The 144,179-nt window shown below is 33.0% G+C and overlaps 11 protein-coding genes and 2 long non-coding RNA genes across 23 annotated transcripts in view; 8 read left to right on the top strand and 5 right to left on the bottom strand.

Annotated features, from left to right (window-relative positions):
• Positions 1–31,929: 31,929 nt before the first annotated feature.
• LOC121214498 (uncharacterized) lies at positions 31,930–34,051 on the bottom strand. The gene is made up of 2 exons (XR_005910113.1): positions 33,957–34,051; positions 31,930–32,109 (listed from the first exon to the last, which is right to left on the bottom strand). It is a non-coding gene; the product is annotated as an uncharacterized lncRNA (long non-coding RNA).
• Positions 34,052–37,325: 3,274 nt separating this feature from the next.
• On the top strand, positions 37,326–40,022 carry LOC107910525 (rRNA-processing protein fcf2). Its single transcript, XM_016838378.2, has 6 exons — positions 37,326–37,506; positions 37,844–38,098; positions 38,177–38,237; positions 39,021–39,095; positions 39,233–39,348; positions 39,729–40,022. The coding sequence occupies exons 2-6, from the start codon at positions 37,851–37,853 to the stop codon at positions 39,835–39,837; spliced, it is 609 nt and encodes a 202-aa protein (XP_016693867.1). The 5' UTR covers positions 37,326–37,506; positions 37,844–37,850; the 3' UTR covers positions 39,838–40,022.
• Positions 40,023–57,771: 17,749 nt separating this feature from the next.
• On the top strand, positions 57,772–61,154 carry LOC107910526 (novel plant SNARE 13). Its single transcript, XM_016838379.2, has 10 exons — positions 57,772–58,221; positions 58,465–58,557; positions 58,641–58,734; positions 58,991–59,028; positions 59,267–59,364; positions 59,812–59,891; positions 59,978–60,034; positions 60,117–60,209; positions 60,296–60,370; positions 60,748–61,154. The coding sequence occupies exons 1-10, from the start codon at positions 58,142–58,144 to the stop codon at positions 60,841–60,843; spliced, it is 804 nt and encodes a 267-aa protein (XP_016693868.2). The 5' UTR covers positions 57,772–58,141; the 3' UTR covers positions 60,844–61,154.
• A 1,894-nt stretch (positions 61,155–63,048) lies between these two features.
• LOC107910529 (DNA-directed RNA polymerase III subunit RPC6) lies at positions 63,049–65,467 on the top strand. Its single transcript, XM_016838384.2, has 2 exons — positions 63,049–63,221; positions 64,535–65,467. Exon 2 carries the CDS (start codon positions 64,536–64,538, stop codon positions 65,226–65,228), a length of 693 nt encoding a protein of 230 aa, XP_016693873.2. The 5' UTR covers positions 63,049–63,221; position 64,535; the 3' UTR covers positions 65,229–65,467.
• Positions 65,468–68,937: 3,470 nt separating this feature from the next.
• On the top strand, positions 68,938–72,745 carry LOC107910527 (probable receptor-like protein kinase At5g18500). 6 transcript variants are annotated; one of them, XM_016838382.2, is made up of 8 exons: positions 68,938–69,591; positions 70,160–70,799; positions 70,893–70,997; positions 71,142–71,264; positions 71,349–71,519; positions 71,682–71,811; positions 71,902–72,114; positions 72,317–72,745. In XM_016838382.2, the coding sequence occupies exons 2-8, from the start codon at positions 70,180–70,182 to the stop codon at positions 72,440–72,442; spliced, it is 1,488 nt and encodes a 495-aa protein (XP_016693871.1). In that variant the 5' UTR covers positions 68,938–69,591; positions 70,160–70,179; the 3' UTR covers positions 72,443–72,745. The 6 variants fall into 6 exon arrangements, with proteins under 6 accessions (XP_016693871.1, XP_040944180.1, XP_040944177.1 ...); XM_041088246.1 differs by having other exon boundaries at positions 69,048–69,112; XM_041088243.1 differs by having other exon boundaries at positions 69,065–69,315.
• A 550-nt stretch (positions 72,746–73,295) lies between these two features.
• On the bottom strand, positions 73,296–76,536 carry LOC107910528 (pto-interacting protein 1). Its single transcript, XM_016838383.2, has 8 exons — positions 76,311–76,536; positions 75,398–75,490; positions 74,933–75,189; positions 74,725–74,851; positions 74,298–74,571; positions 73,880–74,008; positions 73,757–73,844; positions 73,296–73,653 (listed from the first exon to the last, which is right to left on the bottom strand). Exons 1-8 carry the CDS (start codon positions 76,420–76,422, stop codon positions 73,516–73,518), a joined length of 1,218 nt encoding a protein of 405 aa, XP_016693872.1. The 5' UTR covers positions 76,423–76,536; the 3' UTR covers positions 73,296–73,515.
• A 10,288-nt stretch (positions 76,537–86,824) lies between these two features.
• LOC107910530 (squamosa promoter-binding-like protein 1) lies at positions 86,825–97,909 on the top strand. The gene is made up of 10 exons (XM_016838385.2): positions 86,825–88,220; positions 88,514–88,695; positions 89,862–90,502; positions 90,991–91,065; positions 91,154–91,261; positions 91,352–91,469; positions 95,400–95,541; positions 95,703–95,853; positions 96,337–96,975; positions 97,264–97,909. Exons 1-10 carry the CDS (start codon positions 87,610–87,612, stop codon positions 97,717–97,719), a joined length of 3,123 nt encoding a protein of 1,040 aa, XP_016693874.1. The 5' UTR covers positions 86,825–87,609; the 3' UTR covers positions 97,720–97,909.
• Positions 97,910–103,193: 5,284 nt separating this feature from the next.
• LOC121214497 (uncharacterized) lies at positions 103,194–105,356 on the bottom strand. The gene is made up of 3 exons (XR_005910112.1): positions 104,331–105,356; positions 104,173–104,253; positions 103,194–104,089 (listed from the first exon to the last, which is right to left on the bottom strand). It is a non-coding gene; the product is annotated as an uncharacterized lncRNA (long non-coding RNA).
• Positions 105,357–107,070: 1,714 nt separating this feature from the next.
• Positions 107,071–108,799, bottom strand: LOC107910531 (S-adenosylmethionine synthase). Its single transcript, NM_001327039.2, has 2 exons — positions 108,725–108,799; positions 107,071–108,519 (listed from the first exon to the last, which is right to left on the bottom strand). Exon 2 carries the CDS (start codon positions 108,507–108,509, stop codon positions 107,328–107,330), a length of 1,182 nt encoding a protein of 393 aa, NP_001313968.2. The 5' UTR covers positions 108,510–108,519; positions 108,725–108,799; the 3' UTR covers positions 107,071–107,327.
• A 7,213-nt stretch (positions 108,800–116,012) lies between these two features.
• On the top strand, positions 116,013–119,898 carry LOC107910535 (autophagy-related protein 8i). 6 transcript variants are annotated; one of them, XR_005910110.1, is made up of 9 exons: positions 116,013–116,641; positions 116,737–116,792; positions 117,324–117,376; positions 117,494–117,612; positions 117,715–117,831; positions 118,388–118,558; positions 119,021–119,168; positions 119,319–119,399; positions 119,627–119,898. XR_005910110.1 is itself a non-coding variant. In XM_041088242.1 (6 exons), exons 2-6 carry the CDS (start codon positions 116,602–116,604, stop codon positions 117,801–117,803), a joined length of 357 nt encoding a protein of 118 aa, XP_040944176.1. In that variant the 5' UTR covers positions 116,069–116,348; positions 116,467–116,601; the 3' UTR covers positions 117,804–117,967. The 6 variants fall into 6 exon arrangements, 2 of the variants coding, with proteins under 2 accessions (XP_040944176.1, XP_040944175.1); XR_001687665.2 differs by having other exon boundaries at positions 119,319–119,898; XR_005910109.1 differs by having other exon boundaries at positions 118,388–119,168; positions 119,319–119,898.
• On the bottom strand, positions 118,091–119,796 carry LOC107910532 (BTB/POZ and MATH domain-containing protein 6). The gene is made up of 6 exons (XM_016838387.2): positions 119,727–119,796; positions 119,527–119,656; positions 119,279–119,451; positions 118,858–119,149; positions 118,379–118,545; positions 118,091–118,274 (listed from the first exon to the last, which is right to left on the bottom strand). The coding sequence occupies exons 1-6, from the start codon at positions 119,755–119,757 to the stop codon at positions 118,120–118,122; spliced, it is 948 nt and encodes a 315-aa protein (XP_016693876.2). The 5' UTR covers positions 119,758–119,796; the 3' UTR covers positions 118,091–118,119.
• A 1,152-nt stretch (positions 119,899–121,050) lies between the features above and the next one.
• Positions 121,051–123,858, top strand: LOC107910534 (EEF1A lysine methyltransferase 4). Its single transcript, XM_016838388.2, has 9 exons — positions 121,051–121,481; positions 121,574–121,687; positions 121,786–121,854; positions 121,946–121,965; positions 122,054–122,106; positions 122,339–122,369; positions 122,525–122,603; positions 123,347–123,486; positions 123,644–123,858. The coding sequence occupies exons 1-9, from the start codon at positions 121,301–121,303 to the stop codon at positions 123,662–123,664; spliced, it is 708 nt and encodes a 235-aa protein (XP_016693877.1). The 5' UTR covers positions 121,051–121,300; the 3' UTR covers positions 123,665–123,858.
• A 17,231-nt stretch (positions 123,859–141,089) lies between these two features.
• LOC107910536 (importin beta-like SAD2 homolog) overlaps positions 141,090–144,179 on the top strand; it is a 7,617-nt gene continuing 4,527 nt past the window's right edge. The window contains exons 1-11 of the mRNA XM_016838391.2: positions 141,090–141,440; positions 141,581–141,756; positions 141,851–142,021; positions 142,205–142,315; positions 142,425–142,502; positions 142,817–143,013; positions 143,097–143,157; positions 143,379–143,453; positions 143,656–143,733; positions 143,848–143,910; positions 144,028–144,111. Of these exons, the coding sequence (XP_016693880.2) occupies positions 141,302–141,440; positions 141,581–141,756; positions 141,851–142,021; positions 142,205–142,315; positions 142,425–142,502; positions 142,817–143,013; positions 143,097–143,157; positions 143,379–143,453; positions 143,656–143,733; positions 143,848–143,910; positions 144,028–144,111 (1,233 nt within the window). The 5' untranslated portion in view covers positions 141,090–141,301. The remainder of the gene's footprint in view (positions 141,441–141,580; positions 141,757–141,850; positions 142,022–142,204; positions 142,316–142,424; positions 142,503–142,816; positions 143,014–143,096; positions 143,158–143,378; positions 143,454–143,655; positions 143,734–143,847; positions 143,911–144,027; positions 144,112–144,179) is intronic.

Raw genomic sequence — 144,179 nt, 5'->3', positions numbered from 1 at the left:
TATAAGGATTGCTTGTTATTGTTATGGTTGGGTTCATGAACATGATGATGGATTGATGTTACTTGCTCGAACACAATTTTGCAATATTGAACTACTAACTAAGCCGTTGAATGGTTATTTGTCGAAGTAATTGATGTATGATGTTTAGGAACTAAATTGGAATGGATTAATCGCTTATGTATGTTGCATTTTTTATAACCTGGAGCAGAGGTATCTATATTAGGGCTTTAAAAATGATACCTCTGTATTGTTCGAAAGTGCAGGGAGACAGGATAGAGAATTGGTATCGATACCTCGACCTGAGTATCAATACTCGAGGTAAGTTTATTGATACCTTGCGAAAGGTACCGATAGATTTTGACACTTTGAAATTTGGTGAGAAACGGAACGTTAGTTTGGTATCGATTTTCCTGGTGGTATCGATATCACTTAAGGAAAACATCAATACCATAGAGGTGGTATCAAGACCTACGTAACATTTTTGGGAAAATTTGCTAAGTGATCCCAATGCTCAAGTTATGTACATTTTATGTTTGTTGTCGTATGTTAGTATGATTAAACACTAAAGCTAAGTTTGCATGACTTGATATTCTCATAAATGTTAGAGTAATTAAAGTAAAACAAAACTGCATGTATTTCAATTCTAATAATTATGATGAAACCTGTGTAAGACGGTGATGTAGTATCCTAGTATTCGGGCTTTGCAACTAGACTGAGATAAGGTGTTACAGTATCAGTAAAATTACCCCCGAGTATCGATACTCATGATAGGGTATCGATACCAAATTACTATTATGACTTCCTGCACATTTTAAAATCACAGATGTATCATTTTTTTCAACACGAATATGGATACCCCTGCTTTAGACTAGAAAAATACAACATACATAAGCATAAAGATCACTCTAAATTGTACCAATTCATCATGCTACTATCACATTATCAAATAAACGTCAAAATGACCATAATAATAGTTTCAACATTGAAAATCAATCCGAGTAGTAATCAACATAACACGATTGAAATCTCAAAATCCTAAGAGGAATTAAGCTATGGAACGTCCAAAACATCATGGCAAAAACTAGCACAAATTCTACCACATTTCCTTATTCCCAAAACATAACTGAATAAACAATAAACACCTATGAAAAGTGAAATGGACTCACTTGGGTCACCCCTCGAAACCACACCGCTTAATAAGCTACTCTGCAAGTGTTTAAAAAGAGTGGGTGAGCTCAATAAGCTCAGTGAATGCCTAGAACAACTACAGTGCATACATGTCAGCAAGCATTAGTAGAACACACACATGGCATAATTAGAATAATCGCAACTTTATCGACATATTCCACCTACACATACATATTTAACAATTTATTTACTAAGTTATTACATACACTTTCATATATACATCACAACACATACAAACATAGTTATAGACAATTTCCACAATAGTCACATATCATATAAACACACATCACAACACACATATTCATTATTTATGATAGTTTGAGATAATTTGGCACTTGAGCTATGAAACATAAAAGTATTCATTATCACCACTCATCGGATACATGGATCTCTAACACACCACATAGACTCATAAAGTCAAACATGTCCCGTAAGTGAAGCATAAAGCTGACACTCTCCAACACACCAAACATGTCCCAATAAATGGAGCTTAGCTCATATTCCCTTATCTCTTCAAACATGTCCCAAGGCATCAACGCCCAAATCACATATACATATGGGTGAGTACTCATAGTTCTATGGCATGCCAACTATATCCAATGGTCTCAAGTATCATAAGGCCAAAATATTCATATTTAAACACACATATTACTTATCGATTTCCATTTACTATCACAGCACATTTGCACCATTTGCTCAATAATATCACTGTCACTTAGCATGAATAACACGCTTACATTACTCTTCCATAATAGTAATCATGTACATAAAACATATATATGACATCTCATTTCAGTTCACATCTTCATAATAGCACAAGCACATATTCCATAAGATAAATATGAGCACAAGGAAGCTTACACACGGAATTTAGATTAGGGGTGTAAGCTACAACTAAATTCCCAAATAACGAATTAAATTGTGTCCACAAGCAACTAATCTAAACACTAACCAATTACGCTTTCGTCGAAAGCTGAAAGCTCAAACTAGCTTTCCCTTACCTTTATCTATACTCATAGAAGGTCCTATTGGTTCCAACGCTTCAACAAACTAAATCACACAACAACACAATCAACATTAAGCCAAAGACTCACATCAAACAATCCAAAAACATAAGCCTAAGCTAGGTTCTTTTTTTATTGAAACCTTTGACATAGAAAACTTAAAATTCAAATATCTTCATCTTTTTTACTAAAAAACTTACATTCATCTAATTATTTACCTACGACTGATTCTCAACCTTTAAACTTTACAAAACTACTCAATTCATAGTATCGAAATTTTTCGACATAAAATAGGCAATTTTCATGAAAACTCATTAAATACTTAAAAATCATTAACGAAACTTTAAATTAAGTTCATAAACCTTCTAATCATGTTAAAACAAGTTGAAAAACACTTTCAAATGTTTTTACCCAAAATACACCATAAACAACCCAATTTTCATCTTTTATTTAAAACATGCGATTTAATGGCTAAAAATTTCGTTTAAAAGACCAAATACCATTTAAAAATAATTAGGAATTGAATCATTACCTTAGTTGATAAAAAACTAAGCATTCGATCAAAAACTCGAAAAACACACAAGCTTGACAATAGAGGAATCTATTATGTTTTTGGGTGTTTTTCTTGGATTTTATGCAGGTTTAATAATTTAGAAAGTGATAGGAATCAAAGGAATTTAGGTTTGGCAAAGAAAATTGAATGGAAGAGTTAGGAGAACAAAAGGACAGGAAAAACAAGTTATGGAGAAGTACTAACGTGAAAATAAAACTATAAATAGGGTTTTTTAGGTTGAATTTTAAAATCTAGTCTAATTGCCTCTTAAAAACTCTAACTTTTAACTCTTTTACAAATCAGTCCTATTTTCAAAATTAAAGGTATTTAAATCTCATTTTTAGAAATTGATTTAATTTTCTAAAAGCCACAGACAAAAACATTTTCGGTTACCATGCTTACAAAATTTCAAGCACATAAGAGCTAAAACTTCCAAAATACCCTCAAAACTTCTAGGCCTAATTTTGAGGTGTTACAAAATGAGTTTTGTGGGTTGAAGGAATATAATGGATAATGTGTTTATTGCTCAAGAAGTAATCCAATCAATGCGTATTAAAAAATGGGGAATTTGTTGGATGGTGATTAAAATAGATATGGAGAAGGCATACAATCGACTTCGATGGGATTTTGTTCTAGATTTGCTTGAGGACGCTAGTTTACCTGGGAACTTGATAGTATTATTATGCACTGTGTCAAAACTTCTTCAATGCAAATTTTGTGGAATGAAAGCTACACAAATATTTTTTCTCCTAGAGGAATACGGCAATGAGATCCATTATCACCGTATTTATTTGTCATAGCTATGGAAGGACTTTGTCATTCGATTGCTAAGGAAGTTGATAGACAAAGGTGGAAACCTACACGCCTAGGGAGAGGTGGTCCCCCTTTATCTCTTCTTTTCTTTGCAGATGATTTAATTCTCTTTGGTAAAGCGAGTAAGAAGTGTGCTGTGGCTATTAAGAGGACTTTGGATCAATTATGTTTGTTTTCTAGACATAAAATAGATGCTGCTAAGTCTCAAATTTTCTTATCTGTTAACATGGAAGATTCGATTAAGACTATGATCAATTATGAGTTAGGGTTTAGAGAGGTGGCAGATTTGGACATATATTTGGGTGTTCCATTGTTGCATAGTAGAGTAATAAAAGGTACCTTCCAGTTTCTTATTAATAATATACAAAAGAAGCTGAGTGGATTTGATGCTAAATTATTGTCACTGGTTGGGAGAGTAAAGTTGGCAAAGTTTGTTTTATTGACTATTCCTGGGTATTTTATGCAATCAACCTTGATACCAGTTGGGGTGTGTGAGACTATTAAGAAAATGGTGGGAAATTTTGTTTGGGGATCTTCTAATAGAGATAGGAAACTGGCTTTAGTTAAATAGGAATCTTGTTGTCAGCCTATTAAGTTTGGTGGCCTTGTATTGAGAAAATTGATTCCATAAAATTATTCTTTCTTGATGAAGTTAGCATTCCATTTCATTACGAAAACTAAGGAATTGTGGGTTAACGTCCTAAGGGCTAAATACAATGTTAGTACGATATGTTCTCTTTCTATTAGCAGAGCTAATTGTTCCCATACTTGGAAGTCTCTTATCAAAGTTTGGAATTAATTTACGGATAACATATGTTGGAGTATTGGAGATGGGCGAACTGTTAATTTTCATACTGATAATTGGATTCCATGTCTGGGGCCATTGTGTAAATATGTAAAAAATTTCTCGGTTGATTTTATGGAGCTTAAAGTTGTAGATTTAGTGGACTCAGATGATTGTTGGAATTGGAGTTCATTGAAAAAGTATTTTGATAAGGAGATCCTGAAGTATATAGTAGCATATTCGCCACCGAAGGATGAACTTGGAAAAGATAGGTGTATTTGGAAGAATAGTACACCTGGTAGATTTTCTATTTGAGATGTGTAACACCTCAAACCTGACCTAGACATTATGGTCAAATTTGAAGGGTTACAATAATACGTTGAAATCTTTACTTTCCAAACGTGGCTCTATACAAAACTGAAAATCAAAGTTTTATAAAAACTCGCCACAAATCTTTGATAGAAAAACTTGTCACTCTTAAAACACTTATGTCGCTTGCTTTATAAAACTCATAATTCTAAATAAAACTTAGCAGCAAAAATTTTAGAGTTGATAATTTGGAAACCATAATCTCGATAACTGAAAACGTACAGTTCACTAGTTGGGCATATTCTGAAACATTTGTCATAAATTTTTCATAAAACCCATTTCAAATTTGCAACGTAAAATCCTTAGCTTATTTTAGTTTTGAAAACTGAAATCCATTTTTGTTAACTCGTATGATTTTTCAGTTCTACATTTGAAAACATTAAATACTAACAAATAACACAAAAACCAAAACCAAAACAAAACCAAAACCAAAACCGAAAACTGAGTCCAAAAATAAAAAGCTCGAGAAAAAAACTTAATTAAATAAAAATAATCAAACCAACTTAAGTGTCAAACCAATCTAAGCTCCTGCACGCCGTCCGATCCTAAGTCAGAAGTCAACCTAAAATGAATTAAACAAACGAATGAGCTAGAAGCCCAATGTGTGACTCGACCTACAAACAGAATTTTATTAAAAAAGCACATATGTAAATGTCATCACAAAATTTGTGGTATAAACTTATCCCTCGAGTTACATATCTCAGTTTTGTGGGATGAATCTATGGATTGGATGATTGTTAATAAGGAAAATAATGTTGGTTTACATGTTGGTATTATAGAGTGGGGAATATACCTTGTTGTTTTATGCTGGTTCTTATGGAAAAATAGGAACAGAACTATATTTCAACATGACAGTGTCCATCCAAAAGAGATTCTTAGAAGGACTGAGAGTCTTGCTACCAATATTTGCAGTATGATGAGAACCGATAGCCTAAAGTCACCCAATCGAAGTATTTATGTAAAGTGGAATCCTCCAAAGAAGGGTTGGGTCAAAGTTAATACTGAAGGAGCGTCAATTGTTAATGGAAACTACTCTACCACAGGTGGTGTCTTACGTGATTTTCATGGTAATTGGATAGCAGGATTATATCAATCTATTGCAAGATGTCCAATTCTCATTGTTAAAATTATGGGCAATATATCATGGTCTACAAGTAGCTCGACATAGAGGTTATCCTTAGGTTATTCTGGTGAGTGATAGCAAAGTAAAGGTTGATATGCTAAACGTGAATGCAAAGGATGTTATGATGGCTTCCCTCATCTAGGGTATTAAAGTAGAAAGCAGGTAGTTCTCGATGGTCAGAATTCAATATGTATTTATAAAAGCTAATATGGTAGCTGATTGTATAGCAAAAATGTGCCCTGAGAATGCTTTAGAGTTAATCATTTTTTACTTACCTTTGATTAATGTTAGGAATATGTTATTAGATGATAAAGTTGGGAATTCTTATGTAACGACTAATAGGTCCTAAGGCCACTGATGGTCCTTTTCTATCAAAAAAAATTTTGGTTTTTTGTCCAATTATTTTCATTTCATTTATGCTTAAATTAATTATGTTTATGTTTTGAATTGTTAAATATTTTTACTAATTAATTAATTTTTTTGGTTACTTTTGACCAACTAAATTGTAATTATTTACTTACCAAAAATAATAGTTATTACTTATGCAAAAAGTATTCATAATTCTGTTTAAACAATTAAACCTATAATCTATCTCGATTCAACCAATTGTTTATTTATTTGGAATTATGTTATGATTTTATCATCACTGAGGTTAAAAAATTAAATGCATTCAAAACTTTGTCCATTCAACTTCAAACAGAGAAAAAATAGTCCATGCAATTCTATCAACAAATATAATTTGTTTAATAACATCAGTAAATTTAGATTGCATGTACTTTCTCAATCCTAAAGCAAAATGGTTAACAGAGATTCTAACATGAAGTTTCATCCCTTATTGATATCTTGTATTTTTACAGGAGTTATTAAATTTATTAATACGTTCATTTTTATAATTAGACAAAATAAAATATATTTTCAATATCATTAAGTACATTTTTTAGATTATTATAAAGTACACTTGTTTTTCTTTAAATTTTCTGTTATACTTGACAAAATCTTAAATGGTGAATTAATTGTCTTACATTAACTTCCATTTTAGATCTCAACTTGACCTATTTATACATTGTTATTGGGCATGGGTTTTTTACCCTAACAATGGCTATCCTTAAGCTTCTCTTCTCATTTCTAATGTTGATGATTTACTTGACTTTAGTGAGGGCCGATACGCAAATACACAATGATAGTCCAATCATTGATCGAAATTCACCATTCTACGATGATATCAATGGTGCAGGACCTATGTGTAAGTTTATATATATATTTTTGCATATACCTTCAACACATATTACAATTTTTTTTCTCCACATGCATTAGTAATTCGGGTCTTGGATAGACTAAATTAATACTTCTAAATTTATTTCAAATTGTGTGCTTTTGATCTATGATTCATCTTAGATAATGTATTTAAAATGCGGTGATATTAATAAATAATACTATATAGGTCAAAATTGATAGATCTTTGGTTTTCAATTGAATGGTCCATTCAAATGAGATCTTAAATATTTAAAGAATTATTTAAATGTTAAATTAATATTAGGTTTAGTAAATAATCTATAATACTATGTATATAACTTAATATATTATCTAAATATGTATATAACATGTAATCAGATTAACTTTAGATTGGGACTTTGCTATTTTAACGAAATATAATTAAAAATGAAGATTGATTTCGGAATAATAACTAATGTGTTTGTTTAAATTTTAATATCTAAAGATGCAGAAGGAGGCGAGCCGGTGGCTAAATCAGATGCAAAGTCAAAATGTTGCAATAACCATCCTGAACTTGGGAAATGTATTCCTGGGGAAGATGATAACCCTGACAAAGATGGAAAATGTTGGAATTACTGCATTATTGATTGTGAGAGAGGAGGTGTTTGTAAACTAATGTCGGATGGTCACCATGAATGTCACTGTGCTTGTTAATTTCCAATTTTCATCCAAACAAACTAATAAATCATATGTCGATGTAGTTATGAGATAATTGATGCTTATCTTTTGTAGAATATGTAATAAGCCATATGTTATTTTGCTAAGATTATGATAAAAACAAGTTTTTTTATCATTTCAAATTTGGGAGGGGATAGGCAATGTTGAAGATAAAAATGTTTTGAAATCTTGCACCACAAGTGACACAAACTCAAACAGTTTGTGTTTGCTAATAAACAACGACTTTATCACTTCAACTATGACTTCAATGGTATATTTTGAATTTTTCTTCCTACGTGAGAAAAATGATTAATTAAATAGATTATTACATTTTTATACATTCATATAATAAATATGCTTTTGACAAAAAAGAATATTGTAATACTCCATCATTTAAAATTAAAGTTTGAATAAGTCCTTCTATAACACCCCTCACTCGGTCCGGTCGCCAGACCTGAGTTACAGGATGCTACATCAACCAACGGAACTAAATCACATGCATATACAATTTGGAATATGAGCAACGACTACTAAAATTAACATTTAAAGAATAGTTCGTGACTAACTTAAACATTTAAATGACAATAGGAATAAATTTATCCATAATTAAAGTTCATTCGTTAACATTCCTAACGTAGGTATCGATATTTTTGTGAGCTAAGTATCGATATAGGTAAGAAAATCTATACCAAACCAGCATTCTGCCAAATTTTGTTAAAAAACCATTTTTATTGATACATTGGCAAAGATATCGGTATTTTTAACCCCGAGTATCGACACTCTTGAATGGGTATCAATACTCAATCGAGCTATTGACTTCTAACAATAACGATTCACCGCCGAGGTATCGATTCTTATGCCCCAAATATCGATACCTTTGCTCAGACTTGCAAAAACATAGTAAAACAAAGAAGTATTCATGCTCAAACAAATTATTTTCCTCACATGCATTCTAAGCACAAGCTCATGCATTCAAATATCCATAAACAAGTCCAAAACCAATCATTAACTCATTCATAAGTATAATTCCAAGTAATACCAAAACTCCAAAATCCAAAATCATAACATCAAATAAATAATAATAATGATAACCAAACGAAATTCTAACTCACATTGCCTTTATTCAAAGTGTCCAAAAATAATTATAAAACCACCTACTCAAAAGTTTATTCCCTTATTAGGATCACTTCCTTGGTCGTACCGCTCACACCAGTAATGCTAACTATCTGAGAGGATTTAGTAAGGAGTGTGTGAGCTTAAACAAGTTCAGTGAATGATCAGAATTACCACTAGTATTCACATCATCATATGTTAAAAAAAAGCAACTAAAGTACAATAAAAAACATAATTAATTACAATGTCAATCTATCATATTCATGCTTCACTTATCTCAGATGTCTCATTTATGTACTCATATTCATATATACACAACATATTTCATATACAATTAATTAAATGATAATTTGGCAACTTGGGATTATGAAACGTAAAAGTAGGCTCTATCACCACACATTGATACACGGATCTCCATCACACTAATGACTCAAAAAGGCTAACATATATCATAAGTGTAGCATAAAGCTAAACACTCTTCAACACACCAACATATCCCAGTGAATGGAGCTTAGCTCGACATTTTCTTATCTCTCCAAAACTGTCCCAGGGTCTCAACGCACATATCACAAAACATAAAGGTGAGTACTCACATTCCTATGGCATGTCAACTATATCCAACGGTTTCAAGAAATCATAAGCCAAAATATCCACTATTACACATAGCTGATTACTGTTTTAATGTACATAATCTCTATTCGCAATACATGCTTATCGAATTCACATTTATTTGCACTTTAAGTACCATAAAAATGCTCCTTGAGCGATCACATATCATACCATATTCGTGTGTACTAAAATCAGTTTATCACATCCAAATATTCACACACATTACCTGTCATAAGAACATCACATTCCTCAACTCGACATACATTAAGCAAAGGCTTACACTCGAAACTTAGGATAGGGTTTTAGGCATTTCCTAAGCTCCTGATTAACACTACGAATTCTGCATACCAACAGCAACTCCGGACACTCACCAATCACACTTCAGCATACAAGTCGAAAGCTCAAACAAGCTTTTCCTTGCCTTTAGACTTGCTCATAGAGGCTCTCAATTGATTTGGCACTTTACACACATAACAAAAAAATTTCAAACTCATCACAAACAACCTTGAACACAACCAAACAACAAGGAAAACACAATTCAAGCCTCTCTTTTATCACTACCGAACACTAGCTAATTTTGTCGAAATTGAAGTTTCAAAATCTTAATCTCGTTTCTAATCCTCCATTTTGAGTTCAAACATCCTAAATAACATTTAATATCATAAATAAACCATTAATTTCTCCTAAATCCATGGTCCTAAATTTTTTTGAAAAATTAAAGATTTCAAGAACACGAAAAAAGGGAAAACGTTTGATTCTTAAAAATTCGGTTATGAACAATCAAATTGAAATGAAATACCTTCTAATTAGGTTAAAATGAATCAAAAACAACTTTGAAAACACAAGTTTACTCAATATTTTGAGACCTACCATATTTCAATCTAAACATACTTTAAAAATGTCAAATCTAAATATACTTGTTTAAAACTCGATTTGAATTAACAACGCTCTTTATTTAACCATAGAAAGTAAGAATATTACCTTGATTTGATGAAAACAATGATCTACAACTCTAATTCAGGATTTCAACTCAAGAAGAACAATGGTAGATTTGGGGAAAAAAACATTTTTCGTTTGAAATTGAGGGTTGTTTTGATGTTTGGAAGGTTAATAAATCCAAAAGAATACACCTGGTTCCGCTTCTTTACAAAAGTGCTCACGAGCAGTCCAATACCTAGCAATTGAACAAGAAACATAAATTAATTACTTATATAATAATCGAGTCAAACGAACCCTATTCAAGATACTTATCTAATTTTTCGATAAATCTACCTTTGTTCGAACAACTAAAGCCCAACACTTAAGCCGTTGAGAAACGATCACCGGCCCCTCAATTAGTACCTGCAAACCAGTCGAAAACCCCTCTTTAACAAATATTCATAAGAACAGTCTAAACCAAATGATTACTTAAACTTATCGAATGTACGGAAACAAGGAATGGGATGGGACTATTGGAACAACAACAGAAAGAACCCAAAAGAAACGAAATTCTACAGAGTGCACTACTCAATAGGATGGTAGCAAAGAGAAAAGAAAAAGACGGCACAGTAAGGGAAGAAGAAGAAAAATTCAGCAAGAAAAGAGGCAACTCTTGGCAACCGAAACCAGAAAGGGAATAAACCAATGGCCAAAAATCAGCAAGAATGGAAAATAAAAAGAAAATTTCGGCAGAGGTTTGGCAAAGCTGGGGAAGAAGAACGGCAGAAGAAAAGAGAACTTTGGGAATTTAAAAGAAAAAAGAAAATAAAAACAAACCAAAACAACTCCCATCCAAATCCCTTAATCTCTCCACACTCCCCACTATACCTCTACCACTTTGGTATTTCAGTTCAGCTTAAACACTACACGGTACCACTAGCAAAAATAATACTCAAGCACCGCTTGAACCCAAGACCTCCAGCATTTTAACACACCACCTATCCACCAAACCAGCAAGCCCATTTTAACATGCTTTTACAAATTTTTAACTATAAGCCTACTTAAAAAAAGCAAGGCTTTATTCAATTAAAATAAAAAAAATTTACCCAAGTCAAGGCTTGAACTTAAGACCTCCCAAACACTCCCAGAACACATAACCACTAAAGCAAACAAAAATTTGTGTCATAAATACATAGAAACAAAAGTACAAATTTAGGGGCGCGAAAAGAGTTCGTCAAGGTCTCGGCAGAGTTTAGTATGTGGGGTTTGTGGGCATCTTTATGAAGTTTTGTTGTATGCTATTATGGACAATAATGCGGCGTGAAACATTTGGAATCTTTTAATCTCCACTAATCAACATGACAGATTTTATTCTAACAATCTACAGGAATGGCTCACCTTAAACTTACAAACCGTCATAATTTTTTCTTTGGTAAGGTTGATTGGAAATGTTTTTTTGGGATTACTATTTGGCGTATTTGGAAGAACTGTAATCTCTTTATATTTTAGGATGTTTCTTTGAGTAGTAATGATTCTATTAAGGTTTCATATAGCTGGGCCAAGCATTTTGCTTCATCTAGTATGGCCCTAATATGTTCAACTCAGATTTCGTCTCCTTGCACACATTTGTTGCAGAATTGGGCCTATTTGAACACTGATGGCTCTATAAGGTATGGGAATGATTCTACTACTGCATGGGGAATTGTGAAAAACTAAAATGGGGAGTGGATTTTTTATTTTAATAGATTATTGGGGAGTTGCTCAGTGTTTGAGGTTGAACATTAGGGCATTCTGTATGGTTTAGTCATTTTAATTTATCAAGGCTATGATCACATGTTAATTTAGACCGATAGCCTTGAAGTGGCTAAGGCTATTTAGAAGACACCTATGGAAGGATCTAATTCGGCCTCGATCAGGAGGTTTCTTCATTTGCTATCATAGTTTGATCATTGGAGCATTTTTCATATTTCTAAAGGGGACAATCAGGAGAATGATAGTTTGGTCAAGCTAGTGCATAAGGGAAGCCATGGATTCTAAATATTTTAAATGTCTGCGTTTAGGGGAGCGGGCTAGTTTATGTAATTTGTGTTTATTTTATTTTCTTCACTGTCACCAAAAAAAAATTGTAATTATTTACTTACCAAAAATAATAGTGATTACTTATGCAAAAAGTATTCACCTATTTTTTTAAACAATTAAACCTATAATCTATCTCAATTCGATCAATTTTTTTTATTTATTTGGAATTATGTTATGATTTTATCACCATTGAATTTAATTTTTTTTTTAACATGCATTCAAAATTTTGTCCATGCAACTTCAAACAGAGAAAAAAATTGTCCATGCAATTCTATCAAAAAATATATATAATTCATTTAATAACATCAATAAATTTAAATTGCATGTATTTTCTCAATCCCGATGCAAAATGGTCTACAGAGATTCTACCATGATGTTATTGGGCATGGGATTTTTTATCTTTTATTTTACGAAAATCTTAATTTAACATTTCAGTTTACCCTAACAATGGGTATCCTTATGCTTTTCTTCTCATTTCTAATGTTGATGATTTACTTGACTTCAGTGATGGTCGATACGCAAATACACATTGATAGTCCAATCATTGATCGAAATTCACCATTCTACAATGATATCAATGGTGCAAGACCCATGTTTAAGCTTTTTCTCTTTTGCATATACCTTCAATACATATTACAAAAGATTTTTTTTTCTCCACATGCATTAATAATTCGGGTCTTGGATAGACTAAATTAATACTTCTAAATTTATTTCAAATTGTGTGCTTTTAGTCTATGATTCATCTTAAATAATGTATTTAAAATGTAGAGATGTTAATAAATAATACTATATATGACAAAATTGTTAGATCTTTGGTTTTCAATTGATTGGTTCATTCAAACGAGATCTTAAATATTTAAAGAATTATTTAAATGTTAAATCAACGAATGAATGAGATCTTAAATATTTAAAGAATTATTTAAATGTTAAATCAACATTACGTTTAGTAAATAGTCTATAATACTATGTATATATCCTAATATATTATCTTGATATGTATATAAGATGTAATCAAATTAACTTTAGATTGGGACTTTGCTATTTTAACGAAAGTTAATTAAAAATGGAGATTGATTTCCAATTAAAAACTAATGTGGTTGTTTAAATTTTAAGATCTATAGATGTAGAAGGAGGTGAGGCGGTGGCTAAATCAGATGAAAAATCAAAATTTTTCAATAACCATCTTGAACTTGGAAAATGTATTCTTGAGGAAGATGATAACCCTAACAAAGATGGAAAATGTTGGAATTATTGCATTGTTGATCGTGAAAGAAGAGGTGTTTGTAAACTAATGTCGGGCGATCACCATGAATGTCATTGTGCTTGTTAATTTCCAATTTTCATCTAAATAAACTACTAAATCATATGTTGATGTAATTATGAGATAATTGATGCTTATCTTTTGTAGAATATGTAATAAGTCATATGTTATTTTGTCGAGATTATGATAAAAATAAGATTTATTTTATCATTGCTAATTTGGGAGGCGATAGGCGATGTTGCAGATAAAAATGTTTCGAAATCCACCCCTACAAGTGTCACAAACTCAAACAGTTTGTGTTTGCTAACAAACAATAACTTTGTCACTTTAACTAGAACTTCAATGGTATATTTGACCTAATAATTCCAATGATGATATAAAAATAATTGAAATTCAATATCATGAACATGGAACGAACTCTTAGATTTCATATTCAATAATGATAATTTCCACGCATTAATATCAATTGATGCATAAATTTTATTTAAATGAATGGTAAATTTTGAATTTTCTTCCTACGTGAAAAAAAATTATTAATTAAATAGATGATTAATTTTGTATACATTCATATAAAATAATAAATGTGCTTTTGAAAAAAAAAGAACATTTTAATAATCAATTATTTAAATTTAAATTTTGAATAAGTCCTTCTCAATTTTAAAATAAAGAAGAAGAAGAAAAAAAGCTCACTCATATACATGGTAGTATATATGTATGGTAATTTACACCATAGAAAAACTAAGGAATGAAAATAAGAGGGAGAGGAGATTTGGGAAAATAAATTAAAAGAGAGAGAAATAAACTACTGTAAAATGGGAGTAAATGAAATCAAAATGATGCTTGTAGTGATAAATTTTTGAGAGTTTTAACCCAACAAATATTAAATGCTAACCCTAATCTTGCAAACCCTAAATATCATAGGGTAGGCCAATTTCATGCTAACCCTAATCCTAACCTACCCACCGACCATTTTCTAAAAAAAATTGACTCGAACTCAATTTTTTTGAAAAAATAACCCTTCCCTGTTGGATCGAATCGGCTCGGAACCTATCAGTTTTGGGTTTTTTTCCATCCCTATTTAAACTCCTCTATATATGTTTGTAAAATTTTTATCACAACTAGTAACAAATTCATCTTCCTGCTAAAAAATGAAGAGGAAATCACATATGAGAGAGGGATTAAAGTCAAAATACTCTCCTCTCACATAGACCTTTATATAATTCTTGGACTCTTTATCAGCAATGTTCTTCTACAAGTGAGCATAGAACTCTAGGACAGCTGTCACGCCCTCAAAGTCAGGACTAGAAGTTAGAAGAGAAAAATAAAAGAAGAAAAAAAAACTATGCAATTAAGTGGAAGAAGAGAAAATATGAGTTTAGAAAATTTGGGAAAGTGAAATTCAGGTTAGAGAGTAATAATTAGAATTTTGGATGAGTTAAGGTGAACAGATGACTGCCAACTAAAATACGTTGGATGAACCACTAGTCGAGCAGATAAACTACTGACTACTTCCTCCGTTTAAATTGTCCCACCCCATGCAATGTAACATGACATGCTATAACATGCTTATAAAAAATACGGCAGCAATAACAGGCTTATAAAAAATATATACCATAGCAATTATCATGCTTATAACAAATCAGGACAGTAGCAATAAACATGCTTAACAAGTATTTGGTTTAACGATAGAAGTAGGCATGTATGTTTGTAATTAGTAATTCAGTGGTATGGAAAACATTGTTAGATCATCAGAATCACAGTGACAGTAAACATGTAATATTTTCATATCATTTATATACAGTAATAATTTAGTTAATCAAATTAAGGGTTCCAAAATATTTGTATTATCAAGGATTTAATTGAGTAAAATAAAACTCTAAAAACAATTTGAGGACTAAACTGAATAATTCACAAAATTATGGGTAAAACTATAAAGCATGGGACACACAACCGTGTGGCCAGGCCGTGTAACAGATTGTTGATCGCCTTTGGACATACTATAAGTCTTGCAACCAAATATAATCATTAGGTAGTTTTCACAACTATACAGGTCAGGTTGTAATATAGATTTATACAACGAAGTATTAGAGTACCCCGAGGATCGTACCTAAGGGAGGAGAAACTCAACTAATTCTAACTTCTACGTTAACAAATCTACTTAGTATTAAATTCAACTATATCACGATAAATCCTAATATGATGAAAAATCATATTTTATACAATAAAAAATACATAAAAATAAAGACGGGACAATAATTTGTAAACTTTATCAATTCTAAGGATGAAAGACTAACTTGCTTTGGTGATCATAACTAACTCTTATTTCGGGTTCTATTCAATCAACTAGTCATTAACCTAACAGGATCTCTCGATCTTCCATTAAATTTATGAGTCAACAAGAACTACTAATCTCTCAACCTCACAGTCCAAACCAGATTGGGGTAAGTGTTCACGAATAGGCAATATCAATTTTGGGTTCATTCTCACCTAGATGACTTCCTAGGGTTGTCAAGCCAAGTGGTTTTAAGTTCTTCCTATCCCAACCAGTTGATCCACTAAAAAACCCTACATAGAAGTTAATTACTCTCACGTCCACTCGCTAATCTCCTATAAAAGGATTAGTTCCTCATGGATCTAATAAACATTATAAACTTGATTGAACAGACAAGCATAATTAATAGAACAAGAATAAAGTTTAAGAAGGATCCTGATATGTATTGATAATTGCGAGAACAAATATCCACAAAGAATTGATTAATCCACAAATCGAGTCCCACAACAAATGAAAATAAAAGCTAGAATAAAATTACAAATGAAAATAACCTAAGTACAAAATAAACTAGAAAGAAACTTGAAATAGAGTTGTCTATTTATAGGCTTAGGGTTGGTCATCATCCATTAACCTAATTTAGCTAACATTTTGCATTAAAGTTTGTTGTGCGGATCAAAACACCATTGGGTTATTAATTCTTCTCATCAAGGTGGTGTCGCAACACCCTCTGGCCTATGTCGCGAAACTGATGGTAGTTTACAAGCTGAGGCTTGATTACAATGTTGTGTCCTGAGACTAAAGGTATTTTTCTCCTTTTGAGTACTTTTCTCACTATATTGCGACATCGACACTCCATGTTGCAACATTGCGACCAGTCTCAAGTTTCTCTACCACCAAATGATGTCCTGCACACTCGTTGAATACGTTAGCCTTCTTCTAAGCCTACAAGGGGCACACGGTCGTGTGGCAAGCCGTGTGGAAAATGCAAAAATTAATCTAGAGGGGGGACACAGTTGCGTGGCAGGCCGTGTGGTTCACGAACTAGCCTAGGGTTTCCAGGGTACATGGTCGTCTGATGGGTCGTGTGGTCTACATTTGTGGGAGACCGTGTGGTCCTATTCGTAAACACAGTTTCTCCTAATTCACTTGTAAAAGAACATAAACCTTTCACCAAGATTCCAATTGACATTTCTTATGCTTGGTTTTGGTCCAATTCACCTAAATCGGGTCTTTAAAATGACATTTATACACGAGTTAACAATTAATGTCACGATTCATCAAAATTAACAATAGATTCTGCAAGAACTGTAAAAGATTAATTAATCGAATATAAGATTAGCATTAGATTATCTCACAAAAATTCAAGATCTAAACATTGGAAACAAGATGTACTTACCGACTCTTGGCAAGAATAGGGATTCTATTGACGAAAACTGTAACAGCCCAGTTTTAGCTAAATCAAAATAGTGGTTTCAAAACCATAAATCCGAGGTCATAAAATTTATTTTATTATTATTTTAATATTTACAGCATGATATTAGAGTTGTGTGAAATTTTTGTAAAGAAATTTTATCGTTTAAGTGTTTAATTCGATAAAAAGGACTAAATCGCGTAAAGTGTAAAAGTTGTATTCTATAAGCTAAACATGTCTAATAGCTATAGAACATTAAAGTAAAGTTCCTTAGGTGGTAAATAGGCCATTTTTGAGTTAGTGGATGATAGTGTAGTGGCATTTCGTGTAATTACTAATTTTTTTAATGGTAAAATAGTAAATAAGTAAATTAATGATAAATTAAGTAAAACAAAGCCATTTTTTTCCTTCATTCATCTTGTTGCCAAAAATTTAAGAATAAAAAGCCATTAAAGAAGCTTTAACATTCAAACAACCTTCCAAAGCTTGCATGGTACGATTTTTTGTCCTGTTTTTAATGATTTTTACGTTTTTGAGATCGTTGCTTCGAGTTCTAGCTAGCTCATGCCCTAATTTTTGAATTAGTTGATGAATCTGTGAGTTCCCATTGATCACAACTTGATTTTTTTTAATGTTGATGATGGAAAATGAATAATTGTTGATAGATTAATATGTTTTGTAAGGTGATTTTTAACAAAAATGTCAAATAGAGATTAAATTATGAAATATACAAATTGAGTGGTTGAAATGTGAAATAAATGAAATTTGGGCTGCTAGGGGTACTATGGTAATTCGGCCAAGCATGGGTCTTGTTGAATTTTATGAATTTTATGTATTTGTGAAGTAGGGACTAAATTGTAAGAAATGTGAAAGTTAAGGGCCAAAGTGTAAATTGGCTTAAATATGTGTTTTTGGACTGAATTAAATGATTATATTATTAATTGAGTTAATTTTGAATACATATAGATCAAGAAAAGAGGAATCGGGAATTAGATCGGGGGGAAAGGCAAAATTATTGAGTAATCGATCCAATCTGTTCATTTCCGTACGAGGTAAGTTCATAAGTAAATAAATGTTTTTGAATTCAAATGTATATGTTTTATACATTGCTGAATTGATTCGTATATGGATATACATTGCCGAATTGATTTGTATTTGGTTATACATTGCCGAATTTATTCAATTACGAAGTCGAAAGCTCTGAATGAACCTTAGGAAATGTAATGGATATTGATATCATGATGTTAGAACTTCCGAGGTGTGATTCTGTGTAAGACTATGTCTGGGACATTGGCATCGAAGTGAGAAAACGTGTAGGATCATGTCTGGGACAATGGCATCGTATATGATTCGTATGAGACCCTATCTGGGATAGTGGCATCGATATGTGTTAACATGTAAGACCATATCCGGGATATGGCATTGTACTAGCTTTATATGATTTTTGTGTATCCTTAAAAATTCCGAATGATTCATCGGGCATTGACAAAAGGAGACCAAAGATGAAATTGAGCTAAATGGTTTAGGTATGTGAAAAGTTTATATATTCATGAAAGATTAAGGTAAGTGTAATATTTAATGTGGTAATATGTAATTATATAAGTAAGATGATTTTATATGTGTATGAGATTGATTAAATTTGGCCTATTTGAATTGAACTATTAATGTTCTTGTGATGATTTAATTGCTTATGACTTACTAAGCTTTTAAAGCTTACTTTGTGTGTCTTTTCATTGTTTTATAGATTTTGAAAGCTAGTTTCAAGCTCGGGGATCGTCAAGGATCATCGTCACACTATCGATTGCTATTTCGGTACTTTAAGAGTTTCTACTTTTGACGTATGGCATGTATAGGCTAGTTTCGATATGGCTCATTTTGATTTGTATATATGTGACCATGCGAAAATGACTTGATAATGATGCTAATGTTTATGTATACTCGGTCATGGTATAAGCTCATTTTGGGAAGTATGTTTCATGGTATATATGTATGATGTATTGGTTATATGTTTTGGTTGAGTAACGATTTAGTTGATGGATGTGTTGTTACTATAATGCATATGTTCCCATAAGCTAAGTTATGTATAAGTGATTTCTTGCATATTGGTTGTTTAGGTACGGTTTGTGATGGCAAAATACGAATATGTTTTATAATTTATTGGATGGTTATCTAGGTATGGACATAAATGGTAAATTACGCATGAATTAGTAAAGTATAAGATCATATTTAATCGTTTGGTAATGTTTGATAATGTCTCATGTATGGATGATATTTAAGCTGTATGATGTGTCTTGTTTTGACTTAATAATAAGTCGAATGTGCATAGGTATGTAAAATGTACGTTTGACAGTTTGCTAATGAAATAGATTTATAAAATTGAATATCATAATCTATGTGGTAGGTACCACATATGAAATGATACATGCTTGGTTTTAATTTAGGTAGTCGAATACCATGAATGTGATGTTCATATGGTTCGAATATTATATTTATAAAGCACGTGTTGTATGACTTTGATGCATGTTAGTTGGTTCGAAAATTTGATTGAATGGAGGACATTGATATGATTGAATTTGAAGCACGGTTCATATTTGTAATATGATTAATAATGCATGTTTGAATTAATTGGTTATGTGTTATATATATATGAATTTGACTTATATGAATGAGTAAATGATTGCTATTTGAATTTGATAACTATTGTAAAGAAGTCAATATAATTTTGTGCATGAATTGTAATAAATGATCGTGATGAACTATGTTTTGTTCGGTAATGCCTCGTAACCCTAATTTGGCGACGGATATGGGTTAGGGGTGTTACAAAAACTACCAAAACTGGTAGAAAGAACGATCGTGTAAAGGATGATTTGATTTGGGAAAGCAAAATAATTATTAACAATTAAGATGAAAATATGGTGTAAAGAAATGGGAAAGTAAATAAATAGAGAATAAATGGAAAGATAGAGAGCAAATTCTATAAAGATTTGAAAAGGGGCATTATGAAAATCTAATTTGAAAAATAAGAGAAAAATATATGAATTCTATTAAAATTTTGAGGAAGGCCAAGATATGAATTCTAATTATGAAAGAATTGGGTCAATTCCTGTGGTTTGTAACCCTAGGGGAATCACTTGCAATTTCCCCAAAGCTGGTTGAATTTCAAAAGAAAATGAAACGGAAAGGCGTGATTAAACCTAAGAACACAAGGAATGAAAGCTAGCTCTTAACCATTGGGCTATTGCCCATTTTTTATTTAGTTTTTATTCCCAACAGTATATATTTTGTGTTTGTCGAAATCTTAAAATTAAAAAGGAAAGGAGAATACTCGAACTTAGGTCTTTGGGAAGGGTTCTTGCACTTAATCCATTGAGTCATATTCTTGCTTAATTTAGACACTTCATTGTACAAATTGTTTTCTTTTTGGAGACTTGCTGAGTTCCCAAAAGAAAAAGGGAATGAAGGATTTGAACCTAGGATCGTAAGGGAAAACTAACACTTTAACCATTGAGTTATCACTCATTTCTTATTTATTTTTTACGTTTAATCATATAGATATGTTTTGGGGCATTTTAGGTGAAATTACAACATTAAAGGAGGAGTGGCACAAACTTAGGCAATCAAGGGAGAGGAGTGGCGTGTTAACCATTAGGCCTAAGGCCTATTTCTTGCTTAACCTTTAATCCTAATTGTATATATTTTAATGTGGTTTTTATTCTAAGTTGTTGAAAATAAAATGAGAGGAAATAAGAGGAATAGAGTTTGAACTTAGGACTTTTAGGATAAGAGAGTAACATTTAACCATCAAGCCTATTATTCTTTTCTTGCATAATTTATTCACTAAACCATACATATTTAATTTTTTTTAATGCACATAACCTCTGTTCATATTCATCAATTCACATTTTTTTCACATATTTTCAAATTAGGTCCTAACTCAATTAAAACACATTATTTTGAAATTAAACCTCGTAATCAAGTTTCGTTTTAGATTAATATGATAAAACCTTATTATATTATTTTAATACTTTAATTAATTATTTAAGACCATAATTTAGGTATCTGTTTTAAACCCTCGGTTTATTTACAAATGCACAAAGATAACTTTATAAATCGAGGTGTGACCACTCTTAATTTTTACAAACCCGATTCTCCTAACCCCATTTTTGAGATGTGACAGAACACCTTAGAGGAGGCACATTAAGAGGAACCTCCTTATTAGATCTAACTTTTATTATGTGGATAGATGAAAGGCCTGCCATAAAGTCTCATCGACAAGATCGATAATTTTGTGCTCTTCTTCACATGTCCTTACATCATCAACAGCAAAAGCATCGAATCACACATCAAAACCTTCAACAATCAAATTAGGTTGCACTCTACCATTTTCAACCCTTTCAGTAACACCTTATACTTGGCCTAGTCGTCGAGCCTGAGAAAGAGGACGCTACACCACTGTCACATCATCAACACAGCATAATACATCTCATTGACATTTTATTATCATCATAATCAAATAATTACATGAGGTTTAAGTCTAAATTACCCCAGACAAGGTTAAAATTACTAATCATAAATTAAATAACCTTATAACGAGTTAGAAGCTTGCTTAAAGACCACTTAACAAAAATTTATGATTAAATCACATAGGTAACGATACTCACTTGCTGGTATCAATATTTCTCATAAAGGGTATCAATACTGTTTAGAAAATTGATACCCTTTTAGTATTTTGTTTCTCAGCAAAATTTAAAACCCAAAAAATTTATCGATACAATTCAAAAAGTATCTATATTTTCCCCCCGAGTATTGATACTTGAAAAAGGGTATCGATACCAAACTAAGCTCCTGACTTCCTGCACATTCATTTCAACATGGAGGTATCAATACTAAATACCCGATTATTGATACATATACATAAAACAGCAAAAATAACACCAAAACAGGGCATTCAACACAATCAGACATATACCACCTCAACAAGTTTATAAAACCTCAATATTCATCAACAAAATGTCCATATTTGTAGTTCAATGCATCATCAAATATTTAAGCCAAGCAAACCAACAAACTACTAGCAAACGCTCATGAATTCTATGAGTTATAAAATCAAACATTTAGCAAAAACATAATGGCAATAATCAATCAAAAAATCTACCATACTGCCTTATTCCCACAGTTCAAAATAATAGCTATAAATTCACCTACTCAATTACTAAGTCTAACTTGGATCACTCCCTTGGAATTTTTGCACCGCCCACACCGATAACACAAACTATTTGCTAAGGTTTAGAGAAGAGTGTGTGAGCTTAAGCAAGCTTAGTGAATGATTAGAGTAACCACCAAATAAATAAGAATTCACACGTTAAATGAAAACGACCAAAGCACAATTACATACACAATTTAATATGATGACATGCTAAAATATTCATGAAATTCTTACCAACTCAACTAGTTTATTAAGCACAAACTTAAGCAAACATCACATTTATAATGTCACGTTTAATGATAAATTGGCACTTGAAGCTATGAAATATAAAAGTGCGCTCTAGTACCATATATTGGATACATGGATCTCCAACACACCAATGACTCGATGAGTTAAACATATCCCAAAAGTGTAGCATTTAGCTAACACTCTCCAACATACCAACATAACTCGGTGAATGGAGCTTAGCTCATATTCCCTTATCTCTTCAAACTGTCCTGGCCTCAATGCCCGAAATTCACAACACATGAGTGAGTACTCACAATCCTATGGCATGCTAACTATATCCAACGGTCTCAAAAGGTCACAAGGCTAAAGTATCTACAATTAAAGCACACATTTTCTTACTGTTTTCTGCACTCTTTCACTACACATTTACATCATTAACACAACATCATCACAGTCATTCGGTAAGTTTAACATGCCCACAATTAACATATTCCACATTAGCCATCTCAAGCATATATCTCATATCATATTTACACATCATAATACACAATCCACTTCGCATAATCACATATCACACAAAAGTAATGAGAGGAATAAGAAAGCTTACACTAGGAACTTATGATAGGGGTTTAGGTTGCTCCTAAGCTTCCATTTAACACTATGAATCGTGTCTACAAGCAACGATACCAAACACTCTCCGTTCGCGCTTTCGTGTAGTTTCCGAAAGCCTAAACTAGCTTTTCATTTCCTTTTGCCTTGCTCATCCAAGGCTCCACCAGTTCTAAATCTTTACCAAAATTAACCACACAACAAATATAATTAATATTTAGCCACAAACTCACCTAAAGCAACCAAAAACGCAAGCCTAAGCTAGATCCTCCTGAAACTAAAATTTTGACTAGCTTAGCCGAAACATAAAAATCACTACTCCTACTCGTTCCCATTGCATAAAATTGATTCCTATCTTCTAATTATATATCTAAGAATAATTCTCAACCTTCAAACTACACAAAACTACACAGTCAAAATTTCGACACATAATGGCAATTTTCACGAAAACTCAATAAAACCTTAGAATGATTTAATGAAACTTTAGGTAAAGTTTAGAAACCTTCTAATCATATCAAAACAAGTTGAAAAATGCTTTGAAACATTGTTTTCATTCAAACTCCCAAATTTCACCATTAATGACCCAAATTTTGGCATTTATTCCAAATTGTCAATTAAATATATAAAATAAACTCAATTTAAAAGGCTAGATATCATCAAAAACTAATAAGAAAATAAATCATTACCTTCAATGGGAGAAAAACTGACATTTTATTGAAATTTTGAAAAACCCACAAATTTGAACAATGGTAACATCAATGGTGTTTTTTGGTGTTTCTCTTTGAATTTGGAAGGGATTTGGTGTTTGGGATTTGATAGAAATCAAAAGGTTTAGAGTTTGGAAGATCAAAATAGATTATTAAGGTTTGGGGTTTCAAAGGACGGCACAAATAGGTGAGAATGCTCTCTTTTTTTAATTGTCAAAATAGGGTGAAAATCGAGGAATAATTGGGCTGATTTAAAACTTAGTACATTTTTTAAAAAAAACTACTCTTAATTTAATCATTTTTACAAAATAGTCCTCTTTTAAAATTGGAGGTCTTTTCTACATTATTTTCAAAAATTGATTTAACTACCAAAAAGCCATAGTCGAATATATTTCTGTTTTACCATGCTTTGAATTTCCAAACACATTTTGAGCTAAAATCCCTAAATTACCATCAAAACTACTAGGCCCAATTTTAGGGTATGACACTTTTAGTGATGTCAACCAACATCAGAGAACTTGTACCGTCTCCATGAGCCCCTCGTTACATCTATTTTTATTCGAGGCAATGGGCATATACCACCAAGAATCTTCTTGATTCTTCTATCTAGTTTATTAGAATTTTGTTTTATATCCATCAGGGTAGTTCAACCACATACTACTATGCATGAGCCTTGCATCATCTTCCTTAAGTCCCCTCACCAAATTCTCATCCTTATAACTATTGGGCTCTTCCCTTCCAAGCCATGTAAATAAAAATTCTTAGTGTGATCTCTTTTTCTACCTCCAAGAAGTTGCCCTAACATAGCCTATAAGATTGCTTCATTGCAAACTCATCGGCCGAAGGCAATCTAAGGTTGCATTACCAAGAAACGACCACCTCATAGGAAAAATGAATTCTTTGGAAAATTAATGGTAAACCAAAACATATTCTTCCTTATCTGAACAAAGTTTGGTCAAATGATTATTTAGGATATGCTCGATCAACATCTCTTATTTACCTTGTTATTTTGTGAAGTATAGCATCCCTTACATACACTAGTCCTCCCTTTGAACTCTAGACATACGTTTGAAGAGGTTCTAAAAATAAGCTAGATGTGAAGGCTCCTTATGAGTATGATTGATACGAGTCACAAAAGCCCAAATTCTTGAAGGCGAGGCCCAATAAGCAAATTCCCAGCCCAATCAAGAAATCCATCCATACTTAGTTGAAAATCAGGCCAAATTGTCAAAGTGGCCCAAGTTGTAAAGTTTTATTTTTATATTTATTTATTTATTTATTTATTTACTTAGTTTAAATTTTTATGTCAATATTCAGTCCAAGAGTCCCAGATAAAATGACCTTTGACCGAATTTCCATATTAAAATAATTAGGAGTTTTTTTTATTTTAGTTTTCTAATTAGATTAGGACTAGTTATAAGGCCTATTTAAAGGCATGGTTGTCCACATTGTTAAACACTTATCATTATTATTAAAATTTCAGATTTGTTGAGAGCAGAATTTTCTTTGAGTTTTCTCCAAGATTTCTCTCTTGAGTTTTCTTTAGAAGTTGTTTTAACAATCTTGTGATTGTGGGAGCCATCTTCAACCTTCTTCTTGCCATTGATATTCTTTGGAGGGGAGATTAGAGCCGTTTGAAGGGAGTTGTGAGATCTTTCAAGATTTCAAGGCTTCTTAGGACTTATCTTTTAATTTCTTACTATCAATTCTTTCTTTATTTCTGCTTGTGCCGAATCTTTATCTAATTTATTTTCTGTTCTTATTGTGTTTTCAGCCTTTTTCTATCTTAAGGAATTAGCCCAAAAATCCCTAATTTCTAGGGTTCTTGTCGATTCATCCATACTCTTTTTGGGAGAAATTAGATTGCCGAAATTTGGGGAAAACTATCTGGGTGTTCAATTGGGCAGAATCGCAACCTCTTCTAGGGTTTCAAGATTCCTTATTAACACTTATTTCTATTCTCTATTTGATTCTTTACTGTTTTGGGGATTTTATTTCAGATCTGAAAATTCAAAAATCTAATCTTTTAATTTTCTGTTTCGTTTCAGATCTAATTGTTTAGGGTTTTCGTAGGAGTTTCTCGTGACTTGGCAACTCGATCTTGGTCCGCGCGCAACCCCATATCATTTGGTATCAGATTTTGGGCGTTTTGGGTGTTCTTGGTTGATTTCTAAACTGATCTCTATTTTTTAAATTACAAACAACAGTTTTACCCAGAAAAATTTTCGAAAAAAAATTCATTTGAGTGGGTAAACGTTTTCTGATTGATCTGAAATTTTACATACATATTTTTGGCACTGTTATTGAATATACAAAAATATTTCCCGCAAAAAATTAAGTCAAAAAAGTCAAAAAATTTGAAAAAAGATGAAATCCAATAAAAAAATTAAAAAAATATTCAGCGGGTTGAATTTGGTGCCCAAATGTTCCAGATCAAAAATTCAATATTTGAAGACATTCCAGATTTAATTTTGTGATTTTTTGAGATCGGGAACACCTCGAACTAAGTTGTCAAGTTACTCCGCAGTTTTTCGGGTTTTCTGTTTTCAACAATTTTTATTGATTCTTAGCTGTAGGTTTTCATTTGTTTGTTTTTTATTCTCCCTTTACAATATCTAACACCTTCTTGTTTTTTGTGTTAGTAGGATTTAAACGTGTGCCCAATTCTTCCTCGGTGCAACACGAATCAATTGGTGTCTCGTCAGTTTTTGGCATCCTAGTGCAAATTAGGATTCTTTGGTAGTTTGGTTCACACTCTCTAATTGGTTGATATAAACTCTGATAAAGAACTCACAAGATTGAATTCGACCTCATTGAGAATTTGATTTTTCTTTTTGAGTGATTAATGGTGAGGTTTGCTAACTTTTATTTTTGAGTGTTGAGTGTTTATTTTTACAGGTTTTGAAGATGTCTAAAGGTGATAATAATGATGCACTTATGAAAGTCCAACAACAGTTAGACAGACATACTACTGCAATCACACAAATAAATGCTACACTTCAAGCATTGAATACTACTTTGAATGAGGTACGAGTGAATCAAAAACATCAATATCGAGATCCAATTAAGGAAGATAGGGATAACCAGCCCCATAGGTGCAACCCTCAACGTGTCCCTAGAATGGATGATGATTGTCATGATCATGGACAATCATCTTTGGCAAAACCAAAGAGCGAGCAGCAACGAGAACATCTCTTTCATACTCGCTGCCACGTACAAGGTAAGCTTTGTAGAGTTATTATTGATGGTGAAAGTTGCTCGAACATAGCCAGCACGACGATGGTGGAAAAGCTTTGCTTAACCACTACCAAGCATCCACAACCTTATCAACTACAAGGGCTTAGCAACGAAGGCCAATTTAGGGTCACTCAACAAGTGCGCATCGCCTTTTCTATCGGTAAGTATCAAGACGAAGTTGTGTGCGACGTAATGCCTATTCAAGCCTGCCATTTGTTGCTAGGAGAACCGTGGCAACTGGATCGAAAAGTCACTCACGATGGTCGTACCAATAGGTATTCTTTCAAGCATCAAGGAAAGAAACTCACCTTAGTGCCGCTCACTCTGGAACAAGTCCATGAGGACCAAATCAAACTGAAAAATTCTGTTAAAACAAGTGAGGAAAAAGAGAAAGAGAATGAAAAAGAGCAAAAAGAGATTGAGAGTGAAAAAGAAATTGAAGAAAGAAGAGAAAATGAATTAGAAAAAGAAACAAAAGAAAAAGACGTGGAAAGGGTAGTGAGGAATGTTTCCACTAACCAAGATATGAATTTTTCTTGTGTTGCTACTTTTCAGGTTCCCGAAAGATCGAAAGATAACTTTCAACTTCAATACCTCTCAAGTGAAAGACGCTTTCATACGATCAACTTAGGCAAAGATGAAATCACACTACATGATCCCGAAGGTAAGCGAAGTAAGGAAATTTTAGAAACCGAGTCCAGTGCAGATTTGAAAATTATTGATAAAACTTTTGGTGACTTAGTTCTTAAAAGATCCCCTCATTTTGATCTGATTAATTGTTACTCTTCGATTGTGGTTGATAAAGTCATTACGAAAAGAAGCGTGATTTGTTATTCTCTTGATTTACCTTGTGTAAAATCCTCGAATTTGTCCAAATCTGTTTTGGAGAATAAGGTAACGAAATTTTCCAAATTTGTTTTCAATTTATATTCGTGCCTTAAACAGTTTATGTGGTTGTACATGAAGTTTGAGTTCCATTTGACAAAGGTTAACTCAACAACGGAGATTCGACTACACTATGCCCCCGATGAGCGAAGGTTTGTTTTAAATGAAAAAGGTAAAATCGACCCTTATTCTTCTGCTTATCGAGGTAAGATGCTTGAAACCTTTGAAACACTTTTGTACTCCTCGGATAGTGATAAAGATCGTGTTGATGAACACTTAGATCGAAACGTGCTTGACTGTCCTATTTTATTTATTGATGATCTATCTGTTTTAATGGTTGATAAAAAGATTCTTGTTTTTGATAATGCATGTGTGAGTGAATCTATAGACCGTCGATTAATGCATGGTATGATTATGCAACTCTGTGAACCATGTGAATCTTTTCAAATACCTACTTGTGACGATTATGATTACCATTTGATTTATTACTCGCAATTTATTCATGGTTTGTGGGAACAATATGAGACGACTGAATGCCTTAAAACATGTCCATCTTTGTTTCAAATATTTGACGAGGCAGTGGTGAGTAAATTAGATTGTTTGCATGGTAATCTAAATCTGTCCATTCACATACGTTATACATGTTCTGTTATGCTTATGATTGGACTACAAGCTTGTTTCCGTTGCTATTTACTATCTCATGGCTATTCTTTTCAGTGGACTCAATTGCCATTAGTCCCGTTCGATAGAGGAAAGTCGAGTTCATTTGATTTTTCAGATTCGAGGACGAATCTTTTTGAGGAAGGGGGGAATGATACGAGTCACAAAAGCCCAAATTCTTGAAGGCGAGGCCCAATAAGCAAATTCCCAGCCCAATCAAGAAATCCATCCATACTTAGTTGAAAATCAGGCCAAATTGTCAAAGTGGCCCAAGTTGTAAAGTTTTATTTTTATATTTATTTATTTATTTATTTATTTACTTAGTTTAAATTTTTATGTCAATATTCAGTCCAAGAGTCCCAGATAAAATGACCTTTGACCGAATTTCCATATTAAAATAATTAGGAGTTTTTTTTATTTTAGTTTTCTAATTAGATTAGGACTAGTTATAAGGCCTATTTAAAGGCATGGTTGTCCACATTGTTAAACACTTATCATTATTATTAAAATTTCAGATTTGTTGAGAGCAGAATTTTCTTTGAGTTTTCTCCAAGATTTCTCTCTTGAGTTTTCTTTAGAAGTTGTTTTAACAATCTTGTGATTGTGGGAGCCATCTTCAACCTTCTTCTTGCCATTGATATTCTTTGGAGGGGAGATTAGAGCCGTTTGAAGGGAGTTGTGAGATCTTTCAAGATTTCAAGGCTTCTTAGGACTTATCTTTTAATTTCTTACTATCAATTCTTTCTTTATTTCTGCTTGTGCCGAATCTTTATCTAATTTATTTTCTGTTCTTATTGTGTTTTCAGCCTTTTTCTATCTTAAGGAATTAGCCCAAAAATCCCTAATTTCTAGGGTTCTTGTCGATTCATCCATACTCTTTTTGGGAGAAATTAGATTGCCGAAATTTGGGGAAAACTATCTGGGTGTTCAATTGGGCAGAATCGCAACCTCTTCTAGGGTTTCAAGATTCCTTATTAACACTTATTTCTATTCTCTATTTGATTCTTTACTGTTTTGGGGATTTTATTTCAGATCTGAAAATTCAAAAATCTAATCTTTTAATTTTCTGTTTCGTTTCAGATCTAATTGTTTAGGGTTTTCGTAGGAGTTTCTCGTGACTTGGCAACTCGATCTTGGTCCGCGCGCAACCCCATATCAATGATAATCCAAGAAGAAAGTGGTTAAATTCCTTTAAGTCATGCCTACAAAATTTGCAAGATCTATACAATATGATTTTAGCACCACACAAAAAAAGATATAAAGGCAAGTGAAACCCTACCTCAAAGACATCAAACAATAAAAAAAGCTAGGAATCCATCAAGTTTGTGAGGTAGGTTGCCTAAGTATTATATAGCCAAAGGAAGAATCAAACTCATAGTTGTTGATATACAAACAGCAACATTGCAATAACCTTTTCAATTCCATCCTTATAGTAGTTGAATCATTTACAACGACATCTTCTGACCTTTTCTACTTCAAACCTTATAAGCTTATACTTAACGAACTATAATTCTCCTCCCACCAATGTCTTTGAACCAACCAACTATTATCACCGATGAACTTCATAAGTAGCAAAGAAAAAGAAATCTGAAACTTACCCAAAAGTTGAATGCAACATCATCATCCAAAATTTTCTTTTGTTAACTCCTTACCTTCAAGAAATTTCAAACTTAAAACATTGAATGTGAGAATAAATTTCAAGGAAAAAAAGAAGATCTTAAAGAAAGTAAGGAAACTATTAAGGTGTGGAAATGATAAGTGTTAAAAGTAACATGTTTTAATCTCATTCTTAATGTGTTTTTGGGTGATTATTTCATGTCAATGGTGAATTTTATGCTCCTAATCCTTCAAATTCATGCTTTTATATTTAGGAAAGCATTTGGAAGTAAAAGGAGCGAGTTACAGGAACCACACGAGCTAACTCTTTCCACACATCCTAGCCACACAGGCTGCCACGCGGTCATGTAGCAAGTCACGTCAATTTTACAAATTTGGACCCTAAATTGTAAAAAACTATAATTTTAGGTTTTCAGGAATTTTAAGACGTATATATGACAAAATATGAAGATAGGAGTGACCCGTCATACAATACTCAAGAAAACAACTCAAAAAACACCATTGAAGCTGATTCTGAAGAAGATTTTCGTCAAGATTAAAAACTCCCAGTTGATTTCTTAGGAGATTATAATGAGTTTATTTCTTTCGAATATATTATGTTTTGGATGTTTTTATTTTCAAGCATGAACTAATTTTCTTAATACCTAGAGGAGATGAACCCTATGATGAATTTTGTCATTTGATTTTTATTTTACATAATAAATACTTAGATCTTGTTCTTAATTATGTGTGCTTAATTCTTTATTTGATATTTCTAGACTATTGATCCATGTTTGATGTGCTTAAATCAGAGGAGGAATAGACCCTGTTTAAGAGTAGATCTAGTGTAATTGAGTGGAGTTGCATGCAATCCTAGGAATAAAACGACATAAATCTACCAGATTAGAGTCAAATCTATTATGGGAATCCATAAATTGAGTTAATGCAATAATAGGAGTTTAATTAGAAAGAAATTTCAATTAATCAACCTAGAGTCAGTTGCTCTTACTCTCGAAAAAGATATTAGCATAATTTAGGAATTTATACGGATCAAGATACTAAGTAAAGAAATTGCGTAATTTAGATTAATAGTGACAGATTGTAACACCCCTAACCCGTATCCGTCGACGAATTAGGGTTACGAGGCATTACCGGACAAAACACAACTCAATACAAGCGTTCAATAGAATTCAAGAATTTAACATTTATATGCAAATCATTTGAATACAGGTTTAAATCAACTATTTAAACATTGTTTATATATATACATAAATTTAAATATATTAAGCTTAGTCAAATTTTAAGTAAGTATAATTATAAATTCTACTTTAACCTTTTAAAACAAAACATAAAATTTCAATCCAGTTAAATCATAAGAAAATAAGCTATTTTCGTATGGCTATTAATTATATATACAGTACATCAAAGTACGACTTCCAAAACATTATCTAGCCTATACATGCCATAAGTTAAAATTTAAACATTTCAATACCGAGACAGTAGATAAAGTGATGATCTTTGCTGACGTTCCCCTAGTCTGCAGCTTGGTTTTTATCTATAAAACAAATAGACGAAAACAAACAAAGTAAGCTTTTATAGCTTAGTAAGTCTATAGCATATCTAAAATACATATAAAAGAATCATATAATTCCTTAAGTAAATTTATTGAGATCATAAATATCAAATATAATTACTATTCAAACATTGCTATCTTAAGTCATTTTGTTGATATCTAAAAGAATGTATATTTAACTAATACATATAAACGAACATATGTATATACATTATATGCATATAACCAAGTTACAAACATAATCATTAACTGCATATACTGATTGCTAGTGTACTTATCGCTTGCACTTCATCGAATGCATTTATATATATAATTTTTCAAATACATATGCCAAAAGCATATATTTATACTTATCAACTACATGTGCCGAATGCACATATATTCTTATAATCCACATATGCCGAATGCATACATATATATATCCAACAATTTCATGACAACCAATATATGTACATACTCACTAATCACAAAGATCCGAATGTTTATATGCTCATCAAATACATTGAAACAAATGTTCATATATTTATCCATTACATATAACCAAAATCATATATATATACCCAATGCATATAATCACTTAATTTAAACAAATTCACCGGCACTTAGCCTGCTAGGCTTATAACCTGATTCAGATCACCGACACTTAGCCTGCTAGGCTTATAACCTGATTCAGCTCATCGGCACTTAGTCTGCTAGGCTTATAGCCTGATTCAGATCACGGCACTTAGCCTGCTAGGCTTATAACCTGATTCAGTTCACCGACACTTAGCCTGCTAGGCTTATAGCCTGATTCAGATCACCGGCACTTAGCCTGTTAGGCGCTAAGCCTAAAAACCTCAATTTATATAAGTTGTAACTCATATTCGAACTATTTACGTATATGAAATCCATACATCATAATTCAACTCAAAAAAAAATTATAACTTATATTTTTGAACCACATTGGTATATAAAGTTCAATCACAAAACCCATCTCGATAACTCAATGATCCAACCGAATACTTATATATATAACTTTATACTTTAGATCCTACTACTAGTAGTATTATACTATTTTCTTATAACATACCTTATTAATGTACATTTAACCTGGGAATTACTTAAATATATATACATTTCATGGCATCAAATTTAATCCAAAGAAAACATATCCTACATTTGAAGATATTAAAATAATCTAAGCTAATAATTTCATTCCTTTGATTCAATATAAAACTTATACATGTATAACCATACACATTCGAACCTCACATATACATATATAAATTCATATCTAATTTCAATACAAGAATTTATACATGTATATTTATATATATATTCTAGTATATCATATACATATATAATTACATACTTATAATCAAAACATGAACTTATACTTGTATACTCATACATATTCGAATCTAATATATACATCCCTAATTTCATACTCAACTCCATATAAGGAATCATACATGTATATACATACTTATTCGATCGACATATATATACAAATATATTATATATATATACCTTTGATTAAAAACCAAAAATTATACATGTATATATCTTAATGTATTCGAACCTTTTATGAACTTATATAACATTCATACTTCAATTAAGTTCAAGAATTTATATATATATATATTCGTACATTACATATACTCAAATATAACATCCAAACTTTTAATTAAATCCAAAAATTTATACTTTTATATGTATACCTATTCGAACATCTTATATATATAAGATTCACACATCAACTAAAATCAAATTTTATACTTTTAGTTATAGCTCTTTAATTAAAAAATAGATATATATATTTGATAACATGAATTTGCTAATAGAATTACCTCGGACAGTGTAAAATTGAAACCGGACGATTAATCGATGACTTTAGCTTTTCCCCGATCCAACTCCGATTTCTTTGGTTCTTGATCTAAATATATTCAAAATGAGCTAGTTTAAATATTATTACATTCAATTTAGTTCAAAAACACATTAATAGGTAAATTACCATTTTGCCCCTGACATTTACACTTTTTACAATTTAGTCCCTATTGCATAAAACACAAAATACAAAAAATTTGTCCATACTATACAAGGGTCGAATGTACATAGTGCTCATACAAGTCCACACATTTCATTTATTTCACATTTTAGTCCCTCAAAAAATTAATTTCACAATTTAACCCTAATTATTCAATTTCACCAAAAATTCAAAGACAAAACATGTTAATTTTTCACATATCTTTCATATTTCATCATCAACTATCACAAAGCTCAAGCATTCATCAATGGCATATCTCAAAATCAACACCAAATTTAAAAATTATAGCATGGGTCTTGTAGTACACTAAGCAACGATCTCAAAAACGTAGAAATTATCAAAAATCAAACAAAAACGAACCTTAATTTAAACTTCCTAATGGCCGAACCCTAGCTTGGATGTTTCTTTGTTTTCTTTTCTCACTTTCGGTTTTGAGGAAGATGATAACATAAGGATTTTTGTTTAATTTAATTATCATATATTATAATATATGTTTATTTACTTAATTAACCTTACTTATCTAATATATAATATTAAAACACTAAGGTTAGTCTTGTCTTCAACCGTCCACCATCTATATAGTGGTTAAATTTCACTTTTAAACCTCCCATTTAAAAAGACATCAACTAATAGATGCTTTTAATTAAATCCCTAAGTTTTCATTTTATGCGATTAAGCCCCTTTTATCAAATTGAGCGCTCAAACGATCAAATTTTTATACGAAATTTTCACACACGCTAATTCACATACTGTAAATACCATAAATAATTTTAAAATATTTTTTGACTCGGATTTGTGGTCCTGAAACCACTTTGTTCGATTAGGGTCAAAATCGGACTGTTACACAGATGAAGTCTAGGTGAATTCTTTCCTAGGTATTGTTTCACTTCTTGGTTGTTAATCGTTTAATTTCCTAAATTGTTCTTTGTTGTGTTCGTAGTTAATTAATTTTGTTAATTTTAATTTTTAATCAATCACTCGAGTGTATCGGTTAAATAATTGAAAGACGGTAATTACTAGTACATTTAGTCTTCGTGGGAACGATATCTTTGTTTACCGTAATTATATTATTAATTGATAGGTGCACTTACCTTAGTCAAGTTTTTAGTTAGTTTACAACGCATCAGGAAATTCAACATTAATAACCCCTTTTTATAAAAGTTTAAGGAGCAAAACGTGCTCAAAAAACATGGCAATGTGTTCCCAAGTAAGCTGCTCCTCAAGCTAATACGAGAGTGACACGTGGCCCATCATCCAATAACAATCAGCTCTCACATCAATTACGCCAACTATAGAGCATGTCCCGGCTTAAACTATATTTCCATCAAATTAACATTTATCTCAAGTTTCAAATGTTTTCAAACCATTGAACTCCTAAAATGTCCTTAATTTTTTTTTCTAAGTCTAAATACTTACACTCCCTAAAAAGCTAATATGAGAGTGACACGTGGCCCATCATCCAATAACAATCAGCTCTCACATCAATTATGCCAACTATAGAGCATGTCCTGCCTTAAACTATATTCATTAAATTAACATTTATCTCAAGTTTCAAATGTTTTCAAACTATTGAACTCCTAAAATGTCCTTAAATTTTTTTTCAAAGTCTAAATACTTACACTTCCTAAAAGGATTACACTTTTCAAGATAATTACCTTGCGCCCTGCCACATTTGAAAAACTAATTTTCCTAATAATTTTGTTTAGAAAATTATCTAAAATGCCAACTAGTTATTAATGTGCTCATATGCTAAAAATATGTTAAGTAAGAATATTAATTTTTTTTGTTAAAAATAATTTAATGGTGTTTTTGTTAGTGATTTAATTTGTTAATAATTAAAATGGAATGATTTAATTTGATTAGATTAAATATTTATTATTTATTAAAAATGATTTTAGGTTCATAGTAATTATATCTAAATTATATAAACTAAATTATACGTCATGAGTAAAGACAAAATTATATAAAAAACTAAAAAAAAAACTCAACACTAAGGATGGAATTATACAGAGAAATTTAAATATTTAACTTAACCAATCATCTATTTTGAGATTTATATTAAAACTATAATTTCAATTATTTAAAAAAAAGTTATAAAATTATTGACAAACATAAACATTCTTATAATAAAATTCATTTAAAAAAGTTGAAGTTTTCTTTCAATTTTTTAAATCCTTTTCAATTGAGACCATGATAAAATGTAAAAAAAAAATCAATCAACTAAACATTAATATTTTTCAACAATTTAATTTTTTTAAATGTGTTTGACAACCCATCATGAAGACTACTAGGTTATTATTTTTCTACAAAAAGAATAAAAAATTATAAGTAAATATTTCTCTCTTAAGAGAGAATAAATTCGATTATATTTTTATTTTATTTTATTTCATTTAAGATCATATTATTTTATATTAAACAATCTAATTATATTTAATTTTAAGTAATATATCAAATAAATTTTATAACTTATTTTTTAATACTTATTTTTTTCATGTTATCGAAGATAGCCTTAATTGATTCCTTGTACCTCGTAACAAAGTTTATTAGTATAAATTTAACTTATTATTATTAGGGTAAACTATAAATTGAATCACTTATGTATGGTTTAAATTACATTTTGTTCATCAAACTTTAAAAATGTTATGATATGGTCACTAGGATTATCAATTCTTGACATTTTGGCCATTTATTCAGTCTTGTTCTTGACATTTTTTGGGCTAACAAAATGAGGTTTTAGATTCTTAAAAGTTGGAGAAAAAAAATTTTAGGTCCCTTAAAATGTGGTAAAAAAATTTTGACCCCTTAAAATTTGGCAAAAAAAATTGACTTTTAAAAGTTAAAAATTTTTGAGCCCTTAAAAACTAGAAAACAATATTTTGAACTTCTTTTAACCTTACGCCCTGGACGGCCACACTTCCAAACGACCCCAGAGTCGAGCCTAAACTTAGTATTAGGGTAAACTATGAATTGAATCACTTCTGAATATTTTAAATTACGTTTTGTTCATGAAACTTAAAAAAAATTATAATTAGGTTATTATCATTATCGATTATTGACATTTTAATCACTACACCGTTAATGACCAAAATATAACAAATTAATAATATTATTCATTTTGAAATTCAACCACCAAAAACATAAATTTAAATCACACATAATTTACCCTTATTATTTGACGAACTAACTGTCTATTGACTATTACAATATAAAAGATCTCATTAAAATTTTCCGACCCTGTCCAACCCTCTTCACACATCCCCCGCCGCCAAACAAACCTCTCGCCACCACTCTGTCACAGCATCGTAAACCCTCTCTTGCCTTCAAATTTCCGACTGACCTCGAAATTAAATAAGGTAATTTTTTGAAACCCTAAACTTGAAGGTTGATTTCTATTTACACTCTCCTATATTTGGTTTCCTGTTTTCGATCCTATTGCTTGTTACTCTTTTTTATCGAATTTTTTATAAACCTATCGGTTCAGCTGAAGTAGCGAACAGTTATCCCCTTATTGTCTGTTAGACTGTTATTTGCGGCCGGGATCCGCTGCTATTGATGTAAATTGATTTGCACCGCTATTGATGTCTTTGGCGGTGGCGAACAGTGCCGCTAGCTTCGCCACCTCTATTTTGAAATCTTGCTTGGAACATTGCTTTATTTCCTCAAATTTCATACTTTCAACTTGAGCGACAGGATACACATGCCAGAAAGTAAGGCGGTGATTGGTCTGAGATGGGAGCCCAAGCTCCCTGCATTGCCTTTCCAATCTAAAACCACCTCTATGTCTGGTTCTGGGTCTGTTTCTAGATCCCGGAATGAGCCCCAAAGCACTTCCCTCTGGAAACCCAATCAACAACTCATCGATGGCCTTTTTCTACCGCCTAATGATGCTTCTAAGGTTAACAAGTTGCTCAGAAAGCAAGTCAAAGACACTGCTGGCACCGCCTGGTATTCGTCATATTTCCCCCTTTTTTTGCCTTTTTTTTTTACCCGCCCACATATAACTCCCAATTCTTACTTCAACAGGTTTGATATGCCTGCGCCAACTCTCACCCCAGAGTTGAAGAAAGATCTTCAATTACTCAAGGTGCTCTTTTGCATTCCCATTTGTTTATGTATCTTTGTAAATTTTATCTTTTGCAGCATTCGCTTTTTTGATGTTGAGCCTTGTCTAGGGCGCAAGGCACACTTTAGGCACTAAAACCCTTATGTTACCTTAGGTGCAAGGCGCAAAACAAGTGCTAACCCAAGTGAAGTGAAGCTCTATATGTGTGTGAGTTTTTGCATGTGTGTATATAGCTTAAGATATATAGTGAAATCTAAAGTATGGTCTAGTTTATTTACAAAAATTTGAACATTTTTTGTTGTCCAATGTGCATGATTTCCTCATGGCCAATTTTTATTGTTGAATGCTCAAATATTGAGAAGTATAGGGTTTGATATTATTCCTTTTCTAATTAAAGGTTTATCAAACGAAAAAAGTGAAAAATAAAAGAAATTAAAGAGAACTTCAATCATATGGATCTTTTCTATGCCTATTGCCTTACAAAAATGTGCACCTAGTCAAATATGCCTCACCTGAATGGGTTTGAGGCACTTTTGTTGCATAATGCTAAGGCGCAGGTGCGCCTAGTTGCACACCTTGACAAAAGTGGATCATGTTGTTTTATACCCGATGGTTGATTGCCATATCTTCAGTTCATGTTCAAAACTAATGACCCTACCAAGATAATTGCCTTGATTTTTAGTTTGAATTTTACTTGACTAGATTTTTTATTCTAGGGGTTTATTGTTTTAGGATATTAAATGTTCATGGTTTCCAATGGGCCTAATTCTTGGCATTGGCTACTTGTGTGTGTTTGTGATACAGTTGAGGGGAGCCATTGATCCCAAGAGACACTATAAAAAGGAATCAAAATCCAATGCACTGCCGAAGTATTTCCAGGCAAGTTTACTACTTTAGTATAATGCAAAGCAATACACGAGGACATGATGAGACTTTGTGTTGTTTTTATTGTCCTTCTATTTTATGTGCATCCTAATTGGTTTATCTGCAATATTTAATCTTTGGCAATCAAGCAGGTGGGAACTGTGGTAGAATCTGTGACAGACTACTACTCAGGTAGAATGACAAAGAAGGAGAAGAAGCCAACCCTTGCTGATGAGCTGCTTTCTGACCCTGCTGTTAGGCAATACAGGTGAGATATTGGATTGATAAGTTCCTTCAGATGTCATTTATTTCCAGTTAAATGCTTGATAGCATTGTATAATACCTAGTTCCGTGATTGAATAAGAAGAGTTTGGCCTGGAGAATACTACCAATTCCGCTGTTGCAGAAATAAAGAAGTTCTAAGAATATACTATTGTCACAACTCATAACTACTGAATTGGTTAGTGTGGCATGCCTTAGATAAGCGTCTAGCATAATCCGCATACATAAACGGAAGAGAGTACCATGTATCAACTTCTTCATAGTCAAACATTGTTGCTATCTTTTTATTATTGTCATTATTATTTAGGCAAGAATGCTTTTGCACGATAGTGATGAACCACTCATTGTCTGTTAACTATTTTACAGGAAGCGCAAGGTTCGGGAGATTGAAGAACGTAATCGACCAGCCGGAAATGAGAAATGGAAGATAAAAGGTCGTCAAACGTTCAAGCGAGCAAAGCAACGAAGGCATTAATGTTTCCACACTATATGTTGTTTTTGAATTTTGACCCATGTTTATTACTAGAGTGGAAGGAAAGTTTTATGCCCAATGTCCCAAGAAACAAGTTGAACTATGGGATTTCTTTATTCTAGATATTTTAGCATTTTGATTGATAGTGGAGAGCTATTTATACAAAAATGCAAAGGGGTTTTGAGTAATCTGTTATCATTTCCTAGTTACCAACATTTTCTGCACTTGAAGTGTTTGCAAATTTGCATTGGTTTTTGATTTGTTGCTGTTGGGTTAGAATTACAAAGAACTGCAAAATGATAAGGCTTTGTTTTGTTTGTTGTTGGATGTTAAAAGTCATACTGACAGCGCATTCCAACCAAAATTTGGTATACAAAATTATTTTCATGTAGGCTACTATATTGTATCTTCCAACCAGCTCAGACCAATGCTTCACAAATAAATAAAATAATTTCCTATGTATAAATGTAGTATTTTTCAATGGCAATGTCCTAATGATCCTCAAATTCATCATCCCTTTGCTGTCTACTTTTTCTGTTAAATTCTATCAAATTTTATTGTGAAATGCATAGTATAATTTTAACTAAACTATTAATGCTAAATACCCAAAAAAGAAAAAAATACCTAATGGAATGAAATATAGCTAAACTAGTTTAGTAATGCCTTCATAAGTTCTTTTTTGAAATTTTAAAATATTCATTTTAGATATGATGTTGTAAAGTAAAAAAATAAGTTAACTAATGATATTTAAATTTGTTAATATTTTAATACATAAAATATTAATTTTAAATATTAATACAAATTATTTGTAAAATTTGATTTTAACATATAAATAATATTTTAGACATTAAAATAGCATACAATAACTCTTATAAATTAGTGAAAGTTTCATAATGGAAGGAATAATTGACTCGATTTCAAAGTATATTTCTTTTCTATGTCATTATTATTACCATGATGTCATATTAGTATTATTTTGGTATTAACAAATATTCAATTTAAATTATAATAAAACATAAAAAAATATTTTATAGTAATATAAATTTTATATACTTTTTAAGTAATTAATATAAATTATTGTAAAATTTAATTTAAATAAATAAATCAACCATATTTATAATTTATAATTTATAATTTATATAAATAAGAGTAAAATCTATAATTTGCCAAAACGAAACTAGCTTTTAAAAGGCAACTTAAACTGGTTTTAAAAAGATTGCTTTAACATTTGTTAGGGGATAAAATCACTTATATTTCACTTAAAAAGCCATTTGAGAAACAAATCTAATTGCAACTGTAATGGATAAATATGAAATTTACACAAATCTTGATATAACGTAATGTAATACACAATTTTTTGTTTTTATTTTATAATTATACACATCAAATTTTGATTTTGATTTAATTGTAAATATAAATTTTGATTTTGATTTAATTGCACACATTTAATAAGTAAATACATTTATCTATTTTCAAATTAAATGAATATAATTATATTTTATGTAATATGTAAATACAAAGTGATATTACGTTAATAATGGTGCTGATAATTTGTGAAATTTAAATCAAATTAAAATTTCATATATACAATTAAACAAAATTAAAATTCATATATCATATTACATATTAAAGCAAAAACCAGTAGTTTCAGAGGATATAATGGTTGGGTAATAATCATCATCATTATCACAATAATAAGGGCTAAATTAACAAAATATACCCTTTTTTTATTTGATCTTTTAGGCTTTTTTTTTCAAATTTAAGAAAATATGTCGTTTTTTGAAAGAGAAAGGGAAAGTGTGTCCAACTAGACGCGCTTTCTTACAACGATTTTAAATTTTTTTCACTCAAATCCAACTCTCAATTCTTTAAACTCTCAACTCTCTTAATTCTCTCAATTTTTCTCAAGTTCTATTATAAATTTTCCGATACACTCGTTTAAAAATATATTTTTTAATTATTTTGTATTAGATTCGTTTCGATTAAATTTTCACGAATGGGAACTTCTATGATTCGTTTCAACAACAAGCACATTTCTGTTGCTCAAGCGATAAAGGTAAAACAAAATTTTAAATTTCGTTATTTTCAATTAAGTTAAATTTAAATTTTTTATTTTTTAACATATTTTAAATTAATTTTTTTTTGTCGATATAAATAGACGAATGATCATGTTTTGGAGGGGTTCATACACAATTTGTCAAATGCTCCAATCATCGAAATTCGTGGTTACTTGCAAGACACGGGATTCTTGTATACGTCTCGTATGCTCAAGGGTTGCAAACTCGATCCTACACTCATCAGCATGTTGGTGGAAAGACGGAGGTCGGAGACACACACTTTCCATCTTTCATGCAGGGAGTGTACAATCACACTAGAGGACGTAGCTCTACAACTCAGTTTACCGATGAACGGGCCAGTTGTCAACAGGGTTAGCGGTCGTTCCCAGTAAAAAGGACATTTGTAAGGCATTTTTAGGGAAAGTCCTGAACAAGTTTCAAGGTGACCGGATAGAGATTAAGTCATTGGAAACTTATTTCAAAGAGCTTCCTCCGATTGCAACCGACATCGTTAAAAAATAATACGCCCGAGCATTCATTCTAAGGTTAATCGGAGGCATTTTAATGCCTGATAAATCTCAATTTTTGGTACACATAAGGTGGCTACTACACCTAGTCGAATTTAAAGAATACAGACGACTGAGTTGGGGATCAACCATGTTGGCCAGGTTGTACTGAGAGTTGTGTCAGGAAACAAAACCAGATAAGATGTCAATCAATGGTTGCCTGCTCCTACTGCAATCGTGGGCTTGGTGGCTACTACCATTTCTACATCCTTGAGTGAATAACCCATACGTGTCCCATTGGTAACAAGGTAAAAATCATTTCTTAATAAATATGTAGTTTGTATATTAAACGTTATTTATTTATCATAAGTTTGAATTAACATATCACTTGTACAGGTGGAACCATGGGCCAAGTTACGTGGAACTACCCAACCAGCTCGAAGATATCAAGCTACTATTAGCTCAACACTCGAAAGCTGATGTTAGTTACTTATTCTTTCCAACCTATAATAATTACACAATGACTAATAAAATAAAATTCCATACATAACAAAATTTACAATTGTACACTGCAGTTTGAATGGATGTTGTACGCTGAGCCAGTTGATAGTGTATGGAATGGTGGAAATGCATGAATCGGATCAAGTGATGCGCCAGTTCCGGTGGTGGCAACAAATTTCGCCACCACCACGAAACATGGATGAACTACATAATGTGGATCTATAGGGAAAGAACGATGATAATTGGTGAGACATTCACAAAGAGTACTTCGATACTTGGGATCTAGGATGAAATTCTTGCCCATCCGCAAACCCTTTTTCTCATCGAACACGGTGGCCTGTTTTAAGTACTTGCCGCAGTTTGGACTTGCGGGAAGCCACATCTGCTATCCGTTGAGGTAAGTAGTAGGCAACTTCATCAGAAGAGGGAACGACGACCGCCTCAGTAGTATAGGTCCGAGCGTTATCACACGTCGAGTTTGTCATCGACTTCGACTGAACAAGCGTCGCCTATGTCTACGCCACATCCCAGTCAGTTCACTCCACTTATTCCTGTTCATTTCACTAACCCCGTATTTTTTTTACAATCACCACACTACACACCACTACACATCCATGTTTTTACCATTCTCATAGGTACATATTTCGGGGCACCAATGTCCTCTACATTCTACACCCCCATGTCGATGTCGATGTCGACACAAATGTCGGGCCAGATGTCGGTGCATGTCCCATCACTGATGCCAAAATTGATCCAATCATCAATGCCAGTGACAATGGCTTGGTCATTGCCGACATATTGGGGTATTACGACATCTTAAGGTTACACACTAATAGTGTCACAAACATCCACCGCATTATTGTTTTATCAGGGTGGGTTGTCAACAACACCATCTTCTTGTAAAGTGGAAGACACATGATGGGAGGCTAGGACGGTACTGCACTCGAGCACGGAGGAAAACGATGAAGAAGAAGACAAAGTTAAGGGTGGAGATGAAGCTGAAGATAACGGTGAAGATGAAAATGAGCACGAGGTAGAGGTGAAGACAAATAAGACAAGGACGATGGTCACGATCTAGTGGAAAGCTGGTACCACTAGTTGTACGCAAAAATCTTACTCGCACTAGTTAGCCACTACCATGCGGCACACATTTGACTCGACGATGCCAATGATTTATTTTTAGTTTACCTATTTTGATGTAAATATAAACAACATCAATAAAGAAACAATAAATAGTTTTGGTATATTTGTATTGCAACTCATATTTGTCTTTCTTAAATTGTGATATAAATTATACGTAAATTTAAAAAATTTAAATCTTTGATAAATTAAAAATGGTAAATACAGTTGCAAATATAGTTGGAATGTAAGTTTCAATAAAATAAAATAAAAATTAAACAAAAAAAGTAAGCATTGTAATCAAATTTATATCGTAAAAAAATGAATGTTATCGACTTTGAGGCCCTCAATATAGAACATGTTGTCTTCATATGCACTGGGTTTTTATAGCACCCACATAGCCTTTGATGGTTGTCCTTCTCCCAAATATCCATATAGGTGTGTATCCGAATAGAATTCAGGCAACCTTTCGGGACTCGATGCAGGTTCATGTTTGGCGATAACTCGTACAGTACGCTAGATATTAGTGGTCACGTTCTCTCATCTGGGGTAGGTAGGAATTCAACACTCTACGCACTGTACATGCGTTCAAGTCTATACACATCGTTGATATAAAGCATGTACTCAATTCGTAAGTTCACAAATACGGCAATTACGTGCGTGCATGGGAACCAAAGTGCTTGGAACCTCTCACAATCAAAAGTTCCTGCCAATAGGTGTACACGATATGATGCCCCTAACATGTCCTGGTCAAGCCTAATGTGCTCCGTAACCCGAAATTCTAGGTTTCGACGTGAGTTGCAAACTACATACATAATGTTCGCTCTCTTTGTATTCTGTCTAATTTCTTTCATGACATCCTAGCACCAAACATGGCCGCTCGCTATCTGTCTATCATACGTTGACTCTCGCTTTAAAAGTACAACAATTAGGTGAAAGTATGCTTCTTTGACAATCGAGGTTATTGACAAATGACACATCTCATTTAGTACAGATTTGATGTATTCGGCTAAGTTGGTTGTCATGTGCCTGTACCGTAGACCCCCATCATACGATTGCGTCCACTGATCGAAGAGTATGTTCCCTAGGTATGCCACACCGTAGCTATTGATGGCGTACAAGTTTTCCAACACTTAATGGAAATGATGTTGGACGAGCTCGTAACCTGTCGAGAAAAGCATACTCATGAATACAAACAATAAACAAAATATGGTTATGCATGATTAGGGAAATAGTAACGACTACATACCCATGTCAATGCATTGATCTCAATCACTTTTCAAAATTCATTTTTGGTGGTAGTTTAAGTCAATATGTCGTATGTAGAACTTATGGTGGGTGCGGTCCAAGAGGCTACCCAGTCACTCAATAGCAAACAAGATCCTCGATCCTCCATCTGACATGACATATGTCGAGCTGCGAGCAAATATGGCGACGCAATCGGCTAAGGAAGAAATTTAAGTCATCTGCCTTTTCAGAGGGAGTTATTGCAAATGTAATGGGCAGAACCTTCTGATTACCATCCTAAGCAACGACAATCAACAACCAATATTGATACCTCTCGTATAGCCAGATACCGTTAATTTGCACCAAAGGCTCGCAGTACTAGAAAGCTTCCCTGCATTGATCGAAGGTCTAAAAAATCGATAGAATATTCTTTTATCAAGGACCAGACGATCATCAAAATACGTCAGGTGCATTTTCATATCAATTATGGAACCTGGTATATACCACTCTAGTACCTTACATTATTGCCATAAATAGTTGTACGAACTATCTCAGCTGTGCTGCAACTTATCCATAGGCTTTTGTTTTGTGGCCTATGCTTTGTAGTACGATGGCGTGTAACTGTGCTGGCTATGGATGTTGGCAATCAACACCAGGATGGGAATATTTAGAATTGCCTTCACTATTGCTAGAATGAAGTCAGAAATCAGGTTCAAGTCTAGCCTGGGATGATCCTGACTTACACTAACAAATTTTGGGTTAAAGTTACGTAATCGAAAAAAATGAAAACATCGGTCAGGTCACATTATGTCAAAAAATGTAAAGATTGCATTACGCACTTGCTGTAACACAAGTATGTAAACTGGAATACTTTTTTATTGTCCACAGTCCGATTTTCTTCCATAAAGATGTCATGATTTTCTATTTTCACCTTATGTCGCGCATTGCGCACTTTCTCTCGAATTTCACTGAACAGGACTTTGTGATGTGGTAATTCACGCTGTTCTTGAAGTTGTACCGCTTTAGTGCAACAAAGAAAGCATCGTTGTTTGGGTATTCCATTCTAACATCCAATACTCATACATCTAAAAATAAGTTTACATGACTAGGTATTTTTTCGGTAGCTACCGAAACACTAAACCACTATTGGCGGATAAGTCGATGTTGGTCATGTGGGGCATAAGTTCATATACCTTAAATTGTAAATTTGGATCCGGAGTATTATCTTAGCCATTGTCATCAAAACCACAAGGCTCTTGCTCTATTGAAACCAGCTTTGGTTCATAGAAAAGTGCCACATCCGAACCATCTGGACCGCATTGCTTAATTGGATCAAGGTCTGACTCTAATCCGTCAACCACATTCACTGCCCCTTCTTTCTCAACTGCATCTTCTTTCTCGGTTACATCTTCTTCCTCATCTATGCCTTCATTGTCACCTTCCACTAGGGGGTTCAATGTACCATCACTAAACTCGATCGTAAGAAATAAGTCATCGGTTCTTCTGTAACCCATGTGCTTGCCAAAATTTACACCAGATTATTGGTCGGTGTACATCGATGCCCCCAATATAAGCGTTTTTGCCCCAGGACATCGATCCACTAAAGTTGAAATCAAATGCACTGATTGAATGTCATGCCTAAGTGTCAAGGTTCAGGTTTCGCTTAAACATCGACTGATTGTGGCCACCAAAATTTAAATCTGTGTCAAAAACTGAAGAATGTCTAACTGTTACTATTTTGAGGATGTTATAGTAGGAGCTCTATAACAAACCGATGAACCCACTAGATAACCGCATGGTAAGACTTCCTACTTCGGCTTTAGTTCCAACATTAGTCGCAATAATGACTAAAGATGGATAACTTCATCAGCCTCGATAAACTCGACATATAACTCTATTACAACATTTCCGCTTAAGCAATACGATGATATCACCACCTTCAACTCGATCTCACCTTTTACATCAAATAAATCATACTAAAAAAGGTCTATTGATGCAAGAAATCTAAATTGCAACCTTGAAACCCTTCCTCGAGTCGAACCCCCCACTTTCCTTCTAATTCTAGTTCGTAGCTCATGAAGTTTAATTGTACGATTGAAAGTCAATTCCACAGACTAAGCTCCTACGAATACGACCCCGAATAAATATATTACATATTTGACCATCGTAGTAAATGACATATTTCACTCATCAACTTATTTCAATATCAGATGTGAACTGGGTGAGAAGTTTTAAGAAAACCTTCGACGGTTATACAAATCTATGCAGACGTCTCTCACAACTAAATTATTCGATGTTTGATATGAATTTGTTGTGTGTTTAAGTTATGAACATTTCATTACTTTAATAGGATAATAGAACAAGGAGAGAGGGAATGTGCGATTCAAAATCTATTTCTTAAGGCGCAATTTCGTTAAATAATGATAATGACATGTTATTTAGTGCTCGAAAGTACGTGCTAGGCATCACGTAAATTTAATCAGAAGCATACATATTTAGTGCCTCAGAAGGTGTACCAAATTTCACATAGATTCTCAGGGTCATTAACTTTTTTTTATCTTTCAAAAATGTTAGAGAAGGCTCGTCCACTAGGCGAGCTTTCTTGCAATATCAGCATGGCAGCTCACTCAGCTGGACGAACCATCTTTAACATTTTTAAAAGTTGAACAACAAGTACCTAACCACAAAAATTTTAGTAGATTTTAAGCACATTATGAATATATTCGATGAAAACACTAGTCTAGCGGCACGTTTTCGACTACGAGAATTTTCTACTTTGCAAACCCACATTTCTCCTGTGCCTATAAAAGAGGTCTCCCACTCCATACTTTATCATCCCTCCAACATCTTCTCTCTTAGCCTCTCCATCCCTCCATTATAAAACATGTCTTAGTGTTAAAAATTTTGGTTACTAATAAAATTTCGATTGTTCAAGGTATTCTTGAGTCGTCGGTGGTGCGATATCACTCTAAGATGCACACATTTCATATATCCTACTGAGATAGGACCATTACCTCCGAAGCTTATCCAATAGAAGTCGAGTTTCGAGGTATTTTTCTTTGTATAGTCACGGGTGGAAGTCTACGTAAAGGTCTCAATCGACGGCCGTTAGGCACTCATGGATCAAGGTATAATGGAGGAACCAGTTGACGGTCGTTACACAACCACGAGCTTAAACTTTTCGAATACACAAAAATGTTACCTTATAAATACCATACAAAAGTTTGAATGCATAATCATAGGGAAAACTGTAAGGTTTTTCGCTACAATCGACATAATTTTTTCTACATTTGTTAGCAATCGGTAGATTCTCATCCAAAGGTCGGCACCGTCATGGACGCATAAAGACTCTCAGGCGGGGAGTGGCTATTGCAGTGTAGTAAAGGTGATGCTTCTTTTGAGGTGACGATAATTTTTGTTATTAAACAACCCATTAATAACAACAACCGCTGCCAAGCTGACCCAAGTTTGACCTTTATTATGTCGAAACATCTACTCTTTACCTAAGAACCCTCTTGTGTCCACCTCAGTATCAACCTTCGGATAAGAATGAAAGGTTAAAGATATGGCTGATTTAGAAATAGAGAAAAAATTACATCAATTACATAAAAAATCTACGTTTTTCCCTATGATATGACATGAATATTATGTATGGTATATACAAGGCATCATTTATGGGTATCCAAAAATTTTGAATTCATGACCGCATAGCGACCGTCAACTGTTCCTCGATTATACTTAAGCCCATGACCGCATCACAACTACCGACTAGGACTTCCACCTGGACTTCGACCCATGACCATATCAAGCACTATCACCCTAAAACCTGACTTCCTTAAGATGAGTTTCTAGGGTAATGGTCCTATCCCACCATGAAATATGAAAAGTATGTCTTCTGAGGCGCGTTATTGTTGGGAAATATGCCTATATTGTAGTAAACATGTAATTATTTTCTATGTATTTGAACGATGAATAAATAAAATTCACATTTCACTGTTATATCTTTTGTATTTTTGTCTTTCATGTTTTTCATGCATAGTAAAATTGTAACAAGCAAATATTAGCTCATTGATTATCTAATTTGAAACAGATGATAAGTGGCATTGTAAGAACATTTACATTGCAAGAACGTTTGCATTGCAAGTAAGACAACTTACTTTAGTAGATAATCTAAACAAGTTTGTAATCCCCGTAAAAGAATCAAAGTGAGCATTTGATTCAAAGACTGAGAAGTATTATTATGCTGTCTTCAATTCCAATTGAGGAGATGACTAGTCTTGGTTATAGGAGCAGTTGACTCCACGGGTAGAAACAGATGTATTCATTGGCAGAATGATACATTGGACTAGACCCAAGACGAATTAATTCTTAATCCATTTGTGAATTAATTCACTTGTAACATTCATGGTGTGTTTTACCTAAATCCTGAGTTAATCATTGACCATGCATATGTAAATTATGTGCTTTGATATAAATAGAGGCTTATACTTTAAAGATGATCGAGTCGATAGCTGGTATGTTGGGTACATGACTTGTGTATGGCATGGCTTTACTAGTAATAGTGGATTTCATAGTTTAATTAAAGAGTTAACAACATCCTCTCATTGGCATTATGTGGATTGATAAATATGGAACGTGGCCACGGGTTGCTAGTTCTTGAACGAACAATTTATCACAGCCATTTGTTGACAGTGGTCATATTAATCATTAAGAAGACACAATGGTGACAATAAGATAAAATAGGATTGTATTGAGTGAACGGATTTAACTCAAAGGAATCAAAGATATCATATAAGGGTAACACATTGGACAAAGCAGTTGGATGAATTGCTTTCGTAAAGAGTATAGAATAAGGAGTTTTCAATCATGGTACTTCTTGTGGACTAACTCCATGATTAAGTAATTGCGAAATATCGGAATGATGTTTTTGGACATAATTGCAATTACTAGGGTTTAATTGTATATGTTTGATTGGTCCTTTCGTTAGCTCAACAAAAGCTCAATCGAACTACATTTGAATTAGAACTAAATTTTCTGACTTTGGAAATAATTTAATTGAGTCGATTTATTCTATGTGAAGTTAAAACTGGTGGTCGTAAAAATTATTCAACTAGGGAATCTGATTAAATAATTTTCTTAAAAAATTAATTTGGAAAATCTAAATGATTTTTGGGAAAATTAATTTTGATCAATTAAAATTAAATTAATCAAATTAATTAAAATTAATATGTTTGGAAATTAATTTTCAAGTTAGACAATTGGCTCAATGGGTAATTGAACTTGAAAATTGGACCTGATATCGTAAATTAGGCTCGGGAGCCCAAAACCAAGACCAAGACCCAAAATTTGGTTGAACCGGGCCTGACATGTGAAACCAGATTGACGATCCAATTGGTGGTTGGACCAGACCAGTCGAGCCGTCACTAGCTCAGATCGAACGATAGAGACCGAACCATCTCGGGGTGTCAGCGACATTCCAGTGGCCAAAAAATACTCGGCAGCAGTGGTTTTTTGGTGGTTAAGCAATGGAAAAATTACACTCCTATTGGGACTCTACCAAAGAATTTGATTTCAGATTAACTATTCCAAAAATAATATTCTTTTAATAATCTAATATTAGATTAAATATAATATTTATCTTAATAGTATTTTATTAATTTAACATTAAAGTGATTATCTTAATATTAAATTTAATCTAATATTTATCTTAATAAATATTATATTAATTTAATATATTTCAAAATATTATAAAAAAACTCAAATATAGAAAATACAGAAAAGGAAAGAAACAACAAAAAACAGAAAACAAAATTGATAAAACAGTAAAATGTTATAGGTGTGGAAGACTAGGACATATTTCACAATATTATAAAATCAAAAGAAAAATCAATAATTTAAATCTAGATGAAGAGATAGAACAAAAATTAAATGAAATCCTATTAGAAATAACTTCTTCTGAAAATGATACATCTACTGAAACAGATGAATTACAAATACCTGCTCCTCTTTGGCTCTGATACCAGTAAGTCCCGAGGATCTGAGGATTGAATTGGTAATGAGATATTTGTAATTTGAAAACTTAAGTTTGAAAACTTAATTTGAAAATTTGGAAAACTTAAAATTAAATTTTGAAGAAGCTTTTTGGAAAACTTGGAGAAACAACTCAAATGGGGATATCGAGTTATGCCTTCCATTCTCAATCTGATAGCCTTTTATAGAGGGCTATTCTCTTTACATCATATGAATCGGGAAATCATTACATTTGAGACTTTGATTCAAACTTTTCAGAGAATATATTCTTTGATTACAAAAATACAAATTACAGAACTGTTCACTTGTCTTTTCTTTTTCTTGTCTTTTCTTGCAGGGAATATTTCCTGTTCACACATCATTTCTTGCAGGGAATCTTTCATGTTCATGCATCATTTCTTGCAGGGAATCTTTCCTGTTCACGCATCATTTCTTACAGAAAATCTTTCCTGTTAACACATCTTTTCTTGCATAATTTCTTCTTAGACCTGGTGATGGTCACCGAAGTGGTATCATTTACAAGATCCACCGTCTTGATTGAGGATGCTGAAGATTCACCTTCAGATTCGGAGTCCAATGAGCTGAGCATTTCAGCCATGAGTTTTTTGTATTCTTCTTTTGTCTTGGCTTGAGCTAACATTGCACTAGCTGTCGACTTTGCTTGAAGAAATTTTGTTGTGGTTTGATTCAGGGTAGCGGACTTACATAATCTTGGATTCTTGTTGAAAAAATTATCCAAATATTTTGAATCGTATTTTTCATCATTAAATTTGTCCCACCATTTAGTCCTATAGTTGCGAACTAATAATGGAATTCCGGTATATTGATCTTGCTCATAAGAATAATTCCATGAAACAATCCAGGAAATGCATAGTTTCGAGAAAAAAATGGATTGTCCTGTAAATGTGTTTTTAGTTTGGTTCAGGATGAAATTTGTCAAAGAATTTGAGCCATAAGTTTTGAATTTTTTCTAGTAGTATCTCAAAGGATAATGGTACATACCAATTCCACCATTCTTGGAACTAGTTTGGGAATTTGAATTGGGTGCCATATTTGAAATATATGAGCCAAGAATGTATCATGTGTTGGTTGTTCATTAAGAAGGCATTGTACCATGCCATTTGATAATCCCAGTATGTAAAATATGGGTAATGATCTATTTTGGTGGTAAATTTGGCTAGGAATTTCTTTGGAGAATTTGGGTTTTCACTCCAATCTATTGGTTGAAGAATTTTTAATATTTGGGCTGTTGAATGGGTAATAAAATTTGGATCTTTTGGATTTGTGTAATGTTTGAACAATACTGATCCAGTTTGAACCAGTATATTTTCATAATACTGTTGGGGTTTTTGAGAATCTAATGGTTTGAAGTGTCATCCATTGAAAAGTTCTTTTGCAAGTATTTGTGGAGGTTTTTCTAAAAATTCTTCCTCCATAACAAGAATTTTTTCAAAATATTTGTTTGGAAAATATTGTGAAGATTTTTGTGTAGCAGTCTGTGAAGACACTGCTATCTCTTTTGGAAAAACATCTTGGAGAGAAGTCTCTTTTAAAACATTTTTAAGAGATTTTGGTTTGTGTAAAACAATCTCTTTATTTTTGGAAACTTTTGCTGCTTCAGCAGCAATTTGTTTGAGAGGAGTTTCCTCTTTCATTTGCGAAAAGGTCAATGCTACTTCCGGAGATTGAGATAGGGACTCAATCCATTTTTTGATTTGAGAACCAATCTCATTTAGATCTTGTGCATCTTGAATTATTGTATTTTTGGAGGATTTTGATGATGATGATTTCTCATCTTCTTCATGGCAAATTTCATACCATGACTTAATTGGTTTTGAAGTGATTTGGGTTTTGGATGATTATTCTATTTTCCCTTTTCTTTTGTCTCGAAGTTTGGGGGGCATTTTTGAAGAAACTCTCTGGTGAGAAAATCAGGTAAAAAATTAGTTTCTCCTTTGATGTATTCAATATCAAAATCAAATATGCTCAAGATTGCTTGCCATCTTGCAAATATCTGTTTTGAGGCAATGTTTTGAACATCTTTTTGTAAAACTTCTTTTGCTGATTTGCAATCGATTCGTAAAAGAAATTTTTTATTTAATAAATCACTTTGGAATTTTGTAATGCACAAAACAATTGATAAAATTTCATTTTTAATGGTACTATAATTTTGCTGAGTAGGATTCTAGTGTCTGGAAGTAAACTGGACTATTTGCTCTTTTCCTCCTTTAACTTGTTTTAGGATCCCACCATATCCTATTTCAGAAGCATCTATCTCAACTATCTTGGGGGCATTTGGATCAGCTAAATATAAACAAGGAAGCTTAGTGATTTGTTTTTTGATTTGGGTGATAATATTGGTATGGTTATTTGTCCAAGGTTGTGGATTCTTTTTGAGCCTATCATATAACGGTTTACATAATTTGCTAAGACCTGGATAAAAGTCTATGACATAATTGAGGCTTCCTAAGAACCTTTGTAATTGGACTTTATCAAGAATTTGGTCTGGGAATTTGCTAGCAAACTCTATAGATCGTTTGATTGGGGTAATGGTTCCTTGGATAATATAATGACCTAAAAGCCTTACTTTGGTTTGGAACAAACTTATTTTGGATTTAGAAACTACTAAACCATTATTTCTTATGACTTTTATAAAGATTGATATATGTTTGAAATATTTTTCTAAATTTTCTGAAAATACTAATACATCATCGATGTATACTATTGTGAATTGAAAATATTGGTAAAAAATATCATTCATTATTCTTTGAAACTCAGATAGAGTATTTTTTAACCCAAAAGGCATTAAATTCCATTCATATTGTCCAAATGGTACAGTAAATGCTGTTTTATATCTTTCTTCTTCTTTTATTTGGATTTGCCAAAATCCAGATTTCATGTCAAATTTTGAGAAAATATTTGCATTACAAATTTTTTGTACAAATCTTTCTTATTTGGTAATGTGTATCTAATCCATTTTAAGGCTTGATTAAGAGGTTTGTAATTAATTATTAATCTTGGTGTTCCTCTTTCAAGTTCTGCATTTTTTATTACATAGAATGTTGAACAACTCCAAGGGGAACTGCTCTTACTAATTAAATTTTTATTAAGAAGGTCTTGTATTTCTTTTCTACAAAATTCTTCCATTTCTTTGTTCATTTGTATGGGTCTTGCTTTTGTGGGTATTTGTCTTTCATCAAAATCGTTTTCATATGGTAATGTTACTTCCTTTTTTTTCTATTCCAAAAGGCATTAGGAATATCAGAACAAATTGTTGATTCTATTTCTTTTTTGATTGATCTATTTTTTTTTGTATTTCTCTTTTTCTTAATTGTTCCGTTAATTTTTTAAAACATATTTCTTCTTTTAGAAAAGAGATTTACTTCTGTTTATAATTAATTAAATTATTAATTTTGTCCATTATGAATGGATAAAGATTTTAACAGGTTGAGATTTCTTATTTTCGGTTTTTCTACAAAAGAAAATTCTACCTTAGTGTTTAAAACTTTGGTGGAGATAGATTATTTGTTACTTTATAAGGTTTGAGTAAGAATATGAATGAGGTTCCTAATATGACATATTGGGTAATATCTTTTACCATTAAAAAACATGTTTGATATTTTATACCTTTATTGGATATTTCTGCCTGGGGAATTTTGTAAGTAATTTTTAGTTTTTTATCATTTGCAGCTTTAAGAGATTCTGATGTTTTATTATAATATTTTGTTGGAATTATTCCTTCTCTAATACAGTTTTGGTCCGCTCTTGTAACAAAAAGGGCTATTGTTTCTAATTGAAACTCATTATTTATAACAATATTTATTTTTATTAAATATCTTTGAATAGATACTTTAGTTAAAATCATCATATATTCTTGTGTATTTTCTTTAGGTTCAGGTTTAGTTTCTGACGAACTTTTTTCTGAGGTTTCGTATTTTAAGGTCCTCATTTGTTCTTTTATTTCTTGTTGTTCTGTTTTAAGCTGAGAAAGTTCCAATTTAATCTGTTTTATTTCCAGTTGTAATTCAGAATTTGTAATTTGTCTTGGTTTTATTTTTTCATATTTATTAAATATTATGTCTTGTATATTATACATTTGTGATTGACTAGAAATGATTTCTTTTTCTTTTTCTAGTTTATCTTTTAATGAGGATTTTAATTTCAAAAGGTATTCTCTTTTAAGCTCTACGTCTTGAATTTTATCAATAATTTCAATCATAAATTATTGATCTTTGGTTAACATGTTAATTGAAGGTTCATTTTCATCACTAGAAGACTGAGATGTTCTATGTAATTCATTTGTTTCAGTAGATGTATCATTTTCAAAATAAGTTGTTTCTAATAGGATTTCATTTAATTTTTGTTCTATCTCTTCATCTAGATTTAAATTATTGATTTTTCTTTTGATTTTATAATATTTTGAAATATGTCCTGGTTTTCCACACCTATAACGTTTTATTGTTTTATCAATTTTGTTTTCGGTTTTTTGTTGTTTCTTTCCTTTTTCTGTATTTTCTATATTTGAGTTTTTTATAATATTCTGAAATATTCTTTTTCCTATTTTTTGGTTTTACAGGGTAACATGGTTTTGAAGCAGAAGGTTCATTTCTAATGTCAAATTGGTGGCAGAATGATCCTAATTCCTTTCTACATTGATATCTTTCTTTCTTAAGTTGTTTTTGTAATTTTAGATCTTGACAAATTTTTAATCTTTCTTTTTGGGTGAAACTAATTAGTTCACCATATGTAAGCTTTTCATATAGAATAATACCTTTGTAATTTTTTCTTATTTAATTCCTAACTTTTTCTCCTAATAAAGTGGGAAGTCTTGTTAGAAATTTTTCTTTCCAAAATGGTTGTTGGTTATCAGATCTTTACATAACTCTAGTCATAAAGGCATCTTTACACCATTTAAAATCAGTTAATTTTTTACATTTTAAATTTGATAATAATTCTAAATTTCTACCTTTAAGATGAGAAGGATCTCCAATAAAGTGTTTAGAGATTGAGAAAATTAAAGTTGCTATTGCATCTTGGATTTCTCTTCCTTATTCGTCCAAAATAATTCTATCTTGTTCATCTTTTTTTATTGCTTTTAAAATTTCTTCCTGTTGAGTTTTAGTAAGTGCATGATCATAAATATTAGATTAAATTTAATATTAAAGTGATTAAGTTTAATTATAATTGAACTCTCTAAACTCTTCTTATATAAAAAGAGACTTGAGTCATTATTTTTCGCACAGAAAATTCTCTAAAAAAATTATTTCAGAGAATTATTTCAGAGAATTTCTATTGATGTTTTCTTATTTACAATTTGGCCCAAAAGCCAAAGAAATTGCAAAATTACCCCACTGGTAATTTTTATGAAAAATTTTCTGATTACAAGCAAGCCCACACGACAGACGTGAGTTTGAGGAAGTTTGAGGATAGTGGAGAAGACTATTTGGTCGAAGCATTCATCCTAGACGGATCAAAAAGGTATAATTTTGAATAAGTGTTTATTACTTTAGATATCACAACCAAATTATTGTTTTCGAAAAAAATTTAAAACTTTAGTTTTTCCCTAAATTTATTTTTTGCTGCATTTTCCAAACACGATTTTCCAATAGTTATCACATCCCAACCCTTCAAATCTACTTATTTACAATCCCCTCAGAATAGCCTTAACCCTAAACCCTAAAGAAACACTAAACTTAACAACTTTAACCCTAACCCTAACAATTTATTAAAATAAAATAATAAAGGTCATTTTTTGAAAGAGAAAGGAAAAGTGTGTCTAGTTGGTGCATTTTCCTACCACATATTCTTTCTCCAAAAACGGTCAATTTCTCTAAATAAATAAAAAACAACCTAAAAGGCCAGATAAAAAAAAGTGACATATTTTTTTAATTTAGCCAATAATAAGCAGGAAAGGAATACATAAAAAATAAATAAATGCATAATAATAATTTTAGCCATCAATATTTATATTTTTTATTAATTTGATTGTTATTCTATTTTTTAAAATAAAATTAGTTATTATCTTTTCAAAAAAAAAGTTGTATCATTTTTTTAACGAAAATATTAATTAAAACATTAATTTCTTTAATGATAATTACATGACAACTTACATGATAACCAACGTGTACTTTATACTAACATAACAATATTTGTTTAATTTATCACATCAACAAGCTGTTATGTTTAAAAACTTAAAAAGTTTTAGTCAATATTTCAGTTTAAAAAATAACAGTTCAACTTTTTTTAAAAAAAATTAATAATTTAATTTATTAAAAAACTTGAGGTCAACTTTAACTAAAATAAAATAAGTATTAAAATGAAAAAAAAGATACAAATACATTACCCTTACCTGCCGACTAAGGTATGTATATTACAAATACAAATACAAATATTGAAGTACATAATAATACTAATAGTAATTTTTTTTAAATATCATAGTTTATTTACTACATTATACTTTGTTTTTATTTGTTGGTAGTTACAAAAATAATCATATAATATATTTTCACAGAAAAATAAAAATCATCTAATAACAATAAAATAATAAAAGACACACAGAGACAGCGATTCTCTTGTTATCTCTCTCTGTGTTACAGTTTAATTCCATTCCACACTTTGTTGCTTTTCTCCTAACTTTTGTTCTCTCTCTCTCTCTCTAGAACCCTTCAATTTTCAATTTCATTTTTCCAAATTTCTCCCCTTTTTTTTTCTAAAAATAGAGAAAATTTTGGGAAAAAAAGAAAAAAAATTCCCAGCGTGGGAGTGAGTGTTTATGTTTTTTTTTTTTATGAATTTTGTACTGTGGGGGGTTTTGAATGAGAACTGAAATACTTTTGGGAAATTGAAAATCTTCAATCGGCGGACTAGATGGCCACCACGGAGTTGCAGATGAGTCCTCAGTTGGAGCAGATCCATGGCGAAATCCGCGATCTTTTCCGTGCTCTTTCGTATGTTCCTCCCTCTTTCTTCTACTTTTGACTAGTTTACTTACTCCAATGGTTTAGCCAATCTACAAGGGGATTTTTGTTAATTACCGTGTAATGTAAATCTGCAACCAGTTTCTCAGCATACCAGTGTTTGACTTCGTTTTTTTTTTGTGTTTGACAAGATTTCAACTTTGTTGTTTTGAGTTGTCGTTCGTGCTCTAAAATTTTGATAAATGTTTTAAAACCTTGATGTACTGCTTTCAGAAATGGCTTCCAGAGACTGGATAAGATGAAAGATTCCAATAGGCAAAGCAAACAGCTGGAAGAGCTTACTGGCAAGATGAGGGAATGTAAAAGGTATGCCCTAGTTTTTGCATTTTTCAAGGAAAGCTAATTGTATTTGAGATATTTAATTTCCTAACTTCAATGAGTTGTTGCAGATTAATCAAGGAGTTTGATCGTGAAATTAAAGATGAGGAAAGCAAAAATCCTCCCGAAGTGAACAAGCAACTCAATGATGAGAAGCAGTCTATGGTAAAAAAAATTTCGAACCTTTAATTTCCTTACTGTTGGCAACAAAAGGAGTACGCATGATCGAGTGTTTTTGTAGCCTGGAAGTCAGCAAATGTTTTTTGTTATCATATCTTAAAAGGGTTTAATTGAGGAAATAAGATTGCCCTTGGTGGAGGGAGTTTAAATGGGTAGTCATATTGGTTTATTGTTGAATTATCTCCCCTAATATAAATTCCTTTTGTGTTATGACTTCTAATCTATATTTTTCTTTTGGCAGATCAAAGAACTGAATTCGTATGTAGCTATGAGGAAAACGTAAGTTCGCCTATTTTAAAGGGAATACAGTGATTTTTAGTTTTCTGAAATTCAATTTGATTCATTTATAATAATGTCAGTTGATGTGTGAAGTTTGGGGAATATCCAAGTCTGAAAATTGGTATTCCAAGTGTAGGATGTAACCAATTTTTAAGTGGTAGAGTGCAGCCTTTAAAATCCGATGAGGCTGCCTTTTTTTCTTTTTTTAGTTTTAATGTCTTTCTGTGTATAACTGCAGATACATGAATACCCTTGGTAACAAGAAAATTGAACTCTTTGATATGGGAGCTGGAGTCAGTGAACCTACAGCTGATGAAAATGTTAAAATGGCATCATGTAAGATCTTACTTCTTCTAACCCTCCATTGAGTTTGATTTATATAGAACATTTACTTTGGATCAAAGACTCTTAGTTATGAAAATGATGGGTATGCTTTCATTACCTGCCATTGGTTTTTTCTTTTAATTTGATGTATTTAAATACATTCTAATACCAAAGTATCTTGTATCAATTATGATTTTGCCGATTTAGTTGATTTTATATATTGTCATGCTATATGCATTTTCAATCAACTACTGCCTAGAAAACTGGGATGTGAAGTCTTCTTTGAATGTTGGACAGTTTGGGAACAAGGCTAAGCATTCTTGACTTTGGATGCTACAAGAAAATTGATCTAGTCCATTATCTTTACTGAAAGTTATGAACTTAAAACAACAGAATCTCGGCGTAGAGGTTAACTGTACTTTTTCATCAAACTATCTTACTATTGCATGACTTGCACAGCAATGTCAAACCAAGAGCTTGTTGATCATGGGATGAAAACAATGGATGAGACTGATCAGGCCATTGAACGCTCAAAAAAGGTAAATTGAAACAGTTTTTTGTTCAGTTGTGCAGTCCTCAGCTTAGTTGTTGCCATCTTTTGTTTTCTTAACTTTATGATTCACAGGTTGTTGAACAAACAATTGAAGTAGGAACTCAAACTGCTGGTACTCTAAAAGGACAAGTAAGTTAGATTAAGCTGTCTTATTATTTTTTGTTTCTTCACGCTGTTGTGTTGCATGTGTATACTGATAGAAGTTATACAGACTGATCAAATGGGCCGTATTGTAAATGAGCTGGATACAATTCAGTTTTCAATTAAGAAGGCCTCCCAGCTGGTGAAGGAGATTGGTAGGCAGGTTAGTTGATTGTTTGCACTCTAAATGCTACCTTCGTTCGATTTGACTATTTTATGCCATATTAAATATGTTTCTTCGTCCTCCAGGTAGCCACTGATAAATGCATCATGCTATTTCTTTTTCTTATCGTATGCGGTGTTATAGCCATCATAGTTGTGAAGGTATTCTTTTCCCTTACTGATTTCAATTTTGTAGTCTATTAAACTTAATGACTTATTACAGTGGAAGTGTGAGGTGTGCTGTGGTGTTTTTTTATGAAAATAAAGCCTTTCTAAAGAGATATTTGTGAGGACTTGACCTCCAGAGATATTTTCCCTAAACATATACAGCTGCTCTATCAACTCTTTTGTGATATGACTAGATGGAAGTGTTGAAGGTGACAAATGTTTGTCACTAGTTACGGTTAAATAGTAAACTAAACCACTCTAACTGTGTTCTTTTAAGTACATTAAGAGAGATTCAGATGTAGTCTTAACAATGTTTGTGATGGTACCGTGCAAAATTTCCATTTTCTAATTGCAATGTGGAAAAATTTCAGATTGTGAATCCGAACAACAAAGATATCAGAGATATTCCAGGATTGGCACCACCAGCACCTTCGAGGAGATTGTTATATCTAAGGAGCCCGCAGTAAAAAGGTGATCATTTCAAATAAGTGAGTGGTTTGTTCTGCTTATGCTTGAATAGAGACAGGAGTGGGGAGTATTGGGAAGTTGGTGTTTGAGGGATGTGACTGTTTTTCGCTTTTCGATTTTATATGATTGATTCTTGCCTGAGATGTGCATATACGGTTGGTGGTGTTTGTTGTCTTTGTAAATTTTATGGGAGCAGTTGAATTATTTGAATGATGAACTTTGAAGATTATTGTAGGGTTAGAAATAAGTCATTTCTGAAGTGAATTCCTTATAATTTTCAAATGTCCTTGGGGGATATATTTTATTCTAACTTTCTAGAATATACATGTATGAATTTTGTGGCCAAGCTCATCTCAACCAAAAATAGGTATCTGGACTGGGTTAGCCTAGAACCAGAACTGGAGCTTATCATAAAACTAGTGCTCAGCTACCAACTTGCTGAGCATTTGTGACCTCGCTGTGATCATTTGTGAATGACAAATATTGAGCCCAGTTATGGTAGACTCCGAAAAAACAACAGAGGAAAGGGCAATCAGTATCCAGTCTTTTAGAACGCCAGCCAGCGACCCCGAAGGTGACAGCTCCAGTTCTTCCAAGCTCAGAGCCCAATGCAGAAAGAGAAATGGAGAAGAAGATCCGGTAACTCGATTGTATCTGTGAAACTGCAATCCTAGGCTTTCCCAGCAAAAGGCACAAAAGTACCGAACTTCAAAAAGGAGAGATCAAACATTGACCCTTCAGCCACCGGTATATTTGCACGGGAATATAAATTAATATATAATATAATAAGATATACGTACATTAAAATTTGCCAGCGAGTTGGGCATTTGTGTTTTTATTTAATTTTTATTCATGTTTCAAAAAGCTCATTTTCTTTTTTTTTAAAAAAATTAAAAGTAATTTTGAAAATTTTAAGAGATAATAATTATAAATATTAAATTATAAGAGATAATATGATTTTAACGTGAAAGCCACATTAAGAGAAATATCTTACTTTTTATTTTTAATTCTAATATTTTTTCTTTTAGATTTCTACTTGCACTTCTTTGCAAATTTAAGGTATTTTTATTTTTTTAATATTTTATTGTTTACTATAATCTTCTAAGGTTTTTCATTCAAAATTTTTTCTACTTTTTTATTTTTATTTTTTCCCCCCTTATTCCAGATCTTACTTGAACTTAACTGATCAAAATGTTTTATGAAGCAACATTCGTTCACATACGTATTATCTAAGTTAGAACAAAAATTACAGGGCCATCTTTCTCAATCTTTATTTTAAGGTGTTGTAATTGTTTGTAATTACACAAAAATTGGTGGGTGTTTTACTTAATTGAGTATAATTGGAGCATCCCAATTATATTTTCCAATTCTTAGGAGGGAAGGTGAAATTTGAAGTAATTATTTTCCAATTATATTTCCCAAGAATTGGTGGGTTTCACGTTATGACTTTCCAAACACTCATAAATTATTTAAATTTCAGAAATTATTTTTTATATAAATTTAAATTATAAAAATTATATTATAAGCATAAACACGTATAACTATTTGAGATGATTATGACGAAAAATTCTAAATTTATATTATAAATCTTAAAAAATTATATTATAAAAAATTATGTGCATTTTATAAAATTATAACCACAAATTATATTATTTAAAATCTAGAAAATTTTTATGATCAAAAAGTATATTATAAAAAAAGAATTTACATTTTAGATTAAAGTGTTATAATATGCTTACTATAAAAAAATTATGAAAAAGAAGTATAGAGATTGCATATCTATGCTATATATTATAAAAAATAATATACTTATTTATAAAAAAATATTTGACTTGCAAATTCTTTAATTACATTAAAGCCTAAAAATGTGATTAAGAAGATATTTGATATTCTAAAAGAAAATATTTTTCGTATTAACAAAATCACCTGAGTATAACATAAATAAAATAAAATAAAAGAAGCAACGTTAGAAATGTGGTTGAGGGTTAATTTTTTAAAATTATGATCAAATTAATATATGTCAAAGTTTAGGGTTAAATTTATTGTTATATCATTTTTTTCACTGCCACATTAATTTCTCGTGAACCAAAATGACCAAACTATGTAACGTGGGTGCTTAAATTGTAAAACTTTTTGGAACCTAAAATGAAAATTTTAATAGTTAGGTGACTATATGTATAGTTTACCCTTTTTTTCAAATATAAGGAAAAAAATCCTCCCTAACAGAGCCTTATTATAGTTTCCCGTAAAACTCCCATCTCTATTCCGTCTTCACTTCACACGTTCCCCGCCTCCAAACAAACCTCTCTCACCACCACTCTGTCACTGCCTCCTAACCCCTCTCTTGCCTTTCAAGTTTCCGGCGAAATTAATTCATGTAAGTTTAGAAACCCTAAACTTAAGTTAGGAATTAGATTTCTATATAAAATCATTGGAGATTTCTTTTTTTTGAGTTTTATGCATCACCATGAAGCAACGACATGGCTATTCCGCCTTCGTACCGGTGTCGTACGGGTGTCCGACAGGCCACGGATACGCCGGAATACGATAACCCATTCGTATTCTTCCACAGCTTTCTTGAACTGCAAATTCGTGTAATCAGATAACCTTTTAGCTGTTGTCGTTGACGGCGCTGCATACATACGAGTACATTGTTGCAGTTCAATAAAGCTGTGGGAAGATACAAACAGGGCCAAAAGTCTGATTTAAAATTCAACGCTCAGTGCTTCTTGACATGATCTGAGTATGAATATATAGATTATAGGTCAATGATTTCCATGGATTAGTTGTACCTAAATGTGTTTTCTCTGTGTTCTTTTTCGGTACAATCGAAGCTTACGTTACAATGGACGCGATGTTAATATTAAAACTCGAATTTGTCTCTCTTGCATTAAGCACTGTAAGAAAAAGGAGATAGAAAGGGGAATGATAAACTGTAATTTTGGTGCTTGGAATTTTCTATAGGTTTAGATTCTTGTTTTTGCTGTGTTTTTCTATTTTTTCTCCTCACAGTTCGTTTTTGGATCTTAATGGTGTTCTGTCCTAATTTTTGTTTTAACTATATAACAGAGTTGCTAGTACTCGAATAATGAGCATTAAAGTTCTTGTTATATTGAATGTTACCTTAAGGATCACTTGCATTATTAGCCATTTGGCCTAGCCTGTCTCATTTGAAAAATCCCCACCCAATTAATCAAAGTCACCATACTTAAAAGTTCATCAAATTTCATTTTGAAATTGAAAATGAAGCTTTATATAACCCTACCTTTTTTTAGTATAATAAATAAAAGTATATAAAAAATATTTTTTATTGCCGTGTCCTGCCATACCCGTTTTGTGTGTCCGTGCTTCTAGTGCATCACTCTGTTATATTTGATTCTTTTTTCCCTTTTTGATCATACTGCCTGTTACTCTGTCTCATCTCATTTCTTTCTCTCTGTTTACTTTGTTGAGAAAGTGAATGTTTTTTTAAAGACGTCAGTTTAGCAGAAATAGTGAACCGTTACTGATCCATTACGCTGCTATTCGCAGCCAGGATCTGCCACTATTGATGTGCTACTGAGGTCTTTAGCAGTGGCGGACAATGCTGCTACTGTGAAAACAATAAGAAATTTATACAAAATTTGTATATATATATTTTCTGATAATTTAATATTCAATTAATTTCTTATTTTATTTTTTATATGTTAGAATGAATGCAAAAAGGAAACGCCCGGATACGGTTTCTGATTCTGTAACAGAACAAGAACGAATTGTTCATGAAGTAATCCGAAGCAAGCAAGACATGGGAATATCGCAACAAGACATGAAACGTGAAATTAATCTTCACAGCAACCTAATCGCCAAATGTATTAAGTCACTGGTATCTAAGAATCTCATAAAAGAAGTGAAAAACATCCACAGCCGGAGACAGAAGCATTATATGTCCGCGGAGGTTGAGCCTTCCAATGAAATAACTGGTGGGGCATGGTATGTTGAAGGTAGCCTCGACAAGGAGTACATTAATGTTTTGAAAGAGCAGTGTTGGAGGAAGATTTATGGTTTGAAAGTTGCTACTTTGGAAGGGATTGCGGATGCTATCAAGAGGAGCAATGTTTCACAGATTGAATTGTCGAAACAGCAGGTTGAAGAGATTGTGAAGGCTTTGGTTTTGGATAATGAGGTTATGGAAGTGAGAAGTACTGGAACGGGGGAGTTTGCGTCAATTCCAGTTGGGAAAGCTTGCTATAAATGTGCTGGTAAGAGAGGTTATGGAGGAGAACCCAAGCTTGGTGCCTTGGCTTCCGTTCCTTGTGGAGTTTGTCCGCAGATAAGTCGTTGCACCCCTGATGGAATAATCTCTCCCATCACCTGTGAATATTACAAGAAATGGTTAGAGTTTTAGTTTGATTGCATATTTTAGATAGTTGATGGTTGATGGATTTGAGTGGCTGGCCAAAATTTTACATTCCTGAATGTTTTTTTTTTAAGTCTAGGTTGATATATATTGCTCATTTGGATTGTTGGTTCTTGCTTATTGCTTGTTTGCGTAACTCTTTATTTCTTTCTTTGAATGATACAATGATTTGATTATTTCTGCAAGTGTGAACTGATCCTTGATAAAACATGCTTTGCGTTGTTTAAGAGTTGCCTAGACTGCTACTGTTGTAGGTCGAAATTCAAAAGTTTCATAGGTGTTATATACATTTGATTATGGCTTCTGGTAGATATATTAGACTACATAAGCACATGCTAGATATGGAAAAGAATATTTCCGGTGTCTTTCCCTCTTTCTTCGGTTAGCTTTTGGTTCACAAGTGCTACTAGTGACTATACACTGTAGTTTTGGTAAGGTTGAAACATCTGAGAACGAGTGGGATAATTTGCCATTGCCTGTTGGACATGATACAGATGTGTTATGTATAGAGCAAACAAGACTTGTCAAATATTCTAGACATATTACTAGAAAACAGCAGATGTTAGATTTTGTCTTGCTCACAGAGATTGTAATTGAGAAGATGATGAGAGCAGTTATCTTTTTTACTTCCCTTTAGAGAATCATCCTTCCACTACCGCAGCGTATCAAAGCCTTCAAGGTAAATGCTACCCACTTGTGCTTTAGTACAAGATTGTTTTAATTTAGAGTTTCTTCTTTTGCTTCCATGAATGTGAGATACAGAAGTTGCCTTTTTATTTCTAGGGGGCGAGCAAAAGTCGTTTAAACATTTGGACGGTTTTGGTTAAGTCAGTTATTAATAATTGAGAACCTCAATTTCATTGAAGCATTGAGCATTTGAACATGTTGCATTTATAAATAATATCAACTAGTTCTGTTGTCTAGAAGTAGCAAGTAGAGGAATAGGTAGGTAAAATGTCTAGTTGATGACCTAAACACCTTGAATCATTCAACTATGATAAAGATTATGAATCTCCCCCCCCCCCTTCACCCATTTAACACATTGTTTGAACACTAATAAAATATTGTAGTTAAGACAGCTCAGGGTATACTTGAGGGGTTTCCTTGACTTCTGGGGCGAGGCCGGGCCTAGCTAGTCTATAGCTATCTCCATTTGATGTTTAAAATGGAATAAATGGTTTGACCTTTCAAGTTTGAAGGACGGACCACTTTTACTTACAGTAATTGTGCAACGAAAATAACAAAAGCCTGATCAACTACAACATGTAACACAACTCTTGAAGCAATTATCTGTTGAAATCAAGGGGCTTCCTTCCAGAATCAACAATCCTACAAATTAAAAGGCGGCAAAATTTGAGTCAATAGAAAAACCAGGTCTAATTATGGTTTTGGAAATTTTAGATTTAATCCTTTTAATTTGGTCTCTCTATTTTTATAATATTATTTGTACATAGAGTAATGAATTTTCTATTCTTATTTGGTTACTTAATCAAGATCACAAGAAAGTTCAATAATCATGTTTAATTAATATTAAATTTATATGTTAGCCAAATATATTTATGTCAATCACTTTATCAATGTTGCCAATTTGAATGTGTTAATAGCATTATAAAAGTAAAAAATCAAATATGTCAAATCTATACTATAATTAAGGGGTTAATTGAGTTGATGTCCGCCATCAACCCGATTCAATTAGAAAATTATCAAATATCATTTTATTTTATAAAAGCTAGAAATATATATATCCATATAAATGAATGAATAATGAGATTTAAACCCAAGACATCAAAATATTAGTTATCTCAATTTTGCTTTTTATAAATTTATTACATAAATGCTTTCACTCGCTTATCGTGAGTGTAAATAACATTGTTAGGAGGGTCAATCCCGAACGCAGAAAGAAATATCCAATGTGGTGATGAAGGCGTGTTTCTTCATCTTCACGGCCACGGATGCATATGAGAGGCTAAAGCTGTGAGAGAGGTGATGAGCGTGGTGGCCAAGTCAGACTCCTAAATAGCCATTTTCTTTGCTTTTAGATTTATTCTATTCTATATTGTAAGGTGCAAATGGTAGACACGTGAATATAAAATGACACCACCTCTGCTAGGTACATAAAATGTTGGGTGGAGGGAAGATGTGAATGCATATGTAGATAAGAATAAGATAGAGATACCTTTTAGTTTGTTTATACACAAAGCATGAACAAGGTGGCAATAGATAATCATTGATTTTTACCACTCCCATTCTTTATAAATCTAACACTGATAATGATAATTGATAAATAATAACAACAATAAGAAAAAGAAATCACATCTCTGTTGCTAACTGCTATCTGAAGCAATCTGGATTTGGCTTGCCTTGGGTGCCATCTACTTGAGTTTACAATATTTATACTATACTCGCTTCAATTGCTTAATACTTTGTTAATTATCACGGTCTCATTTGGTAGGTAATTTCTAAGTTTCATTTTCAATCCTCTCACCGCTCAATTTTTTTATTATAAAAAAAAGCAAAAAAAATCCTTCCTAATCTCACTTAATATTGATATTTAACATATTTATCCTTCTTTCAAATGCGAGTAACTAACGGTAATGAATTATCAAATTTACTTTTGTTCATCTATTTATCCTACATATGATTGGTATAATAACAAATTTAATCTTCGACAGTTACAAATTCTATCATTTTGATTCCTATTTGATATCAATAAATTTAGAACTAATATCAAGTTCAAAGAAGTTTAAATACTAAAGATTAAATTAATTGAACTTTTTAAATCAGAATAAATCTTATAAAATATATAAAAATTGAAGATTATTATATCAATTAAAAGTAAGATAAATTGTCGAAAGAAATAAACAGTGATTAATTTTTAAAAAAAAGTTAATTTGTTGAATAATGAAAGGATTGGAGATAATTTTTTTGATCCCAACTTATATATAAAACATGGAATTGGATTAGAAATAAAAATACATGTATGTAATCTTGAGATTAAAAAAAAGAGTTGAGAGTTGGGAGAAAGATGAAAACAATAGTTTTGTGATTGAAACCATTTTCATTAGTTCAACACTGCCACAGTTATTACATCTATTGAAACCCAAATTTGGATGTTCCTTGTTTCTTACATTTATGTAATTCAGAAACAATCCATCATTCCTCAGTTCATCGTTCATTCATCCAAGGTTTCATTATTACAGCAATTATACCCTCTCTCTATTTCTATTATTATTATGATTTTGGGATATTTGGCCTTGGAACGAATGCTTCTGCAATCTTTGTAATTCCAACCCACCTTATTTTTCTTTTCTTTTTTTTTACTTTTTTTATCTTTTTGTTTTGTGGGGGACTATGCTTTGATTCCTCAATCTTCTCTCCATGTATGCCCATACATACGTGACACCATCCATCTTAGTATGAAGATGGTCCCTACTCTCTAGAAGAAAGATTAAAGGGATTGTATGTTATTAATTTAAATATTTTGAAACTAAAGCAAGGGTGTTTAAGGAAAAACAATGACAATGTCAATCAAAAGCCTGTTGGTATTGGAGTCCAGTCTGTTTCTTTGACTATGCATGCAGATCTACTAATCTATATTAAAAGAAAATTACCTTTATTTCAAAAACACTGTAAAATTAAAATCTCAAACTAAAATAAGTATCAAGGATGAAATTTATGGTCATTTCTTTTTTGGATCATTCTCCCTTTGATTTCAACCATACCATTGCCCACTTGTTTTGTTTATATTTTCATTTTTTAAGTTAAAGTTTTCAATGATTAAAAAATGAAACTACTACCTTGAAAAACTAAAATTTACAGAAAGCACAATAAAGAATAAAAAGAATCATTTTCCACAATTGGGTTCTTAATTTGTAAGATTTTTTTTATTTTTTTAATTCATCAAGAAGAAGAATCTGAGACTCAATTTATAAATTATTTTCCAATAATATGCAGTGTTATGAGTTGTGACAATGAAAAAAGAAAAGTGAAGAAACAGCAAAAGAAAAACAAAAAAAAAAAAAGCTTCCAGTTGTTGTGTTGTGTAAGCTGCTTCCATTTCACTGTTTAATGTAAGGCATGTCTTTCCTCATCACCTACCTCTGACAACTCCACATCTTCTTCTCATTGCCCCGGTCAATACCCATTTCTCAAAATCCCCACTTCTCACATGGAAACCCTACAAAAATCCCTTCATTTTTTGACATTGCTGTAACCCCTTTTCTAGCTTTTCAATATGGTTTCTTCTGGGATTTCCTCCTACAGTCTTTACAAACATCCAAGCTCTTAAATTAAACTTCTTTTCTTTCTTTTTTTCCCCCTTTTCGTCTCTTACCAGCACTTTCTCAACAAGGTCTGTTGTGATTCATTTGTTCTTCATTGCGTTTATTAATGCTTGAAGTTTTTGTTTTTATTTTTATTTTTTGGTTGATCCTGTCAAATAATGGCTGAAATTATTATCATTTTTTGTTGGAAATATGATATCTGGTTCAGTTTTATGTGTGTGTGATGATTTGTCAAATGTAGAGTGTGTGTTGGAAATGTGATGCCTATTCTTATTCTATTTGATTTTTTATGTTTGTTTATTATTTGAAAAAAAAAATAAGTTTTTGGTAGTCGGTGGACTTTGATTTAAAGAAAAAGCTCTTTGCTTTCCTTCAAGCTTCTCTCTCTGATTGAGGGCTCTCTTTTGGGGTTCTTTTTTTTGGAAACTTGATTGTGGTTCAAGGTCTGCTTTAGTTTTCCTTATCTTTCTATATTTGCTTTACCCTCTGCACTTGTTTACTGTGAAATTTACTTGGCCATTTGTTTCTCTTTTTATGTCATAAATTGATTGGTATTTTGAATAAATGCAAAATATGTAACAGTTTTTTTATTAGATGGTTGTGGTTCTAAGTTATTTTACTTAAACATGTTTTCAGGCATCTTGGTGTAGGTGAAGATGGCCTCTGATCTGAACAAAACTCTGTCAAAAGAGTACATTGGTCTGCAATTGTGGGTTCTTATTGTAATTTGCTTAGGAGTGGTATTCTTAGTTATCCTTAGCATATCACTGTGGCTTAGCTTTCGGAAGAAATCTAGAAGGGCGAATGTGATGCTTCCTCTCACCCAAGTTCCATATGTTTCAGAGGAAATTAAAGAGATAAGAGTTGATCAAGCTTCTGCAAACAATGGTAACACCCTTAATGAGAAATTCAGTGACAAAGGTTCAGAGAAGGGTTTGTTTAATGTAGATAATGGAGAGGATAGCGGTCAGTCGGGTTCTTTTAATCATGTAGATAAGGATGTTAAAGGATCTCAACCAGGAGAAGAGGGACCTACTGGGACAGTATCTACATACAGGCCTTCTTCAAATCCTCTGACAGCTCCTTCACCTTTGTCTGGCCTGCCTGAATTTTCGCGCCTAGGCTGGGGTCATTGGTTCACTCTCAGGGACCTACACCTTGCAACTAACCGGTTTTCAAAGGATAATATTATTGGTGATGGTGGATATGGAGTTGTTTATAGAGGCAATCTGATTAACGGGACTCCTGTAGCCGTCAAAAAGCTTCTTAACAATCCGTATGTTGCAGTGAAGATTAGTCCTTTTGTTAGTTTTATGCTGTCCACAGCTTGTAATGTTGGCTGGTAATGATTCTTTTTTTTTTTCTTTAGGGGACAAGCTGACAAGGATTTCAGGGTGGAAGTTGAAGCCATTGGTCACGTGCGGCATAAAAACTTAGTTCGTCTTCTTGGGTACTGTATCGAGGGAACACAAAGGTACCATGTTTTATGTACTCCCTAGTTTTGAAGAGTTCTGCAAGTTTTGTTATGTCTATGTGTTAATGTTCTTATAATACGTTGAATAGAAAGAAGAAGAGATATTTACCGTTGTTTTGTAAATTTTTCTTCTATAAAATCCAGGTTGTTGGTTTATGAATACGTCAATAATGGCAATTTGGAGCAATGGCTCCGTGGAGATATGTCTGACAAGGGATATCTTACCTGGGAGGCTCGCATAAAGATTCTTCTTGGCACCGCCAAGGCGTAAGTCTGCCATTAACTAAATCTTGATTGTTAATGCTTACCTTGGTTTTAACCTTAATTGTTACTCAAAACTAAATGTTACAGGCTGGCATATTTGCACGAGGCTATTGAACCAAAAGTCGTGCATAGGGACATAAAATCAAGTAATATACTGATTGATGACAACTTTGATGCGAAGATATCCGATTTTGGTCTGGCCAAGTTGCTAGGTGATGGGAAAAGTTATATCACAACTCGAGTTATGGGTACCTTTGGGTGAGAATTATGCATTCCTTTATAATCAACTGTTACTAGATCATTCATTCTCCATTTTATTTTAGCATTGTTTTTACTCGAGTAAGGAGTTGTATCATTCAAGAAACTAAAAAAAGTGATTGTTTAATGTCATCTTTTTCTCCTGTTTGCACAATCTTCCAGTTATGTTGCTCCAGAGTATGCAAACTCTGGCCTCCTGAATGAGAAGAGTGATGTTTATAGCTTTGGTGTTGTGCTCTTAGAAGCAATTACTGGAAGATACCCAATTGATTATGGTCGCCCTCAGCCTGAGGTACTTAAGAACACTTCTTTATCAGCATAGGTTTCACAAAGACAATATGAAGTTCTTTTTTACATGATCAGTTGCACGGTTAAATCTCAGGTAAATATGGTCGAGTGGTTAAAGATGATGGTTCAACTCAGACGCTCAGAAGAAGTAGTTGACCCTAACATTGAGACTAGACCATCAACTAGTGCTCTTAAACGGGCTCTTTTAACTGCTTTGAGATGTGTTGATCCCGATGCTGATAAAAGACCTAAGATGAGTCAGGTTGCTCGCATGCTTGAAGCAGAAGAGTATCCTCTTCCTCGAGAGGTTTGATCCTGATATGTTGCATTATTAGTTAAATTGTATTCCAAAGAAAATTGTGGAAGTTGCATTTTATTTCTAAAAAAAGTGATGATAGTAAATACTGTTGGAAGAACTAGGCGAGTTGCTAGCAACATGTTGCTTTTAGATAAATTGTCTTACAGGAGAATGTCTGGTTCCTAATATGCATGGTGCACGGAATTTTCAGGATAGAAGACGCAGAAGGAATCAATCAGTTAATTCTGATGCCGATACACAGAGGAAAAACTCTGATGCGGACCGGAGTGACGATCCAGATTTGAGGTTGGAGAGCAGAATGCACCATCACCCCTAGACTTGGGGACAAAATGAGCTTTAGAAGCTGAGAACAAGGGAAACTACCATCATTACATTTGTTACTATTCCGATGCCTTCAGATGACCCCCATATAGTTGAGATTTGCGGCACATGCAGGAAACTGAGGGATTTTTTTTTTATTTTTTATTTTTAATTTTTAATTTTTTTTTCTTTTGTGGAGCTCTGGATTACATACATATCTTCTAGATTGTAGAAAACATTAGCTTGTCTTGAAAAGGGCATTGGCACTAGATTTTCTGTACAGGTCTATATGGATTCTATATAATTTTTTGCCTCGTTATTCGGATGCTATATTCTTAACTTTTGTTGTTGCTGGGATGGAGAAAATGAAAATGAATGTGATGCCAATACAGGGACAATAAGTACCCTATACTTGTTTATGTTGGAAATTTTTTGTAAGGAATGTTGAAAAACCAAAACAGGATGAGATTGTACTTGTGCTGTAATAGCAATAGTTGAAGCTGAAAATTAGGACCATGGATCCATGTGTAGGACTCGGCCCTGTCTGCTTGATCATTTATTTCTCATTAGAGATAAGAATTAATGAGTTAGGACCTGAAACTGCAGGTAAGAGTACCGTAACAGGAAGGTAATGTTGATTTGCATTGCATGTGCAGAGGAGGAGCAACAACAATAAGTGCGCCCACCACCACCACGACGTCCATGTGCAATGGCATTGACATCTGCATGCATCCAGCACATGGTTTTAGGTCCAATGAGAATGAGGCTGAGGCCACCATTTTCAAACTGTACTATTTTCATCTATTTCCGTTGTCTTTTCCTCTCAATGTCACAATCTCATTCTTTGGAATTCATGGAAAAAACCAATGTAAAATACAGACAGACTGCGCTTATGAATTATATGAAATATCTCTACATTCTACAGCTACTCTTTATCTGGCAGCTCTAATAATTCAACTTGTGGGGTTTTAGGGTGGAATACAAGCAAAGCTACCTATTTACAAAACAAATAATAATGACAGGCAGGTTTTTCAACTTCAACTGGTCTTGATTCAGTTTCCAGCCACTATTTGGCTCATCATCACGATGTCACCTTTCACCGTAGGCACGGGATGTTGTTGCTGGACGAGTTGGATTCAAAAGAGGCTGAAGAGCTTTCACTACAATGCTCATATTAGGTCGAAAATCAGCTTCATATTGAACACACAATGCAGCCACAGCAGCCAGCTGTTGTCAACAAACAAACATCAATAAGGCTAATGCTTTTAAGCAAAGCTCCATCAACCCCACTAATAAAGTAACAATTCCCATGTCCCAAATTCAACAATACCTTTGCAAGTGCTTTGGGAGGGTATTCTCCATTTAGTCTACCATCAACACACTGCTTCACCTTGTCTTCACTTAGTTTTGGGGTTGCCTAATGCAGTCCACAATGGTGATATTACATGTAAAGCAGATATTATTGTGAAGATGTGGTGAATATGAAATATTAAATAGTAATAGTACTAAGTGTAAACATCGAAGGATGACACCGAAGCTGTAAACATCGCTCTTAGAACTAAGTGTTCCTGTCATTGCATATCTACCATTCAATGTCACAAGTAGGAATTAGATCACTGTTATACTGTCAACTATCATGTGACAAAGGGCAACTAAAGGAGATCAGAGCACGCATACGTCACATATGCCAACACATGACATCAAAGTTTTAAATTCCTAGTCATTTTTCTTGCATTTCCTGTTGGTTATTTCGATTAAACTGATTGATTAACAAGATCATTTTTTGAAATGAACCAATACTGACTTATTTTGTTGGAAGAAACTTAAAAGGAGAAAGAGGTGAAATAATAGAATTTGAAGGAATAACTTACTCTGGAGCATGATAACCGAAAGTTCCAAGAACCCTTGTAGAATGGAGGCGAGCGGTCGCGTCGGGGGCTTGATTTGACAAATCAAAATCAGCAATCTTAGCAACATCATCATCAAAAAGAAGCAAATTGCTGGACTTAATATCACGGTGGATTATATGAGGATGTGCCTTTTCGTGCAAATATTCGAGGCCTTTTGCGGCTTCATAAGCAATTTTAACTCTCTGTGTCCATGATAGAACTGGACCTGGCTGAGCTCCTTTTACACCTTTCTTCCCTGTATATATTCGTACATCCACTATAAAACCATCGACAGATGACTCATTACCGATAGAACTATGAAGAAATCAGCAGTCCCTCCTAGCTGGAAAGAACCTCTTAGTTACAGATCAGTTTTCAAACAACTATTTTATGCATGTATGTTACTTACCATGAAGTCTATCATGGAGTGATCCATTAGAGGCATACTCATACGCCAGGAAACGGAGGGATCCATCAACACAATAACCAAGAAGCTGAACAACATTTTCGTCTTTTAATCTCGAAACCATGGAGACCTGTTAGTTAAGTTATTTGAAAATAACAAAGTCACACATTCTGCATTACATACTATGCAACGAAATTTGTAAAGGTCCAACCTGCGCTAAGAATTCTTGTTCCGGTTGCTTACTCGAGTCCAACTTTTTGATGGCTGCAGCCTTCCCACTCTTTAGAATGCCATAATATACTCTTCCATAAGAGCCCTCACCAATTAAGGATTTCATACCGAAATTATCAGTCATTTCCTTTAGCTCATCCACCGTTATTGCAGGGATGGCAATGGGTTGAATAGTAACAGGCCGTGGGTCCCTTGTTACAGCTTCCCTTGCTTGATATCCATATCCTCCGGTATTGCCTACATGAGAACCTACTTAATTAGTTCCAGTCGTCCACGCAAACTAACCAGATACTAATCATGCTATCAAATGTAAAAGAACAAAAAATGAACATATTTGTGGCAAAGATGTCAATCCTTAGCAACTAAAGCATCTCATATCCATTAATGCTCCTTTTTCCTGCTTAAGCATGAAACTTTACAAAGAGATAAGAGAATGTAGAATTACTTGCGGGGGTATTCGCCATGAACGACCCATTTCCAGAAGCTTTATGGATGTCATCTTCTTCACAACAGCTAAAGCAACTCATGTTTCTTTTTCCTGCTAGTTTAGATTATAGGACTCGAGAAATGAAACATAGACAGAAATGAAGGATGAAACATATGATCATTTTAAAAGACTATTATGCATATTTGAATAACATCTATTATGCATATTTGAATAACATCATCTTCTTGCAAGCAATTTGAGCGGAATTCACTGCAAATGTTTCTCTCTCGGACAGTCTTTGGTCTGGTTTGCAACTATCCTTGTGCATCTATACGAATCTATTGATGTGAGAAACATCACAGTAAACAGGTGGCACCATACTTGTCCACGCGACCTCCTTATCCTAATAGTCATATGTTCAAGTCTCTACACACACAAAGCTCTTCAATGGCCATGGTTACACCTGTTTATGCATCACGAGGCGCCCCTAGGCTCTCTTTAGAGACGGGGGACAAAACCTTGAGGTGCTTCGCAACGGTTTTTTCATGAAAGCAATTCATTTTATATAAAACAGGGTATATGAGTATGAGTGTAAATGATAAATTTGTGGGCATCTAAAAGTACTAAACATATAAAAAAACCTTCCATTTCCTTTAATACCAAAACCAGAAAAGCCCCTATCCATACAAGAACAATCAACTAACCAACCAATGTTCTTTTTCTTAATATATGACAAAAAAAAACTTGTTTAACATAAATCAACAAAAAATCTAAACTCTCATCAATCATATATCATACCATTCATCCCCTGCTACTCAAAATCCAAACATCAAGCAAACATAACTAAAAGAACCAACAAAACAAGACCCAGTTCCGACAAACAAGACTTAAACAACAAAAAGAAGACACCATAGTAGTAGAGGTAACAAACCTTGAAAGTCAGCGAAGACGTAAAGGCTGTGTGTTTGCAGAGTTTGGTCTGAGTTTGCGACTTGAACATAGTTTAGAATAGACTGGATTCGTTTACCAGGCAGGGCAGACATGTACCATTTACATTTACTACAGCCATTAATTATTATTATAATGATGTGACAAGGACCGGAGACATAGGGGCTGAAGAGGGTGGCTATGGTACAGAGAGGCGTACGATAAAACTTTTGATAAGGAAGTAAAACAAGGACACACACTTGTAATCCATATGGTATGCGAAATTTCAGGGTCGTTGGTCCCGCCTTGTCTACTTTTTCTCAATTCTTTTTGACTTTTCTCTCTGTATTTTTTTTTTCACTGCAAAATATCAATACCAACTTTAGGGTTAATTCCGTCAAAAGTCCTCAAATTATTTCTAAATTTTAAATTAGTCTTTATGCTTTAAAATTTTTTAATTGAGTCCTCAAATGATCTGTCTTTCCGTCAATTAATGCCTGTTGAAATTTGAACCTTAGCATAATTAAAACACTTGACCAAATTATAGGATATATGTACTTCCTGTGTAAACATTTTAGATTTGATGTGTTAAAAATAACAATGGCAATAAAATTTAAGAGTGTTATTTTTTTAACATGTCAAATCTAAAATTATTTTTACAATATGTGTATACATGTTTATAATTTAATTCACATGTTTTAAATATGCTCTATGCTTGATTTTTAATGCCTAAGCTGCTCCATTTCCCCTAAAATTCGACTCGATATCGTAAATATTTGTTGAGCAAACAAATATTAAAATTAAAGACTTAATTTTTTCCCTTAATAATGGAATAAATAGACATTTAGAATGATGTCAAAAGCAAAGCAAAATAAGAAAAAAGAAGAAATGATAGCAATAAACACTTGAAGAAAAAGAATACTTAGAAAAAGGCTGTGGCTGTGGTGGAATTGGGTGGAAAAGGATGAATCCCATGTGCCATATGCATTAGCTGATAGTAGTCTCTCTCTCATATATCATCATATAATTCATATGCGTGCAATTGCTTTCATTGTTGGCGTTGGGTGATGGAGTGGGCCAAGTTAAATGTCCAAGCCCACATATCTATTACAACATCGGACCATGGTCCTGTCATGGTACAACGGTGTACTTGATTTTGATGTGAAGGTAACCTTCGTTTTCCCTTCCTTCATTAGCTTCTTACCTTCAACTCGTTTTTGTTTGTGTTGTAACATTTTGGTTTTTTTCTAGATAGAGGCCGCGAGGGGAACACAAATATGTAAGTAATATATTACTACAAAAGCAAACCCAAAAACAAGAGGCATGTGTGGTGAATTAGTTAACACCACTCGCTGTCATTTAAGATGGAAAATACCAACAACTCAATTATTGCCACATTATATACATTTCACCTTCAATAAATACTTATGTACATATATTAATTGATGTATTAATTAATTATTTGTTTTCAATTCAAAATGAACAGTGAGAATGATTGAGAGATATTCTAACTTTTATTATTTATTTATCGTGGTTGTGTTATGGACTGCAGATCAAAGTACATAGTATCGTCTAATAAGGTCAATTGATTAAATTAGACTCATTTACCCCACTTGAATTGACCCGATTCATGGAATATAAAGGGAAACACATCTACTTGAAGCATGGAGGAAATGTAAATACTCCAATAACTTATATTTTACTAGGGAAAATATTTGTAATCCCAAAGGATAAGATTGTTAGTGTTTAAATCCCTTAGTACTCTCATATTATAGATAGTCTTTAATCTTAGTTGTCGATGTGATTTAAACTATATTGTAGGATCTAGGAGAGTTTAACTATAAATAAAGGTCTTCCTCTTATTTATAATTATTCATTCATTAAGTAATCAAACACTTTAAAAGTATTTACTCAAACACTTTATATGCAATATTTCCTAGTGTCTTCTTTTTTTTGTTGCTAGCTTCGTTTGAGCGTTTACTTCTGCGAATTTTTGATGCCTTGAAAATTTCTTTGAGAATTCTCGCATTTTCGAGAGTTAGATTGACTGAAGCGAATTTGAAGTAAAGTTATTACCTAAGGCTGCATGGTTTACCAGACTAAAATTATCGCCTCATGACAGTTGGTATCAGAGCTAAGGTTCATTAAGACATTGTTTGAGATGACGAAAGAGGAAGAGGATTAGAACGTCCAGATAGAGACCCGTGAGAGGGTCAGGAAAATGAGTAGATTAAGGGATATGATGTCAATTATAGAAGGGAAAGTTGTCAAACTTGAAGGTTCCGTGGGTGATATAAAAGAAAGCCTCAAGATAGTTGAGGGACGCACTTTAGAGCTGGATCCAAGGAAAGAGAAGCTCAAGGGACAAGTGTTGAATGCTCTTAATGCTAACATGGAGGAGATGCAAAGGGCTCTAATATAAAGTGAACTAATGGAGATTCAATCTTTAATGAGATCTTCAATATAATCCCAAACGGTTCTCCATAATCCAAGGGGTGTAAATGATCGATCTAAACCAATCCAGTCTTTAAGGATAGTAACATGCAATGGATTGGTCTTCAAATTCGGACTTCCATATATCAACAATATTAGCACCATTCACAGCCAATAGATTTTGTTTCAATAAATTACCATGCAAGGTCAATGGCCGCTTTCAATTGGCACTTAATAGACCACTTCAAAAGCTTAACTCAACAACGTTGATAAATCATATAGATTAGACAACCAAACATCAAATGATATTAAAAATCTACATTTAAATAATTTTAGTCTAAGCGGAAATTAACAAGAATTTAGTGTTGTAGCATATGAGTCATATTTTTAAACAAATAATATAAAAGAATTATGTCAAAAGGAATTCTTGATTCCTAATTTGATTTATCAAATTTTAAAATCTTCATAAAATGTGTAAAGGAAAATTAAACAAATATAAGGAAAACATATGCCAATAGGAGTAAAGAACTTTTAGTGTTTGTTAGACAAAAAATGTTAAGAGAGGCTGGATTGGTGTTTAAAAATTTTCAAAATGAAAGGTAGGACAATTGAAAATAAATTGACACAATGATTTATAGTGATTCAACCTCAACTTTAGCCCCTTTTGCTAAAGATTTTCTTAATTCTCTCTTTTATAGTTAATACCTTTCAAGGATAGTGATACGAGTCACAAAGGCCCAACCCAAGCTTAAGAAGGTGATGAGCTCAAATTAAGAAGCCCACTCATACTTAATTGAAAATCAGACCAAATTGTCAAAGTGGCCCAATTCGTAAAGTTTTATTTTTTTAATACTTAGTTAAATTTTTATGTAAATATTCAGTCCAAGAGGCCCAATTAAAAGCCCTTGGCCAAATTTCCATTTAAATATTAAAGTAATTAGGAGTTTTTTATTTTTAGTTTTCTAATTAGATTAGAAAAACACTTGAGAGGCCTATATAAAGGCTTGGTCAGCCACCTTGTTATTGACTTCTCAAATATATTAAAGATTTCATATTTGTTTAAGTGCAGAATTCTCCTTGAGTTTTTCTCCAAGAATTCTCTCTTAAGTTTTCTGTAGAAGTTGTTTTAACAATCTTTTGATTGTGGGAGCCATCTTCAGCCTTCTTCTTGCCACTGATATTCCTTTGGAGGGGAGATTAGAGCCGTTTGAAGGGAGTTGTGATATCTTTCGGGATTTCAAGGCTTCTTAGGACTTATCTTTTAATTTCTTGCTGTCAATTTTTTTCTTTTAAATTCTGCTTGTGTCGATTTTATTTAATCACTTTGTTTGCTGCTCTTGTTGCGTTTCAGCCTTTCCAAAACTCCAAGATCTGATTCGACACTTCCTTGGACATAAAGAAACGTTTTTGATTTCACAAAAACCCCTATTTTCTTGCCGTCCAATCCCTAGAATTAGTTTCAATTGATTTCGTAATCTATTTTAATTTATTTGCTTTTTTGTGTTCTTTGATAGATTTGGCTGATTGGAAGTTAATCTTGGGGCTTAGTTTCGTGTTCTTGGCTTCCAAGAACATCTATTCATAAGTGTTTTGATTCTTATCTGTTCTTTATTGATATGAGGATTTTTAGTTTCCAGATCTAATTGATTCTAATTAAGCTTTGCTGTTTCGTTTCAGATCCAAACGTTTAGAGTTTTCGTAGGAGTTTCCCGTGACTTGGCAACTCGATCTTGGTCCGCGCGCAATCCTCTATCATTTGGTATCAGATTTTGGGCGTTTTGAGTGTTCTTGGTTGATTTCTAAACTGATCTCTATTTTTTAAAACTACAAACAACAATTTTACCCAGAAAAAGTTTTCGAAAAAAATCATTTGAGTGGGTAAACGTTGTCCGATTAATCTGAAATTTTACATACATATTTTTGGCACTGTGATTGAATATAAGAAAATATTTCCCGCAAAAAAGTCAGTCGAAAAAGTCAAAAAAATTGAAAAATACAAAATCCAATAAAAATTAAAAAAAATATTCAGCGGGTTGAGTTTGGTGCCCAAACTTTCCAGATCAAAATTCAATATTTAAGGACATTCTATATTTAATTTCATGATTTTTGGAGATCGGGAACACCTCGAACGAAGTTGTCAAGTTACTTCGCAGTTTTTCAGGTTTTTCAATTTCAGCAATTTTTATTGATTCTTAGCTGTAGGTTTTCATTTGTTTGCTTTTTATTCTCCTTTTACAATATCTAACACCTTCTTGTTTCTTGTGTTAGTAGGATTTAAACATGCGCACAATTCTTCCTCGGTGCAACACGAATCAATTGGTGTCTCGTCCGTTTTTGGCATCCTAGCGCAAATTAGGACTCTTTGGTAGTTTCAGTTCATACACTTTCTAATTGGTTGATATAGACTCTACTAAAGAACTCACAAGACTGAATTCTACCTCATTGAGAATTTGATTTTTTCTTTTTGAGTGATTAACAGTGAGGTTTGCTAAATTTCCTTTTTGAGTGTTGAGTGTTTATTTTGCAGATTTTTGAAAATGTCTAGGATTGGTCAAGGTGATAATGACCATAATGATGTCCATGATAAACTTAAAATGATCCAACAACAGTTAGACGAACGGGCTGCCATACTTCAAACATTAAGTGATACTATCAATGAGATGCGGGTGGAGCAAAGAGCCCAACGAGGACAACTTAATTCAAGTGAAAAGGCAGAAATGAGAGTGCCAAGAAGACGAACATCCAATGAATATTAGATAAGAGATTCCTATTATGACTCCTATTCAACGAGGAATTCAAGACGATGCAAAGCAAGTTTCGAGAGTGAAGTTTTCCAAGGGGATCATTGTTCGTATGCAAGTTATTCCGTATATACCCAACGAGAGCCTTTCCGTTCTGATTCATTTGTAACATCTCTATCTTGTAATGAGAGGAAGACACAAAAAGAAAAAGAGAATGAAAAAGAGCAAAAAGAGATTGAGAGTGGAAAGGAATGTGAAACAGACAAGAAAATTGAAAAAGAAATTGAAGAAACAAAAGAAAAAGACGAGGAAAGGGTAGTGAAGAATGTTTCCACTAACCAAGATATGAATTTTTCTTGTGTTGCTACTTTTCAGGTTCCCGAAATACCAAAAGATAACTTTCAACTTCAATACCTTTTCGATGAAAGACGCTTTCATACGATCAACATAGACAAGGTTGAAGATGAAATCACACTACATGAGCCCGAAGGTAAGCGAGGTAAGGAAATTTTAGCCACTGAGTCCCGTGCAGATTTGAAAATTATTTTTGGTGACTTAGTTCTTAAAAGATCCCTTCATTTTGTTCTGATTAATTGTTACTCTTCGATTGTGGTTGATAAAGTCATTACAAAAGGAAGCATGAGTTGTTATTCTCCTTATTTGCCTTATGTAAAATTCTTGAATTAGTGCAAATCTATTTTGGTGAATAAGGTAACGAAATTTGCCAAATTTGTTTTCAATTTATATTAGTGCCTTAAACAGTTTATGTGGTTGTACATGAAGTTTGAGTTCCATTTGACAAAGGTTAACTCAGCAGCGGAGCTTCGACTACACTATGCCCCCGATAAGCGAAGGTTTGTATTAAATGGAAAAGGTAAAATCGACCCTTATTTTTCTGCTAATAAAGGTAAGATGCTTGAAACTTTTGAAACACTTCTGTACTCCTCGGATAGTGACAAAGATCGTATTGATGATTTAATTTTTGTAAAACACTTAGATCGAAATGTGCTTGACTGTCCTATTTTATTTATCGATGATCTATCTGTTTTGATGGTTGATAAAAAGATTCTTGTTTTTGATAATGCATGTGTGAGTGAATCTATAGACCGTCGATTAATGCATGGTATGATTGTGCAACTCTGTGAACCGTGTGAATCTTTTCAAATACCTACTTGTGACGATTATGTTTACCATTTGATTCATTACTCGTAATTTATTCATGGTTTGTGGAAACAATTTGAGACGACTGAATGCCTTAAAACATGTCCATCTTTGTTTCGAATATTTGACGAGGTAGTGGCGAGTAAATTAGATTGTTTGCATGGTAATCTGAATCTGTCCATTCGCATGCGTTATACCTGTTTTGTTATGCTTATGACTGGACTACAAGCTTGTTTGCGTTGCTATTTACTATCTCATGGCTATTCTTTTCAGTGGACTCAATTACCATTAGTCCCGTTCGATCGAGGAAAGTCGAGTCCATTTGATTTTTTAGATTCGAGGACGAATCTTTTTGAGGAATGGGGCAATGATACGAGTCACAAAGGCCCAACCCAAGCTCAAGAAGGTGATGGGCTCAAATTAAGAAGCCCACCCATACTTAATTGAAAATCAGGCCAAATTGTCAAAGTGGCCCAATTCGTAAAGTTTTATTTTTTTAATACTTAGTTAAATTTTTATGTAAATATTCAGTCCAAGAGGCCCAATTAAAAGCCCTTGGCCAAATTTCCATTTAAATATTAAAGTAATTAGGAGTTTTTTATTTTTAGTTTTCTAATTAGATCAGGAAAACACTTGAGAGGCCTATATAAAGGCTTGGCCAGCCACCTTGTTATTGACTTCTCAAATATATTAAAGATTTCATATTTGTTTAAGTGCAGAATTCTCCTTGAGTTTTTCTCCAAGAATTCTCTCTTAAGTTTTCTGTAGAAGTTGTTTTAACAATCTTTTGATTGTGGGAGTCATCTTCAGCCTTCTTCTTGCCACTGATATTCCTTTGGAGGGGATATCTTTCGGGATTTTAAGGCTTCGTAGGACTTATCTTTTAATTTCTTGCTGTCAATTTTTTCTTTTAAATTCTGCTTGTGTCGATTTTATTTAATCACTTTGTTTGATGTTCTTGTTGCGTTTCAGCCTTTCCAAAACTCCAAGATCTGATTCGGCACTTCCTTGGACATAAAGAAACATTTTTGATTTAACAAAAACCCCTCTTTTCTTGCCGTCCAATCCCTAGAATTAGTTTCAATTGATTTCGTAATCTGTTTTAATTTATTTGCTTTTTTGTGTTCTTTGATAGATTCGGCTGATTGGAAGTTAATCTTGGGGCTTAGTTTCGTGTTCTTGGCTTCCAAGAACATCTATTCATAAGTGTTTTGATTCTTGTTTGTTCTTTATTGATTTGGGGATTTTTAGTTTCCAGATCTAATTGATTCTAATTAAGCTTTGCTGTTTCGTTTCAGATCCAAACGTTTAGAGTTTTCGTAGGAGTTTTTCGTGACTCGGCAACTCGATGTTGGTCCGCGCGCAACCCTCTATCAGATAGGGTATAACATTTACAACTCCTATCTTTTGCTAACTTTGCAATGCCCAATTAAAAATCCTCTCAATTTACAAACTGGTGAAATATTGTAAACAAAGGACCCTTGTAAGGGTGGGTGTTTAGAAAGTGTAACCTGTCTCAATTACAAATAAACACTTGAATAAATAAACGAAACTAAATCTAATAAGTGTTTATGTACAAGGTGTGAGAATAAGAAGAATGAAAAAAGGAATCTTGAAATATAAGCTCTTAATCTTTGAAACATGTTTTTTTTTATCTTCGTTTGAGCATAAAAAAAAACTCTATTTATATCCTCTCATTGATTTCTAGCCATTGGGGGAGTCGCATGGAGTTTCTAACTATTTGGAGCATTAAATGCATAAGTTATTATAGCCTTACAACTTGAGGTATCGATACCTATAAAAAAGGTATCAATAATTCCAAGAAAAATAACTATTAGAAACACAAAGATATCAATATCTTAAAACCCAGAATCAATACTTTTGGATTAGGTATTGATACCTTAAAAATATGTATCAATACTTTATCCTTTTAGAAATAGTTGTGGCTACTAACTTCTTGATGTATTGATACTTCAGCGTAGGTATCGATATCAATACATTAACCTCTAGAATTAGTTATGAAAACTGTTTTGAGGTATTGATTACCTAAAGGCTAGATATCGATACTAAACCACTAAAATGCCTTAAAATAATTTTTAAACACTTTAAAAAAGATTTGGATAAACTAAAAAATATTTAGTACAAATCAAAATTTTTTTGATAACTTATTTTTGAGTATTTGTAACCATTGAAAATATTTTAAAAGTATTCAATTTGATTTTAAGCCTAACAAAGTTGATACATACAAACATTTATGATTCATTTAGATTGTTTGGTGATATTTAAATTATGATAGCAAGTTTTTGTGCACTAAAGTTGTAACTATGTATAATTCTTCGACAACATAAGCAGGAGATTATTTGTAATTCTTTATTTATTAGACTCGCATATATATATTAATATAAATGTACATAAATTTGGTATCAATTAAAGGAGCTCAGGTATTTGATCTACTAAGGTATTAAACTAAATGAGCTTATAGAAACATCATTCAGTTTTGTATGGGTTAATATGTTTATAAACTCAATAATGATTCCATTGTTAATGATGGACCCTAATATAAATATGTTCATGGTTATACTTGATTATGGGAATAGCCATCCGTTTAGGCTCGAAGGTTCGTTTGAAAAATGAGAGAGTTTGGATAAAAATATAGGCTCGAAAAATGAATTTGATTAAAAAAATAAAAACCCGTTTTCTAAACGGGGTGGGCCTCGGGTAGGATTTTTTGCCTGAGCCCAACCTAGCCCTGTCTGAATAAGTTGTTTCGTTGTTGTTTCGTTGTCATTTCGCACCGATATTGCTACTATTTTGTTGTTATTGTTTGGATATTGTATAACTCTTATTTTATTGTTAATTTTGCTATTGTTTTAGAGACATTTACTTGCTAAGTTACAACTATTTTAATGTTATTTAAGTAACTTTTTTTTAATGTATTTTCAATTTGTTGGGAAACATTTATATTAATTAAAGTTTTTAATGCATTATATTTTTTAAATTTGTTTTCATATAAAAATATAAAAAAAATTTAATATGGAAGGGTCGAACTCGGGTTTAACATTTTTAATTTAGACAGGACTTGGGCAGAATTTAAGCTCATTTTTACGGGCCTAACATTTTGCATCGATCCAACCCATGATCAGGTCTAGTTATACTCGTTATGTTTTTACTCTTTATCCATGGAGAATAAATAAATAAACTAAAAATATGTTCATCACTTCAAAAGCTTCTCCAATAGATCAGACTAAGTTTTTTTTTTTTTAATTATCTATTAATTTACTACAGATGTTGGATTTTATAGTTTATAGAATCCATATTGCTAGAATTCTATGAATGAACTGCAGTTTAAGTGCATTGTACCTCAGATAAGCTTGACTACGTCTCATTCTCCCTATGCCTATTTTAGTGTGCAATACATACAGCAGGCTGCTGGGAACATACAGAATATAACGTTAATAATACTAAGGTTCACAATCACACCCACTACCAGCCGCTGTGCTTCTCACAATTCATTCACAACCTTTCCTTATGGTCAAAATACCAAGAATCAAATCCATGGAAATGAATTACCTAATTTATCTTTTACCTTTTTTCACATCTCTCGCTTTCAACTTTGAAAATGTTTACATATACGAAACCAACACCTGCTTTCCTATCACAATGTTTATACATGTTGCTTACACGTCACATGTGTATATGTAACACTTTTTTTTTTCTTTTTGAAAATCATGTAAAGTTTTAGGTTTAGATTCACACAGGTTTGTCAATATTTTACACCAAATTTAGAGATTCAGCAAAAATAAATTTCTATGAGGTTCAAAGAAAAGAAAAGGAATTTAAAATATAGTTATAGTGAGTCAAAAACTCGAACGGCTCCCCCATTAAGGAAGGTGACGACAGAATCAAAGGGAGTCCACTTATTGAATGGTCTCCATCAATTTCTCCAGATTCCTCTCTTTGATGCTACCTAATTATATTTGCATTTGCTTTCACATTTGCTGTCCAATGAGTTGAGAAATGCACATGCATGACTTCAAATTTAATGTGAATCCTTGAAGCTTTTGGATACTGAGGATCAAAGAAAGAAATAAAAGAGAAAAATGGACATGCAAACACACCAGCCTAGTTGGGAACTTTTGGGGTCCTATTTTACTTCTACTACTAATCTACAATACAGGTCATTGGCATTCCCAAAGAGTAGGAAAAGGGTTTGGGGGGGGGGGGTAATATTCCAGTCTAGCAAACATTTCGGTTTAATTTTATTACGGTGAGTTGAGAGTTTGAGAGCGAAAGACACGGATGTGGGGCTTGGATTCCTTATAAAATAAATGCTAGTACTTTTTAATAAGCAGAAAAAGTGTTGTCTCTTTCTCTCTATGAACCACATTTATAATCTCACAAACTCTCTCCTAACCTTTTCCTAAATTTCCTCTCTTTTCACCTTGCTTCCAAGCACATCACTGTTTCTTTCCCTTCTTCAACTTGTTTCCCCTGGGGTTCCACTTCTCCTCTTAACATTTTCTGCCCAAGTTTTTTCTTTTTGTATTGCTTACTTTTTCTCCGTTTTTTTTCCTCATGAATTTGATGCTTCTTGAAACTGCTGGCTTATCACGCTTGTTGTGGCTATTGGTGATCAACTCTAATTCAAAAACTTTCCAGAATTTGAATAAAGGGATGATTTTGTTATTTATTTTGAGGTGATTAGCTGATGATTAGACAAGTTTGGACATGTGGGTAAGCCTTCTTTTTGTCCATGAATACCTTGGGTGAATGTTTATGGACTAGGACTAGTGCCGGTGAATGGAAGGTAGATAGGCTAATCATTTTCAGGTTTTGTGTCTTTGGACAATTCACCCGCTTTAAAGTTTCATCATTTTTATAATAGATTCTTGTTTAATTTCTCAACTTGTCTTAATTCAATTGGAATTCTGCAACTTGGTAGTTTTGAGGGGTTTTTTGAGTAGATGAATGGAGGGTAAATTTGGAGGCAAGCCTCGTCATTTTTATGGTCCAACGGCATCTGATTTGAAAGCAGCTGAAAAGAAGAGTGTAGAATGGGATTTGAATGACTGGAAATGGGACGGTGATCTTTTTACAGCTACTCCATTAAACCCGGTGCCATCAGATTGTAGGAGTAGGCGGTTGTTTCCTGATGGGCCTGAAACTGCGCCAAATGCAGGTTCCTCGCATAGTTCATCTTCTTGTTCAGAACACAGCAGTCCTGGAAATGAGAAAGGGAAGAGAAAGATGCAGAATAAGAAAAGGGCTGTCGTTGTTCTCGATGATGATGATGATAATGATGATGATGATGATGATGGGGTAAAAGGTGATGCTGGTTCCCTTAAGTTGCAACTTGGAGGACAGGTTTACCCTATCATGGATGAGGATGCTAAGTGTGGGAAGAAAACCAAGGTTACTGGGACTCCTTGTCGTGCAGTTTGTCAGGTGGAGGATTGTAGGGCTGATCTTAGCAAAGCCAAGGATTATCATCGACGGCATAAAGTTTGTGATGTGCATTCTAAGGCCACTAAAGCACTGGTGGGAAATGCTATGCAGCGCTTCTGTCAACAGTGTAGTAGGTGGGTTATATTTTATTACATTTGTGTTTATGTGTGTGTGTGTGTGTGTGTGTGTGTGTGTGTGTGTGTGTATGAGTGTGAAATATAAACTACTAAGAATCTGCATTTTAAGAACATAGATTATGATCCTGACCTTGGTCATTATATATTGCTTTGTGAGTGCATTTCACATATTATCATCTTTAACTTCTTGTTTACTTACGGTTTAGTTTAGATGCTCTTAAAATTAGCCCATGCTGCAGAAAACTCTCTGTTCTCCATTTAGATCCAACTTGCTTAAAACTTATGGGCAGGTTTCATGTTCTTCAAGAGTTTGATGAAGGGAAGAGGAGCTGTCGTAGACGTTTGGCTGGTCATAACCGACGTAGGAGGAAGACTCATCCTGATAATTTACCTACTGCTAATTCACTGAATGATGAAAGGAATAGTAGTTTTTTGCTGATAAGTCTTCTGAGGATTCTCTCCAGTATGCATTGTAAGTATCTTCTCTAACACAAAGTTAGTCATGTCGCTGCTTAACTAGGACAGTGGCATCAATTAATTTGCTTAGATGACCTACTGAAAGCTACAGATGAGATCAAGGCTCCTGGATTTTCTGCTTTAAGCACATTGCCTTTTACTTACCTTGTCAATAGGTCTATGAAATTAGTACCTGCTTCTCTTTGTGACAGAATAATAGATGGATTGACAATGTTCTTGTGGTTAACATGGTCTTCATTGCAGATAAATTGATTTGCATTGAACCCCGTAACATAGGATTCTTGAATCTTGGAGTAGATAGGACTTGTCCATACATCTAGCTCATTTGAAATGCGGCCTAAATCGTAATGACTTACTATAGAATAAGTTCTTGCAAGTCAGTTCTTTTAGTTAGATTGCTGGAGGGTAGTAGTTGATAGGAAATAAAGATAATGGAAAAACAAACAAATTGCTTATAGGTGTAAAAGTATTATTTTACTTTGATAACTAGAATTGCAAAATGAATTCTTAAGTGTAGTAATGGTAAACTTCCAAACTTGGGACCGAGTACAAGTTCTAAATAGATTTTGAAAATATATCTTAGAGGTAGTAATGGTAAATTTTAAAACTTGGAACTGGATATAATTTGGAGCTGTGAGTTATGGTAGATGTCGGTTTTACTTTGGTAACTGAATTTATAAAGGAATTTGGAGCCACGAGTTTTCATATTAAGCTTGAAAGAGATTGGTGACTTTGCAAATCCTAATGTTTCCTACTAACGACAGAACAGTTAAAATTTTCAGTATTTTGCACTTATGGTTTTTGAGGTATCTTCACATGCATGTTTCCTGCCCAATCAAATTACATGGAAGTTTACAACTGAAATAGATGTTAGATCTGATGTGGATGACATATTTTCTGGTGATGATTGGCCAGCGGTTATGTATGGTGTCACTGAGCACTGGTTCCTTGGCAAATCCTATACTTATTTAGAACTCATTAAATTTATTTCTTCAGGATACTTGGAAGATGGAGCCACTTATATTAACTTGCTTCATATTTCTCATATCATTTTGATATGCTTTTAGTTTATTCATTATATGTTTTTCCTCACTTCCTCTCTAATTTCCTGTCATTCTTCTTCCTTCACTTGAAGAACTTTTGGCTTCTGTAAAATTGTAGCTAACAACTCTGACCAAGCTAAGGATCAAGATCTAGTTGCTCATCTGTTGAGGAGCCTGGCCAATGTAGCTTGTTCAACTAATGGAAGAAACTTATCTGGATTTCTTCAAGGTTTCCATGGTGCAGCAAATGCTGGGAGGTCTCTTGGGAATCTTGAAAAGCCAACTGATGTAGTTTCTGGCAGTACTGAACATGTTAGGCCTTCTGGTTCTGCCTCTAAAATAGACGACTGTGCTAATCTCGCGGAGTGGCAGGGGGCTATGGGTTATTGTGGGACTGTACCTACTTCTGATTTGGCACATAGAAGAGCTAACAATGATGCTCAAGATGGAATTCTGTCTGGTTCGCCATCTAGAACACTGATTTGGTCGGGAGCCGGCTTCCAACCCAGAGCAAGTGAAACAGGGGATACAGTTGAGAGGATCAGAATTGATAAGATAGACTTGAATAATGTTTATGATGACTCACAAGACTATGTAGAGAACTTAGAAAGATCTCTGGTCCTTAAAAATCCTGTAAATGGTTCTTTGCATAGCTCTGTGGGTGTGCCTGAATCACTCAAGTCAAGTCCTCCTCAACTGAGTAAGAACTCAGATTTAACCCCTAGTCAGTCACCATCTACCTCTGGTGGAGAGGCTCAGGTGTGTTACCATCTCTTTTCTTTTTAGAGAGCTCAATTTTCTTGAGCTTTGTCACCTTCCAGCTATATTTTAGGACAGACAAAAATTGCTTGCCAACTTATTACCTTCTATAAAGATTTATTATCATTATGTTCAACTGAATATTGTTAGATCGCATGATATTTACCATTTGTTAACAGTATGTAAAGCTTTTTAAGTTATATTCTCCGTTCTTTATATCTGTTTCTCGTAAGTGTATTTTGCACTGAGATAGACACTCGCATGTAATCAATCAACTAATATGCATGTGCAATGCAACTGTGTTTTACTTGTTTTTCAGTTTTGAAGAAATTATTTTGGAAGGCTTTTGGACTGCCTCATTCTCTATTTTCTAATATTTTGTTCTATGATTGAAACAACATAATGCATCAAAGCAGAATTATGTGATGTTATCTTAGGGATGTTAAAACATTTTCTGACTTGACCGCAATTTTCTTGCCTATGTTCAGAGTCGCACTGATCGAATCGTTTTTAAGCTCTTTGGAAAGAACCCAAATGATTTTCCTATTGCTCTACGTAGACAGGTAATTTGTAGAATTATTTAGTTTAAAGGTCTTTTGATAATTCTTCATGGAGTTGGTTCCATTCTGTGGAAATCATTGAACTTTTCAGATCCTTGAGTGGCTATCCCACAGTCCTGCCGACATTGAAAGCTACATAAGACCTGGCTGCATAATATTAACAATATATCTTCGTTTACGAGAGTCTGCCTGGGAAGAGGTATGCTTTGTCGGAGATGGTAAAGTGGGAGTTGCATCTATTATTCAGGAAAACCCTTGCTTATCTTCTTTCTTACTGTTTTACATGCAGCTATGCTATGATCTCGGTTCCAGCTTGAGAAAGCTAGTTGATGTGTCCAATGACTCTTTCTGGAAAACTGGATGGGTGTATGCTAGGGTTCAGCACTCTGTAGCATTTATTTATAATGGTTCCGCTCTCTCTCTCTCTCTACAGACGCACACACAAACATATGTGTATATACAATATATGTATGCATCTGCTTTAGTGCTTGTATGTGTCTATTTGTCTGTCTATGATGAAACTAGAGATGAATACTCTAATGTATTGAGGAAAAACTCACTCAAAAGTATATATTTCTTAAAAATATGTACAACTATATATACATGAAGATTGAATCAACTTAAGGAAAGAATATCTCTTAATTAGAATATCTAAAAATCAGTTGTAATCACTAAAGATACTAATTAATGCTAACAAATAATCAAAAGGTTATCAATACTCCTCCTCAAGTTGGTGCATAGATGTCTCGCATTCCCAACTTGCAAAGAAGATTATGATAAGTCTTACAGTTGAGCTCTTTAGTAAAAACACCCGCCAGCTGTTTTTCAGCTCCTAGAAAAGATAGGCTTAAGGCACCACTGACTACTTTTTCCTTGATAAAATGACGATCTATTTCGATGTGTTTGGTTCTATCATGTTGCACTGGATTTCGAGCTATACTGGTGGCCGCTCTGTTGTCACAGTACAAGGTTGATCCATTTTCGTTCAACAACTTGAGTTTTTCCAATACCTTTTGCAGCCATAAAAGCTCACAAACACCTTGAGCCATGGCCCTATATTCAGCCTTTGCACTTGATCAAGTCACGACATTGTGTTTCTTGCTCCTTTAAGTGACTAATTTTCCTCCCACAAGAGTGCAATAACCCGTTGTAGACCTTTTGTCATCAAGAGAGTCAACCCAATCTGCATCTGTAAATACTTCTATCTTGAGATGACTATTTTTGGAGAAGAGAACATCTTTGCCTGGTGCAGACTTCAAATAGCACAATTCGCAATACTGTCTGCATATGAGTTTCACGAGGATCATGCATAAACTGGCTTGCCAAACTAACTGCATAGGCTATATTAGGTCGAGTATGTGCAAGATAAATCATCGTCCGATGAGTCTTTGATATCTCCCTTTATCCACCATTTCACCGATCCCTGCTTGTAACTTGTGATTTCTTTCAATAGGTGATTCTGTTGGTTTGCAACCTAACATGTCTATCTCTATCAGAAGATCTAAGACATACTTTCTTTGGGAAATAAAGATTCCCTCTTTCGATCTGGCCACTTCTATTCCGAAGAAATATTGTAATTTTCCCAAGTCTTTGATTTCAAATTCTTGAGTCAATTATTTCTTAAGTTGGGTCATTTCTTCCTTCATCTCCTGTCATAATTATGTCATCAACATAAATTATAAGGAGAGTAATCTTACCCTTGTGATGTTTTATAAAGAGGGTATGATCAGCATTACTTTGTCAATAGTCAAACGAAACCATGGCCTTACTAAATTTGTCAAACCAAACTTTAGGAGATTGCTTTAGTCCATATAGGGCTTTTTTCAGTCTACATACCTTCACTTGAGTATCTTTATCCTCGAATCCTAGAGGGACTCTCATATACACTTCTTCTTCCAAGTCTCCATGTATGAAGGCATTCTTTACATCAAGCTGCTGTAAGTCCCAGTTGAGATTTGTTGCACATGATAAAAGGATCCTAATCGTGTTCAATTTAGCAACTAGAGCAAATGTTTCTTGATAATCCACTCCATATGTTTGAGTGAATCCTTGCGCTACTAATTTGACTTTGAGTCTTTCAATTGAACCATCAACCTTATACTTGATAGTAAACACCCATTTGCAGCCAACCATTTTCTACCCCTTGGGGGAATTAATCAGTTCCCACATCTCATTTTTTGCTAAAGCCCTTATTTCTTCAATCATAGCCTTCTTTCATCTTGGATCAGTGATAGCATCTCTCTAATCCTGTGGAATAGACATAGAGAACAAAGATAAAGCAAAAACTCTATAGGATGGGGATAACGAATCATACAAGGCAAAGTCAGAAATAGGATGTAAAGTAAAAGTTCTAACACCTTTCAGTAGCAAACTTAGGTAAAGAAGACTCACTTGACAGTGAAGAGTCGAGGCATAAAGTAGATTGTATGATGGCATATTCTTTCTTACCTTTTCTAGTGTATGTCCTTAAATCAGGCCTATCCAACAATCGTCCGCTAGTCTTCTTTTGAACCGAAGTCTCTACTAGAACTAAATTCTCGCTCGGAAGAGTAACAGAATAAGGTGTCATCTCTTCATTTTCAATCTCCCCCCAAAGAGATGATTGTGATGAAGAAAAGTAGGGTTCATCCTCACGAAATGTTACATCCATACTGACATAATACTTCCTAGATGGAGGATGATAACATTTGTAACCCTTTTGTCTAGGGGAGTATCCAATAAAAACACATTTGACTGCTCCAGGATTCAGTTTGCTCCCATGTCGAAGATGAATGAAGCAAACACAACCAAAGACCTTTGGTGAAATTGGGTAATCCGTCTTGCCCTGTAAGGTTTCTATAGGACTTTTAAAATCAAGGAACCGAAGAGGCATCCGATTAATGAGATAAGCAACAACTAAGGTCGCATCCCCCAATAAGGCTTTGGGAGGTTCATAGTGAATATAAGTGATCTAGCAACCTTCAAAAGATGCCAATTTTTTTCTTTTGGCAACACCATCTTGAGCACTTGTACCTAGACAACTGGTTTGATGCAAAATCCCATATGAATCTAAATAATCATTAAAGTTATACTCGGTTCTATTATTAGTTCGCAAAATCTTAACCTTAGCATCAAACTGAGTAGTAATCAATTTATGAAAAGAACGAAAATACGAGAAAACATCACTTTTGGACTTCAATAAAAAAACTCATGTCATCCGAGTGCAACAATCAATAAATGTAACAAACCAACAATTATCAAGTAAAGAAATAAGGCAAGTAAGGCGCCAAACATCCTAATGAATAATCTCAAAAGGAACAATACTTCTATTATTATGTAAAGGATAACTGTTTCTTGTATGCTTAGCAAACTCACAAGCATCACAAACTAAAGAGTCTAACTGAGTTCTTGAAAACAAAGCAGCAAACTCACGCGCAGCGCATGAAACAAAGCTGCAGCAGCTTACGACGGCGCGTGAGGCCCACACGCGGGTCTTCTGGTCACCGGAGTCTGAGGTTTTGCCGGCGAGTGGATGCTGACTCCAATGGTAGGGGCTGTGAGAGAAAAAAATAATGCTAGGGTGGAAAGTACCAATTCTGTGTTTCTAGGGTTTTTGGAAAAAATCAGGAAAAAAATCTCAAAAGTATATATTTCTTATAAATATGTACAACTATATATACATGAAGATTGAATCAACTTAAGGAAAGAATATTTCTTAATTAGAATATCTAAAAATCAGTTGTAATCTCTAAAGATAGTAATTAATGCTATCAAATAATCAAAAGATTCTCAACAGTCTGTAATCTTGAAAGAGTTCCTTAGCCACAGTTGCTCCGTTTTTTTTTTTGTTGCTAGGGCAAAAATTTATCAATACTTGAAAAAATTTCATACAAGCCAAAGAAAACCATAACCCCTAATTCAATACATTACAATCACCAGAAAACAGTAACACGTAAACCAATATGCAAGCAAGACACAGTAGTATAAAGAAACCAGAAACACCACAAATCAGGAGCCAGAAAACAGAAAAAGATCCATAAAGGGCAATACAATCACCGAAACACCTCAGCTTCAAGAACTGGATTCTCCACATCAGCCTCAGTATCTCCAATACAGTTGTCTGTTTTAGTGTGTGATAAATACCAAGAAATCAGATAGCTTTACCTGCACATATTGTGATATGCTTCTCTTTCTATAGGCTGCAAAGTCTGAAATATAATCCCACTGAAGCCATGACTTTCTGCTTTCATTAGCAACTTTAAAATTCTTCTTTTTATTTAATTACCAACAAATTAGTACTTCGCATAGACATTGTCAAAAGACTAGCCTATGTTTTTTTGCCCCCATCTATGCTGCAGGAAGGGTTGTGCTGGATGCTCCTTTACCTCTGAAAAGCCACCGAAATTGTAAGATCTCAAGCATCAAGCCAATTGCTGTATCAGTAACCGAGAGAGCTCAATTTGTTGTTAAAGGCTTTAACCTTAATCAATCCAGCACAAGGTATTTCTTCATTATCTTTGAATCCAGCTATGCTTTCTTTTCATCCTTTATTTAGTAGAATGTGTACGCACGCAGATGTTATAAAAGACTAATAGTATAAAAGAAGAGTTATACTGTTAGTTTACCTGAACAAGTACTAAATCCAACTACCTCTGGTTCAGGTTACTCTGTGCGGTTGAAGGAAAGTATCTGGTGCAGGAAACTTGTTATGACTTGATGGATGCTGTTGATCCCATCAATGAACAAGATAAACTACAACACCTTTGTTTTCTATGCTCTATACCAAATGTTTCTGGAAGAGGATTTATTGAGGTGCAGTCTTAGTTTGGTGTTTTCCTATCAGATTCTTTGTTCACGGTGAAATTTGATTAGACATAGTAAATTACTTAAGTATCTATGATGAAAGCCTGTTTGAGATTTCAAGATGATAGATCTATAGTACAAAACCATGTAGCCTTATAATGCAGTTGTGGATGTGGTGTTTTGGTTGTTTGGGAGAATAGGGTTGGGGTTGGATATGGGCCTTAACATCTCATTTCCTGTGAAATATTGTTACTAGATATGCATACTGTCTTGATCAAATAATATCATCTGCTTTGAAACCAAGCAACCGAGTCAGTCACTTGGTAAATATCATTGGAAAGGAGTCCACTAAGTGCTAGTTGAGAGCTGAGACTTGGTCTTAGATTTTTAAAAGAAAATAAAGGATCCACAAATTATTTGTGTTCTGCATAGATGGAGTGTGTTTTTCCTCTCCACTCTAATGCATGGATTTTGATCATATGATTCTATCAGGTTGAAGACTTTGGACTCAGCAGCACCTTTTTCCCATTCATAGTTGCAGAGCAAGAAGTGTGTTCTGAGATTTGTACACTGGAGGGAGTGATAGAAACAGCTGTACCAACCGTTGACATTAACAAAAAAGAGGAGAAAATGGAAATCAGGAATCAAGCACTGGACTTTATACATGAAATGGGATGGCTTCTTCATAGAAATCACTTGAACAGGAAGCTGGGTGACGTGAACCCCAATCTAAATCTCTTTCCTTTCAGGCGGTTCAAGTGGCTTATGGAATTCTCCATGGACCATGACTGGTGTGCCGTAGTTAAGAAACTTCTGGGCATTCTCTTTGACGGAACAGTTGATTTAGGGGACCATAGTTCTATGGAGTTTGCTTTGTTGGATATGTGTCTGCTCCACAAAGCTGTTCGAAGAAACTGCAGGCCCATGGTAGAATTACTATTAAGATATGTTCCTAATGAAGTATTGGATAAGCCTGGATCTAAGCAGAAGCTATCAGTGGATGGAAACGACTATGGATTTATGTTTAAACCAAATGTTGTCGGGCCTGCTGGGTTGACTCCTCTTCACATGGTAGCTAGTCGGGAAGGCTGCGAGAATGTTTTAGATGCATTAACTGATGATCCTGGATTGGTATCTCCTGATGTCTCTCTTTGTATTTTCAACATAATGCATTATGTTTGTCATTGGAAAGCATGCTATTGAGTATAATAATCATAATCCCTATGTGCCTGCCCCTCCACATCCTCTTTCTATATTTTACTGATTTATGATCTTAACTCCTGAACTTGAACTGCTCTAATGCTGATTGATATCTTTGGACCGTCTCTATCTTTGTCACAATGTTTTTTGATTTTCTTGGGTTAAGATCCACAATAATGCTCCTCTTCCGGTACCGACCTGACTGTGTGCCTTGTCCAGGTGGCAATTGAAGCATGGAAAAGTGCTCAGGACAGCACAGGTTTGACACCTAATGATTATGCACGCCTTCAAGGTCACTACAGCTACATCCATCTGGTTCAGAGAAAAATCAACAAAAAATCAGAATGTGGATATATTGTGCTGGATATCCCTGGAACTCCATTAGACTGCAACTCCAAGCAGAAACTATCAGATGGAACCAGATCGGCAATGGCCGTCAGTCTGGAGATTCAAAAGATTAAGAAGAAAGCGAGGCAGGATGGTTGCAAGGCATGTGAAAAGAAGTTGGCCTATGGAAACAGAAGAACATCCCTGGTATATAGGCCGACCATGCTGTCCATGGTTGCTATTGCTGCTGTGTGTGTATGTGTGGCTCTGCTCTTCAAAAGCTCCCCTGAAGTTCTTTATGTATTCCGACCATTCAGGTGGGAACTGTTGAAGTATGGGTCCAGCTAAGGTAGCTAGGTATGATACCAGATTCCGATTAAAGGCTGAAAAACATACGCCAATTGTATCTACATAGCTAAGTGGAAATTTCACCATATAATCTACTTGTGATAGTTCACTTCAGCTATATATAGAGAGAGAGAGATTACAATTATGGAGGTGTATTTGATGGAGTAATCCAGATCACCTCTTATTCTTCCCCACGTTCCAACTCTGGGTCTGCCCAATTCTAACACGAAAATGCCTTTAAAAGAACTTTAAAATTCTTTCTCATTAATTTACAGATTGCTAAAATGGTGGCCTTTGCACTACAAGTAATATTGGACCCGATCTTTAGCCTAAAAAAATACAGCTTGGGGAAGAGGGTGGGGGGCGGGGGGGTGGAGCTTCAGCAGCCTTGATAGACCTTGTGGTAACATCCATCCACCAAGCTACCATTATGATCCCAAGCCACCAGTGTTTCCATCCCTTTTGATCCAAGTTATTGCCTCTGACATCCGCTCAGGTTTGAATCAAAGAGAGGTCGGGAGATCCAATTCTTCCACGCTTAACTCTAAACTTACAATTGAAAAAGAAATTTGCATCTTAACCCAAAGTAACTCTAAAAATGATGAAAATTAAACAAAGTATGAATAAAATATAACTATAAATATAATAAAAATTAACATAAAAGCTAAAATTCCTAAAATACTAGGAAAACTAAACTAAAATAATTCTAAATATGAGAATTATCAATTCATTTTTGGGTCGTCCTAAAAAATAATGATTTAATCTAAGTCATTTAATACAAATTTTAGTTTTGTTCCCTAAAAATCTTTTAATTTCATCTCAAAAAACAAATTTTGGCTTGGGTTGCAAGCTTTAACTCACCTGCATAATGTTGGAATCACTAGTAATCTTTGATCATACAATGATGAATTAATTCTTGAGTATTATACACATCATTGTCACTCTATGGAGCTGGGCATGCCTAAAATTGACTTTTTTACTGTAATAATATAAAATAAATAATTATACACCAAATTGGTATGTCAGCCAGATTATATACCAAAATGGTATATCAAAGACAATGGAGGGTGGTGCATAGGCGGCATCACCCCTTTTTTTCTGAAAATTATTTCTTTAATGTTTAAAAATAATAATTTTATATTAGTTGTGCCTTATTAGTAGGAGGCACCACAAAAAAATACGGGTTTTGGGTTTAGTATGTGCCCGCGTAGAAATATGGGAATGATATATAGGGGTGGTGCCATATCAATAGGCAGCACTAGTGACCCTTATCTGATAGGCGGCACTGGTGAAGCAGATTTGGGGGTCCTTTCAATGGTCCCCAGTGAAGAAGAGAAATAGTTTAACAAAAAAAAAGGATAGCAAAAAAGAAGAAAGAAGAGGAGAAGAAAAATGAAGGATAATGTTTTTTTTTTAATAGAAGGGATTATGATGAGGATAAATTATTTATTAGTATTGTATAGTTTGTTTATTGTTATTTTTATGTTGTTTTTAATTTATTTTGTTAGCAACTATTATAAATTATTTGTTTAATTTAATGTTTATTGTGATTTGTTAGGTTATGAATGTAATTTTTTTATTTTTTAATTTATTTTAAAGTTATTTTGTTAGTAATTTTTATGATGAGGTTAATTGTTTGTTTAGTTTAATATTTATTGTGATTTGTTAGGTTATGAATGTAATCTTTTTATTATTTTTTAATTTATTTTAAAGTTATTTTGTTAGTAACTATTATAAATTAATTGTTAGTTAGTGATGACACTAGAGGAAAATAGATAAATACTGAAATTTGAAAGAAATTTTATTTTCTGTCATAGATATTGGTAGAAATGACAATAAATCTTATATTACCTGGAGAGATAACAACTTTAGCACAAAGGGAGAAAGTTGATAAGATTATGAGAGAATTGCAAGATTATAGAATGAAACCAAAAGAAGACATCATTCAACACCTTATTATCGTAAATCAAAAGATGCAAGAAGTGTTATGAAAGTGTAATACTTGACCTTTAGAGGGACATTAATAGAACGGGAGCATCAAATCATTTTAGACCAACTTTGGAAGACATTGGTACCACGAACCTATTGAAATATAGTTATATTCGTGAAGTTTATAATCTCTTATGGAGTAAGAAAAATAACGAGAGAAAGTGTAGGTTCGCGAAAATTGATTGAGAAGTAAAATGCCTTTGACATGCCATGGACATGCCATGGATAGATAAATTAGTTGTTAAGAAATTACTAAGATAATTTATAAATTCAATACCCGTTATAAAGATTAAAGAGGAAGAAAATCCTAAGGAATTTCCAAATTGGATTGTAGAAGATGAATTTGAAAAGAATTCAGAATTTAATATAGAGAATTTCTCAAAGGAAGATACAGAATCGAAGATGGAAGAAAACGTAGAAATGAGTTTAAGTGGTTAAATGTAAAGATAAAGTAAACGTTAGATAGTAGAGAATGTGAAAAAAAAGGAGTAAATATGGTTCTACATGTACGAAATGAGAACTGAAAAAGTCTGAGCTTATGAACGAAAAGTTTTGCATATTGATATAATTTTGGTCTTTTTTTTCATTAAATTTTCTATCTAAGTAATTTTTTTTACTGTTCGAAATTGTTTTGAGAATTTTTATTTCTTTTTTAACAGATTTAGTATTGAAGATGGATAATCAATTTTTCGTATGCGTTTATTTCGATGGAGTAATTTTGACAATAACAGTTGGATGCATATTTGAATGTTGCCAACAAATAGCAGTGAGATTTAACAGAATTATCTCGTTTGATGATATGAAGGAAAAGATTAGTGCAAAAATTGGTAGACGTTGTGGGAGAAGGATTTCGAAACTTTTCTACAAGTTTCTAGTTTCGACAGATCCCATCAAATTCACCGAGATGGAACTTGTAAACGGTGGAGACAATGGTTTCTCTTTATTGTGGGAATTGGAGCGACCAAAATGCACCGATTCAGTTATTTTTTGAGTTAGCTGGTGTGAAGCCAACTGCAAATCCCACTCTATTAGGTGAAGAACATAGAGCTCAAGAGTCGTGTATGGTGGTTCTGATATCGTACATTGATAGTCAATCGACTGTACGCGAGATCAACATCAATCTTAATGTTGCACTCGAGACTAATGTGGTTGGTGATGATGGATACAATATTAGTGATCCTTCTGATCATGAGGTCGATAGTGATAGTGATCCTGATGTGAACGAGGTCCCGGATGATACTGACGACGAAGGCGTGAATGACTATGGAAATGTTAACGTGTCTTCAGTCAGGAACTAGATTCGACGTATTGTGATACACGATAATCCTGGGGCAAACACGTCGCTTATAAACCTGGTGCGACGCATGCAGTCGAGTTTTTGGAGTACCCTGAAATACTACTTGCTCACTGGCTGGCCATATATTTCGATCTTGAGGAGTTGTTTGTGGGGCAGAGATTCAAAAGTAAGGAAGAGTGTGTATTTACCATTAAGCGATATAGCATGAATGTGCCAGTGGACTACAAAGTCATCGTGCTTAAACTGACATTATACATTGGAAAGTGTAGAAGGTCAATGGAAGGCTGCAATTAGCGGGTACGAGCCGCATTTATCCATAAGTCACAGATGTGAGAGATACAAAAATTTGTTGGGCCCTCACACATACACTTCAACACGTATGACAGAAGATCATCGGAACCTTGATTCTAAAATTATCTATAAGTGCATCATGCCAATGGTGAAAGACATGCCGACCATTAAAGTTTCGGTACTGATTGTTGAAATACAGGCACGATTCCAGAATCAAGTATCATGCCGGAAGACATGGATAGCTAAAGATATAGAAATTGAGCAATTGTACGGAAATTTCAATGCATCGTACAATGAGCTATAAGGATGGATAGTCACTATGCAGGAGTATGTACCGGAGATTGTAATTGAGTTGCAGACACGGCCTTATTACAGCCTGGATGACCAACTACAACCGAAAAAAATTCCAACGAATGTTCTAGACGTTTGATCCATACATGTACACATTTCCCCATTACAAGTCGTTTGTGTAAGTATATAGGACCTGGTTATACAGTAAATATATACAGATATTGCTTCTTGGGGTTGCTTAATACGAGAATAAAAACGTGCTCCCGATAATGTTTGCCATTTTAGATACGAAAATATAGAATCATGGGAATTCTTCCTTACGAACCTGCGGAGGTATTTATTTGTAACAATAATATTTGCATCATCTCCAATAGAGAGAAAGGATTAATTGTCGCATTAAGAGTTTAGGTGTATCATGTAGATCCATTTACTGCATCCAGCACATCACAGTTAACTTTCATCGAGATTATAAGAATGCAAATTGGCGGAGACAAGTTATGAGAATAGGTAAAGGATGACATTATCTTTTCAATATACATTTTAATGTTTTAGGGCGAGACTGTAACTTATCTTTTCTTAATACATACACAACATACGAGCTAAAGTCACACATTTTTCGGCAAAGGATGACTCGACTTGAAAGTGACATGGAGGGTGAAATGAACATATATTTTTAACAGTGGTTGGGTACCATGGAACCTTAGCAATAGGCACAAAGTTTTGACAAAGGCTTTCGCTATGGTCATATGACCACCAACTTAGCAAATGGGGTTAACTCTGTGTTGATGAAAACACAACATCTTTCAATTTTATATGTGTTATTGGCTACGTTCTACAAGTTGGCTACCTTGATGCCAAGAATGGGCAGCAACAAGTCAACCAGATGGAGACGAGACACGTGTTTGTCAAATATGCCAGGGATGCAATGGTTGTGAATCGTCAAATGACGAGGTCAATAAATGTAGAAGTATATTCATGATGTTTTGAAACATTTCAAGTTATGGAGACCATCAGTCGTCGACCCGGCATACCACCTAGGTCTTACGGAGTTAATTCCCGAAATAGAAGGTGCGATTGCAAGAGGTTTCAAACACTTCATTATCCATATGCGCATGTTATGGCAGCTTGTGCTAAAGTCTCGCTCAATGTTTAACAATTTATCAATGAGGTGTATATTCTTGAGCGCATGTTACATGTTCGAGGGAACGAGTTCCCCATACTTTTGACCTACCTACATGGGAGGTGCCTCCGACAACTTTCGAGCTTGTCCCAGACAAAGGGTTGCGTAAGAATCCAAAAGGTCGTTTGCAATCATCCAAAATCCATAATGAAATGACATTAGGGAGAAATCCGACGGGAAGCTTTGTAACGTATGCAGATTAGCTGGTCATAATCAGAGTAAATGCCCACACCGAAACTACCATATTGGACAATCATCGCGATTGGGTAGGAATTGAGCTAATGTACTCCAATGTATCTAATTTATATTACAAAGTTTGTTTCTCTTTTTAATGTTGCAATTAATTTAATTTAAATTACAAAGTTTGTTCCAATTTTTAATGTTACAATGAATCTCAATTAAATAAATACAAAGTTTGTCTCAAGTTTGTTGCAATTAATCTAATTTGAATTACAAAATTTGTATTTTTGCATTTATATTTTTGTAGAATTAGATAAATACAAATTTGACTATTTAAATTGTAAAAACCCCTAAAATTAATGGTTTGATAGTGTGGTCCTAGGGGTATATTTTTGTAAAGGTCGACATTCACGTTGCGGGTGATTGCAGTGATCAACATTCTCTTCACCCGCATGTGGGGGTGTGCGAAACATAGAAGAAAAATCATATGCCTCAAACGCCATCGATGAACTTGAGCTAAGAGGAGTGGAGTACTGCGATTGTAGTGGGCTAAAGATATCAAACTCTGAATGATATTCGTGGCCCGACGAGCCCGGGAAATAGTCATCGCTCCCCAAGTCTGAATGATAAGAACTATCCCCAAAGTGTAGCTCTGCCTCTGGATCTGGCTCTAGCTCTGGCTCTGGCTCGGGTGCAAGAAGCAGATGTGGAAAGGGATGGGAGGGTTGCGCAAGTCATGTCATATGCGGAGGGACTATCATCGACTGCCCACCAAATAAATAAGATTTCCCTATCTCAAAGTATCAATGTATGTACTTCAACGAGGGTTGCAGATCCAAAGCACGATCCATCTGAGGTATCCGCCCAAGCCGATTGTTTTACATTGCAATATATTATTCATACACTACCGCCCAATCATTTCCATGTTTCCCCCTCTTGCTAATCTCGTAGATGTCCCCCAATTGTACTGGCGGGGTATACTATATACAACCGAACTGACGGAGTACTTGATCCCTATGATACCACTCCACTAACTAGAAATTGACAATGGGTGCGTTAATGTACTATAGGTCTGAGTGGACATGGGCAGATCATGGAATAACCGGCATAATTTTTGGAACAGAATAGGGCATCCAGATGAACTGCACAATTAATAACATGGTTATATTAATGCGGGTCGAGTAAGATAAAATAATAAAATGTCATGAATATTGGAAAAACTTACTCCCTCTCCAACATGATTCTCAATCATCAGACGGTACATCGGAACCGTGTATGACCTCCCGATACCCAATTAGTACTCCATCTTCAAAAACAAATTGTTAGAATAATATCATCCGAAAAAAATTCAAATAATTGTTATAATAAGTAAAAATTCATCACCTATTCATGAGTGGAAATACATATGATTGGTGACTAATCGATACTAAGAATGGCATCCGGTAAAGCGCCAAAGACTGCAGCAATATAAGGCATCCACCTATGTCCACGGCAGAAAGATTTGTCATCCGACAAAGTTTGCGATACAACATAACTAACACTGCAGACCCCCAATTGTACGAACGGATGTTACGCAAATCAGATAATAGAGGCAAGTACATCAAATGGATATTATTGTTGTTTCCATCCGGCATGAGTATACCCCCTATAATGTGTATAATGAAAGCTCGAACGACATACATCACCTCCCATTCAGTGACAGTACTCGATAAATGCCCGAAATTAGCCTTTAGCCATGAAAACCTTAAACCCATAAATTTCTCCTCACTGGGCGAGTGTCCAAGTAAGTTATAGCAAAAGGCTGCTGACACAGATATCGAACTTACGCTCGTAACCGCAATCCTGTCGATCGGGAACCCAAGTTGTAGTGCAACATCCTGCAGAATGATAGTTTACTCCCCACACGGCAAATGAAATATGTGGGTCTCCGGGCGCCATCACTCTACTAAAGCAAATATTAAGTCCTATCGCAAATCAAAGGTCCAGATTAATGTCGCTGATCTGAAGCTGGCTAACTCCAAGTATGGCATGAGGCGTTCATCCGACAAATAGTCTACACCATTCACACGACCCCTCAATGCGCCTTACGGGCCCTAATATTATTAAATTAGCAAAATAGTTAATATAACCTAATTTAATTTCGTAAATGATGTGAGTAACAAATAACAATTTTATTACCATCTCATTAATAGTATTTGATATGTGGTCATCATTATTAATCAAAGAACTCATTTGTTGCAAATCTGCAACTTAAAAAAAATCAATTAGGTTATTGCAAAAAAAACATAGTACGGTAGGTAAATAGTTTGGATTTGAGCCTATTTATCCTAATAATAGAAGAAACAATATTAAAATATAAAACTGAGACACCCTAACAATTTGTTGAGAATAACAAATTTCGATAATTAATTTCTAGATGGTCCATTTTTAATAATTATCAAACATATTAATATTATACATACAGTAAATAATACAATAAATATAGTAGAATAATAATATAATTACAATAAAAAATATAATAAACCTCATATTTTACCTACTTAAAAATTATGTTAGTTTACAATAATAATATAATTAAAATAAACATAAATTATCTAAACATAAAAAAACATACGAATCAACAAAAAAAATAGAAACATACACGCTTAATTTCTTACAAACAACCTATAAAATTATATAAAAACAAATTTAATCAATATTTTAATAAATTAAAAAATTGTTAAATAAATCAAAAACAATTAAAATTACATTATAACAAACCACAATACACATTAAACTAAACAAATAATTTATACCCTAATCATAAATTACTAACAAAATAATTTTAAAATATTTTTTTTTAAAATTAAATTCATACAAAATCACAATAAACACTAAAATAAACAGAAACAATTTATAACCTAATCATAAAATACTAACAAAAGAACTTTAAAATGTTTTTTTTTAAATTACATTCATAAAAAATCACAATAAACACTAAACTAAACACAAATAATTTATAACCTAATAAAAAATTACTAACAAAATAATTTTAAAAAAACAAGAAATTTACATTCATAAAAAATCACAATAAACACTAAACTAAACACAAACAATTTATAATCTAATCATAAATTACTAACAAAATAACTTTAAAATAATTAAAAAAACAAAAAATTTACATTCATAAAAAATCACAATAAAACACTAAACTAAACACAAACAATTTATAATAATTATTAGCCCAAAAAAAACTTTACAATAAATAAAAAACAACATAAAAAATAATTAATCCATTTTGTCTAAAAAAATTACTAGTCCCTTTAAATTAAAAATAATTAATTACTAACAAACATATATTTTTTCTCTCTTTCTTCTCCTTTCTTTTCTTTTCTTTCTTTTCTTTCTTTCTTTCTTTCTTTCTTTCTTTCTTTCTTTCTCCCTCTGCTGGATTTTCTCTATAAGGGGACCTTATAATCATGGTCCCCCATCTGCCCCTCCCTCTTTTTTTTCGTGCTTCAATGAGACTTAACACTGCATTTGCAGTGCATTGTGTGGTTGACGGAGAGAATGTGCCGCTGGCACCAATGTCGTCTCTCAGGGAGGCATGACTAGTGCCACCAATGAAGTGGCATTACTTCTCTCCTTATCCTATGTTGTGTATTTGATACCGGGTTAAAACTTGAAACCCGTATTTTTTTGTGGTGCCACCTACTAAAAAGGTGATACCACCTATACACCACTCTCACTACATCTGACTAACATACCAATTTAATATATGCCAACATTATGACGTTTAACCGCAAGGAAATGGGGGCCAGAAGATCCAACTAGACAAAAAGAATATAACAATATCCGTAAACCGGTTTGATTTAAATTAATTTTTTTTTAATCTAATCCATGCCAATGCTTGTTTTGCCTAGATTGGGTTGAGCTTTCAATATGTGGTGGGGGTATGGTACGAAAAAAGGACACACATCTACTTTTATGATTCCTTCCTTCGCACACCGAACAAATCCCACCGACACAGTTCACATGAACAACTGGCAGCATTTCTACACCATCATAAATGGGCCCTCCTCTAATACCCATTTCCAAGGAATCACCCCCATTAATTTACTTCCAAAAGAAATGCTACCCATTGAGACAAAGAAAAATGCTTTAATTCATTTTCTGTTATTATATTTCAAATTGTAATAATAATAACATGGCAGTACATCCTTTCTCATTGCTATTTCATTCATTACCTCTCATATCATATGCATATGCATATATATAAATTTAATCAAATTTCAAACCCAAAAAAAGAAATTAAAGGAAATTGTAAGAAAAGCAGACTCATATGGTAGCAGACAGCAGATAAGATAAACCAGACATAGAATCAATGTGAAGAAGCTCCAATTAAGCATGGACCTTGTCCCACTTCAGTGGCTTGACAACCTCCCAAGTGAAATCTGTGTCATCCCGACCAAAATGACCATACGCAGCAGTCTTCAAGAACCTGCTATTGCCCCCTCTCTTAAGATCAAGATTGATGGCAATCATTCCTGGTCTGAAGTCAAAGGTCTCCTTCACAATCTTGAGAATTTCCTTGTCTGGGATCTTTCCAGTACCGTAAGTGTCCACAAATACAGACAATGGCTCAGGTACACCAATGGCGTAGGAGACTTGCACGATGCACCTCCTAGCTAGTCCATTAGCAACAATGCTCTTCGCAGCCTGCCTCACAATGTAAGCCCCGCTTCTATCCACCTTGGTAGGGTCTTTACCAGAGAAAGCCCCACCACCATGAGCACCCCATCCTCCATAAGTATCAATGATAATCTTGCGACCAGTGAGACCAGCATCACCATGGGGACCTCCAATGACGAAACGGCCTGACGGGTTAAGGTGGAAAATGGTTTTCTCATCAAGGTACTTCTCGGGTATAACCGGCTTGATGACGTGCTCCTTCAAATCAGCAGCTATCTCATCGTTAGTCACGGTCTCGTCATGTTGAGTGGAGATGAGCACGGTGTGGACACGAACAGGCACCATGGCACCCTTGTCGTTGTAATACTCGACGGTGACTTGAGTCTTGCCATCAGGTCTGAGCCAAGGGCAAGTTCCGTTCTTGCGAACTTCAGTGAGGCGAGCACCAAGCCTGGTTGCCAAAACATGGGTCAAAGGCATCAGTTCAGGGGTTTCATCTGTGGCGTAACCAAACATATGGCCCTGGTCACCAGCACCGATTTCCTCGGGACGCTTACTGAGATGGCCATGGACACCTTGGGCAATATCAGGGCTTTGTTGCTCTATGTTAACCAGCACTTTGCAGTTGTCGGCATCCAGACCCACATCGTCAGATGTGAAACCGATGCCACGGCAGGTGTCACGCACAATCTTCTCGTAGTCTACGTCGGCTTTGGTAGTGATCTCACCAAACACCATCACCATGTTTGTCTTGCTGCAGGTCTCGCAAGCCACCTTGCTCTCAGGATCCTGTGCCAAACAGGCATCGAGGACTGCATCAGAGATCTGATCACACAGCTTGTCGGGATGTCCCTCGTTCACAGACTCCGAGGTAAATAGGAAGGTCTCCATTCCTTAATTTCTGCAAAACCCAATTCAATAAATCTTTTATTCCACTAAAGAAACACGCTAAAAAGACAAGCAGATCTGCAACTCAAAAGCAGAAATAGCAAAGATTTATAGCATTTCATATGCAAAACATGAAGTACGAAATGACCCACATACAAAAACTAATACCAATATCACAAGAAGTGAACTAAAACGGAAAAAGGAGGAGCGTTGGGTACCTCTGCTGTTTTCCTAAAACCTCAAAGGGAACGTTAGAGTGAAGTATGAGAGGAGAGATGGGGTGACAGGCAAGTAGGCAAGGTGGGGGAGAAAGAGTATATATAGGGAGGGGCAATGTAAGAGAAACCGAAGTTGGCAGCCCCCTCGAAACGAGATTGAGGCTAGATTCATCGAGGTGTTGGGTGGAAATTTCAATCTGACGGCTGAGATGAAGCCCCAGAACGCGTTTCTGAGAATCAAGCACGTGTTGTCGATCTATTCGGATTGCTGAAAAGCAGGTGGTAAGTCGGTGTCGGTGGGTGAGATTTTTTAATCTTTCAAGAAAAATTATTTTCATTATGGTTAAAGTTAGGGACAAAAAGATCGCCGGTTAAATCAATTCAAATTAAATGTTTTATTTATAGTATAAATCATCATAATAGGAAATATGTCACCTTTTTAACTTTACGGAGAGTAAGAAATGAAAGTAAAAATTTAACCATCGTCTTAATCAAACATATGACCCATTTTTACGGTCCACTAACAGTCTGTCGGATAATTTTCCTACAATTAATAATAATATCTTATGTGAAAAAATATCTTACACAATTAATGAGACCAAAGCGGTTTAAAACTTTGGGGGTATAGGCTGTAATTCCAATTCCCAAATGCAAATCTCACAAACCAACACCCACCCTGTCCATTGTTGTATCTTTGACTTCCTTTTTTTTTTCTTAGGGTCTGTTTGATTGACAGAATTGATTTTTCGAAAAATTATTTCTAATTTTTTCAGCGTTTAATTGACGGAAAACATTTTCTATTTGGAAAATGAACTCCAAAACAAGGGAAAATGAGTTACATTTTAGGAAAAATGTCTTACCCTTTCAATTTCCGTAAGACATTTTCCGTGCTCTCCTCTCTATCGCCTCCTTCATTCCTTCTTTCATTTCCGGTAGAAAACTGCTTCTGTTTATCGATTTTTCAGTAACTTGTTTTTTTAATTATTCAATACTTGTTTTTTAACACAATTACAAATAATTTATTTGATATTAGTTTTTTCAATTTATAACGATTAATATTGTAGCTTAATAATTGAGTATTATTATAAATAAATCATTGCAATATATGTAAAATAATTTAAAATATAAAAAATTATTAATATATATTAATATGTAAAAGCAACTTTTTCGAAAAATATTTTCAGAAAATATTTTACACAGATTCAATCAAACACCAGAAAATATTTTCCAGTAAATCATTTTACAGAAAAGTAAAACATTTTCCAGAAATCATTTTACGGAAAACATTTTACTGGCAATCAAACAGACCCTTATTCAAACCTTTTCTTTTTCTTTACTTTTAATATTCAAAAGGTAAAAGGATCTTAACATGTAGGGGTGAGTAAAACTCGATTCGACTCGAAAAATCGAAAAAAAATTGAATTTCGAGTTATTCGAATCAACTCGAATTTTTTTTTAAATTTCGAGTTCGAATCGAGTTGAGTTTTCAAATTCGAATAACTCGAATAATTCGAATAATTCAAATATCAAACTATAATATTTTACATTTTTACCCCAAACTCCCAAACCTTTTTACTTTTCCCTCAAAACTTTTACTTCTTCCCACTTTCCCCCAAAACTTTAACTCCCCTCTCCTCCCAACCCCCCAATCTACCCAAAATCTATTTCCCACCAAAATTTTACGCTCTCATTTACTTTTCTCAAAATTTTACTCCCAAAAACCCTCAAAACCTTTTATTTTCTCCCAAAATTTTTACTCCCTCCCACTTTTCCCCTAAAACTTTTATTCTCTTCTCATCCCACCTCCCATCTACACCAAACCCTCCCCCCTCCAATTTTTTTTTAATATTTTCCCTCCAAAATTTTACTCCTCCTATTTATTTTCCCTTAAACTTTTATTCTCAAAATTTTTTATTTTCCCCCTAAACTTTTACTTCTCACCCTTTACTCTCAAATAAAAAATCAAAATTATCCAAAAAAAATCACTAAACATAAATAGTAATAATTTTATTTATATCTACTATTTATATTATTAAATTAAATTTCACATTTTATATTATTTATATTATTGAATTGTTTAGTCATATTGAATATTTATATTAAAATTGAATTATTAATTATACCATAAAATATTCGTGTTAAAATTTTATATTAGCATGAATTTCACATTTTATTTTTAAAATAACTTTTATTAAAAAATCATATTTTTACATTTAATATATTTTTTAATTCCAAAATACATAGTGACAATAATCTGAAGATAATTGAAACAACTAAGCAAGTAAAGAAGCTAACTAATATAAAAATAATAATAAATAAATTATGAGGTGATGAAAGTTAATAAAAAAATTGATTAAGGTGGACAAATTTTATTACGATGGGTGACAGTGGCTACAAGGACCCAAAATTATTTTTTAAAATTTAACTCGAATAAATATATTCGATTCGAATTCCATCTCACTCGACTCAATTCGAGAAAACTTCAAATAAAGTTAGGATGATAAAATGAGATTCGAAAACTCGATTAACTTGAAAATTTTCGATTCGATCAAATGCTCACCCCTACTAACAGGGGTTGGTAGGCTCTCGCTTCAAAAATTAGAAAATATTTTATTTACCTTCTTTCTAATTTATAAAATTTTACTTTCACTTCTCAAAAAATAATAAAAATTTTATTAAAATAATAAAATTACATTTTTACTATTATAAAAATATATTATTTAATTTTACCCCAAAAAATTTCTAACTTCATCATATATCCTAATGTATTAAATCAAGTTCTGTAACTTAAACTATTTTAATATTATTTTTTCTATTTACATGTCTTGAACTTGATATATTATTTAAGGGATATTGAACTTTTTGTCAATAGACTCAACAAATATTCATTTCTAACATAATCATTTATATATTATATTTAAAAAAATTCTGAATTAGGCTTTATTTGATAACATGTGGGAAATTTTTTTTTTGAACAATTTCATTATAGGTTTTGATCATATTTATTTTTTTGACACAATACTTAGAACTACTCATAACTTCTCCTCAACCAATAAATAGGAAGATAATGCGCTTTAACGCACTCAAACTCACATATTTCTACATTGGTAATAATGTTCATGCCAATCGAATTAAGACTCAATCGGCATTTGTGAAAAAATTAAAGCAATTGAAATTTAATATTTTCAATGATTTATTTTTTTTACACATGTTTGGTAATAAAAAATAAAAACAATCCAATAGAAATTTTTCTATAAAAGTGTGAAAAATGATTAGATAAGAGCTATTTATTACTTAATGAAAAATATTTTCAATTAATTCAACTTTATTTTGTGGTAATATTATATTATCCTATAAAAAATTTACTTTCAAATTTTGACTTTTATTTAAAATAAGGTAAAATATTTGAAAATTAATGATAGAATGTAAAATATAATTTTTACAATTTAAAACCAATATTTACCAAACAATTTAGTTATAGTACGTAATTAATTTTAAGTGATATATCGAATAGATTTTTTAACTTAAATTAAGTACTTAAACTTTCAATAACATTGTTGCTAGGAGGACGTGAGTTTAAGTGTACGAGTGTTTTTTTTTTCAGTTTATCAGTTAGTGTCTTGAATTAAATAAACAATTCAATAAATTTACAAAATGTATAAAATATATTTATTATAAAATATGTGAGAATATATATTTAAAATTATGCAACTCATCTATTTTATTTAACAACAAATTCTTAAATATTTACTTCCCATTATTTATTTTATAGTTTAATTTTTTGACTTGAGACATTTGATTTTAATTTGAAGAATGCATTTCACATGCGTCAAAATCTAGTTACTATTATACCAAACCAAATTACCAATACCACCCCACTTTGAATTCAAACTGAACGCTACACTTTTCTTCATGTTACTAGTCAATTCGAAAATGACTTCAATGTCATATTTTAAAATTATATATTATTACAGCACCATTTTATAAAAAATACTACTTATAATAAATTAAATATAATTGGTTCAATTCAACATATCTTTTATAAATATAATTTTATATAGGGTAAAGTATAAAAATAGTCACTTTTGTTTGTCTCAGATTACACTTTTAATCACTTATGTTTGAAATATTATGTTTTAGCCACTTACGTTATTGTTTTGTTGTGAAGTTGTCGTCACCCTACCGTTAAACTCCGTTACATCCCTAACAATAGTCCTACGTGGCAGTCCAAATGAATTTTAAATGCCAACTTGGATGTCTAGTTGCTGGGAAGAAAATAGGTTTTTAATTAAATAATTTTAATTTGGACTACCACTTAGGACATCTAAGTTGGTATTTAAAACTCATTTGGACTGCCACGTGAGACCGACGTCAAGGAGGTAACAGAGCTTAAGAGTAGAGTGATCACTTTATAACAAAACAATAATGTAAGTGACTAAAACGTAAAATCTGAAGCAAACAAAAATAACTATTTTTATAGTTTACCTTTTTTATATAATATATATTTTTCCTTTCTCCTACCTCTTGGGTTTTGCATGATGTGGAATTATTAATGGGTTGAAGTTTATTTTTTAAGTTTACTATTAATAAAAATCACATATTCATTTTTGAAAATATAATTTAAGAATATAAGATAGTTTTGTATTTCTTTTAGTGTAATTTAAAAAAAAAATCAGTAACAATAAATCTATCTATATTAATTTAAATAGTTCAATTTTGGATCAATAAAATTATAAAACAAAAATATTTAATATATTATCGTTACATAAATTCCTTGTACTATTGGTAAATAATAACATGACAGCTCATCATTAAATATAATAAAAATAGTAAAAGACTTATAAATAAATATTAATAACTTTATTTAAACATATTTAAATTCAATATACTAAATCTAGGTGTTGCTAATATTTTTTTATAATAGTTACGTTTAATGTTTAATTATATTTAAATAAAATTATTTGTATTTATTTATAAATTCTCCATAATTTTTATTTAATTTAATAATGATATATACTATTATTATTCATTGATAATGTATAATACTTATACACTAATGATGCATCAAATATTATTTTATTTTACATTCTAAATAATAAAAAATTTTATTCCAATTTTCAATTTCCAACAACTTTATATACCTCTTTCCATTTTTTAATTTTTTTATACATTTTAAGTTTATTAATAATATAAAATAATTTTAAATTAAATAATGATGATGATGCACCAAGGCATGGGTTAAAAAAAAAACCTTTTGTGCAATGAATGGTTTGGTTTAGGAATGGCATGGTGGGTTGGTGAGAGATAATGACAGCAGTTTTAATTTTCTCCAAGAATCAGGTCACATTCCAATACCTCCTTGGAAATTCTAACAACCATATCACTTGCAATATCAAAACTCATCATACATTTGGTTTTATTAATATAAACAAACACACACATAGGTACATTCATGGATTACTCCTAACTTTAATTTGTGTTACTTTTTATTTAGTTCCATTTTATATGGATAAAATATGATGAATGTAATTAACATATAAATACTAATTCAAAAGATAAAAAAAAATTTCATCAGCAAATAGCAAATAATAAATAGGAAACTATCGAATTTTCTCGACAAATAGAGATTCCATACAACACCTTCCTCATTTAAGCTTTTTGCATCATATAATTGAATTATTCAATGTACAAAATAAACAAGAAACAATAAATCCAAGCTCATTACCATTAAAAGGAACAACATAATTAACCGAAGACACACAAAGCATCATCTACTTTACCCATATGCTATTAAAGTGTTTTTTTACTAAAATAGTGTAAAATAATTAAATAAATACTGAAATGAGATAAAAGTAATAATATTTACGAATTTAGGCAAGAGTTAAAGTAAAAAATCAGTGTCATCTAACCAATCAGAGGCACTCCTCCCTTCAGCCACCAGTCACATTAAATTTTAAAAATAAAATTTTTTATGAAATGCCACCTGATCAGTTGACAGTACTGGATTGAAATATGATAATCTAAAATATTTAAGACATAATATATAAATTTACCATTTTGATTGAAAAGCTTGAAGGTGTGGCATGATAAAAGCCTTCCTAAAGAGAGAGAAAAAAAAAAGAAAAAAAGAGTTGGTAGGTATACTAAACAAGAAGACTTGACATTAGATAAACACATATCTTATATTACCTGATTTGATATATTATCTTATTATAAATCATTAAATAAACATTGAAAGGAGGGAGAGAGATTATTTTGTTTATTTTGACACATCAATTTCAATCCTTATTTTTTAATTATTAGATTTAATTTGTTGTTGAAGGCAAATATACACATGTATAAACTCTAGCTTATTTCAATTCCCTCTTAGGGTGAGTTTGGATGGGTGGTGCGTTTATTTGTGGTTAGTGTAAAAACAGCGGTAGCGGTGAGATTAGATACTGTAGGGATACTGTAGCGTGAGAGAAAAAGTAAGCTAAACGCACCGCACCGCACCCAATCGCCCATCCAAACCCACCATTACTCTCCCCTATCATTCCTAATAAACGGAATTCAATCAATATTGCCATTACTAATTATGTTAATATTTGACGTATTATAATGCATTTTCAACCAATCAAATGATGGTATGTTATTAAAAATAAAGATAAATGAATTTAGTTTTATTTTTTTTAGTTGGTGATATTATTTAGCTTATTAATATTGTTATTATATTAAATATAAATCCTTAATAATTAAGTTATATTAAATTTCTAATTATTTTTTTTTCACACTATAATTTTTTTATGCATTTCTCACTTTTTTGCATTACCAACTATATATCCTATCACAAAACACTTTTCATAATGTCGTGAAAATCGAACGAATAATTCAACTAATTTGATAGATTGCACATAATATTTTAGAAATGAATAAAATAATAAAATGAGTATAGCATAAAACCACTTTCAAGTTTCAACATGTATTAAAATAAAATTAATTAAAATAACATAAAAATATCAAAATTAAAATTATGCGTCCTATATAAAGAATATACAAAATTAATAAAAAAATGCTATAAATAAAAGATAATTTTCGTACACTGGTAGTATAATTCTTTAATTTCACAACTCGGTTGAGATTTTATCATATATTCTTAATTTACATTTAAAAAAACAATATATAAATATAATATGAAATGAATTAATACTAATTCACTAAGATATTATATGAAGAATCATCACCTACCAAGTTGAGATATTTTATTAGTGGGATCTAAATATCTAATCTCTCCTGCTGCCCACATCGAAATGGTAACCCACATGAGACTCATAAACTTTAATGGGCTGATCCAAACATTGTTGCCCTGCCAAGGGATTTTCACAAACCTATAGGACACATGTGGCAAAGTTAAACCTAGTTAGAGATAAATGTTGAATGGCCTTCCTTAACAGAGATTTAGAAGAAGAAGAGAGGCTTTAACCAGCCACAAACTCATGAAACATTGCCATTTTAATCGTCAATGTTAATGACATAAAGGAGCTACTAAAGGAAGCCGGAATTATGCCGCCGACACATCTCACCATCACCCAACCGTTTCTTTTATTGTCTTTTTTATACATTAATCAGACAACCAGGCAAAATGGTTCTAACTACTTCTTTAGTCGAATAAATCTTTTATACTTTATTTACCATTGTTTCTTTTGGGTACCGACATTAATAACATCCTCGAAACTAACATCTTAACAGCCTGGTTGAAACAGGTCTCAAAACACAATGAGACAGGTCCTCTCTTAGGTTGAAATGTCTACCTAGAAAGGCCACATTTTCTCCTTCGGTTTTTTTCTGTTGTTGTTGTCTTACTCAGAAAAAACTCTGGTTTCTCAAAAGACATAACAATGGTGAAGCGTCAGCCTTTTCTAAAGGAGCAATCACTAGGTAAATATTTTCAGTACCTTTTTCTTTGCCTTTGATAGATTATGATTATGATTATGGTTTTTTGTTTTTGTTTTGTTATGCATTTGCATTTGCAGAGCAACGACTGGAAGAATCAAAAACTATATTAGCCAAATACCCAGATCGAATTCCTGTAAATTTAATCACCAGCATCTCTAATTTCATTGATTTTTTTTATTATTTTATTTATATAGGAGAAATTTTTATGTTGAGGCTGAGATAAAATTATAAAATTTTGGATGATAAAAGTTTTAAAAAAAATTGTTAAAAAAACTTAAATTAAATTATTAAATTTTTGGAATAGCCAAAAATGGAATTTTAACATTTATTTAAGGGGCTAAAGGGCTTAAATTAAGTTAATAATTTTTAGAAGAGGCTAGAAGTGTAGTTTGCCTATACTAAGGGGGCCAAGGTTCCTAATTGTTATTAAAAAATATTAGGCATATGAATTGCAATATGATCTTTTCTATTACAGTATCTGATTAATCAAATTTTGGTCTGAAAAGGGTTTTCTTGGATGTAATAAATTTTGGTCACTTTATTTTTGAGTTATTAACCTGCTAATTACAGCTATAGGCTCAAACATTGTGTCAGCCTCAACCATAAATGGTGGTTAGTGATCACTTTTTTTTGTCTGTCTATTATATGTTTGTTTATATTCCAGGTGATCATTGAAAGGTATTCAAGGACAGACCTCCCAGATATAGAGAAGAATATGTATTGTTTTCTTTTTCCTTTTATTCTCATTATATATATATATATATGAAGTTAATAAAACTTGGTAAATATTATTAATTGGTTTCTTTTAACTCTCCTTTTTTCTTGGCTCTCAAGGTTCCTGGTTCCTCGAGACATGTTGGTGGGTCAGTTCATTCACATTTTAAGTAGCAGGCTACATTTGAGTCCTGGAAAAGCTCACTTTGTTTTTGTGCACAATACATTACCTCAATCAGGTTAAAAAACCATCTGCATTTCTCTCATGGATGATTCTTACTAATTGATTCATTAAACAAGAACTTGCTGACCCATTTTTTCTTTTTATCTCAACTACGCAGTAAGTCTCATGGGGTGTGTCTATAATTCTTTCAAAGATGATGATGGGTTTCTCTACATGTGTTACAGCACTGAGGAAACTTTTGGCTAAACTCTCCTCTGCATCTTTAATCTTCAATGTAAAACATTGGCAAATATATATACATATCTATGTATGTGTTGTTGTAATTGTTTATAGTTCAATTCACCCTATTGATCTGTAAATGATGTAACTATATTTAAATATAAAATGTTTATATGACTTGTATTTGCATATTTATGTTTCCTTTTTTATGTATCATATTGGCACTGCACATTGTTTGATACAGTTATGCGAGGAAAGATTGTATACCTTCACTCGTGTCTAGATATGCTTCGGTCACGAGTGTCTAATGCGAGCCCTGAGTTTAATTATAGCAAAACATTAGTTACAATGTATTGGAAACGGCGTGGACAGTCACCTCAGCTTCCACCATGCATATATCTTTCACTAGGCACCCACTACTTGCATGATAGAAATAAGCCAGAGAAACAAAATTTTCAAACCCACTTTCTTGGCTTGAGCTACTAAACCAGTGACTAACTGCAACAGAAATGAAAATATTATGCTTTCTAATGTACATTTGATTTTCATTTTTGTAAGGATTTTAGTGAATGTTATTTACAGATGATTTGAGCTTTTTATACCTTTTCCAGCAATGTGCCTGCTCTGCTGTTGGTCCAGAATACGCAAGGTGAACTCTGCAAATATTTTAGAACCATCCAAAAGTGTGGCAGAATCTGCTAAAGCCAAATACATGGAGATATGAGTGCCTAATTCATGCCGTCTTCCTCTGGGAAAAAGATGTATTTTCCTGCATCATAAAGGTGAACAAAATCCCCTTGAAATTGCAATTAAAATCTTAGAATATCGTTACAGCATATCTCACAGATAATATGAAGGTATCGTCCTCTTTGGGTGTTGTTGAAGAACCGGCGCACCCTCAAGGTTTTGTCCTCATGTGATTGCTTTTCTTTAGTCATGGTTTTGCCTGTTCAAGCATCAAGAGACACCCTTAAGCTCTCTTTAGAGCCGAGAGAGACAAAACCTTGAAGGTGCTCCTTTTATCACCACGATATGCTCTAACAGATATCATAGAGGAGTAGGAGATAAAGTGGATATATACCATTTATGATTGGCAGCAAAGAATTGTTGTGATTCATTGTACTCTGAATCTAAATTGGAAAAGTTTTCAATCTTCCAAAGATGCTTGGAACTTAAGGCATCCTTTATCATTGATAAGCATTCTCCTTTCCCTGAGCTCATTTCCTTGGTAACAAACACTTCAGCTCCAAACACACAACTGTCATCCAGTAGGTATCCATTGCCAACATCATTAAAACTTCTAATTGGTATCAACTGATCAAATCCCCACTGATGCATTGATCTATGAAACGGCCTTTCTTTTCCCGCGGCATCTAGGCATCAAAATCAGAGGTAAAAAATTCTCTTTTAAAGCATCTCCATTCCACCTATATTTCTGAAATAGTTGTTCATTGCAAATATCAATAAAAACAGTAATGTTGTTTGGAAGGAAAATATAATACCATGAACTACCAAGTAATTGTCCTTGGTCTGATCAAGCAGGAAAAACCGGAAAACAGCGTGGACTTCCGAATCAAGACGAATCAGAGAAGCAACATCTGCAAAAACCAAGTAGAGAGAAAGGTGCTCTTTTACATTTCTACTCTTGTTTCCATGTGGGTACAGCACCAGTTTCCTGTGACCATACACAAATTAAAAGAAGGCTAATTAAGCTAATAAACATACACGGTTTTGAAGAAATTAATGATACCATTTGTATCCACCAGCTTCAAACTCTCCAGATTCATACTTGTCTATGCCAGTCTTTGCAAGTAAAGAAAATGACATGATCTTTATTATGTAATGTCTAGGTGCTGCTTCTGATATACATCTTCCAACTTCTGCAATGAGAACAAGCTTATAATTAGCTCATAAAAACACTAAACCAGGCATGCACAAAAGGATACCTACCTTCTAGGTTACTATAGACCAAGTTTGCCATGGCAACAAATTTTTGGATACAATTTTCTTTAGAAATACAGCTAATTTGCTATGTATCTGTATGTATATATGTAAAACAGAATCTCATCCTTGGCTTAGAGAGGAATGTTGTGATAAATCAACAAGCTGTTATTATTCTCAACTTGCTTAATGAAAGATGGAGTATCAAGCAATCGAAATTTATTTTCCAAAACCAAAGAAGCAATTAAAATTTGAAGTAAAAGCTTTTAGAGAATATACCATGACCATTTTATTTTACTTGCAGGTTCTGCAATCCATTGAAATGAGAGCAGGGCAAAAATGGTTGTTTGAAAATTCTTACGTGCATATATGTCTAATGACTTGCTTTTTTACAATTACAAGTTTAATACATACTCGATTTCATTTTAAATATCAATTTTTTATTTGAGCCAACAGGTGTTTGTTGTTCCCATTCTCATCCTTCACCCCCACCCCCTTTCTACTGTTGATATAACAGGCATTCCATTTTGAACTACCGTTTGCTTTTGTTTTCGGCTATTATGATGCTCCTCTTTGGGCTTTTTGGCTTTTGCCTCGTAAAAGGATCAGAAACCATTAATGGTATTGTTTGCTTACAAGTTATTTCTCGTAATCCTTTAATTGATTCTATCTATGGGACTTTAATGCTCCTTCAAAACCTGAAAATTTATGGGTTCAAAACCAACTTTAAGGGCTTACTTATTTAGTTTATAGCCTATAAGAAAGAGCTCACTTGTTTTCTCAACTTTTATTCCAATTTTTTTTTATTTTGTCACGATCTAACTTGACCCGCAAAACATAAGTCTTGTCCTAAGCATGAGCAAAAATTGTCTGCTTTGGGCACCTACAAGTGCAGCTAGATCAATTGTCATCCATTCTGTAGAGAGAATTTATTTATTTGTTGTGATTGAGTTAATGTCTAAACATACACTTATATGTAGTTTGAGGGTAACAAAACTTCGAGAGACTTATGTACAAAAGAAAAAGACAATTCCAATTTATGTTCGCCGGGTCAGCTGACATATTCTGCCGACGTGCATACAGACATATAGCATAACCAAGCAGGTTATGCAACTAAACTTCAATGGTTATTGATACTGTCCTTTTCAAGAATGAAATATTCATAGCATATATTTTATCCCTGTCTGTCTTTTTTTTCCTATCATAAAAACATGGTGAAGCAAAAAAAGCCTGTTGTGATTCTCACAAACACACGACCAAAATGTTAGTTCAAGACAATGAATAAAAAAGATTATTAATAATAATTATGATTAAATAACCCTTAATAAGTTCCTAATCGGGTGGATTAAAACAAACACACGTGTTGGTAAGAGAGAGATACATAGTACTTTGATGTTTGATGATAAACATGGCCAAATCCCAACAAAAGAAAAAGCTCCACACGGTGTACCTGCGAGACAACCTGATTTATTTCACCAACTCCGAAACTGCCAACATTTTTTTGCAATAAACTCCATAACCCAAATCTCATTACAATTCAACAAACATATATCATAAACCGAGTTGCAGAAAAAAAGAAGAAGATGACCTTGGGTACACCATCATCTCAAGCATACGGTGAGCCATGGTACTGGGATAACCGCTATGCCCATGAATCAGCTCCTTTTGATTGGTACCAAAAATACCCTGCCTTAGCATCTCTTATTCACCTTTATGTGCCCCACCGCCATGAACGCATTCTCGTTGTCGGCTGTGGCAACTCAGGTACCTACTCCTCTACAAAATCAATGCATACCCTTTTTCAGATCTCTTGGTTTTATGTACCAAATCTCTGCATTTTTTTGTTGTTGTTGTAGTGTTTAGTGAAGACATGGTGAACGATGGGTACGAGGATGTTGTTAACGTTGATATATCATCTGTGGTTATTGAAGCTATGCAAACCAAGTACTCTAATTGTCAGCAGCTAAAATGTATTCATAGCTTGAGTTCTTTATTCAAATCAAAATAAAATACGCGGAAATGAATTTTTTTTTTTGACAAATTTTTCTTTCTTTTTCTTTTTTTATAGATATTAAATTGGATGTACGAGATATGAGTCCTTTTCAAGCTGGTTCCTTTGCAGCAGTTATTGATAAAGGTGTTGGCTTTTTGTTTTTATTTCGTTAATTAAATTATTTTTGGCCTTAAACATTACTGATTTTCATTTGTTAAATGGTGATTTTTTTCAGGGACCCTTGATTCTATCTTGGTGAGTGTTTATGAATTTGTGGCTTATATATGTTCTTCTTGAGATCTGATTTGACAATAATAAGCTGATGGGAAACTTTTTTGTGCAGTGTGGGAATAATTCTAGACAGAATGCTACTCAAATGCTTGGGGAAGTCTGGAGGTATAATAATCATTAAAAGTAACTAGCTATGATACTTGGACTCGGGTGTTAGTGTCGGATATGGTTAGATATTTCCAAGTCTTTCCAAGGAACCTCCCATATCCACGTTTTGGATTTGGTGCTTCGAGTCTGAGCAACATAGTTTATTAGACTTGTCTACATTAGAAATTTCTTTTTATGGGTTTTCTTGATCTGTTCACCATATATTGAAGCAGTTGATAACACACTATAGGGTCCTCAAGGATAAAGGAGTCTATATTCTGGTAACTTTACTCACCTTTTATTCCTTTTGCATAAAATATTTGTTCTGCTTGTGTGGCATGGATTTTGAGTTATTTGCATTTTCCCCCATTCAGATTGCAATCTCTCTGTATGTACAGATATTTTTTTTCCCTAACTGTTCTTGCAAGTGCTGCAGATTACATATGGAGCTCCAGTATATCGCCTTGGCTTGCTGAAAGAATCGTGCATGTGGAGCATAAAACTGCATGTGATAGGTTGATTGAATTCCCATTCTGGTTACTATGTTGTCAATACCTTATACTTTTCATTTTTTTATGTGGAATACTTTGTACGCTTGCCATAATCCTTTTGTTATGGGGTTAGGTGGTACTGACTTGTGACAGCTGAATGATCAGATCTTTCCTAGAATTGATAATGTCATTTGCAATCACTTGAATATTATAGAGCATGTAAAGTAATTACTTCAAATATATAACAGATGGCCTAGGTAGGCATCGGGTTTCTTATTGTAGGTAACCATCTCCCATCCCATAATCTTCACCTCTCTGCCTGAGGTTTGAACTTGAGACCCCAAATTGAGAATCTCAGGTGCTGACCATATACTGCTGAGTTGTCACAAGATGTAACGAGCTTATTAAGGAATGATGATGCTTAGACAAATAAAAGAAAATGGCGTAGAATTACTTAGTTGATTTGAACGAAAAGGAAGAGTGACTTTTGAATCTAGTTAACCATTAAGATGCATAAGATCGCATATTCCCTTATGCTTCCTATGAAATGAATGTTTTAGAAGAGTGCTGTGTTTATTTTCTCTCTTGACATAAGTAGAACAGCAAATATTTCTATTTATCTTACTGTACAGCATAAATCACTCCAGAATAAGAACATGATTCGTGAGAGTAACTAGATTCTTGAAGCCTGTAAAACTAGTTTCATCCTCCATGTATAGTAGCCTGGCATGAATGACATAGTTCTAATCTAGCTCTTTATCATGCAGCGAAATTTGGAGCAGAAGGAAGTTCCGAACAGCCAACAAGGGCATTGACAGACCCAATTCTGTTGGATGAGAGTGGAAGCTCGGTGGAAGATGTACTTGGAAAAAACCCTGACGTCCATTACATCTACGTTTGTACCAAGGTGAGAAAATTTTCTACTCAACTTTTCTTTTGGGTATACTCCAATGGCTATAACTCAGAACCGGTTTGGCTGAAAAGTCTTGCTTTTAAGTACATCTAGGAGTTGCTTGCCTTGTCTATGATTTGAAACTGTGAATCATTTGCTTTGATTTATAAAGGAACCCAAGACAAAGGACTGAAGCAAACAGCGATAAAAGAAGACGAGGATGTCGAACCTTTTGTGCAATTCTTTTTGCTGTACTTGATTGTAGCAGGCTTTAGTTTCTGTGTTGTTTGTGTCATGATACCATGAGCTATTAAGATTTAATCTGACCGTACCATATTAAAAAGCACTTTGTAATAACTGAACCAATTACAGCAGTTGTTTTTGTTATTATTGCTTTCAGGCATTGCCTATAATATTACCTGCTATATACCCTTATCTAGGCCTTACATGTTGATATGATGCATGGCCTTTATTGTTGTTCTATAAATTAAGGTGACAAAGAGGGAAGATTATTTTCCTTGAAGCACTTACTAGCTCAATCAGTATACATGTTAGTAAAAGGACTCTTGAGGAAGAGATCTCTAGTTCGAACCAAATGAGATGCACCTTGAGGGTCTATAGGTGCTCGAAAAGGACAATTCTTATTATCATGTTTGTTGCTCATTCAACTATGGATTAGTTCAATAATGATACCAAAACTGCAGGTTTGTGTTGAACTTATTTATTTCTTCTCTTTATTTGTATGTCTTTAAACTAAAATGGAGCCTTGCAAGGCTTAATATTTTGAAGTATACTTATCTTCTATTTTGATACTTAAACTATCATCCCGTCGCATTTTATTTCAAAAAGTTAATATTGTCCAGTAATAATATGCCATATGTCAGGTTTTGCCTTACCCTATTGGAGGCCTTGTTGGGTGTTCACCTTGTCAAGACCAACTATTAAACGATAAACAAATCGCATGTAAAGTTGGTTAATCCATTATCATGGTGGTTGAATTAGTTTAACAAGATAACATGTGGCTTGGTAGCGCATACTAGTATACGTGTTCGTAGGAGTCCATAACTCATTTCTCGAACATCCAAAAAGATGGCACTTGTCTAAATAGGAGTGGCTCTCTACATTATTAATGTGAACCTCGCCCCTCTCTCTCTCCAACCTTACCTTCTAATTCCCTTCTTCCTTATCCCACTCCTTGATACACATCAACAAGATATCAAGCTATAAAGTGTTTTGTGACTCAATGCAACTGAATTGAAAAGGCAACATGGGCTTCTAATGCTAATTATTTTAACCGTTCTGTTTCCTGTTAGCCATAAAGAAGACCTTCCATGATTCAAAATTGAATTATTTGACACTGCACCACTTACCTGTATTCTGCTTCCAAGCTTCATGTTTTATCCATAGTACTTAGTACCAGTCATTTCAATCCGTAGGTTCTGTTTCGATAATATATCAGAACTCCAAATTACATTTTCGTTCTGGTAAAAGTTTTGACTGGTGTTAATGATATCGATGTGTTTCGCCTAATCGTGTCGACCGGAATACTGTTTACCTGCTACATAACTAATGAACTTGAACAAGGCTAAATAAATACATTATTTTAATTACATTAAATTACAAGTATATATAAATATTTACATAAAAACTAATATCTAAATAAGTAAAGTTTATAAAAAATATGTGACATCTATTTATATACATGAACTATCAAGAAAACTCCTAAATAAGAAGAGTTAATTCAAATAAAATTCAAGTTTAAAGTTTAAACAAGAAGTCTAGGTGCCACATGACTTGGAACAACATCTAACTTGTTGAGGTTAGATATGAAGACTGCTTCGGGGAGTGCTTTTGTAAGTGGGTCAACAATTTGATTGGCCATAGAATGTGAGTGACATCCAAATTTTTTCTTTGAACATGATCGTAAATGAAATGTAAATCCATCTCAAGATGCTTCATTTTGCTATGCAAAACCAAATGTTAGCTATGAGATGTTGTATCTCGACTGTCAAAAAGATTTTTAGAAGATGAGATGGTGGAAGTTTGAGCTTTTTTACCAGATTCATAACCCAAAGAGTTTTAGAAGTAGTAGTTGCAATTGTTTGATATTTAGCTTCAGTGGAGGAGCGAGCAATGGTAGGTTGTTTCTTTGAGGACTAACTTATTGGGTTTGATCAAAATAAATAATAAAATCAATTGTCAGACCGCAATCGGTGTGATCACCTACCCATTCTGTGTTTGAGTATATGTAAAGATTTGGATCCAAATGACGAGTGACTCAAAGACCATAGTTGGAGGTTTTTTTCAAATATTGAAGAATGTGTTTCACTGCTTTTCAATATATGGACAATGGAGCATGCATAAACTTTGTTCACAACAAATAAAAAATGAACTCTAGTAAAGAAAGGTATTGGAGTTTCCTAATAGTTGTATCGGTCACCGACCACCTATATACATTGTTATTAAACATGATTAAGCTAAATTTTTAACAAGACAAATTAAAATAAAAACACAAAAATAAAAAATATATAACGAAATAAAAAAGCACTATCTGTAACACCCCATGTAACAGTCCGGTTTTAGCTAAATCAGAATAGTGATTTTGAAACCACAAATTCGAGATCATAAAATTTATTTTATTATTATTTTAATATTTACAGCATGATATTAGAGTTGTGTGAAATTTTTGTAAAGAAATTTTATCGTTTAAGTGTTTAATTCGGTAAAAAGGACTAAATCATGTAAAGCGTAAAAATTGAGCTAATAGCTATAGCTATAGGGCTTTAAAGTGGAAGTCCTTATATGGTAATTAGACCATTAATGTTGATAGTGAAATGTGATGGCTTGACATTTGTGTAAATTTTAAATGTTTTAAAGGTTATAAAAGTAAATTAATTAATAATGATAAATTAAGTAAAATAAAGTAAATGTATCATCTTTTCTTCTCCATCTTCAACCGAATTTTAGGGGAAGAAAAGCCATTTGAGAGCTTTTACATTCGACAACTAAATAGCTTGTGTGGTATGTATTTTTGTCCCATTTTTAGTTATTTCTATGTTTTTGTGATCGTTGCTTCGTAATCTAGCTAGCGTGTGCTTTTGAATTCGAAACTGTTAAAGATTTAACATGTTGCCATTGTTAAATGCTTGAGTAAATTAATGATTTATGATAGATTATGAATATTTGATGTTAGATTTTCATCTTTTATAAAGTGATTTTTTTGAGAAAAATGTCAATTTTGGACTAAATTGTGAAATGTAGAAATTTAGTGGTTAAAATGTGAAATAAATTGAAAATATGGGCTGATAGTAATATATGGAAATTTTGGCTAGCTTGGGTTTGTGTTTAATTTCATGAAATTGTGATTTTATGTGATAAGGACTAAATTGCAAAAATGTGAAATAATAGGGGCAAAATGTAATTTTTCCAAAATGTGTAAATTGTGCTAAATTGAATGAAATGATGATTAAATAAGTAAATTTTGATATTATATAGATTGAGATAAACGAGATTTGGATCTAGAGCGGGGGAAAACAAAGTATCGGATTAGTCGACCTAATTTGTCGGTTCAGCGAATGAGGTAAGTTTGTATGTTTAATAAGCATTAAATTATACATGTTTAAATTCTTAATTGAGATAATTATGGTGAATGCTTAAATATTGAATTTAATTGTGATTACAATGATTTAGAAATGTTCGACGGAGATTCGACAAAGTAAAAGTCCTGGTTGAACCTTAGGAACAGATAGGATATAAATGTCATGACATTAGGGTTACCGAGATTACGTGTAAGACCATATCTGGGATATGACATCGATATGAGAATTTGTGTAAGACCATGTCTGGGACATTTGCATCAATATGTGATTTCGTGTAAGACCATGGCTGAGCTATTGGCATCGATACGAGATTACATGTAATACCATATCTGGGATATGGCATTGTTATGGTACTATGTGTACGAGATCCCCGAGTATCCTTTAGTATTCCAAATGGTTCAATGGGAAAAGTGGATGAAACATGGTTATAAGTGATGGTACAACAAAAGCAAAGTATTCGTGGCAGAAATCAACAAGTAAGTGAAAGTTGAGAATGGAAGTACGATCGAGTTAAGCAAGACAGGTACGTACAGAACCTATGTGAGAATCAAATGAAAGTGAATTAATGAGTTCTGTAACAGCCAGGTTTAGACCCTAGTTGGACAGTGGTTTCGGGACCACAAATTCGAGTTAGATAAATATTTTAATATTATTTTCCGTGCTTATAGTATGCGAAGTGATAGGTGTGAAATTTTCATGATTTAATTTATCCGTTTGTGTGCTTAATTTGTGAAAAGGGCTAAATCGCATAAAAAGTAAAAGTTGCATTCTCATTGTTAATATGCTAATTTGTTATGATTTGATTTATGGGAAGTCCTTAAAAGGTTTTTATGCCATTATAAGATTAGTTGACATTTATGACCATGATTCAAATGACTTAAATTATGATTTTATTAAGGTTAAAATAGTAAAAAGGTAAATAAGATGAAATTAAATAAAATAAAACATGAAAATGGCCATGCATGTTCATCATTTTTGGCCGAAAGTTGAGAAAGAAAATAAGCTTTTGAGTTTTTAGGTATTCGACACTTTGGAGCTTAAAATTAGGTATGTTTCTTGTTCGGTTTTTTGATAATTTTTATATTTTTGAGATCGTTACTTCGAATACTAGCTAGCCCATGCTTGAATTTTTGAATTAATTGTGGATTTTGTGATTTTTCATTGTTAATAGCTTGAGATTTTTGTTGTTTGATGATGAAAAATAAATCTTTGATGTTTGATTATCATGTTTAATTAAGTGATTTTTGATAAAAATCCAAATTAGGGATTTATTTGTGAAATTAGAAAATTTAAGGGCTTAAATGTGAAATAAATTAAATAAATGGGTTGCTAGGGACCCTGGGAAAATTATGCTAAGGCATGGTTTTGATGAATTTTGTGTATTTTGTGATTTTATTAAATAGGGATTAAATTGTGAAAAATGTGAATTTTGGGGGCTAAAGTGAAAATTTCCCAAATATGTGTTTGTGTTTTAAATTGAATGAAATGTGTTATTAAATAGCTAAATTTGAATTTATCTAGATTAAGAACAAAAGAAAACAGAATTAGAACAGGAGAAGTCGAAAGTGGTCGAGTAGTCGATTCCATCCGTTTGTCTTCGTCTGAGGTAAGTTCATAGTAAATAATTGTTGTTAAATTCATATAGAAATGTATTTAATTGTGTCGAATTGAATTATAGTAATTATATATGTGTATGCCTAATTGATTTAAGTATGGGAGAAGTAACTATGAGCTTGAATCGATGGATTTACGATGTCCGAAAGCCTTGTACGAACCATAGGAATAATTTGGATATATATGTCATGACATAGAATTTCGATATGAGTTATCGTGTAAGACCACGTCTGGGACGTTGGCATCTATTTGAGATTTACGTGTAAGACCCTGTCTGTACAATGGCATCGATATTTGATTACATGTAAGACCACGTCTGGGAGTTGGCATTGTACGAGCTTTCCAAGTTATCTGAATATCCTTATTGACTCCGAATGGTTCAACGGGCAATATTGAGAAATGAATGATTATGCAATAATTGTATTCGATTCAGGTATATTCGGTTTGTTAATATGATTCGGAAATGAAAAGTGAGTATGATTTAAATGACTATATTGAATTACATGACAATGAATGATGCCTATGTAGTAAGTGAATATATATATGTTTGAAATGGTTAGTATTCGGCCTATTTGAATTGAATTGTTAACAATCTCATAATGATTTATTTTCTATGACTTACTAAGCTTTTTAAGCTTACTTTGTGTGTTCATTCGGTGTTTTATAGATTTTGGAAGGTAGTTACGAGCTCGGGGATTGTCGAGGAAATCCATCACACTATCGAACACTATTTTGGTATTTTAAAATCTTGAATTATGAACTTATGGCATGTATAGGCTAGCATTTGTTTTGGTTGGATTTGAAAGTGCATATAAATACATAAGCCATATGAAGATGGCTTTATCTTTATGCTTGAGCTTGGTTATGTTTGATTATAATTTAAGCTTATTGTGGTAGTATGTTTCATAACTTGCATGTATGATAAATTTGGTTATATGTTTTGTTAGCATATCACGAATGCCTTGTAATAGCTCATCGAATATACTTGTTACATGGATAGATTTGCATTTTGGGTTAGTTTAAAATTCGGCTTAAAATGAGGTAATATAAAGACTTTATATTTGTTTGTATTGGTTAATTTTAATTCGGTTTGAAAGTAAAAGAGTATGCATGTATGTTATGCTTGCATTAATAAATCATTAGGTACGAATCAAATTAGAAATAGTAAAAAAAAAATTTGAAGTTAAGTTCGATGATTGTAAGTAAGGTTATTTGTTATGGTATGTACATGAAAGTGATACATGATTGAGGTTATTTATAGAAATGCAAAGGCTATAAGGTTTACTCAATATCTTCAGCCAATAGAATTATAAGGCATAAGTAAAGAGATATGTTTAGTATAATTGTTTGGAAATGGCTCAATTGATGTATAGTTGTTTTAGAAATAGGTTTAGATTTAGTATGTAATGCACATGTAAATTTTGCTAAAGTTAGGTAAATTGATTATATATATTATGCGCATATTTCTTTGTTGTTAATGTTTGATTTGATAGTTAATATTAGTTGAATGAGTTGTGTATGAAATAAGTATAGTTTTCTTTTTATATGGTTATTGCTAGCCGAATTAGAAGATTGTATAATTAGTTGTGAAATGAGGTTTGTTTATGTGTGTTATATATATATTTGGATATCTAGTATGCAGTGTGATATTGATTATTAAGTTTAATATACAATTAAATTAAAGTGAAATGTTGAATACCTAGTTTATGAAATGTATGTTTTATAATATGCTCGAGGTATGTCGTAAAGTTATAAGCTTGAAAGTAAATTTTAATATACAAACGATACGATCATAGTAGTATTAAATTTTGAAATTTTGAATAGATGAGTGTATTATTGAGAGTGATTTACGAAGTATAAAAAAATGAATGCTTGTTTTGAGTCGTGTTCTGTTCGGTAATGCCTCGTAACTCAAATCCGATGACGGATACAGGTTAGAAGTGTTACAAGTTCATATCGTATCATGTATATGAAATGAGAAAGGTATGTGTTTAAATATGTCATATACCAAAATGTGCTCATTTGGCTATATGGAAGTATGAATTGAATGTTATATTTAGAATTAAATTGACTAAACTTGTGAAAGCTAAGGTTAGCTATGTAAATGATTATATGATTGAGAATGAAATGAAATATGATCTGTGTGAATTGTATAGATGAAATATGATATGTATTATGAGGACATATGGAATTGGAAACGAAATTTTATAAAATGCATGAAAGAAATCATGAAAGAGTAAAATTTGCAATAAAACAGTTTTGGACAGCAGCAGTTGTATAACTTTGAAAAATAACTAAAAATTGTGGGAATCACATTAGAGGTTTAATAAAACATGAAATTAAAACTTATTAAGTCTAGTTTCACATAGAAGAAATGATGTAATCAAAAGAATTTCGTATTATGAGATATTTGAATTTTTGTGAGATAATGTCAGAATGTCTGACTTTGGAAAATCATTAAAAATTGTATAAAAAGAATTATGGGTTATAATTTATATGACTAAAATTATTAATGAGTCTGTTTTTAAGAGAAATAAATAGGAATATCATCTGAATCTCGTACTAAGAGATAATTAATTTTTAGAGAAGAAGGGTAGGAACTATTAGACAGCAGAATAGGGACGACTTTGAAGAATTAACTGTACTTATTTGCTAAACCAAAAATTCTGAAAATTTTATGGTAAGAAGGTATGTGAGTCTAGTTTTGGTAAAATTAATCATATCTGAATTTGGAGTTCTGTAGCGCAATATATAAATAATTTAGTGACTATGACTCGAGTAAACAACTTGATGTGAACATGAGTAAATAGTAGAACTATGTGCAATTTTGATTGTATTATCTTGAGAACATGTTGTGAAGATTGGTAAAAGCAGGTTAACAGATTGCTTATTATTTACATATCAACTTACTAAGCTTTATAGCTTACTTTGTGTTTTTTTTCTATGTTTATAGTGTTCCAAAGGCTTGCTCGGGTTGGAAATCGTCGGAGATCCCATCACACTATCCAGCTATGGTTTCGGTACTTAAAAGGTTTGAAATTTTGGTTATGTGGCATGTATAGGCTAGTTGGTTTGTTAAGTGTATAAGTGATTTTGGCTATTGGTGCCTATATGTTTGAAATGCATTGAGCCATGAGATTTGGCTTGTTTATAATGTGAGGTTTGATATATAGATGGCCTTATAATTAGAATGTGATTGTGGTTATGTGGTAAGCTTTAGTAAAGTTGTTGATGCATTAGTGGAAATGTTCAAAATTGATATTCACGATTGATGAATAATGGTATATTATGTGCTTGTGTAGGGTTAACCCTTATGGTTGGCGAATTGGCCTTGCAAATGATCTATATTCGTCCACGCGGCTGTTCACACGGGCGTGAGACGTCAGTTACTTAGAAAATTATTAAAGTTTCAAAAATTTTTATGTGTGACCAGTTTAGTCTCGAACCTTCTTAAAAGCCTGTTTTAGATCTCGTAGACCTATTTAAGGGACAATGTGATTATGAATGAATGTGATATGATGATACATGATCAATGTATATGAAATGTTTGTATAATGATGTGAATTGTTCGGTAATGCCTCTTAACCCTAGTCAGGCGACGGATACGGGTTAAGAGTGTTACACCCAAAACCCGTCTAGAAGTTTAGACCGAATTTTGGAGGTTACATTGATCACCGAAGTGATCTAAAAGCCATTTACTTGGTCGAAAAATAGTTTGCTAAATTCGAATTTAACCGCTTGACAAATCAAGTTTTGAAACAATAATTAAGCGTTGTTATAAATAATTAGGAACAAAAACCCACGGTTTTTATAATCTCAGTTAAAATGGCAGTTTACGAAAAACCAAAAGTAAACTCATACCACAGTTATTATAATTATTTATAGTTCATAACAGCTTATCAAAATAAGAGTCGAAAAGAAATCCTATTGGCTTGTGTTCAAACGTGTCAATACGAGACCTCCATCTTGCCAAGTCCAACTTCAGAAACGAGAGTACCTGAAAAGGGAAACTAAGGGAGTAAGCTACGCAAGCTCAGTGTGAGTTTGAAATGGAAGAGAACGGCAAAAGACAATAATTCAAAACAGATATTTAACTAAAAAAGAACTTAGATAGAGTACGAAACAACCTATTTCAACAACCAGCTAAACGTAACACAAAGTTGTCACCCAAAACACACCGGTACAGAACATACAACCCTTATGCAATTAATCACGCAATCTTACAGACAGATTGAATGTGAAATGTATGAACAATAAAAAACCCACCCCAACCAACCGAACACCACTTCGATCCCCGTTCACACCACGAATGAGCTATATCAAGCCCGACCAACCCTGCACACAATATAGGACCTTGAAAGGCCCATCCGCCCTACACACTATGCTTGTGGAGCTGAGCCACATTAATTTCAATATGCAGTTGAGCTGACATACATTCAATACATTACGGTAAACTGATGTACGGATGTGTTGCAGTTAAAACTACCAAAACAGAACAGACTTCCTTCTCTTTGCAACCAAACCCAGAGTTTTATGAAAATGTATGTATGCAAACAGATCACTAACAGACTCACAGAAATAATGTAAATAACTCATAGACAGACATACATCAATCAAACAGAACCAGAGGTGCACATATTCATTCGACCAGATTCGGAATCAAGTATGTTTGTAGCTATTTACTAGTAACATCATATAACACATAATCGAACTGATAAATTCACACTCAAATTGCACATAAACGCATGAATCCGAGCTCATCAAAGTCTCTATCAACTTTACTAAGACATAACTGAGAGTTGGAACACTCAGAAACACCAACAAGTCAAAATCCTTCACAAAACAAAAATATACGAATCAGAGCCACACGACCGTGTGAAAGCCTTCGCGCCCATGTGAAGGGGGTACACGCCCGAGTGAAGAAGCACACGTCCGTGTGGAAAGAGGCACAAGACTATGTGGGCAGCCCGTGTAACTCTCTGTCCAAAATGGCTAAAATAAAGTATAGGGCAGACACAGTCGTGTGGAAGCCTCACACGCCCGTGTGCCTATGGGACATGGCCGTGTGTCCAGAACAAACGTCCATGTGAATATCGACTAAAAATCCCCAAATTAGCCACACGGCCGTATGACCAGGCCATGTGGTACCAAAATTGGCCCTAAAACCCTAATTCCTAATTCCATATGGCTATGCGAGCCGCCCGTGTGGAGCACACGCCCGTATGGCCACCTGTGTGGTCACGAAACCACACCGAAACAGACTGTATATCGTGCTTTTCCTCCTGAAACGTATTCCTTGTAACAGTAGCTCTAAAACCCACCCTGAAATTTATTAAAAATCACGCAACCATCATAAAAAACAATTCATATCCGCTTTAATCCTAGAAATATACGGTTTAATTCCAATAACCTACAAGAAATAACTAAACTCCATAGAATCCAACATCAAAACTATACAATTCGGAAATACACTAAAATAATCGACGCCTCAAGTCTACCTATTCCGGAACCCCTGTTGATGAAATTGCAAAACAAAGCAAAAGAAATAGAGTAGAATCAAAGGAATAGAGTTCCAATTAACAGAGAGAAAAAAGAACAAGAACGTGCTAAAGAGAATGTGGGAGAAGAATAAAAGAAGAAAACATGTGGAACAGGAAGAATAGAATGTAAAAAAGAATTTGACTTCTTTCAAAATAAAAATAAAAATAATAAATATTTAAACTTTTAAAACAAAATAAAAAATAGTCCTTCAAAATGCACCTGAGGACTTGAACCCGGGAACCCAAGCTAAACTAACACACAACTAACCACCAGACCTGCAGACCCATTCTAACATTAAAACACAACAATAAACCCAATTGTCCGATCTAGCCACGACCCTACCTATAAATCTCAAAACTTCTAACCCTAGAAACGGGGGTGTTACACTATCTAATTTCATTGTCTTTCGACTAATATTACCTCAAAAGCAACTAACTTGACTACACATTTACACCGTTACAATCCCCAACAACGGCTCAACAACTTGACCACGCCCCAACGTACGTGCACCAAGGCTATGAATAAACACAAATACAATCAGAAATATAGTGGTGTACTGCAAATGTGACAAGTTAGTTGTAATATTTATAAGTGTTACAATGGAGCACTTTGAGTGTTCTGAGGATCGAACCCAAGAGATTGCCAAATTGGTAAATGTGTTTATCAAGATAATTGCAAGTTAAGTAATTACTAATCTAATCGAGTCAAACATTATTAGTGCAAATTCAAATATAAAATTGTTTATAAACTAAATGTAAATCATCAACTAAACAAACTAATCTATTTTTTTATTGTTTTAAACAATGTAAATGATAAAACGATGGTCGATTGAATAGTCGGTTGCCCATTAAACTAATGAACCTATACCGATTATATTATTTGCCACTCTTAGTTAGGAATCTTCTCTCGATTTTATCCTAAACTAAAACATACCACCTAAGCTCTCCTCTTGGTCTCACCTAGGTATATAAACCTCCTATTTGTCTCACTATTCGGCACAATTATATTAAACTATCTAATGATAAACTCTTCTTTTAATATCATTTATCTAAATTTTCTACTAGAGGTGTCAATTCTAGTGTATGAAGCATTTCGATATAAAATAACAACCAAACAATCAAGTATAGGCATGAACTTAATCCAACAATCAATTCATCAATTAACCAACAAACAATATTAGCACATAATAAAACTTAACACCCAAATAGACATTTCATCGAACAATTAATATGTGTAACATAAAGGTAAGGGTAAGAAATGCTCAGTTAGATATGGAATCAATGGCACCCAAAAGCTTGATACATCTCTATTTACAAAAGTATTCAACGAGCAAAAAGAAAGAAAACAATAAAAATAAAATCTATTCTAAAAAAAAAGAAATCCTAATCTGAATATGAAAAGAAAATAAATCTAACAAAAAACTATAAAAAGTACAGAAAGATGATTAGCCACCAAAATCTACTTTCACAAGCTTATGAAGTAGTATTTGTAGTCTACTAACATTTAACCTAACATTAACAATTAAATGAAAAGTGACTTAAGCTTGTTTGGACACAAAATTGCCCCTAAGTTTTTCACCTCAACAAGCTTTAGTGTCGCAACAACAAAGCTTGGGTGTCGCGACATCCTCAACAGTAGGCATAATCTTGGCTTAGGGGTTCTTGATGTTGCGACCTTGACTAGCTAATGTTACGACATCCTCGGTAGTGGCCATGATTTCATCACTTCAACAATCATCAGTGATGTTGCGACCTTGGAGGCTTGGTGTTGTGACTTTAGGCTTAATGTCGTGACACAACACCCTTAGTGTCGCAACACTCTCAACAATCAGCTCCAGGTTAATTTATTGTTGAAGTCTTGCACCCTCGAAACAATAGAGACTCAGTGTCGTAGCATCCTAACACCAGTGTTGCGACACCCGTGTCAAATGTAGTTTTCCTTGAGGTTTGATCATCGTTGTCTCCTTACATAAGCTCAAATCAATCATTAGACTCCCAATGATATAGTTTTGCCAATTTGAGTATCAAAATAAGTCAAAATATAAGAAAAGCTATCATTAACATTAAAATTTAAGAATCATTGAAAAGCATTAAAAAAGATTCGTAAACTACTTGAAAACAAGCCCATTAAGTACTTGAGATTACTTAATTTGACATATCAAATTACAACATATTCGCATGGCAAGAGCTGATGGAGTCTGATATCTTGCTGAAGTTTGTGTACTTGAAGAAATGAGGATGAATTTGGAATATGTAGTGAAACAGGTGAAGAGGAATCGATATTTGAGCTAAATATTGTTGACAAGAGAATTTTAGATAAGAAATTAAAATTGCACTCAATGTTTGAACATTTTTTTTCTTAATTTTAGAGAAAACTATTTTCAAAAAGAAAAATGTCTTAAAAATGTTGACATCTTTAGAAAAAATTATGTCTTTGGATGGAAGCCCTAATGACAGTGGTAAAAAATATGGTTTAAGTTTGTTTTGAGTATATGGTTTAAGCCATGGGTAATAAAGGCAACCACAAACTTTTAATGCTTTGTAATTTGGTTGATCAGCAAACAATTTATGATAAGGGAGTCATTTTGAAGAAGTTTTGTGGGTAGGCAATTTATAAGATAAAATGCCTAATGACAAATGGAAAAATAGATGGGACGAAATAAAGTTTTGGATGTTTCAATTATATGTCTATGGCGACGTTCAACAATAGAGACGCGTTGTGGGGTGTAAGGTGGGGGTTTGAGATGTTTTATACCTTAGGAAGTAAGATAAAGTTCTAAACTTTGAAATTCACCACCGCCATTTATATAAAATGAATTTTTTTCTAAAGGGTGAAATTTTGAATACATTAATTGGATTTTATTTTTAGATTTCAAGGTGTATAGCCAAATATATATGTATGGTGTTTTGATCAACAACAAAATAATAGTATAACTTTTTTTCAATTGATAATATCATAAATGGTCCTTAAATCACTAAAAAGTCTTTTTAGGCACATGTCACTTGACAAGGTATTTTGGTAGAAAGGAAATTGATGAATTTTATTACTTGATCAAGCATTACAAAAAAGAAAATATTCAATTTTGGATACTGATAATTTTCTACGAGTTAGAGATTTCGAGGATCACCTATGATATGATGGGATGCACCAGTGACAAGGATCCATAATGATGTTGGGGCACCTTGTCTGGATACAAAGTTAACCTTTGCTTCTTGATGGTTGTAAGATCTAAATTTGTAAACACGAGCAATGTAGCCATAGCAATCCTATTGTAATGGGAGGAAGTTCTACTAGGAACCTCATAGATATTATTGTTGCGATTGATTTCGTCTACTATTAGGACTAAGAAAAGATGAATTGGAAGTGGACCTTTAAGCAATGGTGACAATAATGGAAACTTTTGGTTTATGAAGAGCGATTCGACAAGCTTCTTAATCGTGAGATATTCCTTCAAAATTCTTTTTTGATACCATAAAGAAGTTTATGTAATAGATGAAAGTTAGTTGTGATTTATTCATGAAATGAGCATCTATTTATACACATAAATTATTAACAAAACTCCTAAACAACAGGAGTTAATTCAAATAAATTTAAAGTTAGAATTTCAAATAAGAAATTTAAGTGCCAAATGACTTGTCCAACCAATAATATCTTTTTAATTTTTAATTGGTAAAAAAAATCACCTTAATCATTTATGGATGACCTTGTTTTTTAATGTCTGAGATAGTTTTTTTGTCGATTATGCAACTAACTTAGTGACAAAACTTGTGTGGGTTTCTGTAATGCGCTAAATTTCTAGTATAGTAAATGGTACTATTTTGTGATCTGATGTAGTGAAATCCCGAGGAAATTTGAAAACAAGTTTAATGAATGAAGTTTTAAAGAATTATTTTGTTTTGTAGAAAAGAAATTTTGCGAGAATGATTGAGAATATGAAATTTTGATAGAAATAGGCCGAATCATAAATTTGGATAAGTTTGAGGACTAAAATGAAATTTGACCAAATTGAGGAAATAGGAGTTAATAGTGATTGTTGAACATGAGAATGACATAGAATATGTATTAATATGATGAGAATCACTTTTAGGATTTAATTGTGAAATTAAAAGAGTACAATGATTGAAAGTGTAAATTACTCAACGGTAAAGAAGTGAGTTAAAAATTATTAATAAAGTACCATATGATTAGGAAAGTGAATAAGTTCAAAGGAAATAGAGTTTGGACTAAATAGAATGAAAATGAAAGTTTGAGGACTAAATCGTAACTTTTTCATTTTTGGGAAAAGTTCATAAATGCAAATTGTGTTTGAATACTTCATAACTAGAGATGATAAGTGTGAGATATGTGAAATTGATGTAATGAGTGTTGTGTATGGAAATAAAGAAAGGTGATAAAAGATAAAGGGATAAAGTGTAATTTTTTTATAAAAGGGGCAATTTGGTCATTTTACATGAATTTTATATTGAAAATATTATTTTTGATGAGATATTACGGATTGGGATCAATTTTAAGTCATTGGGTTTGTTTTATGCATAGAGATTAAATGTGGACCCTAATCCGAAGTTAATTACCAACCCTAGAATGAGTTAATCTTCCTGATTGGTTTATTGATTTAAGTCATTTGTTTATTTTTCTTGTTTATTTATTTTAGTTATTTAAATTATCTTATTACTTTATTTTATGGTTTATCGCAATATAAGATTTAGTTAATACTATTTAAACTTATTGTTGTAAAAATGTTTTTATAATTTTATTCTATCCTATATTGGGTATGATCCTCGGAATACTTCCAAGTGTTTCGTTGTAAATTATACTATATTACAATTTGACCTGTGCACTTGCGGACATTGTCGTTTTAATCTTATATTTTTTTGTGTGTTATTTTATTATAAACGATAACTCGTTTATAGAAGTCAAATACCCACGACGGTCTTAAAATGGGCAGTCCTTGGGTGTCTCAATATCGCGATACCATGGCTGGTATCGCAATACCACTAAAGATGACATTGATTCTCTTCATTTCAACACTATCAGGGGTTTCACGACTTCCATGCTTCGATATCACAATACCTCTTTTTTAGGTGATGTTTTCTTTACATTCGGGCCACCATTGATTCCCTACAACATTCAATCAACTCGTTAGCTTCCCTATGGTGCATTTGGTCAACTCGGGTCTCAAAAATAGCATAAAACACACAAAATCACTTATTCGAGTAAAAAGCTAAAACTAAATAAAAACATGAAAAAGACATCTAAATTGCTTGATAATAAGCTCTTCAAGTGTAATGGAGAGTCTAATTTGACATATCAAATTATGGCAGATCAAACATATACAAGTCTCAAGCATATATAATAGTTTCGACTTGATAACATACTAGATCAAGTATAATCAATCTATCCATCATAGTAGAGCTAATGTAATGTATACAATATGCTAATAAAGTCTAAGATGCTGTAAAGATAATAGAGATAAGTCTTCAACGTAGATACGATCTAATCTCTTCATTTCAGGGAATTTGATTGCTTGATTTGATTCGAACCATTTTTTAAGATACATTGTTTCAAATGGATCGATCTTCAAAGATTGGCTAACACACGTCCAAGATATCAACAATGGTTACAACCTGAAGATCTTGTTTCCAAAGACTGTTAACACTAAATAAGGCAAGTTATATAACTTACGTAGTGCCAAGAGCAGTGGGTGTTAATTGTGGCACTACGTGAGGCACATTGCTCATGTAATTGCCTCAACAAAAAAACCACCTCTTTCGATGAGGTAGCCTTTAAGATTACCACCATTGTTTGCCTTATTCAACCTCTACAATCGATTTTGCTTGTTCACTCATGAAAGTTGTTGTCTCTTTGTTTTAATAGTGCTCTAGGTTTTTCCTTCTTTGGGTTTGATAATTTTTTCGGGGAGAACACTACTCTCACTATCGAGATTCAAGGCACCAACAAAGGGTATTCCAAGTTGGCTGGTGATATGTTATGTTTGAAGGGCTTTGATTCCTCTGTTAGCCTTGATGTCGTTGGTTAATGCCAACCTTTGCCACCATTGATCATGAATAGAGTTGCTTTATCCAATTTTGGTTGAATTTAGTTACAATTTGATTGCCCAATTTCTTTTGGGTTTATCTCTTATTGTATTTTAGGGATTTTTAAACATTTGATTGGTACCATTTGTGAAAAGAAGTCAAAGTTTATTTGAAATATGAAAAAAAACTTAATTAATTTATTACCAAATAAAAAAAAGTTAGGGTAAACTACACTCAAGTCACTAAACTATTAATAAGTTTACGTTTTGATCACTCAACTTCAAAAAAATACAAAATGGTCACTAGACTATTCAAAAATTCTTATTTAAACCACTGAAATGTGCAAAAGTTTTTTTTTATTTAAGTCACTAAGATGTTAAGTGTTTTTTTTTTAAAGCTAGGCTAGTAAGCTCCAAGGGACAATTCAACTATTAGTACAGTGGATTGGTACCCATCAACGAGTAGACGTACATATCTTAGATCCAAACTGATCCGATGCTCAAATCAGAAAAGGAAGCTATTTGAATTTTAATTTGCAAATTTATGACGTTCAAAGATATTTCATGAAAGAACTGAACTATAAAAGAGAAGGGGATAAGAGATTTCTATTGGTGTGAATAGAGAATGCCATATAACAATAATTTTAACAGTTTAGTGATTTAAATGAAAACTTTCAAATAATTCAATGACTATTTTATAACTTTTTAAAGTTAAAAAATTAAAACATAAACTTACTAATTTAGTGTAATTGGTGTAGGTTAACCAAATATTTATTATCAAAGGCAGAATTTATTTAAAAAATGTTAATTACAAGGAACGCTCACATGGCTATTGCTACAAAAGAACTCGAAATCTACGCCATTTCTTTTTAAGAGGTTGTAGGCGAGCAAGGGCAAGAGCCGTCTCAGCTGATTAGACAGTGAAATCCCCTTATCCATCTTACCCTCAAAACTAAACTTTTCCCGCCTTATTTTTTTCCGCACCTCTTTAGCAACTTTTTAGGGTTTTGAAGAACTCAAACGAAAATCCAAACAGTCAGCCATGGACCTCACTCAGATTGCTCAGCTACTCGACCAGACGCTCAGCCCCGATGGCCACGTTGTCCGTACATCAACTGAAGCGCTCGATCGCCTCTCTTCGCTGCCACAGTTCCCTTTTGCTCTACTCTCCATTGCCGCTGGTAGGCCAAATTCCCTCTTCTTCATCTTCTGCTTCCAATCGGTGTACCGTTTATTTCACTCCAAATTATCTCACTTCCTATCAATTTAAATTTTGCGAATCATTTCACATTGGCGTGATCCTTTTTAATGATTCTTGTAGGAGGTCAAAATCAAGGTCAAAGAGTCGCTGCTTCAACTTATCTTAAAAACTTCGCTAGGCGAAACATTGAGGTCAGTCATGGATCGTCTTCAAGAGTCAGCCAGGAGTTCAAGTCCCAGCTGATGCGAACTTTGCTTCAAGCCGAAGCGTCAGTTCTAAAAGTTCTAGTGGAAGCGGTACCGATTTTCCTCAATCTTTATATTATATATATTACTCAATGTTAAAATAAATTATAATAGTATATGAACACCTTTGTCTCCCTCTCGGCAGTTTCGGATCATTGTAGTTGCCGAGTTTGTTAAGCAGAATTCTTGGCCGGAACTTGTGCCTGATCTCAGATCTGCTATTCAAAGCAGTAATGTCCTAAGCAATGGTGCAAGCAGTGAATTGAGTACCATCAATACCCTTACGGTTCTTCATGCCCTTGTTAGACCTTTCCAGGTGCTTTTTTGTTACTTTTTATTTTTCCAGTACTATGTAAATTTAGTACAAATATGATTTGATGCTTAAGGTTTCTAATCGTGAGTCTGTTCTTTATTGAAGTAAATGTGACGTCAACTCAAAAATAGCTTAAAGTAACACATATTTGGAGTTTAAGCTATTTTTGTTTCTTTTTTATGGCAGTACTTTTTGAGTCCTAAAGTTGCTAAGGAGCCAGTACCACCACAGCTGGAACTAATTGCAAAAGAAATTCTTGCCCCTTTGCTGACGGTGTTTCATCATCTTGTTGAAAAGGTTGTTGTCTTCAAACTCTCTTTTTCTTTTTTCGACTTAATTCTCCCTATCTGTTCAAGAAAAGATATTTGAATCTCCATCATAAAGCATAATGTGGTCTGTAGTACAGGCTAGAGCTAACCATGGTAGAAAAGACCTGGAAACAGAGAAGATCCTTCTCCTTATATGCAAATGCTTATATTTTGCGGTGAGTAATATCTCTTATTCCATTAATTCAAACAGCATTGGATGAATCTGTTAGTCTATTAAAAAAAATTCATTACTATGTAGCTGTACAGACTTCAGAAGTTTAATGACCCGATTAAGAATTTGCATACAATTTAACCCGGTTTGCCTCTTGTCATGTTAGTTATAGCACCTGTGGTAGCTGTAAGCCCCCAAATGGTAGCAGTTACTTTTGGTTGCTACTTAATCGAAAAGGCCCCATGAGTTTATTTTGCATGTTATGCTATTTTCCTCCTTCTACTGGAACCTCTTTTGAAATTATGGTTAGCTTTATAGGTGAGGTCATATATGCCATCTGCCGTGGCTCCTCTTTTGTCTTCCTTCTGCCATGATCTAATTTTCATTCTGGGTTCATTGAGTTTGGATCATGGTGATACTTCAGAAGATGAGTACCTGCTAAGGTTGAAGACTGGAAAGAGGGCTTTGCTAATTTTCTGTTCTTTGACAACACGGCACCGCAAGTATTGTGATAAGTAATGATCGGATTTTTCTTGTCTAATTTTCTACTGTTAACCTATCTGCTGCATTATTTGATGCCATGCCCTTAATTTTTCAGGCTAATGCAAGAAATTATAAACTGTGTTTTGAAGATAGTCAAATGTAGCTCAAATATCAGTGTAAGTTTCATATGTAATTCTTCAGCTATTATTTCCTTGGCTGTTTGGGGACTATTCGCGTGGTAACATAGAAAAGTGTATTGCCTATAAGCTAGTTGCTGTAGAGCTATATCGTAGCATAGCTCCATGATACTACTTAATTTACATATATTTGTGCTTCTATATAATTTGATGCTTTTATGGTTGTGTTAACACTAAAAGAATGGATTTTCCTTTTGTAGAAGCTTGATTTTCTATCCGAGAGGATTGTTTCACTAGCTTTCGATGCGATTTCACATGTCCTGGAGACAGGCCCTGTAAGTTCTTTCAAACTTTGTTGCTTTCACGACTCACCATCAGTTTCAGTGCCTTCTTTGTTGCTTTTTTTACTTTCAAATGCTTACTCAAAGTGTGTCTGCCATTTTTCATTTTTTAGGAAGTTACAGGCAAGGTGCTCCGAATTTTATATCCAATAATTTATTTCTTTAACATAACATCATTTTTATCCTTTGGAAACAGGGATGGAGATTAGTTTCACCTCATTTTTCATTTTTGTTGGAATCTGCAATCTTACCAGCATTGATGTTGAATGAGAAGGTTGTTTTTTTTTTTAATTGAGGAAATGCATATTCATCAACTATTTGTAAATTGAATTTGGAATAGAAGTTGAGTTAATTGACGGATTTTTGGTGTTTGGTTTCTCCCAAGTAGGATATGTCAGAGTGGGAAGATGATCCAGAAGAGTACATCCGGAAGAATCTTCCATCTGAACTTGTTTGTACATTAATAGTTTTTTCTATCTGTCATTGCCTCTTATCTATCATGGTCATACTGAATGATATATTTACCAATTTGTTGGCTTTTATATCAACACTTTTAATTTGTATCTAGGAAGAAATTTCTGGATGGAGGGAGGATTTATTTACAGCCAGAAAAAGTGCAATAAACTTACTTGGTGTCGTTTCAATGTCAAAGGTCGGTGATAGATAGTCCTTGATAAGTAATCTCGAGATACTTCTATCTTGATAGAATTACTATTTGTT

Source organism: Gossypium hirsutum, chromosome D02 (assembly GCF_007990345.1).
Source record: "Gossypium hirsutum isolate 1008001.06 chromosome D02, Gossypium_hirsutum_v2.1, whole genome shotgun sequence".
Lineage (NCBI taxonomy): Eukaryota > Viridiplantae > Streptophyta > Magnoliopsida > Malvales > Malvaceae > Gossypium > Gossypium hirsutum.
Note: the sequence above shows the minus strand (reverse complement) of the source record. Positions and strands in the feature narration are given on the sequence as shown.

What these genes read in the sequence shown, in the direction of transcription:
- LOC107910534 (XM_016838388.2), top strand. Translation starts at nt 121,301, where the DNA reads ATGACCTTGGGTACACCATCATCTCAAGCATACGGTGAGCCATGGTAC. An exon ending in TAATTGTCAGCAGCTAAAAT is followed by an intron (nt 121,688 to 121,785) that starts GTATTCATAGCT and finishes CTTTTTTTATAG; the next exon opens with ATATTAAATTGGATGTACGA. An exon ending in GGACCCTTGATTCTATCTTG is followed by an intron (nt 121,966 to 122,053) that starts GTGAGTGTTTAT and finishes TTTTTTGTGCAG; the next exon opens with TGTGGGAATAATTCTAGACA.
- LOC107910529 (XM_016838384.2), top strand. Translation starts at nt 64,536, where the DNA reads ATGAATGCAAAAAGGAAACGCCCGGATACGGTTTCTGATTCTGTAACA.
- LOC107910532 (XM_016838387.2), bottom strand. Translation starts at nt 119,757, where the DNA reads ATGGCAAACTTGGTCTATAGTAACCTAGAAG. An exon ending in TTTGCTGCCAATCATAAATG is followed by an intron (nt 118,546 to 118,857) that starts GTATATATCCAC and finishes TTTATGATGCAG; the next exon opens with GAAAATACATCTTTTTCCCA. An exon ending in CAGGCACATTGCTGGAAAAG is followed by an intron (nt 118,275 to 118,378) that starts GTATAAAAAGCT and finishes TTTCTGTTGCAG; the next exon opens with TTAGTCACTGGTTTAGTAGC.
- LOC107910526 (XM_016838379.2), top strand. Translation starts at nt 58,142, where the DNA reads ATGGCCACCACGGAGTTGCAGATGAGTCCTCAGTTGGAGCAGATCCAT. An exon ending in ATGATGAGAAGCAGTCTATG is followed by an intron (nt 58,735 to 58,990) that starts GTAAAAAAAATT and finishes TTCTTTTGGCAG; the next exon opens with ATCAAAGAACTGAATTCGTA. An exon ending in AAATGTTAAAATGGCATCAT is followed by an intron (nt 59,365 to 59,811) that starts GTAAGATCTTAC and finishes TGACTTGCACAG; the next exon opens with CAATGTCAAACCAAGAGCTT.
- LOC107910530 (XM_016838385.2), top strand. Translation starts at nt 87,610, where the DNA reads ATGGAGGGTAAATTTGGAGGCAAGCCTCGTCATTTTTATGGTCCAACG. An exon ending in GAGAGTCTGCCTGGGAAGAG is followed by an intron (nt 91,262 to 91,351) that starts GTATGCTTTGTC and finishes TTTTACATGCAG; the next exon opens with CTATGCTATGATCTCGGTTC. An exon ending in CTTAATCAATCCAGCACAAG is followed by an intron (nt 95,542 to 95,702) that starts GTATTTCTTCAT and finishes CCTCTGGTTCAG; the next exon opens with GTTACTCTGTGCGGTTGAAG.
- LOC107910531 (NM_001327039.2), bottom strand. Translation starts at nt 108,509, where the DNA reads ATGGAGACCTTCCTATTTACCTCGGAGTCTGTGAACGAGGGACATCCC.
- LOC107910528 (XM_016838383.2), bottom strand. Translation starts at nt 76,422, where the DNA reads ATGTCTGCCCTGCCTGGTAAACGAATCCAGTCTATTCTAAACTATGTT. An exon ending in CATGGCGAATACCCCCGCAA is followed by an intron (nt 75,190 to 75,397) that starts GTAATTCTACAT and finishes GTTCTCATGTAG; the next exon opens with GCAATACCGGAGGATATGGA. An exon ending in CTCCCAAAGCACTTGCAAAG is followed by an intron (nt 73,654 to 73,756) that starts GTATTGTTGAAT and finishes TGTTGACAACAG; the next exon opens with CTGGCTGCTGTGGCTGCATT.
- LOC107910525 (XM_016838378.2), top strand. Translation starts at nt 37,851, where the DNA reads ATGCCAGAAAGTAAGGCGGTGATTGGTCTGAGATGGGAGCCCAAGCTC. An exon ending in GACACTGCTGGCACCGCCTG is followed by an intron (nt 38,099 to 38,176) that starts GTATTCGTCATA and finishes TTACTTCAACAG; the next exon opens with GTTTGATATGCCTGCGCCAA. An exon ending in AAGATCTTCAATTACTCAAG is followed by an intron (nt 38,238 to 39,020) that starts GTGCTCTTTTGC and finishes TTTGTGATACAG; the next exon opens with TTGAGGGGAGCCATTGATCC.
- LOC107910535 (XM_041088242.1), top strand. Translation starts at nt 116,602, where the DNA reads ATGGTGAAGCGTCAGCCTTTTCTAAAGGAGCAATCACTAG. An exon ending in CCAGATATAGAGAAGAATAT is followed by an intron (nt 117,377 to 117,493) that starts GTATTGTTTTCT and finishes TTGGCTCTCAAG; the next exon opens with GTTCCTGGTTCCTCGAGACA. An exon ending in CAATACATTACCTCAATCAG is followed by an intron (nt 117,613 to 117,714) that starts GTTAAAAAACCA and finishes TCAACTACGCAG; the next exon opens with TAAGTCTCATGGGGTGTGTC.
- LOC107910527 (XM_016838382.2), top strand. Translation starts at nt 70,180, where the DNA reads ATGGCCTCTGATCTGAACAAAACTCTGTCAAAAGAGTACATTGGTCTG. An exon ending in AAAAAGCTTCTTAACAATCC is followed by an intron (nt 70,800 to 70,892) that starts GTATGTTGCAGT and finishes TTTTTTCTTTAG; the next exon opens with GGGACAAGCTGACAAGGATT. An exon ending in CGAGTTATGGGTACCTTTGG is followed by an intron (nt 71,520 to 71,681) that starts GTGAGAATTATG and finishes ACAATCTTCCAG; the next exon opens with TTATGTTGCTCCAGAGTATG.